The following is a 137,883-nucleotide window of genomic DNA, read 5'->3' as shown; positions in this document are numbered from 1 at the left end:
TCCAAAGAGACTGCTGGAGATGGCTATGAGACATGCAGAGCTGTTGCAGCAGATGAGGGGGTCGGGTTTGCTGATAAAACTTTGACGTTCTTTGACGCAGAAGTAGAGAAAATGCCAGAGACTAGCTTCTGTCTGGAATCAGTATATGCCACACATACCGAGCAAAATGGCAACAGAAGCCCTTGTCTGCCAGAAAGAAATTCTGAATTTGAACACTCAGTTGAGACTGAAACCAAATTACTTGATGATGGCACTGTAGAAATTCAAGATGTAGGGATAGATAGTGAAGATTATGCAGATGAGGAGGAAGAAGATGATCAAACGCAGGAAGGAAATGAGATTGTGCATCTGCAGGTAGCAGGAATGGCAGCTGAGCTGATCATAGGACAGACAGACAAAGGAAACACAAAATCCGAATTATCTCCTTCCTTAAATACGCAAGAGACAAACAATCAATCCCCAGACAAAGCTTCTGAGATGATGAAAGACATAAAGATAAGAAACGATGATGAGTTAAAGACAAAAGATTCTCCTGTGATGTCAGCAGAGGAAACAGAAAAGCATGTGACACAATCAGAAGAAAGTTACACAGAGGGCACAGGTAGCTCGGTGAGAGAACATCCTGATGTTATTGATGAAGACATACTTGACCTGTGGATAGAAGCAGCGATGTCAGAGGACACTCATGAAGTTAAACAACAACAAGAAGGATCTGAACCAGAACCACAGGAGGACACCACAGTAGACCTACTGAATAAAGAACCAGGAGAAATAGCATCAGAGGAGAAGCTAACGGAATCAAATTCAGGAGAATCGGAGCGAGTAAGTGACATGGAAACTTCTTCATTATCCTTAGAGTCTGGATATGTGGATCAGTCTTTCAGTGAGACTGACGTTTTGAAATCAACAAACTCTGGCTCAATCGGCAGCACACATGACATGTTGGCTACTATGCCAGGATCAGCTACTTTTTCTGCACATTCTGCACCTGACTCTGAATCTCAGGATGCACTAATGGACGAAACAGCTGAAACAGTGGATTCTTATCTAACAGAGGAGGGAACAATCAGTGAGACCGGATCTTACCCTGATTCAGCTCTTTCATTACCAGAGGCGAATCATCTGGATCAGGAATCTGATAAATCACATGAAAATCGAGATGAAGAATCCATAGAGACAGAAGCAGGGATGACAGCCTGGAAAGACACTGAAGCAGCAGATGATGGGACGCTGATAAAAATGAGTCCTCTTTTCCAAGTTAAGTCACCAAAAGCTGAAGATGAGCCTCTTGAAGTAACCGTGTGCGATTCCTCAGATGAAATTAAACTCAATGCACCAGGACAAGGTAGAGATGACTCAGAGGATTTCTTAGAGGAGGGAATTTTGCCACCAGAGCCTGATTCTCAAAGCGAACCCTGGATTGAATCTGAGGAGAGGCTATTCTCACTGGATGAACCACAGCGCAGATGGTCAGAAGATGTCACGGAATCATTACCTGGGCTGAGCAGGGCTGAGGTTGCAGAAAAGCAAAGTGCAATGTGTGAAGAGCAGAATGAGGTATTATCGCCCTGCTAATCATAAATCAAACAATACAGTAATCATAAACAGCTAAGGTGTGGATTCAGCAGTTTTTTTTCATTGCAGGTGGACGCCCCTGTGCTGGACTTCACAGTGCAACGGTCACGCATTGCTGTTAAAAACCCTCGTATAAGGCCACCCACAAATCCCCGCTCCCTGCTACATATGCCCTCAGTGGATCCCTCACCCTCATCTCGTGGGCCAGTCAAAGTGCTTGCAGGTGTACCTTTGGGGGGCTTGGGTATTGGAATAAAACTGCCCGGTGGGTCACATTTAAAGCCACCATCTTGAGTCTTACGGGTCCAATTACTTTTCGTGATTTCGTAACATTCTGTTACTAATGTCCCCTGTTTTTGTGTTTCAGGGCTTGGTGCAGGTTTTCCTGTTTTGAAGAAAACACAGCGGGTTGTGAGAGATGAAGATAGCCACGAAACCCACTCACAGGTATTACAGCTAATCTTTAGATACCCGTTTACTCCATTGTTGGGACATGAAACTAAAACAACACAATATCAACAGGAACCTGAGAAAAAGACAGAGGAGAGGAGTGACACTCTCAAAGAGGAAGAGGCACCCCCCAAACCTAAGTGGATGCCACGGGGACATCCAGGGTAAATCAGTAGCAAAGATTAAAACGTTTTAGCACACTCGCATTGTTATATTTGGCAAAAATGAAGCAACTTGGTGGTTTCTGGTTCTTAATTCTCTTATGTCCCCCCACAGATTTGGAAATCCTCTTATGTCTGAACTGAAGACTAAACTGAAGAAAGCCCCCAAAGACTGAATGATTGATTGCATTGCATTGCATCATGTGCCTTCGTTTTTATTTATCAAACCGAAAGCAAACTGTCCATTGTGTCTCCTGCTTCCCTTGTGTGTAACTTTTGTAATAAATCACAACTGAAAAAGAGAAATTTTCTTTCATGCAAAAAGTGTTTTTCCTTTTACTCGGTTTTTAGCATGCACAGTCATCATTGTTTTAAATGTCAGTGTGAACAACAGCACACTAAAGCAAAGTTCCACAACATGAACCTTTTTGGTTTTTCCAGTAATCAAAAAAACACATCAAGTATCTCAGTAAACTGATTGGGCCACAATGAGCTTGCAGAAGTGCTTTAATGCGCTTTAAATCTGACTGTAAGTGTTTTGAGTCTGTAAGAGTGATGCACAGCTTCTGGATGGTACTAATAGGTATGTGTTCAGTTAACAATTTCTTTAAAAGTATTTTTTCAGATGAAATTGATTGAAATTAATGTGGTTGGCTTTATATTAGCATAGGTCTAGGTATTATTTTGAAATGTTTCAGGGGTACACGTTTCCTGAATTCAAGGGAATTTTTAAGTGACATTTTTTTGTCTATTCTTTATCAAGTTATTTTGATATTGTCATTATTTACTTTAGGGAAACTTAAAAAAAGGCACAACACTTCTATTGTAGAAAACAATGTAGTAAAGCTATGTAATAGAAGACTAAATAAAACATGAAACTTTTATATGTACGTTTAGGATTTAGGACGATGTATTTTCTTTCCTAATGATTTCTAAAAGTAGTAAATGGACGATAGATGGCACTGCTGCTCTAGCACGTTTCAAACTCACGAAGAAGAAAGATTCGGTTGTCATTGGTTGGTATCATCCAATGAACGCGAGGAAAACTGACATTTTGAACTAGAGTGGCTCTGCAGAAGTTGTGATTTCATGAACTTTTCGATGTCTGTCTGACATATAACGTAAAGCCTGTTTCGTTTAACTGACTCGCTTCGTGGGAAGAGCGTTTGAAACGTTTTTCAAACGGATGTTTTCTTAAACTTGACTGTTGATTGGTAAGTAACGCATTTTTCGTTCTACCAGTTTACGTTATAAAAGTAAGATTAGCCTGGCCCCCATCACTATCATTGATCATACCATTGATAATGTCAAAATCAACCTCGACAGCGTATTTTACTTTTTGAGACTAGCCTGTTATTTGTCTTTGTGATCATTTTTCTGTTGGCTAAAGTTGCGATTTTACTGTGGACGTTAGATGACATGACGTAATTCTATTTAATGCTGGTCAAGAAGCCTCATGAGTCGTCGTCTTTGCTTGTGTTCAGACCTTTGAATCTTTCTACTGTGTTGACTGAAGCTGAAAAAGTCAAGTTGTCAGTTGATTTTCGGTCTGCAATCATTCAAGCGACGTCCTGTTACTGATACGAGAGTCATTCTATACTTTCAAAGCTGAATTTCATGACAGACCAGTTATTCATTTGGCTCTATTGTGCAATCGAAACTCGTATTTTTACCCATCTCGCTATTTTACTAGTCTTATTTGTACATACAACTTTTTAAATGCTCCAGATGGTAAAAACGTGGTTAATCCATATTGATCTCGCCCATGAAGGTGTTGGTGATCTAATTTGATTAGAATCAAATGTATTTTGTGTTAATTTTTTTATTTTTTAAATCCCCAGGTTGCCTTCATGCAGACTGGGAAAACGCCTGAAACAACGTGTTTGAAGACTATTGAGTTCTGACTTTCGTTTTTTTTTTTTTTAAAAGAAAACTTTCATTTAGTCAGGCTCATGGCCAGTGAGACAACAACGCAGGCCTCATTTCCTCAGGACATTCCAGAGGAAGATGAATGCCGTGAAAATATTGCACCTGGAGTCGCTGCTGAAGCTGGGACTTCAAAGCCCAAAGTTCAGGCAGAGGATGGAATGTGTTATTCTTCTACACAGCTAAGTGAACAAAATGGGCTTCTTTCTAACACCAGTACATTTTCAACACCAGATCCAACAAATGCAATTGGTGGAAGCAAATCAAAGTCACGGTTGTCTGGTTTTCAGTCTGCTCTTACCCCAATTTTGAAATACTTGAATATTGGTAATAGTCGCCCTCCTCCAGATGCTTTAAAACATGGCTTTCCCCCATCAAATCAAAAATCATCAGGAGTGTCTCCCCGTCATCCTGGCTCAGATTTCAGTACCCACTCTGGGAGAGCAGGTGGTGGTACAAGTGCTGCTGTGTGCTTGCTTGATTATGAATTCTTGCCAGAAATCACTCTTCTTGATTTTACATGTGATTCAACAATGCAGCTGACTACAAATGATTCAGTTCTTCCTGGAAGTGCACCTGCAACCCCAAAGCTCTGTAAGGCAGTGACGTGTGCTGAGGAAAATGATGCCGACCCCCCTGAGTTTCCAAAAGCTCTCGTGAAAACGACAAGTACAGACCCTGACGTCAGGATCGATGCCCCTTCTTGGAATAAGAGTTCTCCTGTGTCCTCCAAGATACTTGAAAGGTACTTGCCAGACATCACTCTCCTTGATGTTTCAAGTGACTATGCGCTATCACCACTTGATCCGATATCCTCCATGGACATCACCCAGAATTCTTCACCCCTCGATCACTCGAAAACCAACAGAGCTTTGTCGGAGGTCGGTGAAGACATTGTGGAAGAACCTGACAGATCTGACACGATTCAGAATGAGGAAACGTCCAGTACAAGCATACACTCTGTCAAGTGTGTGAGAGAAAACGTACTGAAAACGTCTTTGGAAGGAACTCGGGATATCACTATGGGTAGTGTTTTGGAAAATAGCAAATCTTCATTGGAGCCTGGTGGACAAACTATGGAGATGCCTCAGGCATCAGCTGACAACACACTTGACACCAAACCTGTAAATGTTACTAACGACATAAACTCCTCTAGTGACATGTCCACTCAGTGCGCACACTTCTCTACGTCAGCTCAGGAGTGCAAGGTCACTTCAAATAGAGTCGACTCGGAGCACGAATCTGAACCCATAGAGACCCCTGATACTGTGGAGAAGAATGAAGAGCTACTGAGCAACTGTGACACTGAGTCGACCAACAGGGTGCCGCAAGAAGACCTGAAAACAGATGTGTCTGGGAATGGCACATTTACTGTTGTCCAGCCCTCCAATCTGAGTGCTTCCTCTGATTTTAACTCTACCGCTTCAATTTCCTGCCCTGAGAATAAGACTCTTCCAGCGTCCACTGTAAACAGCCCAAAAGTGGAGAGTGATGCCACAGATCAGGCACAGTCTGTTGCCACTGAAGCATCTTGTGTTGAGAATCAAAGCTGCTCAGCTGTTAAGGAAATTACTCTGTGTGAAGTGCAAAACACCACTTTTGACAAGTTCTCTCTAGAAAAGTCCAGCGGCAGCACTACCTTTGGGGAATCTGTTACTGCAAGCCTCCGCCCCCAAAACAACACTTTTGATTGTAAACCTCCCTCTCAACAGAATGCCACTATAACTTTGTCAGAGACAAGCTCAAGTGACAGTCAACACAACACTTTGGACAAGCCCTCCTCTCCGAAAGTCTGTCATTTAACCACTAGCCTTAAAGACGACAGTGCTGAGGTCCACCCTCCTGAGCTGCCAAAACAAAATGAGACAGCAGATGCTGCAGAGTCTAATGGCAAGAAGGTTGAAAGCCCTAATGGTACAGTTGAAGCTAATCCTCTTTTGCAGTCACTTACTGGAGGTGGTGGGAATGAGAGCAATGATCATTCGCAATCAGGGCAGCTTCTGACCGAGAGTCTCTCTGACAGTTCAAGCCATCAAAGCATTAATACAGAAAACAACAAAGCAAACCCATTCAGTTTGGATGAGACCCTAGATTTAAGGGCAGAGTCTTTGATTACTTCCACGCCAATGACTAACTGTAAAATGTTCAACCTCGACTCAGAGCGAGAGGCGGGCAAAATCCTGACAGTGCAGAAAAAACTGTATGGAGATGGTCCCAGTAAGCCAGCTGATCAACCCCCATCAAACATCGTCTGTGACCGCAAAACGTTCTTGACGCAACCTGCTGCTAAATCCATATGGCCTCCTTCAAAAATTGCATCCCAGCTGGCGAAGTTCAAGCCAGCATCTGTGCCTCTAAAGCGGCTTGAACCAGTGACATCCGGTCTGCCCCTGAAAAGGCAAAAAGCTGAAGCTGTAAGAAACTCTGCTCCTCCAGAGGAACCGCAGATGGTAGGACACAAGTGTTTGTGTTTCTGTAAATCCACTGACTGCATGTGCAAGTTTCATCTGTTGTCCAGAGCAGTGATTACAAGCAGCAGCTTCACCTACCCATGAGGGATTGTTGATGAACTCCTCTGCTCTTCATTTTAGACCACAGGAATACCAAACTCCTACAACTTGCGTTCTACAACAGCAGGTAGTTGGTGTGTCTTTTTGCTTTTAGTAATTCTTGTAAAGATAAATGTTCGGGGTGGATTTGCATGCTTTAGGTTATGCTATGAACCCATTTTTTTCTGTTTGATATTGCATATTTATACAACCAGCAATGTGTGTGCACAGTATCCACTATTTGCTTTCCTTTGTGCTAATTTTAGCATCCAAGCTGCCCAGCTCTGGCTTGCAAAGACCACAGCTGAGTGGTATTCCATCAGTTTTCCAGAAAGCTGCACCAGGACTCAGGCCACCATCTGCAAGAATTAATACAGAAGCCTGTTCGACTTCTGACAAACCATGTGGACCTACAGGTACTCTCAAAGTGGTCAGACTCTGTGCTTTCCCTGTTTTTTTTTTTCTGCCGCTAACCTACAAAGGGGAAATAAACGTATAATTCTGAAAGCAACAACTAAAAAGTAAAAGAACAGCCTGAAAGACCAGCTTACAATTATGATACACTCTCCATCTATGAGTGCAAAAAGCAACATTTACATGAACAGAAATGTCTACAGCTTTGCACAACCTCACAGGAAATTGCCACACTGGTAGATTTTTATCTGCTAATCTGCTGAGGAAGCTTTAATACTGTCTGTCTGTGCACTTAGAAAGCGGCAAAGAGAGCAATTTGAATAAAAAGAAAAAAGGAAAATACAGGCAAAGTGATGTCTGTCTGCTGAGAAATACACCACCACATAATTTAGTATAAGTGATGTCTCAGAGGGCTAACTTTTATACCCCTGTTGGCCTTCATTTAATGTATATTAATCATTTGAGTGTTTTATGTCCCCTTCCCAGCGATTGTAGTCACTGAGAACACACTTGGAAATAATAAGAAAACTTATTGTGTGGGAGTGACATGCAATCTCATTAGAATGTAATTGTTTGACCTTTTTCATCCAGCAGCGAACGTGGTGCCAAAGAATCCACAAGGAAGGAAGTACCCATTCACCAGAGGAGAAGCTTTTTCAGTCTCAAAGAGGAAGAAATTGGGTAAATATTGAGTTGTTGGAGTAGTGCAGCTTTTAGAAAGACCTGCACAGTTTTGTTGTTGCACAGAAGCTAACTGACAACGTGTCTAAACGAGTTAAGGCTCTGACATTTTTATTACCACTTTTTCAGATGCCCTTGTGCCAAGTGGTAATACCGAAGCCTCAACATCTGCCTGCGATACTGCATACAGGAATAAAAACCTGAAACCGACCGCTTCCAGGCAAAGATCTGTGCCTGCTAAAAACCAAAGAAATGGTAGGTTATGACTCCATCGTGCCGCAGTGTTAGTCAGGACACTTCAGGGACACCGTGACACTTTCACACTTCAGTCAAAAGTCCAATAAAGCTGCTCTCATTTCCATATTTTCCTGATTCTTTTGTCAGAGGACTAAACGTGTCAGAATTTGTGACTGAAGATAAGCCCATTAGGACTGTGTGACGGCTCACAGTCACTTTGAAGTATTTTCAGACTGATGCTGCGCTTTTAATAAAATCCTTATTTCAGAACCGCAGCATCTTCTGACATAATCACCATTCAAGTAACTTAAAATGTTGTCTGTGCGGTAAGTGAAGATATACCGGCCTGCACCGTGCTCTCCTTTCTCACACAGTCAGCTGTTACAAAGCGCTCCACTCGCACTGCCCTGTAACAGTGCAACTGTGCTGAATGTGATTTGAGTTCATGTGGGTGTTCTCGCTTGCACTTCTGCAATTCCTCTCACTTTCTTTCAGGCGCTGCAGTGCCAACAAGTACTGGTGACGCCTTAACATCGTGTGATGTAACCAACAAAGCCAGAGCAATGAAACAGCCTGCAACCAGCCATAGAGCCCTGCAAGCCAAGCCCCAGGGCCACGGTGGGTTCAGAAACAGACAGTTGAAGTCAATGAAGATATTATAAGACTCGCTGAATCATACCTTTACCTGAACAGCTCCGATAGCCTAGACTTTGGTACTTACAGCTACTTACTTACAAGACGTGGGAAGACTGCAACAGTCATCCTCATTAGCTCATCTCTGACACACAGAAAGTAGAAGCAAAGCTCACCTCGTGTTTGAAAGAGACTTTGTCCCTTTAACCGTCTTGCAGGTTGCGCCAAATGTAGTCTGCTTGAGGAGCAGCTCAAAGAAAAATCGGAAGAAATACAGAGGCTGAAAGAAGGTATGTATCTGTTACTGTGGCTTTATATCCATTTGTTTCCTGCAATTGATTGAGAGGCTTTATTGAACGTTTGAGGTAAGAGAGATATTAGTGCTGTGTTCAGCTCCTTGGGTGAATAATTAGTTGTCATTATTGTAGGTTGACTTAGCTGCAGTTACATTTACAAGAATCCACACCTACAGTGTCAGATCATAACTACTGCTTGCATTTCTAGCCTTTGTGATGATGATCAGCACTTTGCTTTATCAAAATCTCATCATTATATTGTTGCATGTTTCAAATATTTATTGATTCAGTTTTTCTGTTGTTTTTTTTCTTCCAGAACTGCTCAAGTACAGTAAAGAAGAAGGCTGCTGAGTGTTGAAGTATCATCTGTGTTGATGTTTAAAAGCATATGTTGTTAAGGCTGTTGCCACAGTTTCAGTGTAATAAACTAAAAATCTTAATAAACTTTAAATCCATAAATTGATTTTGATATTGATGATGCATCTTCAGAGATCTTCAGTGTAGCTGTGGCTTTCTTTTAGTCTTAGTATCCTTTATTTAACCATGTAAAAGAAAACTCATTGAAATTAAAACCTCTTTTCCAAGAGTGACCTGGGTAAGACAGCAGCATAAAACAAGCAATGCACAACAAGAGCAAAAATACAAGACTCAATACACACGCATTTCATGAAAATACCCTGGAGATATCACATGGCATCAAACATTAGGGCAATTACAGGAGCCAAGTGAGCCAATGTCTGTCCTTTAAAATTGACTTGAATTCCCCCAAAGTTATAAGAAATTACCATTTTAAGTCCTTTTGCATATTATTCCAGGTAGCAGGGGCAGAAAATTTAAAGGTCCTGAGAGCACAGACCTTAGTGGCTGAAGTTCCTACACAGAAGTGAGCATAAATATGTGGGAAGAAGTCCTATTTATAGATAAAAAATTTTTTTTTTTTTTTTTTTAAAAACAGCCTATGAGATGGTCTGCGGTCAGCTGGAGACAGACAATTTGCTGTAGCATCCAAAGTACAGTGATGTACGCAATAGCTGCAATCAGTCATAAAACGCAGAGCACAGTGATGCACAGTATCCAATTTTTTTTCAAATGCTGGGCTGAAGTGTTCATGAATAGCAGATCTCCGTAATCCATCAGGAGGAGAAGGGTTGAAGTGATCAAATGTTTCCTGACTTGGTGTGAGAAACACTTTTTGTTTCTAAAATAAGAAACCCAATTTAAGTTTTAGCTTAGAAACCAGTTTGTCAATATGAGATTTAAAAGATTGATTCTCATTAATCAGAATACCGAAATATTTGTAGCATCTGACGGTTTCAAGTTCAACCCCTTGAACAGTTGACAAGCTGGGGAGGAGAGGTGGAAGCTGCTTAGCCTTTGATTTCTCTGCGTTAAAAAACATTTTAAGCCTAGTCAGACGGGACTGAATAGCGTCAAATGCAGACTGCAGAAGTTTAAGTGAGACTGAAGAAGATGAACAATAAATAATCGTATCAGTCACTCTGGGATTTAGAGTGTCTGGCCTTAGAACAGGCATAAACTTGATATTTTAAAAGACTAGACAGCACAGCAGAGAACCAGGGGTTCTTTCTACCCTTTACTCGATATTTGCGGAGAGGGGCATGTTTGTTAATAAAAAAAAAATTAAATGCATCATAAAAGTATTTCAAAGCCAATTCTTGACGGGGGACGGGGGGGTTGTTCGTTTTGTTTGTTCTGGCGTATTTTCTTGTTACGGATATCTCCATTATGGAGGGTCTTTTCAAGCTATTAAGGGAAAAACTGAGTTGCTTTATAATTATAATCATCATGATTTTATCATATTTTGACTACACTATCACAGGCAAGCCAGTCCCTTCTGGTGAGCTTACTTTTTCAACCGCTCGGTGGCAGTATAACCCATGAGCCTCTTGTCAGTGAGTGTGTAAATCTGCTCTGGGTCTGCAGACCATCCGCATTTTGTGTTGATCTACTTCACGCTTCCTTTCCTGACGCAAGCTGCCGGCAAGAGTGCTGCACGCCTTTTCTGTGGCCCGTCTACAGCAAAACTGGATTTTTATAAGAGCAAAAAGAGACAACACGACAGGACAACTATCACAAGGGCATAGGTGAGCTTGATCGTGAAATTGATATAACTATTTGATCTAGCGTTTAAGCGGACTGTACTTTCTGGGTACACATGCGGGGAGGCCTGACGCTCTCTTGGTTGATGCTAGCATTAGCTAACCAGCGACCGCGCGCCACCTAAACGTTGGCCTTCCGTTATCCGATAAAAAATACGTGTTAGCTGGTTACTACTACACAAAATATGTTATCATTATGTGGGTTGTTGTCAAACATACTGCGCTAAATTGTAATTACAGATTGGTTTCCTGTTTCTTTGGGTGCTTGTCTGTATGTCAAAGCTAAATTGAGCTAGCTAAGTCATTTGTAACATAGCACTTACAGGCAAGGGTTGCTAACGTTGCCGTTTCTGGAATCTGCTTTAATCATCAGAAGCCTGTCTTTTCTAACTGTTACGCGTTTAAACTGTTGTTATTGCTTATTATTATAGTACTAGACAGGAAATTTGTTGAACTTTGGTTTCCAAATTAGTAGTTATTGAACAGCTGCTTGAAAGGTCGTCTAACATTTACAAGCTTGAGACAGAATTTTAAATATGATTTGTGCACGTGTAACACAAACCATCATAATAGACGCTATTATTTCTGTGTGTGTGTGGATGTCACTGAATTTTAACAGAAACGTTCATAGGATAATGACCAAAAAACACACCCAAAACCGAAAACCCCGTTTTTCTGTGTTGGGACATTTTTTTCCTTTTGAGCGTCATTAATAAATTAATTTATACTGGAAATTGCATGTATTCTGTGTTGGAATGATATAAGAAAGTTTTTACCTTTCCTATGAAGATTAGTTTATTAAATTTTCTGTACCTGTTTTTGAACATGGATGGTTATCCCTGAACCATAACTGGGAACCTAAAGGAAACGTCACTGTTTTTGAACTGCATTAAATGCTCACATTTCATTAGCAACATTGAGCAGATTAGCCCAGATACAGATTATTTGTTGTAATCTCTTAAACAGCAGTCCTCACATGTGTCTGTTTGTCCTTGCAGATTGACAGCTCCCTTCAACAATGTCTCGTTTCTTTGCCACCGGGTCTGACAGCGAGTCAGAGGAGTCCTCTTCCGCCGATGAGATCACCCCTAAAGCAGCCGGGACAAATTTCAAGCAGTCAGTTCAACTTGCAGAAAATGTCATTGTCGGCAGGAATCATAATATTGCTTTCATTATGATCTCATACACCCATTTTATTTTCACAGGTCACTGCTTCTTAGTGATGATGAGGAGGACACTAAAAGGATTGTGCGAAGTGCCAAAGACAAAAGGTTGGTGTGGCATCGTCTTCGGTTGCATGCGCTCAAAACTGAACAGGCCGCCAGATTTGTATTTGTTCTGGTTTGAATTTTAGGTTTGAGGAGTTGACCAACCTCATCAAGACAATTCGCAATGCTATGAAGATCCGTGACATGGCCAAATGTCTGGAAGAATTTGAGCAGTTATGTCGAGCCTTCCTCAAAAGCAAGAACATTGTGGACAAAGAGGGTGTCCCCTCTTTCTACATCCGACTCCTGGCTGACTTGGAGGACTACCTGAACCAGGTTGGTAGTCGAGCTTTAGAGCACAGCTGGATTTTCTTTTTTTTTTTTTTAATTTTTTTTGCAGCACAAAGGTAACGTTATCTTCCTTACAGCTTTGGGAGGACAAAGAGGGCAAGAAGAAAATGAACAAAAACAACGCAAAAGCCCTGAGCACGCTGCGCCAGAAGATCCGCAAGTACAACAGAGATTACGAAACAGAAATCGCCTCGTACAAGGAGGTAAGTCGGGAACCTTTGTCTCACGGTGATGCTGGGCATCAAAACTGTACACAGAAATGTTTGTTAGTGAGAAAATGGATTGATAACATGCATGAAAGGAGAAGAAAAACGGTCCTCTCTTTGCTTCTGATAGAACCCCCTGGAGTCTGCAGATGAAGAGGAGGAGAAGGAGCAAGAGGATTCTGGTGAGATTGCTGTTTATACATGTTTTTATTTCCCAAGAACTCCAGCTTATATTTACTACAGGTTTGAGGTTTTCTAGCATCTCCTATATCAACCCTTTTTAACAGCTGTTGGCCAATTTAGCATCTCAAATGGTCACTAATGGGGGTTCCTTGTTTACTAAAGGGGATTTTTTTACTGTTCGTTTATTTTAAACTCTTGCAAAAAAATCTACTTTTTATACTTTTTTTCCAGGATGACAAGTAAACAACACTATGTTGAGACATAATAATGCTAATAATGAATAAGTCATAGCATCATTTTTTAAATTTCTCATCATTTCTCTTCCACAAGGCTCCTCCTCTGACAGTGATGAAGAGGCAGGTGAGGATGGAGTGTCGGCCAAATCCTTCTTGAAGAAAAAGCCTGAAGGTCCTTCAGAGGCCAGCAAGTTCCTTAAGACTGCTAAGGGATCTGGGGTAAGAGGCCAGCATGTGATATAGTATGTAACATTGCGAGCCAGTGGGAAAGACTTATGTATTTACTTAGGTTTTACTAGATGTCTGAGCTAATGTGCTGAGGTTTTTTCCTCCCTCCATCAGGATGAATCGTCTTCTAGTGAAGAAGATGACGACGATGAAGATGAGGAAGACTGGGGTCCAGACACTGACGAGAGAGACAGCGAGAGTTCAGATGACGAGGAGGAAAAGAGTAAATCCCTGGCCACGGTCTTCCTCAAGAAGCAAGTGCTCTCCTGTTAACTTCTGCGCCAGAACGTCGTTTGTTTGTGTATTTTTAAGTCAAAGAAGGTCACGTGACAGCTTGAAATATGATCTGAATGGTTAATGTCCTCAGGGCCCCTGGTGTCGACAGAGCCGGCGACAAGAAGGCCGGAAAGAAAAAGAAGTTGAAAAAGAAAGACCGCATTGGGGAGGAGATTGAAGGAGAGGGAGAAGAGGAGGGTGGAGGAGGCTGGGAGAAGGTTCGAGGGGGCGTCCCTCTGGTCAAGGTAATGAAGCGATTTTATTTGTCATTATTCTGAAAGTAGGCAGGACAAAATGTGCACTTATTTATTTTGGCCTAATCTAAAAGCTTCTATAGAATTATGATTGAAAATAGCAGTTGTTCATATATAAAAACATTTTTTTGTTTTGTGGTGCTCAGGAAAAGCCCAAGATGTTTGCTAAAGGCACAGAGATCAACACAACGGTGGTGGTGAAGAAGCTGAATGAGATCCTGCAAGCAAGAGGCAAAAAGGGCACAGACAGGTAACGCTGCACCCGTCACTAAAGCTCCAGTGCATAGAACATGTTTTTTAGCACATTTAAGACATAGTTTAAAGAAGGAATTGATAGATAAATCTACACTTTTCAGATATAGTCCAATAAACAAGTTAGCAAAGCAGCTAAGGAGCTAAGAAGGAGAACCCTTGAGTTTGTCCTCATGATGATAAGATAATATTTTTACCCTGTTGTTAGACTCTTAGTTTTCTAGTCGCCTAGCTTTGGTAAAGAATAACAGCCATGCGTTTGAAATGTATACAGGGACGTGCGATTAAAATGAATTTCTGAACAGATGATGGATATATTTCCAGTGTATTGTGTTGTTCAAAATTCATCATATGATGATCACTGCTGGAAATGTGTGAAGGAGTTTAAGCACGAGTCACCGTTAAAGTTACAGCTCCCAATCAGCCAGAAGATGCCACATTCCTTCTGAATTCTCTTGCCTTCTTTATTATGTAGTTATTATTAATTGTGTGTTACATTGATAGATGCAGTCATGTGTTTTTTTAAATTTTATTTTATATTTAAGGTGAGGCTCTGTGACATCATCCTTACTCATCCTCATGTTTTTTTTCCTCCTTTTGACAGGGCTGCCCAGATTGAACTACTCCATGCTCTGGCGGCCATCGCTGCTGAGCACAACTTGGGCCACGGAATCTCGGTCAAGATTAAATTTAACATCATTGCCTCCCTGTATGATTACAACCCCAACCTGGCGGCTTTCATGAAGGTGAGCAGCATTTCTCCTTCTGTGACATTCAGGTCGCTCACTTTGAAAATGAAAAATATGTCTTAAGAGATTTTTTTTTTTTTAAAGAGCAGAAATGCTTAGAATTTTTTTTTAAAGATGTCTTGTAACATTAAGTATTGAAATCGGTTATATTTCCTTTCTTTTTTCTTTTTTTTTTCTGACTTGCTTCCTTTTAGGCTGATATGTGGAAGAAGTGCCTGGATTGTATTGATGAGCTGCTGGACATCCTGTTTGAGTTCAACAACATCTTCATCGGGGAGAACATTGCAGAGGACAGTGAGAATCTCAACGCTGGGGAACAGGTGACCGATCTTTCCCTTCTGAGATTTTTGGGTGGCGACTTGAATTGGAGACCGTTTTGTTCAAATTGAACCCTCTCTCCGAGTCTGTTACCGTGGTTATTTTAATTCTCGGATCTTATTCGCTAAGTGCTCAATTTCCTCCGCCTAATCTTCTCAAACCTGGGGAAGTTTTCTGTCTCCCCCATTCGGTTCCTTATTCATAAATCAATGCCTAGAGGGCTCGCAGTAGTGCATACAGGGCAGAAGATGTAAGGAGAAGGAATTCAAAACTCCCCCAGAGGAGGATGTTGGTTTGTTTTCAAAGCTCCATCTTTGCTGATGGACAGCTTTTATAATAAGCTGTCAGATGTTACACATGATTGATTCAGTCTCTGTAGACTAAGATCATACCCTTTGTTTTGAATAAAAAAGATTTAATGAATTCATAGAAAATCTTTTTTTATATATATATATATATATAAACTTGTGAAATCCCACTTATTAAAAAGACGAGTTAAACATTCTCGTGGAAGGTGTTTTGATCTTGTTGGGGAGCATGTCTAAATCTTACTTATGAAAAGTGTACTTACTGAAAATACAGCATATATACCGGTCGACCGTAACATTATGACATCATTATTTGATATCATGTTGGGCTCCTCATGCTGACAAAAGAGCTCTGAACAGTCAGGATGTGAGCAAAGAAAATCAGAAGCTTTCCCAGAGTGTGGTGCTGGCAGTAGATTCTTTCACACTAGGTGTGGGTTTGGCTGCAGGGTCTTTGTGGATCGGGCTTGCTTCCCACAGATGCCATTTTGGTTCCGATCATCAGAATTAATCAAAAGGTTTGCTGTAAATAAACTCAAGTCAAACCCCCCCCCCTTCCTCAAGCTCTGTACTGGTAGACATATAAACTCCCAAACAAGTCTCATGGGGCTGTCTTTTTAATGTCATTAATGGATATAACTGATTTTTATGTATTTATTTATTTATTTTTGGTTCATTTAACAAAGTGTGACTTATGGATGGTTGTTGTGAGCCTGGCGAGAGGATGGCATTGCAAAATATAATAAAATAATAATAAATATTTGCTTTTCTTTGTGTGTGTGTGTACATTTTTCAGCCTTTCAGGGTGCGTGGGTGTGTCCTAACGCTGGTAGAGAGGATGGATGAAGAGTTCACCAAGATCATGCAGAACACAGACCCCCATTCACAAGGTGGGTGGTGCAAAAAATGTTTTCTCCTTCCAACCGTTAAGATGTAATGATACCTCAGATTATTGTTGCAGAAGGTTAAAATGAATTTTCTTTTTTTTTTCTGTTATTTTCAAATGAAAATCAATTGTGTTGCTGTAACATTAGCTTCAGAACCAAGTTTATCATCATATACTCAAACAGTATGAGCTCAAAGGCGCCTCTCATAAAACGACAAATCCACACAAAAATACAACGCTGCTCATAACAGCAAAATCTCTTCTCTTCTTTTCTTTTTCGATTTGCTTTTACAGAATATGTCGACAATCTCAAAGACGAGGGGCGAGTTTGTGGCATCATTGACCGGCTGCTCACCTACTTGGAGAACAAAGGCAGCACAGAAGAGATTTGCCGCGTCTACCTGCGCAGAATCATGCACACCTACTACAAGTTCGACTACAAAGCTCACAGGCGCAGCTTGGGCCTGCAGGGAGAAACAAAGGTGAGGAAAACCGAAGAGTAACACGGCTCTGTTTGATAGAGGAAGTTGCAGAAACCAGATGTGCTGAGTGATGTGTGTGTGCTGCATAGTCTGAGCAGGATCAGGAGGAGAGTGAAGGGGAGGACAGTGCTGTGATCATGGATCGCCTCTGCAAGTTTATCTATGCCAAAGATCGCACCGACCGTATCCGTACCTGCGCTATCCTCTGCCACATCTATCACCATGCTCTCCATTCACGCTGGTACCAGGCGCGTGACCTGATGCTCATGAGCCACCTGCAGGACAACATCCAACACGCTGACCCACCCGTCCAGGTGGGTTAACTCGAGATTACACTGAACTTCCTTTCTTGAAATGACACCAAGAACACCAAGCATCTGTATTGAACTTTTTCCCTTATATTTCCCTAGATTCTATACAACAGAACTATGGTCCAGCTTGGCATTTGCGCCTTCAGGCAGGGCATGATTAAAGATGCCCACAATGCACTGCTGGACATCCAGTCGTCCGGCCGTGCCAAGGAGCTCCTCGGTCAAGGATTGCTCATGAGGAACATGCAGGAGAGGAATGCTGAGCAGGAGAAGATTGAAAAGAGAAGACAAGTAAGTTGTGATGAAAGTGAAAGAACAGACTTTATGTCAGGTTGAACAGGATCTGACTGCATTATCAAAACCTTTGACCTCCATCATAGGTTCCATTCCACATGCACATCAACCTGGAGCTGCTGGAGTGTGTGTACCTGGTATCAGCCATGCTTTTGGAAATCCCCTACATGGCCGCTCATGAGTTTGACGCCCGCCGCAGGATGATCAGCAAGCAGTTCCATCACCAGCTTAGAGTGGGAGAGAGACAGCCACTGCTGGGTATGTAAAAGTAACACCTAAGCTTTTACGCCAGGGCAGTTGATTCACAGAGAAACCAGACGGAATGATTATTGCTCTGTCTGTCCTGCAGGACCCCCAGAGAGCATGAGGGAGCACGTGGTGGCAGCCAGCAAGGCCATGAAGATGGGAGACTGGCGGACCTGCCACTCATTCATCATCAATGAGAAGATGAACAGCAAAGTCTGGGACTTGTTTCCTGAAACACAGCGAGTGCGCGAGATGCTTGTCAGGTAACCTTCTGTCTGATTTAGTAGCTGTTGGGAATTTATCATTTGGTTATGTTTACAAAATCTGAAGAATTTAAGTGGATGTTTCTGCTTTATAAATTTTGCACTTTAGTCTTATATAAGTGTTGATTTGTTTCCATTTACAGAAAAATCCAAGAAGAGTCTCTGAGGACTTTCCTGTTCACGTACAGCAGCGTATACGACTCCATCAGGTGAGCTCAGCCTTCAGCTTCAGTTTGTCTGCATGTGGACTAAATGCAACTCTGATCTCAGGCTCTTTTCTGCTTTCTGGTAAACCAAAGCGTAATCTCAATTTCTTTTAACATGAACTTTTTGTGTCACCTGCAGCATGCAGACACTGTCTGAGATGTTTGAGCTGGAAATCCCTACAGTTCACAGCATAATCAGCAAGATGATCATCAATGAGGAGCTGATGGTACGTTTAAGGTTTCTTCATTTAAGTTTGTTTTGGTGTGTGCATTGGACGTTCTCTTAATGTTTTCTGTTCTGTACCCACCAGGCCTCACTGGACCAGCCCACACAGACTGTGGTGATGCACCGCACAGAGCCCACTTCTCTGCAGAACATGGCTCTGCAGCTTGCAGAGAAGCTGGGCAGCTTGGTGGAGAACAATGAGCGTGTCTTTGACCTGAAACAAGGAGTCTATGGAGGCTATTTTAATAGAGGTTTGTACCACCATATGTCTTGGGTTTTTTGGGTTTTTTTAAGCAGTTTTTTTTTATATTCTTTTTGCACAATGTCCTGTCATGGCTGGTGTTTAAAGTTATCTCTAGACCACATTATCAGAGCATTTTTCACCTTAAAGTAGTTCAGGACTTGGAATGATCTAAATTTAGAAATCCAGAAACCTTCTTCATGCTCATTTAGCTTTTATTGGGTCACTGTTATCGTTTTTCAAAACTCAAACTGGCTTTTCTTGGCATTACAGATCAAAAAGGTGGCTACCAACAGAAGCAATCCTACCAGAGAGGTATGCTAACCACAAAGAGGATGCAGTCTAAAGGCAAAGAAACTTGTAATGGATTACACTTCTAATTTAATCATAACTCTCTGCTCAGGGTTGAAGCTGATTTTGAATGGTTTCATTTGAAATTTTGGCTAAAACTTTGCAGTGCTTAAAGTCCAAACATGCTTGTGATTAATGATTGTTGTCTAAAACGATAGATTATTGTTTTCTCGTTACAGATCAGAAAGGTGGTTACCAGCAGAAGCAGGGTGGCTACCAGGGAGGCTACCAAGGAGGCTACCAGGGGGGCTACCAGGGGGGGTATCAGGGGGGCTATCAGGGGGGCTACCAGCGAGGTGGATACAGGAATCAAAACCAAGGCAACTACTGAGCTTGGACGTTTCCACCACCTAAAGTAGTCTTCATTCCACAACACCACCAACAACCTAGTGTCACGCGCTCAGCAACGGCCATTGCTTCCCTTTCAAAACTGTTTTTTAGCTGATCCAGAGTCAGCTGCTTAGTGTGATATTCCAGCATTGCCAACTTCTGGCTAAACATGGAGATGAATACGACGTTGCTGACAGAAAGTAAAGGCGTTGCAGTGCGATCAGCTTGCTTGTGTGATAACAGTCAGCGACAGAAGTGTCACCTACTATTGATTTATCAAATAAACAATACTAATAATAATCTATGTGTAATCTTGTTGGATCATTCATATTCTTACAGACAATTTCTCATGTGGGAAGTTATCGGGTGTGTCTTCTACTTCAATGATGAATTTGCTGATACTCACCTCAAGGAAAATGAAAAGACTAACTACCATACGGTGTCACCATCAATGTCAGTTTCTTGTTAATTGTAGTTTCTTCAGTACATATAAAAACTTTTTAAAATACAATCTTCTCTGTGCTGCTAGATATGGCTTTTATTCAGTAAAGATGCAACATTAGAAAACATTATCACTCCGATTAAAAGAGTTGCTTCTAATCCTCAACAAGCCGGTTTTAAATGAGAGCTGTGTTTTATATGAAGTTTAATTGTCTGATCTACATATTTTAGCACAAGTTTCAGGTCAAGAAGTATTTTTCAACAAAACGTTTACTTGTGGCGCAAAATATTACGGACGGAAAAAGGTAAAAACCCCGAAATTGTCTTTCCAAGCCTAATATATTTTACAGAGTAGCCAACTATCTACAGACTGGTATGATTTCATACAAGCTCACGAATCACAGCCAGCCTTTGTCTGCTTTCTTGGCGGCTGATTTAATTTCAGGCGTTCCAGGCATTAGTGCTTTAAGCATTTTATAGTCTATATTACCCAAGTGGGGTAAAAAAAAAAAAAAAGTCACCCACTCTTGATATAAATCATTAACATGTTAACAATCTTTAATGCACTGCAGCAAAATGACTCATTTCACAATCGTATGTGAAGTATGAGATGAGATTTTCATCTATGACTAAGCAACTTCTCTTTTAAACTTAGCAAAGCACACAATGTTCTCACTTTAGCTGAAATTATTGTTCAAAATTACTCCCAACTGTTTAGGTTAAAACACTCAAAATGCCTTCTTATAATTACTATTTACTAAAAACCTAAGGCATTTCTTTTTCTATGAAAATAGACACCGTTTTGGCTTTCTGCTGTTCAGTAAACCAACGGTGTTCCCCACATGGCTTCCTTCTCTCTTCTGTGCGTGTGTCCTCTGGTTCCGCAGCAGATTTGCTCCTTGTGTTCCATCCCTCTGGGCCGGTGGTCTCTTATTAGCTGCCTCCCCTCAGACTCAACCCTAGTCTCTGTTTGAGCTCTTGCCTCAGTAGATCCCTTTCTTTGCGGATTCCCTGCAACACGGTGCGATTCTCCTGAGCCCGGCGCACCAGGTAGGGGAGTGTATCGTCCACTGAGCCATACGGCACCGACTTGTATACAGCGTAACCTTTGTTAGCTGAATGGGAAGAGGAGAGAATGTGGAGAATTAAACAAGTCAAAAGCTGCACTCACTTCAGGCATTAAAACCGCATTTGAACCCCTCCACAGGAAGGCAAATGCTGAATTCATTGCAGAAATTGCATGAAACAGTTGAGTCCCTTAAAAGGTTGCACAAACTGTGTGAATATACACTTCTGTTCATCTACATTGATTTGTATGTGAAAGTGGAAGCATTTGAATCACTTGATTTGGACAGAAGTTGAAATGTATCACTACAGCCATCTCTAATGTCAAGCTGTCATTTAATAAGATGGAGGCGTTCTTGAGGTAAATCTAAAGAATGACATCCCATCTCACCCAGCGTGAGGGAGACATGATCACACATGCCGAGCAGCTGGCCGAAACACACCGAGCCTCCATCTTTGTCTATCCCCAGTTCCTCCATCCTGGTGATCACATAGACAAGACTCACATCAGAACCCCCAATAGGGACAGTAAGATTGGTTTTGGTCATGAAACTCTTAAAAGTGCACTCAACCGATATATTTCCCTCATGTTACTACACTGTTGGATTCGTGATTGATAGTTTATAGAACCAAATAATCAAAGTTGATGCATAGAAACTAGGATAGTGTTTTTCAACCGTACCGATGCCTTCATAATAGTTTGGTCCAAGTCGTGCACATTTACATCATGACACACTCACTCAGGGTAAGATAACAATCAGGGTTATTGTTGGTGTTTCTAATTATTCTGTAAATTAAGTGAGAAACCAGTGAGTTTGGAAATATTTGGCAGTAAACACACCAAAGTGACATTTGCAAGGGGATTATATAAATGTGAACATTGTAGCAAGACTTATAATAGTATCATATCTTCCTCTGCTTTGGATTCTCCAACTCTCACCTCGAAGGTAGGCCTCTGCAATGCAGCTTGCTGTCAATAGCTCAAATTTGCAGGACAGACTCATTCAATGTGGGACATTTGCACTGATTGATTTAGCTTCTTCAACCGAGATTTGCTGATTAAGTACTTTTAACTGGCATGAATATATCGAACAGCAAAATTTGTGTCCATCCTTTAATATAACCTCAAGCATTGATGAGGCAGTCTTCAGAGGTAACTAGTCCAGTCGGTGCCTGGTGTACTTTGAACAGCTTCCTCTGCCAAGAACAACACTAGACCTGCTTTACATGGCTCTCCCAATTTGCAGAAATCATTACATTATAAGTTTGAGACCTGTTTGAAGATTAAGCTAAGAAAAAACACGAGACGCCTGATACCACATTGTTTTTCACTTGGCGTGCTCTGACCGTTGGGCAGCTCTTCTCACTGACTCCTCGTTGTGAGTGGCCACTATGATCCTGTAGCGTTCAGGTTTCTGTGATATGGCTTTCAGCATCACATCCAGGGAGCCATTATAACTGCAAAAACAGGAGGATATGAAACGTGTCAAGACCCGGTTCTCCATCAGAAATAGCCAGTGTTTTCAAGTTTACAGAGCAGAAATTGACTTTACATAATTAATCCACGGTACAACCCCGGTTCCAAAAATTTGGGACACTATGACATTTTTTTTTTTTTTTTAAATGAATGCAATGATTTGCAATGCTCATATACAAATATTTTCTTCACAATAGAATACAGAAAGGATCAAATTTTGAGAGAGATTTTTTACTACTTCATAAAAACTATTAGCTCGTCTGTATATACATATAAGTATACATGTCAGTACTGATGGGACCTTTTAAGTTTCCCATCCTATAGGCAGTAATGTGTCCCCATGGCATCAGAGATGCAGGCTTTTCAGCTCTGATAACAAGCGAGTGGCCCCTCTCCTCCTTAACGTGGAGGAAGATTTCAAATTTCAATTTCTCTTGACCACAAAACAGATTGACACTAATTGACATGGTCTATTTTAAAAGAGCTTTGGCCCAGAGAAGACCGTGTGTGTCTCTGGATCATTATTGCATCATTTGTGGATGGTGCGGTGTACTATGCTCACATAGGATGATTTCTGGAAGTATTCCTCAGCCCATACAATAATTTCCATGACAGAATCTTGTCTGTTTTCAATGCGGGGCTGCCTGAGGGACCAAAAATTATTGTCATCCATTTACTTGTGCACAGAGATGTCTCCAGATTCCCTGAATTTGTGATGATATTTTGAAGTGATATTTTTGAATTACAGAATACTCAAAGCCTTGTACAATTCCACACGGAGGTACATTGTTCTCAAACTGCTTCACAATTTCCTGAACCTCTGGCGATCTTTACATTCAAGATGCTCTGCCTCCTTTAGATGCTCTTTTTATTCCCAGTCATGTTACTGGCCTGTTGCCTGTTAACCTAATTACTTGCAATCTGTTCTTCCAGCTGTTTTATTTTTTTACTTTTTCAGCATTTTGTAGCCCCCCCATCACAACATTTTGACATGTGTTTCTGCCACCAAATTCGAGGTATGTGACTATTTTGAGATTTGTAAATATCACTGCATTCTGTTTTTATTGACATTTTGCACAGCATTGCAACTCTTTTGGAATTGGTGTACTTCAGATGAATATTTTAATTGTCCAAATACAGTTGCAGTTGTGAAAGTTGACTGAGCAGCTTCAGCTGTGTGTACTCTATGCTTTGTTTTTTCAATCAGATGCATTTGATTGGTTTCAACCTGTCATTCGTGTCCTCCCAGCTCCAGTGGATGGGGTCCAGACGGCACTCTTTCTTGGCCAGCTTCCTTTCTTTGTCCATGTAGGCTCCTCGTACCAGCTTAACGCCCAGACCGAAATTCTCACTTTTGGACAGACGTAGAGCCTCTAACAGGAGAGACCTGGACTCCTGAGTGACACAGACAGACAGAAAAACAGGGGGAGGACGTGATTGAGACCAGACTGTCGTACTCTGTGCAAATTTAGTCAATTAAAGGGCTAGAAATAAAGATAACTTGCCTTCAGATAGCACTGATATGTGTTCCATATCCACACGCCATCTTTGTTAAACTTCTTCATCATTGCCATGGTGACAAGAGAGAGGGCAGGGTTCATGTAGGTGTACTCCGCATCAACCAGGACTCTGACTTTGTTCACACTCGCCTAAAACACAAATATTTGCATGTAAAAAATAGAATAGTCATAATGGTTAAGGGTTTAAGATACAAAGTAGCTGCACAGATGCAAATTATTCATATCCGTACCTCTGCTATTTTGTTGAGTCTCTGCAGGCTGTACAGGAAGTGGGTGTTCTCTTTGTCATCTAAACCAGGGAACGTGATTGGCTGAAAGAGGCAGTTTCAGGTGAACGTCATTTAACTCCACAATTGTTGTAAATATAAAGAAATAAGGATAAAACCGGATTTATTTGTGGATTGAGGGCTTACTTCTCCATCCATCGCCCTGATGAGGAGACTCAAATCATATGGTTGTTGTGCGATGAGGGTTGTGAGTTTCACCTTTGACACAAGCGGTGTATTTTCATGAGTAACAGAATGTCAACACTGGGTCAAAAGAATGAAAAAAAAAAAACACTGGCAGAGCAGGGGCAGGTGCGGCTGCCAACACAGCAAACACTAAAAATCTGTATTCTTATCTTGTTTCCCAAGCACAGAAACATCCAGATACAATCATAGTAAAGCAGGTCAGCCTCTTACGTGGCCTAAGACTGATCAGAGCAGCTCAAATGTTCGACCTAAATCGAAAATGCTCAGAAAACTAACAAAATATTATGGGAACTGTCAACTGGATCCCCCAAAAGTGTAATGTTGAAGCCCCTTTATACTGACAAAATTAACAAGAAAAATAACATATGGATGTTAAATCGAATGTATTTTGACTGTGAGATGGAGGGTAGAGACTTACACACAGCTCGGGGCTGAGTAGTGCCGTAATTTTCAGCTGCATCATTGGGTCTTTGCTCCAGGCGTTGTTGTGGGACATCCGCACACATTCCAGCATGGCCTCCATGTTGTCATCGTATCTTTTCTCTCTGGTGGGGATAAACATGAGGCCAATGTGCGCTTTAAGTTTGTAGAAATGTGTGGTAGTTTTAACTCAAATGCACCCAGTTGTGAAACAACAGAAATGTTTAATGGTAGTTAAACAAATTAGAAATGTGCTCTTCTTGAATCACGAAGGCAGACATGTATGTGTTGTCATAGAAACCTACAACGCCGCTGCGGACTACAGAGATATTTTTCATAGCACCACAGTTTTCATCACATCCAGACCTCAATCCAGCTGGTCAGAGAGAATTCATTCACAAACTATCAACTTATTTCATGATTTAGACTTTTAAGCCATTTCTTAACATACACACATATTCCAAATATTTAATAGAAGATCCAACTTGTGCTAAATTATGTATATCATCGCGGCCGTATGTGTGTGTCAGCAGACAAACTGTAGACGGATAATATAGAATTTCATTTTACTTATGGTGAGCAGCACCGTAAAAGAGTATTCAGCTCCAGCGAGACGCCTTTAGTGTGCTTTACAGATAAAGTAATTAATTAACAAATTCATTTCAAAACTACATCCAAAGGTAGGACCGTGAGCCGTACCCAGTGCTCTCTCCGAGGTCCTCCTCAATAGGTACAGCCAGCATGGGCCTCAATCCCAGCAAGCTCATCTTCTCCATGGATTGAGAGATCTCGCTCTCATTCTCTCCAGCCACAAACTGGGCATAAACAGTGGGCCGCAGCAGCAAGGAAAACCCTCTCCTCCCGAGGAGGGTGCGGGCTACTGACATGAGCTGAAAGAAAAACAAAAAGAGAAGAAGCAGGTTGAAGAGGTAAGAAAGAAGTGATAGCGATGGAATTATTTATAACAAGACAACACAGTCAGCGTCTTAAAAATCTTCCTGTTAAAGGAGGGCCAAAGATGGACCTCTGTCATAGGGAGATCCATCTTTCAAAGCCTCACTTCATCTCTTTATCTCTGATGATAATTAAAGGCAAACCAGAGTCTCACCTTTCCACAGTTGTTGACCAGAACAGGGAATGAGCAAAGGTGGAAGATGCCCAGAGCACGGAGCAGTTCTCCCAGACCCTTCACCCTGAAGGCGCTGGGATCCTCAAAGGCCAGAGTTCCTGAGAGAAGTTCGGGCTCCTTGACCGCTACCGTCCTGCAGGCAGCAGTACCCAGAAGCCTCAACGACAAGAGGTGAGGGCTTGAAAGGCGTAAACGAGAGCACAACATCATCCCAGTAGAATATGTGTGATTTTTTTTCAGCTTCTAGCTGTAGTCTTAATGACTGTTTTTTTTTTAATTCTATTTATTTGGTCAATTTGGAGTGTGTGTGTTCAGAGGTAGCTTTATGAAATTAGAGATACAATGATCCAGAACGTCAGTGGATTATTCAAGTCTGAATGGTGAGCTCAGCTCAAGGAATTGATGATCTTCTCACATTAGAACCTGTTGGAAGAAGACAGAAATAACTGCAGTTATATCATCCCAGAGTAGAATAAGAAGTTAGGAAATTTGAAAGAAAAGATGGTGGGATTCATAAGATTTCTGATACTCTATGAGTAACTGGAATGGCACTCAGAGGGGGCATCCTCCACAAAGCCTAAGTTCCGTTTTTAGTTTGCTAGTGGTCCAAATCAGCACCTAAATCAAATGCGGTGCCCCTGTGCCCATGCTCCACCTCCTCATCAAGGCTCCTGAAATTTGGCTTCATGGTTTTTGTGTGTCTAGCTGACAAATAAACAACACCATTGCTGCGCCTCTCATCTTAGCGAAGGAATTAAATTGAGTCTAAGTGAGAAAGTGCAAGAGTCAGAATCGTGTAATGCCTTACCTTCCGTCCTGTGAATGGTACTCAAAAAACCTAAAGTGCATTTTGAGGGTTTCAAGTGTGGGACTCGCTGGTTAATAAGTGACCGTTTGAAATTTGAGTAAACATCCGGCTGACCCTTAGCATCAACCCCAAAGTTTTCCCTGGGTTTGAAATAAACCCAGCGGACATGAAGTATTCAATTTGTGTGTAAAAATCATTCACAAAAACTGAATATTGCTTTTTATTCAAATCTTTTTTAATTGTTTTTAGATAAATATTGTTAATCTTACCATGGACAACATTTGTAAAATGTTATGGAGCTTATTAATCAAATACTTCTGCAGACCTTTGGGAATACATTTTAACTTAAGGTCTCTTCAATGTAAAAATGACATTTGTAAGGAAAGTGAAATCATTCCAGGTTATGTTTTTAGGAGGCCTAAAATATATTTTTCCTGAAAGATAAGAAAAACAGCCTGAAGAGGAAATGATTAACTGCTGCCCTCCCTGTCATATATCTCTGACCTAAATACCTGAGCGTCCTAAAATGCTACTTAAATCTTTGCTACATTTGCAATGGTGACCAACCAGGTATGAAAATATAGCTGCTCACAAAATTAATGACAATTCCCTACAGTGTAGGCAAGAGCCCTTATGCAGCTTGAACTGTTTTTTTAATCTAATAGATAAGCTTCACTAAGTTAGGGACACAACAGCTGAGCCAAACCGCTCCTGTTTGTTCCTGCTGCTCTGCATCCCGACTCAGTCTATTCATTATTTTGTCCAGGAGGGTAACATGGAAGTGCTACGGGACCAAGCCTCCAGCAGTAGGCTGCTTGTTGCATGTTTATAGATCACATTTAATGCAGCCATGTGTCCCATGTTATAAACATCTCAGCCTGAAAATGTTAAAAGGCTTTAGGAGGCTAAAGAAGCAGTGGGTAGGATGGATGAAGTCACCTGCAAGCTGTGTGTTTTTTTGCGGGCCAGGCGTGTGTTGTAGATGTCTTGGAGGGACCAGAGAGGGGTGCCGATGATCCTATCAGGGTCCTAAAGGGTTGAGCTTTTTTGGAATATTATCTTTTTTTTTTTTTTTGTTACTTTATTTCAAAATTTTGTTGTTGTCTCTTCGGGGTGAATTTGATTTCAACTTAATATTCTAATCTAGATAAGACAATGTCATCTTAACACACCAAACATCAGTCATTTTGTCATCAGAGCAAAATTACACTCCAATAACTAAAAAATGCAGACAGACGGCTTTGTTGTGTTGAAACAAACATAGGCTTGATTTCAGTGGTTGGAACGTTGTATTCAGGCAATTACTTTGGTCACGATTACGTGTAAATGTGCCCAGAAGAGCTTCAGAATCTTGAATGGGGAATGGCAAATTCTCACAGATGCTGACAAAAATTGCAGAACATTTATTTAAAAGTGCTCCTTTGAACTTTGAACAGAAAACAAAACAAAAAAAAACTGAATCACAAAACTCTGAAACATGAGACTTTTATTTCTCACACTTGAATCAATATTTAAAACAGGAGTCTTCAAATCTTCAAAGTATATACAAATTAGAATCAATTTCATCAAATTTTTTGGAAGGACACACACACACACACATACACACACACACACAGACACACATTCACCCATAGAACAGTGCACTACTTAAACCAATGCCCTATATTGCTAATTCCCCTAAAAGCGCTATAGCAACTAAACATTACTCTAAAACATTGCTCTTGTACTCATATCCAGGTAAGACCCTTGTGGGTGGGGGTGGGGGTGGCCATGCTGGTGTTGTCTATACAGGTGTCTGAAGGGGATGGAGAGGGACGAGTGAGGGTTCTGACACAGTCTGAGAGGGTATGATGGAAAGGTGGGGTAAAGGGCTGGAGGTGGGTTGGAGGAGGGCAGTTGTGTATCCAGCTGAGGGAGAAGGGCTGGGTGGTGCAATACCAACTCCGAGCGATAGGTGGGAGGGATGGCACCGATGTCAACGGGAGGATAAGAGCAGGTGGAGGAGGACACAGAGGAATTGGGCAGGTTTTGAGGTTGGGGTGCTGGTGGCAGTGAGGCTGCAGAGGTGACAGACTGTGGGAACGAGGAGGACACAGCCAAGCAAGAAGGGGGTTGGAAATGAGGGTGAGAACAGGACGATGATGAGTGAGTGAAGGAGGAGTGAGGAAAGGCAGCAGCAAGGGAGGAAGCTGGCGCTTGGTGGCTCAGATTTGGGAGGTGCAGAGCAGGGCTGGGAGACAGACTCGAAAATGAGAGACTTTGCATATGTGGGGGAACAGAGGGGAAAGCAAAAGATGTAGAGGTGCTATTGGAAGGTACGGAGCATGGCAGAGATGGAGCTGGTGGCTGGTGTTGATGGATGAAGGGTTGAGCCACAATTGGAGGAGGATCTGGATTTGTAAGTGGGACACTTGGATACATAAAAGCTGCTGAGGCCTGAAAATTGTGTGCATTATTTCTGTCAGTAATAGGTTCCCCCTGCAGCTGCTGGCTTGGTTGAGTAAGCAGGGAATGAGTGGATATGTGGTCCTGCATATTTGACTGGCAAGAGGAACCTATTGCACGAAAAGAGGCTGGAGTGTGGGCGCCGACTGTCTCTGGGATGGAGTGGTAGGTGTTGGAGGAGGGAGAGGAGGACGATGAGAGGAGCGCCTGTGGGGAGGAGGAGTCAGACGGAGGTGGAGTGGGGAAGGTAAAGTTGGTCTGCTGTAGTGAGGGGGTTGCAGGGAGTGTGGGGGAGGATGAAAGAAGGGTGGGGTAGTTGATAGGTGGGATGGACGGCTGAGGATCGGATGCGACTGAAGGGTTGGGGACAGGAAGAGAGTTAAAGGAGGAGGATGACTGAGGAAGAGAAGGGAAAGAAGAGGAGTTGTCTTGAACAGCAGCGAAGTTGGAGGTATAAGCTGGTTCAGCCATAGGATCTGATCTGTGGCAGAGAAAAAAAAAGGTTGTTTTAGATTCTGCACATTTCTATCATCTCAAGCACAAATTTTACTTTTGCATATATAGAATAAGCCTAAACTGTCAAACTGTTCCTTTGATGTTAATATTAATGTTTCTTCAACAATATCCTTGCTAACAATTTTATTATTTAGTATTTCATTCACAAAAATAACGGTGAAACTCATCATGAAATATTGCTTGTTAGAGCATTAGGTTACCTTGTCACCTGAAAAGATTTGAGCTTCAAACTTTCTGCCAAGGTCTCAGAGCTTAAACAGTTTGTTAGGGCTGTAGTTTGCTAATTGTCATTGTAAAGGACTGACGATGCAAGGTTCAAACTGTGTACCGGAAATTTGCTGCCATGCAGCCAACAGATTTCCACAAAGTCAGAGTGGAAGTGACATCAAAGATAAGCAGCAATGAGCAAAGGTATCTATGAAAATAATTACTCCCAACAGTCAAGCTCAAGAGCTGATGATAGCCAAAGGATGGCTTCTACAGCAGTAATAATAATCCTGTACTGGGAATACACCCTAAAATTCATAATGGACTAACTCAAGAGGTGTGATCTGAAGGTCTTACTATGACCCTCAGAGTTCCCTCATCCAAACATCTGGAGCTGGACCTCAGAGAGCAATCCATGCAAGACAGCCTAAGAATCTCAAAGAATTTGAATATTTTTGGAGGTTAAAGAATCCCCTTAAAAAAGAACTTAGAGACTTTTAGCTGCCAATATTTACACAAGCATAATTGTACTTGCTAAAATGAGTCTTTTAAAGTTCTGATCAATCTTTTGCTTTAAGATCAAAAGTCAACACATTTTCTAATTTTGTCATCTGACCGCAGTTCTGCATATCCACCAAAGTAATAAGCAGATTTTGGCACACTCACCTTTCAATTATTCTGTTTGCCACTTCGTTTCCTGATGTTTCCTGCATCCCATTGGATAAATTGATGCCTACATGAGACATCTGGGAGGCCATAAATGCCTGGTTGAGGTCTAGCGAGTGCTCTGGATTGAGTGTCTCTTTATAGGAGGCCTCTTCTGGTCTGAATCCAGAGGAGTGGTCAGATAGTGGAGGCAGAGAAGCCAAGGCTAGAGCCTGCAGGTCTGTGCTGTTGGATGAAGGCTGCGGCACAAGCTCAGTGGAGTCGCAAGGATCACAGTTAACTGACATAGAAGAAAGAGTAGATGTTGTTTTAGAATGAGGTAATTCAATTCATTTTATCATGATAATGTCCAAAATAATGACTTGTGCCACTTACCAATGTCTAAGGTTTCTGTCACGACGCTAATTTTACGCTTCTGTCTTGCATCTCTTTGTCTGCAGAGGAAAGAAAAAATATTAGATGTTTCACAATAGGTAAACAACTGTTTCATGTTCATATTTTCCTGTGTTTTTATGTACTTTTTGCTGTTCATGCCATCCTCTCGGAAGCCTTTAGCAAATGGGTTGGAGCTGATCTTGAGTTCTGTGATCTGAAAACAGGAGAAACGAAAACAAATTTCTCAGTTTTTCTTTCTGTCTCTTCTGTTTTTTTATTATTATTATTATTATTATTATTCTCTGACATTATGTCACAAGGTGTGTCTGTGGCTTTGCTGCTTGAGATGTGAAAACCACAAGGATACCTTGTTATTCTGGTATGCGGTGACTGTAATAAACTGGGTCTCGGGGAAAACAAAGGTGTGTTGTCCTCCAGCCCACTTCAACATATCTCTGGCTTCGACCACGTGAACTCTGGGCTGATAACGGTGCAGGGAGTGCAGGATGAGCTTGAAAAAAAAAGAAAAAAAGAAAATGATTAATTTAACATGCACAACTAAGACAAATAGATGTTGCATACTTTGCTTATGCTAGAGCAGTCCATCTGCAGTGCTTACGTGTCCCTGTGTGTCCAGTGTGTTGTTGGTGAGCTTGGCGTAGTGAAAGGAGATGGTACGGCTCAGCCAATGAGCACCTGTGGCAGGAGAGTCTGGATGGATGAACACCCGGTCTGGTAGCCTTGCTTCTGCCCCACCAACAGCCTGCCAGCCACCGCCTTGGAAACGATAGCGGGAGTTGTCCACTGGGACGATGTCCAGGAGGAGGATGTAGCGGAGGGATGGGTTCAAGCCTGACAGCTTCAGTCTCAACCCAGGAAACATCCGTCTGGTAAAAAGAAAAAGAAAAAAAAATTTAAAAAACAATTTCATTTGTTATTTTTGTGGTCAGGAACAGAGAGGAAGAGGATGGCAAAAGGGGTATACTGAAGGTTAGGGTAAAATAAGCTGTGGAGAGTGAGTAAACAGAGTGGTGGGCATAGAAAAACGATCAAAAAAGACAAAAATTGCGAGTATTGTTTCTGCAAACTTTTCTCACCTGCCCCTCTTTGTGATGATCATCTCTGTGCCCACTGAGCTGAACTGCTTCCATAAAGCGGAATTCTCCAGCTCCATCTTCACCTCATCTTTTTGAGGTTTGGAAGCGGGCTCGCTGGGTGGGAGAGGAGGGGCCAGCATCCTCGGGGTCATGTCACAGGCTGTAGGGAACAACGGGATGTGTGGAGGAGCCTCTCTGTCTGTGGGAATGGACAAATCCAGGGTTGAAATGATTTCGAATGAACAGTGAAATTAAAGCAAATACAGGAAGACGTTGGCCGCACACATATTGTCATGGTTGTATTTTACATTTGAATCCACTTTTCTTTCGAAATTCAGTGCTTTCAGTGTGTATGAATCAACTATAATCGCTTCAAAGTGTTTTGCCATTTAAAAAAAAATGAAGATAACTGCGAACTGGCAGCACTCAGGACATGACTGTTCTTGTTGCAATAAGATAAGATAATAAGAGCTGCAATATGCCCCCATCAAACTTCTCTGTAATGTATTATCTTTAAAAGCCATGAAATCACAAATTTGGGTCTTCAGTTTCCTTCTCTCTCACCTCTGTAAAAGCAGTCTCCAATCCTTTGTGGTCCCAAATTCAAACTGGGGTACATCTCCACACTCAGCATTCTCCTGTCTCCTGTCTTTGTCCCTTGACTCGTCTTCTCACCTGCTTCAAAGCAACATTCCTTAGTTGCCTTTGGCTGTGTCTCTGTTTCCTGTGCTGGGGGAAAATCTCACTGCTACCTAAAACCAAAAGTAGTTCCGCTGTAGATCTCTTCTGAGAAATGCCACTTCTTTTCTAGATCCGTTCTTGTCGTTCTGCTGTCCTTTGCTGTAAGAGCCCACAGTGCTGGCTGGCTCCTTTAAATAGGTGTGTGGTTCTTCACACGTTCGGCCAAATGGTGCCATTGTCACCTAGCTCCTCATTTACCTCCCTGTTTCTCCACCCTATTCCCTCAACTTTCCTTCTGTCTCTGCTTGACAAACACAATCAATCTAGACCGGAGGTGACGGAAAAAATCCAGCCTGTGTTTAGTGTCTGTAAGGAACACACATGTGATTTGTGTTGACTTGTTTGACAAATTTGTGCTTCACTTGATCATATTTAGCTCAGCCAAGAAGGTTTGGTTGATAAGATTTGTTTCTTTGATCAAATTTTTTTTTCAAAATTTTAACAGCAGTTTTGCAAAAAAAGCTTTTTACCAAAGGTAGGGCATGGCCCAACTTACAGGTGATTAACTTTTTATACAGATCCGCATATGGATACCGAACCTTGTTTTTATTCATCCGTGGTGTCAGAATGTATTTTCTTAACTCCTTAATTTGATCAATTCCACTATAATTGGTAGGAAAATGTGATGCTTTTTTACATCCCTACAAGCTTTTGTGGCTGATTGTTTTTGTCTGAGATCAAGTTTATAAAATTCAGATATATAAATTAGTGACAATTTTCTCCAAGTCATTCAAAAATGGCATTTAAAAAAAATCCTTTCAGTACTTTCGTTAGTCGAAATACTTGATCTGTTCTTATATGCCTGGATGGTCCACTGACTTAGGTTAACATTCTTAAAACCTTTTTTTCATATACTCTTTCAGCATCCGTCACATACAGTGTTTATGTAACATGTAAAACGGCTACTGTCCACTGCAGTCTCACATTTCAAATCTTCTTTTGTTTATTTGATCATCGGGGAAATACTAAGCTTCTTATACATGCACATAAATCTGGCAGTTTACCAGCAGTCCCCCTGTAGCTGTTTGATGGCCTGATGACATGTTTCTTCCTCCCGGCAGTCTGCCTGTTAAGCTCTCTCTGCAGGGAGTCAGGCCCTGAATGCAGGTGGAAGAGGGAGGACAGCTGGCCAATGGCTGCAATTTGGTTGCTAGACAAACATGAATGTCTAGAAGTTTCTACAAAGAAAAGTTAGGAGATTTTCCAAAGTGGAATAAAAGCTTTCATCTGTAATTTGATCATTAATAAAACATTCATTCAACTGACAGACGCACAAAGAAATTATGCTCGGTGTTCAGAAAAGATAAACATGTCTCAAATTTGATGCCAGCAACAAACAAAACGCTGGAATAGAGGCAAAAAGAACAATGGCATTCTGGGAGATTCTACAGTCAGGTGGTCACAGGTGTGGGTGACTGGATTTGGCATAAGAGGAGCATTCACCAGAGGCTTTGTCTTTCCAGGCAGGTCGGGTCATGGCTCAACACTGTGTCTCAAACTCTGTCAGAGAATCACCAATAATTTAAAAGATTATTTTTTTTAAGATTGCAAAGAACTTTAGTCTTTCAACATCTGTGGTGTATCATGCTGTGAAAATATTCAGGGAAAATCTGAGTGTGGAACGGTCGATGCTGGAAACTACTGTTAGATGTGACCTTCGACCCCCAGGCAGTACAGCCTGAGAAATCGTCATGCTGCCATTATCGATACAGCCACATGGGCTGAGGAGTAGCTTGGAAAATGTAAACTGAACCTGCATTGCACAAGGAGGAAGCCAGATATCCACTCTGAGCAAATCCAAAAGATCTGTAGACTCGTGGTTATCTTAGATGGTTAGAAGGACAGTGTTCTGAAGTCAGATGAGAATACGTTTAAGCTGCTTTGGGGAAAAACTGACATCTGGTCGGACATGTCAAAGGTGAAAAAAGGCCATTCAGGTTGTTAAGGGATGATGTTGGGGTACATCTCTGTCTATTACGCGGGTTACAAAGATTTTACTGGAATTGTGTAGACATATGCTGCCATCAAGACGACGTCATTTTATTTAAGCAGGACAAAACTACAGACTGTTGAGCACCTGAAATCTTGTATTCAGCATTACAAGAAATAGATTCCTCTCGCAAAACTACAACAATTAGTGTCCTGAGTTCTTAAACCATTAAAAAGTGAAATTAAAAGGTCGGTATCCCGACTTCTACTGAGTGTGTTGCTGCCATTATGTTTTAAATTTGTTCAGATCTTCTAAAAACAATGCAGCTGGGTCAGTGAAGGCACTTTGATTAATTTTCTGACCTTGTGTCTGTTACAAAAAAAAAGAACAAATTAGAGATTCAAATTTTCATAGCATCTCAGAAAAATTCAGAGTGGGAAATGGGATTTGAGGGGCAATGTGGTGGTGTGGTGGTTAGCACTGTCACCTCACAGCAAGACGGTTCCAGGGTCAACTGGGGCTGGGGCCCTTCTGTGTGGAGTTTGCATGTTCTCCCCGTGGGTTCTCTCTGAGCACTCCGGCTTCCTCCCACTGTCCAAAAACATGCATGTTAGGTTGATTGGTGTCTCTAAAATTGTCCTTTGGAGTGAGTGTGAGTGTGTGTGGTTGTTTGTCTCTGTGTGGCCCTGTGATGCACATTCAACCTGTCCAGGGTGTATCCTGCCTCTCTACCAATGACTGCTGGGATAGGCTCCAGCCCCCCACCGCGAGTAAGCGGGTATAGAAAATGGAAATTTAATTACTTCTGATTGAAGTTTGGTGATCAGACAAGAAAATGTAGTGGTATCAGAAGATGATAAGGCTTATTTGTTACTTATTTCCAAAAAATAAATTGTACAGTCAAGCAGAATGGATTGACCTGCAGATCGATTGAACCCTATATTTGTCAAACCAATAAATGTTATTGTTTTTCCTCTGTGCCAACATGTTTGAAAAGTTCTAGGGCATCTTTAGCAGTGTGTTGCTTTAACAGCAACCTGTAAGCTTTTGTTACTGTAGATTTGAAAGAAAAAAAATATTTTCCCCTTCTTGTTTGAAATATAGTTTCTGATCAACTCTTCAGGACTTCCCTTATCATATTCTTTGATTCATATTGCCCCAAATTTACGACGGGTCACTATAGCACACGGAGCCATGCTGCTGTAACACATGCAACATGAGGTCGGTTATTGACCTTCCCTGACAAAGACTTCATCTGGATGGCCCACAGAAACAAAGAGAAAGTGTTCTCAGTCACCTTGAGACACTCGCTCTAAAACATAATAATCAAGTTAGAAATCTAGGGGTAATATTGGACTCCAATATTAGACTCCGACCTGAAGTTTAACAGCCACTTTAAATCAATAACATCAACAGCTTTTTACCATATAAAAAATATTGTCTGAATCAAAGTAATAGTGTCTGAACCACTTAGAAAGACTAATTCATGCGTTTGTCTCTAGCAGGTTAGACTATTGTAACGGCCTGCTCACTGGGCTCTCTAAACAGGCTGTAAGACAGCTGCAGTACATCCAGAATGCTGCTGCTCGAGTGCTGACCAGAACCAGGAAATATGACCATATTAGTCCAGTGCTCAGGTCTCTGCTCTGGCTTCCTGTCGCTCAGAGAATAGATTTAAAACAGCTCTGCTTATGTACAAATCTCTTTATGGTCTCTGACATGTCAGAGCCATATGAACCAACTCGGACTCTGAGAACCTCAGGGAGGGGTCTCCTGCTGGTGCCCAGAGTCAAGACTAAACAAGGTGAGGCTGCGTTTCAGTTTTATGTTCCTAAAATCTGGAACAGTCTTCCAGAAGATGTGAGACAGGCCTCAACTCTGACATGTTTAAATCCAGGCTGAAAACAATTCTATTTAGCTGTGCATATGACAACTGAAAGTATTTTATCTGCACTTTTCACTTTTCATTTCATGAATTAATGATCATTTTTATGTTTTATGGAATGATTTTATTTGCCTTCCTGTGATTTTATGTAGCTGTAAAGCACTTTGAAGTGCCTTGTGTACGAATTGCTCTACAAATAAACTTGCCTTGCCTTGGATGGAGGCCTATGTTGCTCCAAAACCTGCATATGTCATACAGTATTTAAGATGCCTCCACAGATGTGCCAGTTGCCCGTGCAACGTTAATGATTTAAGAGGAGAATTTAAAATTTTGATTCATCACACACCCACAGAACAAGTTTTCCCACTTTGCCTCAGTCCATCTTAGCCAGAGAAAAGATGATTCTGCTGATTTTTTTTTTTTTAAATGTTTGTTTTTCTTAGAATGACAGAGTTTTAATTTGTAATTGTTCAAGCTGTGTTCACCAACAATATCATTCAGAAATGTTGAGCCATTTTATTCCCCATGTTCGAATATCCCAGCCATTCAACACTAGTTTCCCTTCTTGTCCTCTGCGTAGTCTTTAATTGACATTATGTTTTCATTTTATTATATATATCGCTTCTTAGCCCCATACATCAAAGCATATGTCTAAAAGGTAATAATAGGCTTCAACTCTTGTTGTTCTGTTTTTATTCTCTATTCACAGCATTTGTTAACCAAAGCTACAAGTATTTGCACTTAGGGCAGAACTGACATTTTAACACTGCACTACGTTGAGGTGTATCATTGAGGATAAGTGTCAGTTCAAGACTAGATGTTTGAGTTTACAAAATGTCACCTGCATATATATAACTATATCTGACAGAGCTAAATCAGATATCAGATGTTTTTTTTACCTCCATGTGATGATTTCATTTTGTGGCAGTTTTTTCTTTGCCATCAGTCGCAATCAGTGTCCCCCATCCTGCTTTTGTTGCTTGAACCTGAATTTCTTAAGGTGACCAAACTCACAGTGAATTCTGAAATGGTGAGTATATGCAGGAAGTTGCAAAGATGATGCTTTCTGTCAATAGAGCGATCCTATAAAATCTTCCACACAGTTGTTACTTAATGAGAAGACTACAACTACAGAGATCCACTTAGAAAACACTGTGGCTGTAAGACTTCCTGCAGACACTCCCTGCCTGAAAGTCAGTAGGAAAAGGAAAACTAACAAACGGGGCCCAAACCAACCTGCTTGCAGCCACCAAAGTCAACATGAAAGTGACAGCTGGAGTCGGTTTACACGAGCGAAGTATACATGTTGTTCTAGTTGCTGTTTTCCTTCTCCATTTGTGTTTGTTGTTGGGGATAAAAGCAAGTGAGGACTGAGGGGAAGTGGAGGTGTGAACACCATGCTGAGAGAGAGGTCATTATCTTTATGGGAGCAGCGAGGTGTGTGATGTCTCTTAATGTTTTTACGAACAGACAGGTGTGTGACAGGCACTGCAGCCACAGGACTTTGTAAAAGCCAATAATGGGGACTCTTACTTTAGTTTTTGGCGGAAGGCAGTGCCGTTAGTAGTGCATTATGTCTTACCACAAGCCTGCACTTTGACATGTATGTGCTAAATGGTTTGATGGCCACCTGCGTTTGCTCACTGAGGCCCGAAGGTCATCTTATAAGACCTTATGAGATACATCACTGTCCATGCTTTTGTCATTTGCCTTTAATTCCTCCTGGATCAGTTAAGGGTGGTGTTGACTGCCTGCTGCTTGAAAACCTCCAGCGGAAGAGGAGATTTCAGATTATCCTCAATATGTTCAGAATGGAATGAGTCTTTTAATCTCATCAGGGTTATTTATAAAAAGAAATCATTGTGCTCTGTGAAAATGCGTGTAAAGGGAAACTCCCTTTAAACCACACCAAAGGGTTGAGGTCACCGGTTGTTGAGATAAAAACGCACTGCGATAGATCCACTGCTCGTACAAGCCACATTCATTGAGACTCCAGATTACATCCTTTATCCTCAGACCTCACTTCAGTAGAAAGCTGATGATACTTTGTCTTAGCTAATATGCATACAATCCATCAACCAAAATCCATTTTTATTTTGCCACATACATGCAAAACATGTACAAAGGAGGGACTTTTTCCACACAGCATGAGTATGCAACTGTCTCACAGTCAGTAGATTGATTTACATGGAGGCAAATACGTCACAAACATCAGTTTAGATTCATGGCATTCAGCGGACAAATTCGTTCAACTGCAAATGAGAGACTGTCAGACAACCTCCAGAGGGTCTCTGTCTGCCTTCGACACCACCACTGTTACGCTGTCAGGAAGACGAACAGCTAGCCTCTCCCTAAACACAGCCAGGAAACCTCGCTCACTGTTGCTGTGGTCGCTGAGGATGACGCTGGTTCCCTTCGCTACTACGTCCAGCACTTCGTGGTGGGACATCTCACCTGAAAGATGGATTTAATTACATGTAGAAGATATATATCATAATATAATAACGATAATATCTGGTATTTACGATTGTGCCACTGTTAACCTGTGATGTAGAGGTCAGCTTTGATTCCACTTAGCACTGAGGCCCCAGAGCCAGCGCAGACAGCCACAGTGCATACAGAGGACTCTGAAAAGAAAAGACCAGAATATGGATACACTAATGAACATCTCAGGATCATTTTAACAAACTTGAAGCTGATTCTTTTATCTAATAAGCCAGTAATGTACCATATCTAGTTTCTGGCTTCATTTTAGTGGTATCTACAGACTTCAAATTGGAAATGTCAGTACATTCAATTATTCATTTTGAGGCATATTTAAGCCTTGCTTAATGTCCGAGCCAATACTTCTGATTCAAAGTATAACCTTCAAACCCCAAAAGAAAGGAAATAATTGGCCGTCAGATTAGAGCAGCAGAAAAGCATATTTTTAACACAGACTGAGGTGAGAAATGGTCAGACCACAACAGTCCTACATGGGAAAGGTAATTTAATACCAGAGCTGCCATCTATACACAGGATCACTGCACATGTCTGCAGTTATTTACCAGAAGCGCACCAACAAGTAACAGTAATTAAGGGAGGAGAAAAACCAGTACAAGAAGAACTATTTACAACACTTTTTGAAATTTTTGAAATTGAAAAAATATACAAAAATAAGCAATGCATGCGCTATTAAGTATTTTTGCTTGACCTAAAATACAATTTCTCTTTATTTTTCATTTTTAGTTCACCATCTCAGGTTTGAGCTGCTTCAAACGGACTTGTGCACATGTTTAAGTATGTGTGGGGTACACACAAATGCTCTAAGATAAACAAAGAACTTTGACATGTACATGCACAATGCTGAATACGGTTCAAATCAAACACAGGCTGTTCCCCCGGAGTTATGTTTCACCTTTTCATCGACAAAGTTACACTTTGGATCAAAAGCACAGGTTTTCCCAAAAAACAACCTGACAGCTTAATTAGTATACAGGTTTAGAAAATGCATTCTAACAGTAAAAAACAAACAAAAAAAAACTTGTTGTGCGCTTGTGTGTGTTCACGCTCCCTCACCTAGCGTCTGTCCTGATCCCAGAGCCAGCCGGAGATGACTTAAACCCAAGTGAGACTTCATTTTCTGGATGGCTGTTGCCACGGTTACTGGTTGGTCCAAGACACTGAGTCGGCCTTGGCCGTGGCCCAAGACGGGCAACTGCAAAGAGGCGATAAGTTGGAAGTCACTACTGTGCGTGAGCATCATTCACTCATCATTGTCGATCCTGTCCATCTTAATGAAATCAGATTTAGGTTGTCACTGTATTAAAACTGTGTCCTCTGAGTGCTCCTGAGTGCATTTGTTTCATCATGTGAAGTGTTAATGCTGTACCTTCTCTAACTTCAGGATACTGAGAGACTGACTTGCGGAGCTGTGTCGTAACAGAGTCTGGACACACGGGGTCAGTGCTGAGTCACTGCAGGTTACGCTCACATGGATTCCACTGCTGTCTGGTCTGTTGGGAAGACAGACACTTTTATTTCCCAATGCAAAGGTGCAAAAGACCACAACGGTGTTGTCAGCATACCAGTGGGCAAAACTACCCAAGCCCCTTACACACATTCCTGAAAACGTGTTTTAGTCCATGCACCCCACCTGCTGCTTGAATGTTGCAGGGTTGCTCCATCATCACAAGCCTTCAGTTCCTCCATGACGGTGTTAAGCTCCTCTGTGTTCCTGACCATGAACTCCAGTTTGTGACTGCAGGGGGAGCCGCAGAAGGCCTGACTCAAAACAGACAACTGACCGCTGCCTGACAGTCAGAGGACAGACGGAAAAATACATAAAACCCCATCAGTGGATCAGTGTCACAACATCATAATCTATACCGTCATTAATATGCAATCAGTGTGCATTTAACACATTTTCCCACTCAGAAAGGCCTCTTACCGAGACCCCCGATCAGCCAATCGTTCACCCCTCCTCTGACGCTGTCCCATGAAGTGTGAGGAGAGAAGACTGCCATCCCAGCCTCGACAGCCCGGATGGCCAATCTCTGTTTCCAGTCTTTCTGAACCAGTCGCTTGATTGGCCTAAACAATGGCGGGTGATATGAAATAATAAGGTCGCAGCTCAATGCCTCAGCTTCCTCCATGACGGCATCTGTGAGGTCGTTGGTCAGCAGAATGGTTTTAATGGGTCGGGATTTGCTTGGCTCGACCAGCAAGCCGACATTATCCCACGATTCAGCAAGCGACAGAGGAGCAAGCTGCTCCAACACCTGCAGAACTTCTTTTAACTCCATTGGACTGGTACAATGAGCAGAACGAGAGAGGCAGCGGGTGGAGGCGAAACTAACAGATGGATGCAGGCTTGAGTTTTGCCTGCTTGTCAGGAAGCTGTGACTTCGAATAGGTGAGGGGAAAGATGGAAGGACAGATGATGCAGTCAGGGCAGGGCAGAGCGCTGTATGTGCAGTGTTTAAACGCTTACTCGTCGAAAGTCTTCTACATGCGACTGACAGAAATGTCCAAGAGAGATTTCTGCATCCGGTCAACATAAGTAGAGGTCTGTGAGGACAAAAGGAAAAGAAAAGTAAAACAAAACAGAGGAAAATGCATTAGGTGATGCACGATCATTTTAATCATTGACTAGGCATGAGTTTTGGGTTAACCTTCCCGCAGTTAATTGAAAGATCAATAATGATATTAATAAACCAACAAAACTTCCAAATATCTGAGGATTGTAACAAGTTAAGTTTTCATTATGGCTGCAACTGCCAATTTTTGTGAATAAATTTCCAGATCATCTTCTGAGTGAACTGATCAAATGTTTCGTAGCGGAAAGCAAAATCTTTCTTCACAGCGCTTGTTTTATCTGGCAGGTAACTGATAACTGGAAATGTTCAGTTCTGAATGTCCATCTGTTCTTTTTTTTTTTTTTTTAGGGATGAATTATCAGCATTAACATTTCTTTGCCGAACAGAAAACAAATTTTTCATATTATTTTCATATTATCTTTCATTCTATCCTGCATTTGTGGGCTTAACTTTTCTGGAAAAATATAAGCATAAAGAAAACGAATTTAGGGTTATATTCAAACTACTTTTCACATATTTCGAACATTTATAGATGACACATTAAACAGATAACAACAATCATCTCCGGCAGATTACTGCAATGTGGAAGCAGCAAACACAAGATCCGTTGTTATCAAAGGTTTGCAGCATAGTACGTCCAAATAGGATTTACATCTGATCAGAGAAAAAAAAAAAAAGAGTGGGGTCTCCTTAAATAACCTTGATCTCACCAACTGTTAGCTCTACTCTGGCTATGTCTTGTCTTGTATCTATGTCTATGACTTCATGTCAACTCAAGCTGACGGTATACTGTTTGACCAGTTAGCTGTATTATATGAACTTTATATGTCATTCACTGATGCAAAATAAGCGGACATATCTGGGTGCGAAGCTCAGCATTTAGTAAGCTTTAAAGTAAACCATATACTCCATATATTTGGACTTTATATTTGTGCTGTGACTGCACTGACAGCTGACGGGCATGCGGCTAACAGTAGAGCTAACTAGCTAATATTAGCTTCACGCCAAAGCCTTACAGTTTCAATTAACAATCGCAGCATCAACGTTTAAACGTGTGCGTGAGTGAACTTATCTGACCTCGGATTGCCTTTCAAGGAAGACAACTACCAAAGCTGAGTAGCAGTGTACAATTCAGTCAAAAGTGAAAGGCTGCACACTTACTGTGGAACACAAGAAATGTCCCTTCCTGGTTTCCGTCATTGGACTAAAGCATCTATTAGTTTTTTTCTTTTAAAGAAAAGTTTATTTCTTTTCTTTTTAATATGTAGTATGTGTGGTTTAATCACATCCCAAGTTGACGAAACACTACTTTCTTACTGTTCTATTTATTATTTAAATATTCGAAGTAGTCCTGTTTACCAATGGTATAAAATAATATGTTAAATACATTTGGTTAGCAATTGCACAGTAACTTTGCGCAATCAGGCAATGGCTCATGATTGAAATGCTGCCAAATGTTTGAGAGTTTTTGTGTAACTTTATTTCCATTTTCATGAAATCTAACTCAAATTCAGACTGAACAGAAACATTTTACATTGGTCTGTTTTAAAGTGTTAGATCTTTTAGACATCAGTCCTACTCAGCAGCAGAGGAGTTTCTGAAATACTGCACAACACATAGTTACCTGCAAAATCATCACTGGGCCATTTCAACTGCGAACATAAATAGGAAAACAATATTTGGCAATTTGTTGATAGGGTATTATAAAAGTGCACAGGTGGAGTGTAATCCCTAAGACCTGAAATCTATTTTTGTGAATTGTAGTGACACTAAATTCTGGTCAGTAGGCTACAAATTTAGAAGGTGTTACAATGCCTTCCAATGCTTTAACCATGTTTTGTTGGGCTTGGCTGAAAATAATTTGATTCCCTTTCTATTTAACTTGTTAGACTTGTTAGAAATAACATTTCAAGCATAAAAGTATTCCAAAGTATTCAAACAAAACCACATAAACATAGAAATGGAGCTAAAAATGTTGATCGGTTCGGTAAACTTTACATAGCCGTTCACATGATATGATGTAGATCATATATAATGTTATGAAACAAACTCAAATATTAAAGTAAAACAGGAAAAGACTAGATGACTTTGATAAACTGCATAAACCCCCATGGGGCAGGTGGTCTTGCTGATATCCATGGTTCTTCCCTAATTTTTCTCAGAAAGATTAGCCACAGTTTGGCAATAAACAAATGAAATCTGTCTGCAAATGATGATTGCAAGGGGTTAAAACTGCAGTTCTGGCATGACAGGAAGCTTGTGGACCGAATAGCTTCCTCTGGATTGAGTCAGAGAGTGAATGCTTTGGATTACTGTGGATTAAATGCAATAAAGGTCGCCGCTAGATGTTAGGGGGATCAGGAGAGGATCAGAGCAAATGCAAGGCAACAAGCATTACATCATCTGATTCTTCTTCTGACCTCACCAGCCTCTCTCTGCACTACAGCCATATGGATAAAAAGGACCCACTCACATTTACATCTGTGGGGCCATGAACTCAATGAAAAAAAAGAGAATTTTTCTGCTGTGACTTTTTGTCCTCATCTCTCCGATGCCTAATCAAGACACAGGAACAGTTTAAAACACAAAGACATGAAAATGAATCAGTACATTTAAAGAGATAACAGATAATTGATCGATTATCCATTAAGCAAATTGTCAACACCCCTAGTACCCAACCTGTTAGTCCAGTTCACAGATGTGTTTTTAGTTAATAGATTCACAGAGAGAACTGCTTCACTATTACTAATTGGCACTATAAACCCTTGAACCCCATCTGTCTGTCTGACTGGAGGTTGGCACAGTAACATCTGTCTTTTTGGTGTGTCCACAACGTGCGTGCACACAGTGTCCCTGTCCACGTTCCAAAATTTCCCCCAGACATTTAATCTCCAATGTGCTGGCTCTGGATCCATTTGACACAGTATTTGAAGATAAAGCACGACGCACTTCACTTCCAAGGTCAGGGTTGGATGTGAAGACTTTGTGTATCGTTGGAAATAGACAGAATTGCTATATGTGAATGATTTTGCCCAGTCTTTTTTATACTCTAAATACTCTAAACACCAAAACATCTATTCATGCAAGAATGATGCTTTATGGATTAGACTTGCATTTCTTTTTTAAGCTGCAGTTTCTTCTAATCAGTGTTGTGTATATGTTTGGTCACAAATCTCTTTATCCCGATGTCCTCCCAAAACAAGAGTTCACAGTCCTCAACATTTTTACTAACACAGGAGCAGTATCTCTAATGTTTTTGATTTGCTAATCCTTGCTTTGGGACATGCACTGATCTACAGATGTAGTGCATCTATTTATAATACAAGCAGCCACTTGCCATAATGCAAGACAGCACGTGGAGAGGCAATGTTTTAGTCCTCTTCAGTTTGTAAGCACCGGATTTTTCACAGTGGGCATTTTGACTTGACAAAATTGGAAAACCAAAGATCTGTCTCAAGTCAAATTTATAGAAACTCATATTGGTATGCACACACGCACAAAACAAACGTTGGATGTTTTGCCTTGTTATTTGGACAGAAATAATGATACAGTCTCATTTTCAAAAGGCAAAATAAAATAAAGTTTCAAACAAAAAAAAAAAGCATAAATAAATAAAAGATTACAGAACTTTGCAAATCATTTTGATAGTATTTTTTTTATTTTTAATTATATTTCTGTAGCTTTATTCTTGTGTCAACAGCACATTTAAAAAAAATATTGGTGCTGGAGTACAGATTTTAGAAACTGCAGGGAATAGTTGTTCCAGTTTTGAATGTGAAATGTCTATCCACTTGTGTTTTTATGTAGGGTTTTAGATGCTCAACAATTTGGAGCCACTTTTTTGGTTTATTAATTCCTCAGACAGTTTTAATAGGTGATAGTTCTGTACTGCAGTCAGGTCCGTTTTGACCTACAGACTATATATGTATATATATATATATAAATGGTGCTCTCTCTTGTGTAAAAGTTATGTATGCCAGGTAAACTTACAAACCCCCCATAGCAACACAGATGCAGGCTTTTTAACTGTGTGCTGAATGGTCACCCTTGCCTTTAATCTGGAGGTCATGTGGCAGCCATATTTTCTAAAAATAATTCCATAAAATGATTTGTCAGACCACAGGACATTTTTCCATTTTGCCTCGGCCTGTCTTAAATTGGCCTTGGCTCTGAGAAGGTGGTTGTGTTTATGGATCTTTCTTTTTATTCTTCTTCGCTTGAGACTTTCAACTTACATTTGTGCAGAACTATTTTCATTGACAATTGTTTTCAGAAGGGTTCATGAGAAGTGATTAATACAGAATCGTGTCTGTTTTCAGTGCAGGGTCATCTGACGGCCCAAGGATGATACCAGCATTCCGTGACTGTTGTTCAACCTTGTCCCAAGCTAAGATTGTTCCCAATTCTCTGAATCTCTATGTGATATTCTTTAGATTCTCACATTTGTAAGTTCAATTAAATTCAATTCAATTCAATTTTATTTATATAGTGCCAAATTACAACAATTGTCATCTCAAGGCACTTAAATAATATAGTCCAATTCAAGCCAATTGGAATTCAGTTCCAATCACTGATCACTGGTCAACAGTTTGCACACACTTACTTAAAGGTGTATTGAACCCCTTCCACAGCTTTACTTCCAAAAGACACAGCCTCTCTAAGATGGTCTTTTTGCATTCTTTTCAAATCTGTATTTCAAACAATGTTCTGACTTTTTCCAGAAATAGGGCTGTAAAGATAATGTAACACTGTCACACACATTTATTAGAGTACAAATGTTCCATGGGCAATACATTTATTTCCAAAAAAAAATCCAATTCCGCAAGCCAACTCAAAATGGCTTGCTTTATGTACAACAAATATCAAATGAAGCAATACATCTTCGGTTGTTTATAGTGTTTTGAGTTCTTGCATTTAGAAAAACATCATTACATGATTCTTAATCTTTGCATAGCTAAAAAATCTTCTGAGAACTGCTTGATATTGTTTTATTTCCAGTATTCTATATTCTTTTTTCTTTTTTTTGCTTGTATTGTGCAACAGTCTATTTGTTAAAGAAATTCAGAGGAAGACAGCATCAATGCTAATGCATTATTGTAAAGGTGTAAATTACTGTCTGCGGCGTCCTCGGTCATCATTGACCCGACATCATTCTTACGAACTCTGCAAGGAAAGGAGGACAGGTTAATTAGTTTAATGTGAAGTGATAAATGCGATTACATTTAGGTAAACCTGACAACATTTACATAAAGTATGTACTGTATGCTGATGAGAGTCGACTTCACTGTTGATGAAGGCACTGCTGATGTTTAATGTCACTACAGATAAAAAAAAAAGTTTGTACCTTCAAAGTCTACTGTGCCATCTCCATTGTCATCTGCCTCTTTCACTATAGAGTCGATCTCTCTGCTGCTCATGTGCTCGCCCATCAGCTTGGTCATGGCTGCCCGCAGCTCCGCCGTAGTGATCTCTCCATCTCCATCCATGTCGAACTAACCACAAACACAAGACAACAGGAAAACTGTGAGATTAGTGAGTTGCTTAATTTGATGCCACCACATTCAGAGCTGGGGAGTTGGAAATCTGCTTATCACAAGGCCAGATGGTTGTTCCTTTTAGTTTCAGTCTCACCTCTTTAAATGCATCTTTGAGCTCCTTTACACCAATCATCCCAGCTGTCTCTGCCAGGAGCTTTGGAGCCATGAGTTCCACGAAATCCTCAAAGTCCACTCTGCCACCAACTAGAGTGGGGAAAAGATGCAAGAGCACACGTCAACATTAATTAATTATCACATTTTACAGTTTTTATTACAGTTCTGTCTAGTTTTCTATGCTTCATGATATACGCATTAACATTAATGTGCAAATCAGCCACAACATTCTACTGTTTGGTTCAGTGAGGACTCACGGTTCATATTGATATTTTGGCTGAGCTCAATCAACTCCATCTCAGTGGGCATGTAACCCATCGTCCTCATCAGGTTCCCCAGGTCCTTACAGCTGATCAGCCCATCCTTGTCTTTGTCGAACTCATTAAATGCATCACGCAGCTCTGCAGACAAAAAAGGGGACACAAATGAGGATATGACATGTGGAAAGCCAAGGAAAAAGCTGCCACGTATGTGCAGGTCAAGGCGACACGCAGAGAGGTGAGAATTCAGCTTACCATCAATCTCATCGTCAGCCAGCTCTCGTGACTGTAAAAACAAAAATGAATTGCTTAGGCAGCGTGCTATATGGACTTTCGTGAAAAACAACAACAACAAAAAAGTTGTGCAGTGTAAAACATGGCTACTGCTGAAGGCAACAAATGAAACACATTCAGAAAGACAATTTACCACACAATGAACACGTCCAAGAAAATATCCAGAATCGAAATATCCTGCAAGAGATTAAAACTATGCGGCCACCCGACAATGGGCTTCCTGTCAGCCAGGGTCATCGCTGGTGTTTGATTGCAAACAGCAGGTCCAAATTCTTTTGGAATCTGTCTCTTTTTGATCCTGTTACCTGTCAGGTTATAATCCTATCAGATCCAATCAGCCTTTCACAGCTGTTGACCCACCTTCACTGAAATCCACAAAAAATACAAAAAAACAAAAAAAAAACTGGAAATGTCCTTTTAGTTTGTGTACTTACTATGTTTTTCCCTCCTCGCAGGAAGATGCACGCCGCACCAAAACTCATTTCTGCAAGAGGAAATAGAGTGTGATGTGGTTAGAAAAAAAGTTTGAAAATCTTTCACAGTTGTTGGAACATGAAACACTGAAAAAAAGGAAGTGCGGTTATCCTGTAAAATGCCTTGAGAGGTCTCAACCACCTCTGTCACCTAAATAACAAAGTTACAAAGAAACGCCACCATATGAATGTTTGCTCACCTTCTTCTGGTGATTTCTGCAAACGCGTCACACATGTGGCTGAGACACAGCAGCTGACCCCTGAAGCTCAGAGAGCCCTTTTCTCTTCTCCTTCTCTTTCTTACTCTTCTTCTTAGAATCAGATCCGTCCCTCTTCAGCCAAGACAGCTTTTCCTCTCAGAGCACAACAAGCCTGCCTGCTGGGATGCTCAAAGGTTGTATGGGTTTGGGTGGGGCTGCATCCAGGGTTGGATGCTAGTGGGGGAGGAGTTGGTGGCGTGACAGGGAGACAGCAGGATCATGTATGAGCTAAAGAGATGATGCCCTGGTTTCCAGCTGAGTGGTGACATCACTTTGTAAATGATACTGCGACCTGAACCAGAATACTAAGGAAAACAGTATCAGTTAACAGGTTAAAGTGCGCTCTTATTTGTTGACGGGTCCTCCGTTTACTGTGAATTCACTACAGTAAATACCTCTCTAATTCAATCAGATTTTATACAAAACTGAGTTGACTCCTAACGTGTCCGTCAAATAAGCCGTTTGATAGTTTCATCATTTGATAGTTTTCATCAAGTTTTAACATAAGTGATTTAGTTTTTCTCAGAAAAGTATGGCAGAGCAAAAGGTGACATCTAAAAGTTGCTTGTTTAGTTCAGTAAAACCCGTTTCAGGGTATTATCAAAAGATTTTGTTCTCAAAACAGGGAAATGGAGCAAAACTTTACTTTTGAGATTCTGGAAGGAGAAAAAAATACATTTTTGACCCATAACTGACTTCAGATCATTATCTGAATAGTTGCTGTTAGTGTGGATTGCTGAAAACAGAATTGCACAGCTTTTGCATACTAGAAATCAATATTTTAAAACTTCAAATCAGTTTGTTGTGCAAGTTTTTATGCCACGGTAACAATTCCTTTTTAGCCCCTCTGCTGCATTTAGTTTGATTTTATTTGGCTTCCTTTTGTTTCAGGTCATTTTCACGGACTTCCTGATTATTTGCTACTGCATATCTAACAAATGTTAGATTAAGTCTGGTCTCTTTTAACTGTTTTATGGATGATCCAAATCTATTTGCCCCTGAATCTAAATACTAATGGTTCTTCGGAAACATTAGGTCTTGAATGAAAATAAGACTGAGATAAAAATATTTGCACATCCAAACGGTGTGGACACTCTCGCTTCCAGACCATTCATTCATCCCTCTGTGAAAAGGGATTTATCTTGATATTGTTTTTAAATTTACAAGCAGATGTTCTCACTTGTTAGATCTAGCTTCTTTCACTGGAGACTCGTAGTCAAAGTAAAGATATAAAGATGCACAGAAGGTGATACATACTTTTTTTAACATGTCATCTTGGTTTCACCATCCCTGCAGGTTTGATACATTTTAATATATTTTACTATTTCCAGCATTATATTTATTATTTGTAATGTTTTATTTGATTGCAACTGTTAAATATTACTGTTAAAGTCATACCCTTTTACTTTGTGCAGTACCTTGGTCAACTTGTGTTGTTTTAGATGTGTTTTATGAACAAACTTGACTAAATCATTGGTTGGCCATCATTTTCTTTGTATCAATTTTATTTCCGTTTTTAGAATTTTATTACATCTATAGTTCACAGTGTGGCTTGAATGGAGGCATGTTAGTTATTTTAACATTTTCTAGAGATACTTTGCATATGCAACACAATGACAAATAGACAACTAAGTATCAGATATAATTTCTGTCTTGCAATCAGGCGACTAAAATGGATCAGGATAGCCGTCAGAAATTTTTATGGCACTCGTTGAATGTACATTGTGCACCTAAAAGTTAACCTGTCGATTATTGGACATGGAGGAAATCACATTTATCACGTTATTGTTTATTTAAACAGTCCAAACTGGATGCTTTGGCTTTTTCTGATGAAAAACATACAACAGCATCCCAGTGATACAACAGAGATGTGGGTGGATCTTTTTCAAAGATATTACTGCAAAAACCGATTTTTGGGTATATTAAAAGGTCACAGACTCTGACAATTCCACTGTGTGGTAATCTTCAACAGTATTTGTTAGATTTGTGTGACAAGAATAACTTTATACCTTAAGATACCTGAATGTTTCAAACAGCAGGGCCAGCAAGGATGTTGACGCTGACTCTTAGTTAACTGAGCTGAGACGGAGACACATCCAGTCCTGATAAGGTGCATGTCATCAGCTCTGAACTTCTTCCTTCTGAGTGCTCCTCTGTTATGTAAATGTTTCTAAAATCTGTTTGCATAAGAAGCTTAATCCGCTGTGCCACACAACAACAACTTATATCGGTTTATTATCTATTTTTCTTTCCTTGTTGCAGTGGACCTGTTAAGGAGGTAATGCAAGTCCAAATCCACAGCTGTGAGAGGATGTCTGTGGAATAAAGGGCTGGAGGAATGTGGGTGAGCAGTGAGACTGAAAACGGAGAGGAGGGGAAGGGAGTCTGGGTGGTAAAAGGTTTAGTATCGGTTTAATTCTGGCAATGAGAGACATGGTAATGGGAGTTAGGGGGGGGGTAAGGACATGTGGCATTGTTTTATGAGTTTAATGCTGTTCCCTCACATAAAAACACATGAACTATAAAACTGTCCTGATTTTGATCCAGCAGGCCTGTTCTTAAAAAACAACAACAAAAAAAATCCTTGTTTACGTGTATTTACCAGAAAATTTTTCAGCAGCAGTTTGTCAATTCTGGTGCATCACAGCTTAGCGAGCAGCTTAAAATGAAAATAAATAAAGGTACAAAGGGGGTGGTGGTGGAGGGGCTTATTTTGTTTACGAGGTCTGTCTGCTGAAATGCAAAGCAAAGAGATTACACCTCATGGATTACATAAGCAAACATCGTATCAGAGAAGTCATACGTGTGGCTGTGATTACATGTGAGTGGAGATAACATGTCATCAAATCACCCCGACAGAAGGAAAAGTTCATTAATTCTTTAGCACACTATATATTTTTTTAAATAATCCCAATATGTTACAGAGATAATCCCAATAGTAATTTACAGCAATTAAGAAATGATGATGTCATCTGGATATATTATGCAACAGCATCAGTCTATAGCATCATAATTAGGGGAAGCATGACATGATAATCGGTCATCTGAAACACTGGGCAGTTTTAAAATGGATCCATGGATTTCCGTTGTGACATTTGTTATGATATAAGAGCAGAAGACATGCAGTCACATCACTTCCTCTGATGGTATCATTAAGAGAGGCCTGCATAGTTGTTATATGGATCAGTTTTTTTCATGCAAGAAATGCAAAAAATGTCTTGCACTACACCTCAGCAGCCTAAACAACTGGAAAAAAGGAGATCCAGTCCTCTTGTTGGGCTGCTGCATCCTGTGATCATCAGCAGCATTTGCATTTCAGCCAATAGTCAGAAACAGTGAGATTTTTGTTTCTATTAGTTTTTTGACCATTGCATGCAAAACAGCAAATTCTTAAGCATACTCTGTGACAGATAGAGACGTAATTGTGCTTGTTTATTTGTTAGATTAGGCATAAATTCTGTAGAATTCTGTTCATTCCGCTCATGAGGGGCTTCTGTGATTTATTTCCAAGAAATGTACAACATCATCACACATGATTTCAGTACAGATGACATATGATGTAAGAGTTTATTCACCTTTTTCAACCAGTAATCATCAGTATAAGCAGCAACCACACACTTAACAGCCAACATTTCCTAATAAAACTATCTGCCCTGAACAACCATCTGGAAGACAGCTGTTACAGCACATTTAATTTAAATTTAATAGATATATTTAATAGATAGATGGATGGACGGAGTAAAAATTAGAGATTTGCCCCACTGGCTGCGTCTAATTATTTGATCAGAGCTGCAGATCAAAATGTATTATCATCTTATCAGAAATTTTACAATATTACAAACTATAGACCTCAATAGAATGACCATATTTCACATCAACTCTACCTCTACTTCAGAACTGAAAGCCTGTACTCACTCACTCCATCACTATCCACCGCTAAATCCAATTCTACCATAAGAAGCCTGCAGTATGTAACATCACAGGAGGGATTTTCTCCTTTAGCAAGTCTTTCTTCAGCATATTTCATTACTTCTGAAGTTGAGTTTCTGTGCACTGACAAACTACTTCTGCTTTTTCTTTCAAGTGAATCGTGTAATATTACTTACACAACTCTGATTATTGGCAAAAGACAACAACTACAAAAAAAACTGAAAACAAAGACTAATGGTGGAAAACTATTCAAGTGTCTTGCTGAAGTACTGTCATTATGAAGTATATTATGAAGTTGCTTCACTAAAAGGGAAAGTCCTACATGCAAAACCCTACTGAATTAAAGTATGACGGTAAAACCAGCTAAATCTATTCAAATGTATGCATTCAAAATGCATTTGAAATAAGTAAAGAAAACATGTCATAGCACTCACTTTGCAGAAAAACCTTCCTCATCAATGTTTTATCATAATTCATTTTTTATTGTCATGATGGTCTTGGACTGACATGACTGTTTGTTTTGATGTTGTCTTTTATAGTGCTTTTGAAAATGTTGAAAATTGAGCATATTCATACGTTTTACAATGTGGGTACACATTAAACACATAATGAAAATTTGAATTACTAAATGGAAATATAAAGATACACTTTAATTTTGGTATATATATGTGTCTCTCCATCTAATTATAATTGTGTACAATGTAATTTAGTTCTCTCTGTTTCTGCATGGTTATTCATTTCATGTCTCTAGTCTATAGTTCTGCTGCTCTTTTGTGATGATAAGGATCTCTTTTGAGTCTACTTTTGGTCATTCATTTCTTGATTTGTGCCTCTTTTGCAACCCGTTGAGTTCAGTTTTTGTCTCTCTTTGGGATGTAAGTTCCGTATCTGTGATATGACCAGAGACACCTGACGCATGATATCATCATAAAAATGTGACATCTTCCCGTTTTACAGTGGAAGCTATGGTTCATTTATTGTGTAATGTTGTGGCGAATCTGGTTTGCCACACGGGGATAGTGTTATTGAACACTCGCCTGCTTCTGAAGCGTCGAAGAAGAGCTCTTCCGTTTTCCTCTCGGCTCCCGCCCCGCTCCGCCATCATGAAGTCCTGAACAAAAACGGGTGAGAGTCGAGCAAAATGGGGATAACACGAACTGGAGATGAAACTCACTAACACAGTAACGAAATGACATTGCGGAGCGGAGGGTGGTGGATTTTAATGAATCACTTTCCCGTTAAAAACGTCCCAGACAGCTGCTGCCGTTACGTTATTTAGTTAGCATTGTTGCTAACAGCGGCCAGAGCTAGTCCCTGATTTTCTCTGGCAGACAGCTCTGCTTCTCGCTGGCTGGCTAGGTTAGCTGGCAGGCGTCAGTCAGCTAGCTGTCAGTCTGACAGACTGGCACTTCACTCATGTCAAGTCGCAACGACGTGATAGCTGTCCAATTGACTGGGAGCATCAGGATGGAGAGGAGTTTAAGTAAACGCATCGGGCGACAGAATGTGGTTTTTTCGTGTTGAGTAGACACCAGAGCCGAGGGAAAGGGGAGTGAAACCAATCTTTTCCAGCCAGGCCAGTCAGCTAGCTCCAGAGCTAGCTACAGTGGATCCCAAAAGCCACGGTAAGACACGTTATAAATCATTCAAAGCAGTTGAATGCACATTTTTAGCTCTGCCTGCAGGAAAGCATCTAGGCAGCGTATACAACCTAATCAATTTTCAACCTCAGAGACGATGACAGTGACATGAAAGCTTGGTTTTGGCCCTTAAAACCCGGCCCAGAGTTGTTGTCGATTAACTGTTGTGTACATGTCATTTGCTAAGCAGAAGTATGGATTTGCCTAATTGCTCAGCCAAGTGTAAAAAAGCCATCTAGCTTGTTTAGCTGAGATGCACACTTATGATGGTCATCACTAAATTCGGATGAATGCGTCTCTTCATGACCACCCAAGGACAACATGCATTTTTGTTTCCCATTTCATGCTCTCTGTGCCCCAACGTTATAAATGTATTGTTGGTTTAAGATATGAAACTGGATGAAATCACGCATTGTGGCACCGCTTGTCTCTTCCTGTGTTGTCACCAGTGTGATGTGGTTGGGCTCTTAAAAAATAGATCAAGAGCTTCCCTTTGCCTTGGTTGTGATATTTGAAAAGCTTTTCTTTCTTTCTTTTCTTTTCTTTAAAAAAACCATGCTTTTCCTCTTTGAAGAAGCGAAAGGGCTACACAGGAATAACAGATTCATGTGAATTTTAAAGAATTTGGGTGTACTGGGTTTCTTAGCTGAAGTTGTCATCCACATCAACTCTTTGACAGAATCTTAATAACCCATGAGTTACTACGATATGGGCTGTTTCATTAAGCTATGAATAGCGATATCTGACATCTTTGCAGGATTTCAAAAAGCTGATGGATACCAATATCATCTCATGGTATGGGGTGTCGTAAAAAACACCTGACCCCGTAAAGCATGATGGCAAAAAATGATCATATCAGTTAACAGTCTGAGCGTTATCTGAGTGTCTAAGAGATATTTCATTCAGCGCTGCTGTAATGAACACTGCTACTTTGGCTGCGTTACCATAGCCGCTCAGAAATCCTTTGATTAGCTTTTCGGAGGACTATCAAATGATGTTGTGGTTGTAGGTTCCTGTGCTTCAGAAATGCATTAAAATCTTGTGGTCACACTGTTCCACACAGTAGGGAAATCGTGGGCAACTTAATGGTTGGAGGTGTTATGGTCTGCTGTACAGTGTTCTGATGTCTGCTGCTCATCATGGGCATGTTGTTCTTGTGTTGCAAGTCATTCAGATGGAAAGCCTTACTCTGAAGCTCTTCCTGAATGAACTTCAGAGGTCACACCTTCTGCCTTTATTGTACTTTTCCCTCGTGCTTATGGATATATATTTTTAAGATGCGCTCGTGTCACATTGGGATTGTTGATACTCCCAGATTTCAAACCTGAGAAGTCCAGTGTGGTTCATGCTGTATTCTCACATTTGATAGAGTTTATGAGGAAGATCAAGACCAATCTTAAGTAGTTATGTCAACGTATTTCTGCTTCTACTCTTTAAAACAAACCATTCAGTCTGACTGATCATTCGGCCTTGGCATGCTGTGTCGTGGCGATGGTCACGTTGCTAAGTATGCAGACGGGTAAAAGATCAGTGAATGATCTGTCAAAATCATTTGCTGGAGGCTGTTTTCGTTTTAGCATAGACTAAAAAAAAATCTGAAGCATTTGTGTGGCTTTATCTAATCATACTGAATCAAGCTGGAGATGGATGATAAAAGAAATAAAACCTACAACAATAGCTTGTGGGAAAAATATGCTGCATCTGCTATCTTAACATCCTGAATCATTAAAGTCATAATTCAGTCCATGAAGCGGTTATATATTTTCTTTCTTATTTGCAATTCGATCCTCCGAGGCTAGAAATATAACTCGCTTTATCTGGTGAAATTATTGTACTTGTACACATGAACTGAAGGGATTTGCTCCACTGACATGGAACACTAAACTCTGTAAGAAGTTGCAGGTTAGTGTGCTGGTAATTTAGTGTTAATGTTAAAAGAATACGTTTAACTAATATGTGAGGTGCTCGCTATAATTGCTATACAGATACTGGGACACTGTATACTCCTGCAGATATTCCTCTCTAGTTTGATCTGGCTTGATTTGGATGTGAAACCCTTTTTGTGTTTGGCTGCTGTGAAACGCTTCCCTTTTTCTTTTCCTTTTTTTCCAGTTTTGGTCTTCAGTTGAGCTAAGGGCATATTTTACTTCTGCGGGGTACTTTAGAAGAATTACATATGTGTATAAATTTCTCCAGAATTCCAATTGGGCCAAATATATGTGACAGACTGGTCCATATTTCCTTGCAACTCCTGTATCTCACACAATAGTTTGTAATCCTTCCAAATAACAGACGCTCACCCAGCATGTTTCCTCCGTTCTCAACAGGCGCTGGCCATGCCGTCGAGTGTGCGGGCCGGGAACCTGAAGGACCCGGAGGTGGCTGAGCTGTTCTGCAGGGAGGATCCTGAGAAGCTCTTCACGGACCTGAGGGAGATCGGCCATGGGAGCTTCGGAGCAGTCTACTTCGTAAGTTGCTTTCATTGGTGTTTGGTTCTGTGAAGGGATGTGGCTGCAGCATTGGCCATAGTTGGCAATGATGTGGATAAATAAATCTTTTAAAAGCTGGAATTTGTTCTGTTCGATTTTGTAGGTGACAAAGTGTCAACAGTACACTGCTTTCTTTTTCTGTTTTTGTCTCCTTGAATGTCTGTCCTTGACTATGAGTGTAAATGTTGTCATTACAGAAATGTTGTCTCTTGTTTCCCAAATAAGGGACATGGACCATATCTTATCTGAGATTAAACTGTAGCCAGTGCTTGCTAGGTTTGTAAAATTATCTAATTTTTCAAATCATGGCGAAAGACCCTTCAGCACAGTGCAGATTAATCCGTATAGAGAGGGAGATTTTGCATTTGCATAGGGAAAATTCACAATCCAATAAACAACTATAAGATGCTACCTACCCCTACCGTGCTGAAATGTTTGGCAGTTGCAGTACACAACGCACTCCTCATAAGTGTGTAGGACTGAGGCCTTAACAAATAAAATCTGAGATACCTTCCTGACTTGGAACTAAAATATCTATATGTTGCATGAGGTCTTAATTGGTTAAACAGAAAAAAGCCCATTGAAGAGTTTAAGATATATATTTTTACAAACTTTAAAGTGAGTCAGGAGGGAAACTTCAATCATCAGACAGAAGGAAGTGTTGTTTGTTATGGAAATAACTCGATAATGATAAAACCTGACTCATCTGTTCTCGGTGTTGCAGATAGAAGTGTTCTGTCACATGCATTTGCACAGTTTAATGCCACTCTCCTCGGTCTACTTGAGATTTACATGCTTGAAATGTAGGAATTTGGTTGCGTTGGATTTGTATGTATTGTGCACTTTGAAGTGTGGAGATAGTTTGTGAAAAACTTTTTTTGTTTGTTCTGTTTTACTGTTAGAAGGAAGTTGGTCATTATTTCTTCTATTTTATAGACAAGAAAATCATAATTGTAACTATTGGTGGCACTGATGGCAGGAGGCTATGAGTAACATTTTTATTGTATGAGCCACAAAGCTACAGTATGTGCAGTTTGCGAGGGGGATGAAGTGATAGAACGGCAAGGCTGTTTTTCACATCGTTTAATTTTCGGTCTCATCATACCATTTAAATGCACTCTTTGTAATATATCTTACAGAGGACAGAGTGGTTGATGTTAAGGAGTGATGAATACAGCACCGAAGAGTAGTTTCCATCCACTGGTAATGCTGAAACTGCTAGTCACAGACGGTGTTGGTCTGAAAATGAATGAAGGTAATGATGGTGGTTCTTGTAAGAGCACAAGGTGGACACAAATTAGCTGAATGTGAGAGATAACAGGAGAGAAAGGGGGGGGAAAAAAAAAAAATCCAGTGTGAGTCAGGGACAAAGAACAAGTTGCCAGTGGTGGATGAAAAGCCCTGTTTAGTGAAGGGTGAAAAAAAGCTATTCAAGGATGAAGAGATGGACCGGAGAGGAAGCTCGGCAGAAATTCTTTTTATGTAATAGTGATCGCTTTGTTGTGTCCAATGTAAAAATGGATGATGAATCATTCTGTAGCTCTAATGCTTTGTGGGGGGAAAAAATAAAAAATGTTTCGCTTGTGCTGCCAACCAGCAGTTTGGAACCGATGCCAAACCTAAAGTCAAACAGTTGAAAAGATACGAGCTTGTCTGCTACTTATAGAAAACCAAGTCTATAACAAACACTCGTCGCTTCTGTTTTGTCTTCTGTCGCTTACTCTTCCACATTAGGCCCATGACATCCGCACAAATGAGGTGGTGGCGATCAAGAAGATGTCCTATAGTGGGAAACAGTCCAATGAGGTAGGACCTGAGAACTGAGAACATGTAATTCATGATATGACGTAGATATGAGAGCAGGCTACATGCTAAATTAGTTTGCTCATCATTGGCTGTGGCTTTGTTCTGTTCCAGAAATGGCAGGATATCATCAAGGAAGTGAAGTTTCTCCAGAAACTGCGCCACCCCAACACTGTCGAGTATCGTGGCTGCTACCTGAGAGAGCACACAGCATGGGTGAGTGTGTGTGTGTGTGTGTGTGTATGTGTGTGTGTGTGTTTTTCTGTCAGTCTTAATTTGATTCTGCAGTAGGCATAAACTGCATCATTTTGTATGTAAAGACATGTAGTTCATGATGAACATGGGTCCCAGGGCACAAAACTTCTTGCTCAGAAGCATAGTGAGATCAATTGTAGCAGCCGCTTCAAAACAGTTCAGACTATGACCACAGGAGATTTTTTTTTGGGGACTGTGGACAATTTTGTCGAGATAGTGGTAGCCGTGTTATCTGAATAGAGCTCAGTTGATGCAGGACAGCTGCTATGTTGTGTAATTTACAACGTTTTATCAACAGCATGTGTGTGATGAGGCTTGATGAATGATTTTTGTGTAAATATCATTACAACATATTTGAACATGTCAACTATACTGTCGGGCGAGTGGAAATCAACGTGCATGTCAGCGGAAAAGGGTTCAAAGCAGCATTTCATGTTAGCACACGTTGGCTTGTGAAAATGGCTTTCATGGCGTCATCAGTTTGTCGTGATTCTGTCAGTCATCATTTTATCACTGTGGTCCATCACTGCTTTATTCGGTTTTCCGCACGGACAGTGACAGAAGACCTGTTCCACGTGTGCCTTTAAAGCTGGGTTTGATGCACCTTTGTTGCACGTTGGTGTCATTTGCAATGTACACAGGATCAAACTGACCTGTCGCTGATGCCCCTCTGAGCTGGCAGGGGAGATGGTAAACTGTGAAGAGGGAACGATTGGAAAGTGCTGTTGCTTACTTTATTAAGAGAATATGTAAGGCTGCTTTAAAAGAAGATTATGATTATGCATTCCAAAGAGAGAAAAAAAGCAACCATTTGCTCATTTAAGACCCATATCATGTGGAACATGATGCAAAATTGTTGCGAGATCCTTCATTCACAACTTCTCAGAAAAAGTATGAGGACGCTCGCTCAGACATGATGCCAACAGCTTCAGGGGCTATTAGATCAGTGGAAATTGGGATCTGTAAATACATTTCTTCTTTTGAACTCTCGCAGTCAAATAAAGTTGGTTTACTTCGTTTTCTCTCCTTTTCTTTTTCCCCTCAGTTTCCCCTTAACACTCACTCTCTCAGACGGGTGGACAATAGCAAAGCCTGGCTTCATCTATAATGCAAACACAAAAACATGAAATGTCAACTGCTCGTCCTAATGTTGATACTAGTCGACTTCCTCATTTAGTTTGCAAATATACTTGCCACAGAGTCTGTCTGAGTCCGACTAATCTGCATCTGTCAGCTCTGCTCCTGTGAAACAAAATGATGTGGAATTAGTATTTGATTTAGCCTCGAGTTCCTTCTGGGCAAAATGAGTTTTTAGCTCCAGAGATCATCTTAAAGACCTTGGCTCCCGGAGAAAGTTAATGTAGTGGAAAAAAACCTCTTTCAAATTCAAATAACCAGTCAGTGTGTCATTTTGCATCCATTATTTATTGTACATATTGGAAGCTATTCTAAGTTTGGTGGAATCGTTGATGTAATATCAATATGCAGGGCCTCTTGATAATGAACCTTATTTATAAACATATATGCCTCACACAGCAGCAGATAAGAAAATATCATGAATTACTCTGGAACAAAAGTCCCATCCTTAAGGGTCTCAGTCAATATAAAGGCTTATATGGTATTAAATAAGAAGGTGAGAGGCCACAAAGAGCCTTCAAAGTGAATTGTAAGCTCTTAAAATAAGTTTTAAAACATACTGGGAGCCAGTCCACGCAGGCTAAAACAGGAGAAATGTGCTGAAAAGTCTGGCAGCTGAGTTCTGTGCAGTCTGTTGCTCTTGAGCCTCTTTCCTACTGGTCAAAACTAAACATAAGAAGCGAACAGTGTTTGTTAAGCATTCACTCGTCTGTCAAATAACGCTGCAGTTGTCAGAAGTATTAATCGGCTCCGATGGGAACATAACATCCTGGTAAAGGATGCTGCACTCTGCTGTTGGTGTGGCCAAAGCTTCCTTTTTCTTTAAAGAAGCACACATTTACCGACTATAAGTTGTCACATGGATGCTCTGAAACTGAAAGCAACAACTCGTGGGCAAAGAGAAAAGCATTTAACCCTGAAAAGTGGTGGTAGTTACTGAACTTACCTCCAATAATGTGGCTGCGTTACAGCCTTCAGAACATGCTGCTTCTGGCTGTTAGAAAAGGATTTAAGTGGCCCATGTACCAGTGTTTCATAAAGACAGTTTAAACGTGATACTTTTGGTGTAAAGATTGTTTTAGGCATTACAAAAGAAATGTACAAAAGCTCTCCCACTTGTGTAAATGTCACATGGAAAAAGGGCTCCTAATGTATAAACCTTTCTGCTCTGTCCTGTGTGCTAACCCCTCTGTTTCTCCCATAGCTGGTGATGGAGTATTGCTTGGGTTCTGCCTCTGACCTCCTCGAAGGTAAGAAGGAGTGAACAGAACACAGAGTTCATGAAATATTTCAGTCATTCAAACAAACAGCACTTCATTCCCTCTTATGTCTCTCTTCACCCAGTCCACAAGAAACCCCTCCAGGAAGTGGAAATAGCCGCCATAACTCACGGTGCATTGCAGGGATTGGTGTATCTTCATTCCCACAACATGATTCACAGGTTGCACCCCTTTTTGTTTTTCACTCCTTATCTTTTCTTCTCTTCTTACTTGAGACTAAACTAAAACAGAGGAGAAGGCACAGACTTGAGTGCAGCCTCCAGCACTCGTGTGTCTCTCTGTGTTGTGTTCCCTCATTTTTCCTGACCTGCCATTTTTTCCTATCTGATTGTTTTTTTTTTTATCTTTCAGGGACGTGAAAGCAGGAAACATCTTGCTAACAGAGCCAGGACAGGTCAAACTGGGAGACTTTGGCTCTGCCTCCATCGCTGCTCCGGCTAACTCTTTCGTGGGAACACCTTACTGGTAAACGCTTCTTTGTTCCTGCTCATTACACGGTGTCATTGAGTCATGGGTTATTTCTCGTGGATTCAATAGAATTACTTTGAATTAGAATTTAGCACGGCTTCACCACTGTTCATGAGGTTCCTGCTTTTAGAAAAAATTCTGCATATTCTTAATCTTGACCAAACACAAACAGTGTAGACCGTCAGCTATGATTACAAGTGCAGGTGCACTTTGTATAGCAGTAACCAGAAATCTAGCTACTTTAATGACAATTTCCTTGTTTTATGCATGTGTGTGTGACTTAGTCACTTTCATAACACTTTTTGAGGAAGCTACGCCAAGGCTGTATATGTATATACATCCTCATCTTATTTACTTTAATTCTTTTCAAGAAAAAATGATTGAGGTGTAGTTGATCGGCCTCAGAGGTCCCCAGCTGGACCCTCGGAAACCGGATGCAGATCATAAAAAGGTGGCTTTTTGATGCTACACTTACTTTACTTCTTCTGGGATCCTGTTTGCCTGTGCTCCACGTATCGCCAAGTGAAACGGTTCCGTCCGGATGTGGCAGCCTCAAAGTCCGAATCAAATTCATTCAAAGTTTATAAACTTCCCACTTGAACAGCTGGAACCAGCTGCCGTGTGTTCCTGCCAACCAGCTAACCCTCATAGCACTGCATGAGTCCACTTTTCAGCAGGTAGAAGTTACTGTTGTTGCTGTGCAGGAAGCGGCTGCCTAACCGCCTTAACATCTATTACTGAACTATTGGCTGAATTGTTGTTGCGCAATTGGTTTCCTCCATGCAGGATGGCCCCTGAGGTGATCCTCGCCATGGATGAGGGGCAGTATGACGGAAAGGTGGATGTGTGGTCACTTGGCATTACCTGCATAGAGCTGGGTAAGAAATGGCCATAAAGTGGTCCACCAGGGATTCTTTGGTCTTCACAAAGCTGAAGTCCTCGAAACATTTCCTCTCCTCTGGCTCTCTCTCTTTGTCATGCTGTGTTGTGTTTTGTCACTCTCTAGCGGAAAGGAAGCCTCCTCTGTTCAACATGAATGCTATGAGTGCCTTATACCACATCGCCCAGAATGAGAGCCCTGTGTTGCAGTCTAATCACTGGTGAGAGATGTGGAACCTTCTAAGACTATGGGGTCACAGCATGTGTTTTTTTTCATGGTGCAGCAGGATAAACTTTACAAGCTTCTGTCACGCATCATAAAAATCGCAAATGATTATCATCACATGTGCCTTTTGATAAAGAGTTTTTTTTTATATATATATTTTTCAGGTCGGATTACTTCAGAAATTTTGTGGACTCCTGTTTGCAAAAGATTGCCCAGGACAGACCTACCTCTGATGTGTTGCTCAAGGTACAGTTGAAATGTTGGATTTTGGGTTTTAACGCAGGCTGAGCCTTGAGGTTGTTATAGTTGAGAATTATAGAGAGAAGCTTATATTCAGATGACAATAAATTATGAAATCATTCAATAATATCAATGATTAGTATTTAGTCCTGTGGGAATGATGCACATGGTGAGCAGGGATCAGAGAATGCTTTTGAGATGGTTGCATGTACGATCCACAGTCATGAATCATTTAAAATATTTTACTAAACCTCTCTCTCGAGTGTTTAATACACCATGAGGAGTCTCTTTGTATTCTCTTGCTCCAGCACGCATTGATTTAATTACCGAGTCACCTTGCTGATGTTCGGGGGGGAAAAATAATCATTTGTTAATCAGCTTTGAAATTAAAGTTCAAAGCAGATTTTCCAGCTTTGATGAACGAGAGACGTGATTGAAAGGCCAATGTGGAGGCAAATCTTCATAATCATTGAGCTTTTCATGCTTTTCATGTCAAGAAAGCAAGAATAGATTTGCTGTCTAATTTTGTTCCAACACTGACTGACATTTGTACAAACTTTCTGACTTGACATGCATTTTAGCTGCTGTACTGACCAGCCAGCATTTAAATAGCATGCTAATCACTTATTTGGGTGTAATTGGTTGTTTCATAAAAGCAGAGGCATTAAGAGCAAAAAAGTGACTTTAAAAGTCCCAACCCTCAGGTGTTCATCACTGTCTGATTGACTCTTTGTCTTAACCCATCCTTCCACCCAGCACCACTTCCTATGCAGAGAGCGTCCCATGACAGCTGTGATGGACCTGATAGCACGCACCAAGGATGCTGTCCGGGAGCTAGACAACCTTCAGTACCGGAAGATGAAGAAAATCCTTTTTCACGAGGCACACAACGGTCCGGCACCAGAAGGAGGTGATGAGGAAGAGGTAAGAATGAGGCAGAGGAGGGGTTGAAGAGCACAAGAGCTGATGGGAAACAGAAAAATGCACAGAGGTGATAAAGGTAGTAAGTGCCTCAAATTAGATAAGACTAGCCAGATTGAAGGTCTGTTAGCTTAGTCCAATTTGAAGTAAACACAAGAAACTTGTGCTAAAAAAAAAGGCTAGACAGTCCAGGAGGCTAGACAGTGATCACCCAGAGTCACTCCCCTAATGCCAGCCATCACTATTCCTCACACCACAACAACCATCTTTTCTTCCACAACCACAAGTTACTCCAGCCTCTCACCAACTGCACAGCAGTCAGAGCGGGGTTAGGTATACAAACCCTGGTTCGGGTAGGGGGTAGAAATAGAAGAGGTAAAGGTCAAAGGAAGGTACTGTTAAACCTTTCGGCATACTCCTCAGTTCTATATATGGGAATTATTCTATCTAATTATATTTGGTTGGTCCAACAAAAGGGAATAATTTGTCATTTGAGCATCAGGCTGCATGACTGTTTTTAGGACAAGCATGTTTCTGTGCTATAAACTGGCCAGTGAACTACTATCCTCCCGTTTGTCAAAATACTCCCAGTCACCTCCCTAAAAGTGTTTTGTTTTCCTCCAGAAAGATTCAACTTCTCGGACTAAAATCTTCTCTTTCTCCGTTTGTCACCAGGATGTAGAGCAGTACATGTTACGAACCGGCACAGTCAACAGCATGGAGAGCTCCCACTCTCTGCCATCCATGTCAATCAGCGCCAGCTCCCAGAGCAGCTCGGTCAACAGCCTGGCGGACGGCTCTGACGACAGTGGGGAGATGGCCATGATGCAAGAGGGAGAGCACACCGTCACCTCCAACAGCTCTGTCCTGCACAAGCCCCTGGTCAGTCCGGGGTGGAGCTGTCAAACAGTCCAATCCCTTCTAAATCTTCTTTGAGATTATCTCCATCAGTTTAAGAAAGAGCTTAGATTTTATCTTACAAGAGAAAATAGTTTTCTTTCGTGGGATTAGTGTTACATTAACGATAGAAAAGATGAATTTAGATTCAGGATCAAAGCAGTCTATAAGAATATTGAAAGTAAAGCTTTCTTTTTGTGTTTCAGTCCCATAATTTTAATGCACTCTTGTATTGTGTTGCATCCATTTGTTCTTTACTAGTTTTTGAATGCAGTAGTAAAATCATCTGAGGATAACCAGCAGGGGAACCCGTTCCTTAGTTGTCAGACCAGTTTTGCTGGTAGGTGGTGCTGAATTGCACCACCTACAGGAGAGAGGAAGTAAAAACACTTCAGAGAGCACGTGCACAGAAGAATTGTCAGTGTTGATCTACAAAAAAAAAAAACATGAAGAAATCAGTGAATCTAACTGGAGCTGCTCTCTAAAATGCAAAGTCTGTTTGTGTGAGGATGTGTTAGTGCTGAAGAGTTCAAAATGAGATTGTAAATTGATGTTTCCAACTTATAATCTTCCTAAAGTGTTCCTAAAGATGAGGTTTTTTTTATGCTGGCTGAACAGCAGCAAGTGATATTGCTGTAAATGTGCGAGGGATTGGCCAAGATGCACTTCAAACATTGAATTTAAATCTCAAGTGTCTTATTTCGGTTAAGTAAAGCTTGAAACGAATAGATTAATTTCCCATCGGTGAAATTACAACCGTTAGTTACAAATCTCCACTGAATTCTAAGCCCTGTACACAACGCTCATCTGCCGTCATCTGCTAAAGCTTCAGTGTTTGTGGACATGCGATGACTGCACACATATATATGTGCTCTGAGTTGGTTAAACACTTAATAATCACATTTATATGCCATCAACTGTTTTTTTTTTGTTGTTGTTTCTGTTTGTTTTTTTTTAAATGTCCCTTTTTTTTAAAACTTTTTTCCCTCCGCTCTGCAGAGCCATGACAACATCTATGATGATCCCTATCAGCCAGAAGTTGACTCACAACGAGAGGCTTCATCTGGTGGCGGTGGAGGAGGAGGAGGAGGAGCGGGGGGAGGAGGAGGAGGAGGAGGAGGAGGAGGTGGTGGAGGAGGAGGAGGTGGAGGAGGAGGGGGTGGAGGAGGAGGAGGAGGGGGTAGACGTCGACGTGGCCGAGACCACTTTGCCACCATCAGGACCGCTTCACTGGTCACCCGTCAGATCCAAGAACATGAGCAGGGCTCGGCCCTCAGAGAGCAAATGTCTGGGTAAGGTCACGGGTCAAGGTTTAGTTTCATTCTTCACACGTTGACGTGCCGACGAAATGACTTTAGTGACAAAGTATAGCTAACAAAGGCTGGGATTTGGTGCTGTTGTACGGGCCGTGTTTTGCTTTAAAATACAGAGAAAACAAGTTTATTTGTAGAGAACTTGGTGCACTTTGACAGGGACTTAAAGGACCCACATTGTAAAATCTTGAAACTAAAGAAAGCTTGTTGGAAGTTTATTGACATCGAGTCCTTCTGTTTCGTGCAGGTACAAGCGAATGAGGCGTCAGCACCAGAAGCAGCTGATGGGCCTGGAGAACAAGCTGAAAGGAGAGATGGACGAGCACCAGCTGAGACTGGACAAAGAGCTGGAGAATCAGAGGAACAGTTTCTCAATGGAAGGAGAAAAACTGTCCAAGAAGCACCAGGCTATCATGGAGAAGGAGGTGAGCGAGAGCAGAAATGGAAACATGGGTGATAGTGAGAAGGAGACTCTAAACATAAGTCATCAAACATATTTGTTGAACAGAAATGTGAGAAAAATGCCAGAGAGGGAGAAACAATTGTACTGTTGAGGACATCTTGGTTTGTGCTGCTTCAACTCCTGTTTCATGTGAATGCCTGATTCTTCAGACAAAGGCAGTTATAACCGAGGAGAAGAAGTTCCAGCAGCACATACTGGCCCAGCAGAAGAAGGAGTTGACCGGTCTGCTCGAGTCCCAGAAACGACAGTATCGACAGCGCAAGGAGCAGCTCAAAGAGGTGCTTCTGAGTCATTTCATGTCAACAATCAGCTGTAGTGCCACACAAATGCTGCATTATATACACATCAGTTTTTTAAATGATTTTCAATAGCTGGACGGCTTAGATTGACTTTCTGTTCTGCAGCGTAAAACTCATCCTGCATCATAGTAACATCATGGAAAACTGCATTGATCTGTCCGCTTGATATCATAGCAGTGGAGCCAATCCTGAACCTTTTCTCTGCTCTCAAGGAACTGAATGAGAACCAGTCAACACCAAAGCGGGAGAAGCAGGAGTGGTTGGTGCACCAGAAGGAGTGTCTGCAGCAGCTGCAGGCAGAGGAAGAGGCGAACCTGCTGCGGAGGCAGAGGCAGTATTATGAGCTACAGTGTCGCCAGTACAAGAGGAAGATGCTGCTGGCGCGCCACAACCTGGAGCAGGATCTGCTCAGAGAGGTGTTACTCAGTCTTAGCATAAGTTATTATATTTTAAAAAAGTGTTTCCACTTCTTAAATTTATACCTTGAAAGGCAATTAATCAATAGTACTAACCCTACTTGATTCCCTCTTCTTCGTTGCCATCTTTCTTTCTCCAGGATCTAAACAAAAAGCAGACTCTGAAGGACTTGGAGTGCGCCATGTTGCTGCGTCACCACGAGTCCACCCAGGAGCTGGAGTTCCGCCAGCTGGGTTTAGTGCAACGTACGCGGGCCGAGCTGATCCGCACGCAGCACCAGACCGAGCTCACCAACCAGATGGAGTATAACAAGAGGCGTGAGCAAGAGCTGCGTCAGAAACACGCCGTGGAGGTCCGCCAGCAGCCCAAGAGCCTCAAAGTGAGTGAGAGCACCCAGAGCGAGGGGTCTCCTGAGGAGAGAGCGAGCCAGTCGACCGAGGGTCCGAGCAGCAGCTGGGGCAGTGAGGAGGGGGCGAGAGAGGTGGAGGACGTGGAGGGGAGTGAGTTAGAAAAGGAGAATGAGGTGGTCAGGAAGGATGTGCATGACGCCGGGGATGAGCTTGACGGAGCAGTGGTAGAATTAGGTGATGAGGAAGTTTATACAGAAGGAGAAGAGGAGGTGGAGGGAGTGAGGCTTTCCGTGGTTGACAGGAAGTTTGAAGTAGATGAGGAGGATAGAGATCCAAAGGGAAGTGATGGCAGGGATGATGAAGATGATGGGACGGAGGTGAGGGAAATAGAGGGAGTGCAGTGGGAATATGTAGAGGATGACGGTAAAACTTCACACGATGAAGAGGAGGATGAGGGCAGGGGTGTGGCTGATGGTTGTCCCTCAGAGTTCATCTCGCTCTCGTCCCCTGAGAGACGGCACCGTGAGCGAGCCATCGATGAGCTGTCGGAGTTTTACTTCGCTAACGCCCCAGAGGAGCTGGAGCCCGTTACTGTGTCGCCTCCTCCCACCCCTCCCCCTGCCCAGACTTCCCTCCCCTCACTCTTTTCTCATGCCATCTGCCTCCTGCTCTCCCTCTCGGCTGCCGCTCAGCCCTCCAACCTCACTTTGCTGCTGCTCTCCATCTTTCTCCTCTCCCTCCGTCGTTCGCCCCCCCTGCCCTCTGTAGCCTCACTTATCCTCTCCGCTGAGCTCGCTTTCTTGGCGCTCTTCTTCTCATACCTCCTGCTGCGCTCCTGCTGCTCCCTGTCCCTCTCCACCTTCCTGTCCTTCAGCCTGTGGGCTGCCGGCCTCTTCAGTTTAGGACTCTCCCTCAGTTTGGGAATTTACTACATCCCCGTGATTTTAATCTCAGCCTCCTTCCTTAGCTCTCCCTCCCTCTTCCTTTCCCTCTACTTGGTTATTGTGTTGGTTGTCAGGCCGGCTCGGGACTTCTTCCAGCGCGCCCCCCGCAAAGTCAACCGTTTGTGTATGCGCGTCCTTTTCCGTCTGCCTCGACCTCTCTTCGCCATGTGCCAGTCGGTCATGGGCGGAATGGCAGAGCGAAACCTTTATGAGATGTTCCCCAAAGCTGGGCGAAACTGGGGTGTTCGCCAGTCCAAGATTCCAGTTCCCCTGAAGAGCTTGCCGCTAGAGTGTCAGGCTCGCTGCCCAAACTCCTCTCACCTGGCCAAGGGCCTGCTCTGGATGAAGCGCTTTAGTGGGCGCCCCCTTGGGGTCCTGGCAGACTTTGCTAACACCATATTAATAAAACTGGCCAGACAGGTTTTCAGAAAGCTGCCGCTCAATGTTCGGATCAAACTCCAAGCTCTGGGCCTCTTAAAGGAGGAGATCCCCAGCAGGTTGCCCCGACTGCTCCCCCGGGAGGTCCGAGAGAGGAGGCAGAAGGAGAGGAGGAGGAGAGAGAGGGAGCGACAGAGGAGGGAGGAGAGGGAGCGGATGTTTCGCGAGGAGGCAAGATGGGAGTGTGGGTTGAGGCGAACTTCATCTGGAAGGTTTGTCAGGGGGAAAATCCGGCCGTGGAGATAGCAAGAATTGCGGGGAATTGTGCCGGTGATGTGTGTGCGTGAGCTTGCTGATGATCACGCTCTGCATTCCTTTATTCAACCATTATTTGTCTTTTTGGTTTGGGCCCACCTTTCTTTGTTGTCAGATAATTCCCAAACTGGTTTGTGGTCGCATTTCTTAAAGATGAGCCTTATTTAAGCTGCACGCATGTACGTGTGTACATCCGTGTGTGTTGGCTGAAGTGATTTTTGGCTGCAGAAGCTTATCCAAACATCCACCTGTGTGCACATAAGCCATACTGTTGAATCAGAAGGCGTTTCAGACTTGAACAAGCAGTTAAACCCACACTTGCTGTACCAAACCCAGTGAAGTTTTTACATTTTATTATTATTATTATTTTGCTTTTTGTAAAAGTTCCTCGAGTTTCTTTATTTTATTGTTTTTGCTCTTAATTTGTAAGACAAATACTTTTAATGGTTATTTTTGAGACCATTTTTGTGCAATCTTGTTCTTCTCTTATCGTGGTCTTATTTCATAGAGTTCACTGTTTTCTCAGTGCCAGGAACAAATATTGCAGTGTTACGCAGCTCCATGGATAGAATTCCACTCCCCTTTGCTGAATACTGTGAAAAAGAAAAGGATACTCAATCATTTCACTAACATCACCCTGAACACTAGCTGTCGGTTAGTAGGAAAGTGCAATAAACAACTCAGCAGAAATATCTCGGGCCGTTGTGAGATGCTGTTTGAAGCTAAGTGAAAAAATGGTAGGTAGAAGGTCTTTGTTGGACTTTATATAATCAGCTGGAAACGTTAACGCCTTTAGAAATAAACTAGTTTGCTAATATAGATACTGGGTTCAATGTTTCATGATAAAGCTGATGAAAACCACCAACTTTTATATTCTATATATGCGTTTTTATTGCACTTTATGCAATAATCTTAGGATTTACCGTGTAAACTTTTCCCCCTTATATAAGAAGAAGAAGCGCCCACTTTCAACTGTTTGCACACGTCCGTCTGTTGTGAAGCAACGTATCCCGGGTGAAAAGTGTGGGGGGGGGCGGTGAGGACATACCTTAGAGTAGTGAAAGTATAATATAATGAAAACCTATTTAATGTTTTAGTGAATTTATTTTATATGAAGCCATACAGACAATCTTTCGAGACAGAGTCGCGCTTCAAGATTGATTTGTTTTTTATTTTTTAACTACTGAATGTGAAGGTGAAGACGACAGCAGCTCCCCGTCAAACGAAGAGAAGCGACGCGGGCGGTCAAATCTGTCAGCGTTGATTTGATTGAACCGTTTTTGTTTTTTAAAATGAAAAACAGACACCAAAGAAAGGAGACCGGGTCGCCTCAGGCTGGTTTAGTTTCCTGTTAATCTTATGTGAAGCCTGTAGAACATCACAACTAAACTTGAAGAAGCTGACGTTTTCCAAGCGAAACCAAAGATACAGACGAGCAGCGAACCCCTCTGTTTTATGAGAGGCTGAAACCAAAGCGCGTCGGTTCATATAGTCCTTTTTAAAGAAAAAATAAAAATTACTGAAACGTTTGTCCTCAAAGTGGCAATTTTTCAGACGTAACTGCGCATCATCACTCGGCTTTACTTCGGCAAGACAAAAACCGTTACTCTGTAACACCGAAGTGCTCTTACGAGTTTAGCCGACGTGAGATGAGGTCAAAGAACGGAGCGTGCAGGGAAAATCTGTGTGAAAGACTTTAAGGAACAAAAGGCTGCGTGTCGGGGATGTTGGAACCATTATGTGGAGGATTAGTTAGTAGAAAAGCTCAGTCTTGACTGTAAAATGACCCTGGGGAAAGAGGAAAAAGTAGGGCACTGTTTTTCTGTTGGTTTTTTTTCCTTTTCAGTCGACCTGCATTCGAGCAGCCGAGCTCTCAAAGAGAAAGTCTCACGCAAGCGTTTGGTTTGAATGTAACTTATTTGCCATTGATTTACATTTGTGTTCTGTTCAGATTATCTGTTCCTCTGTATGTTTACATGTTGCATTCTCTTTTGTTGCTACACTGTCTGAGTGCTATATCATCTTAAGTTTTTTTTTTTTTTATATAGATATATATATTTAATTTATGCAGTATGCATAAGACGAGTACTGCATTGTGACGTTTTGTCGTCCTCTTATGCTCATTTTAGCTGCATGGGTGTTGGCAGACTGTGTGCTTGCAAGCATAAAAAAAAAGGAACATTTTGTCATATAGATTTTTTTTTTTCTTTACACAAAAAAAATAAATTCTTTTGTGTTTAAATCATTGTCTTGTCTGTTTTTATGATTTTCCATTATTGACATATTTTCCTTTTTGTTTTGTTTTTTTTTTGTTGTCGCTTTTCTGTCAACAGATTCTGTTACAGACCATTTTATCTGCCCTGATTCTTTTTTTTCCCTCACACATACCTGTTGTTGTCATCTGTCTCCAACCCTTCCTGCGTCCATCATCCACCAAATGTAACGTAGCTTCCGTGACCCTCAGCCTTGTTCTCTCTCTATACGCTAATTGTGCTAAAGTCTCCAGTCGCCCCCTGTTTTTCTTTATATATCGACAGAAAATAGGAAATGGAGGCAGAAGTTCGTTGAAATATGTGCAAACATGCAGGAAACAAGTAGAAAACGGTTGAAAGTCCATTTTTCTTTTGACCACCTTTATACTATAGAACAATCTGGACGAGTTTTCTTGTCATTTCTTTAAGTAGTCTTCAGGAATAGTTCTCCAGGCTTCTTGAAGGACATCCCAAAGCTCCTCTTTGGATGTCGGCTGCCTTTTTGCTCTGTTCTCTGTTGAGATGATCCCACGCTGCTTCAATAATGTTGGGGACCGGGCTCTGGGGAGGATTCACCCTTCCATGGAGACTATGTCTAATGAGGCTTTAGCAAACAGCTGGATCGCCCAAAGGTCCCGATGCATCTCTCAGGTCCTTCGTCTGGTTTTTGCTTCATTTCTCCCCATTACTTAAGAACATAACTTTCATATACACTGTTCCACTGCTGCAGAAGTCCAGTTTCCTCTTTTTCTTTTTTTTTTTTTAAGGACACTGCACACCATGCTGAGATATGCCAAGTTTTCAATCAGTGGCTTTTTTGAGAATCACATTGTTGATACAGAAATATTATATTTGTGTTTTTGCCTGTTAGACTGTGTCGTCTTGGGCATTTTTTTTTACAAATTCTGCATGTTTGCTTGGTAGAACTTTAAGATACAGTTTCAAATGGATTTTTTGCTAAGTTCTTTGTTGCTATTCGACACTTTTTCATTGAAATTAAGTGCATGTTTTCACGTGTGAATAATTCATTGGTCTTAACAAACAAAGGAAAAATGGATTCCTCTGGTCATTTTCTTTGGATTGAAAATGAGTGAAAAGCGGCCAATGTTCAAGCCTGGAGAACTACTGCTCGAGACCACTTTAAAAGATTCCGAGTGAGCCCGGCTGTTTGGAAGTTAGATGTAGAGAAATGATGGGTGGCTTCAGAGTTTTTCCACAGTGCTGTTTGGTAACGTCATTGTAAGCCTTGAAAAGTGGATTTTCTTTTTCAATCCGGATTCTAAAGGCCTGAGATCGCAAAATAAACCAATAGGCCTTTTTTTAAACATTTTTTCTGGGTCAGCTTCAGTGTGTTTCAAACTTTCACAGTAAAGACCTTCATCCTTTACATATTGCTGCAGGAGAGAACTTACCCTGTTTGTTTGCAAATCATGACATTATAAATTGTTCTCCAGGAAATTTGAAAGTCTGTAAATGTGCAGATTTATCTGATTTCTGTTGGACACATTTTGAAGTCTGACTGAAAATCAGTTGGTTTTAATTCTAATTCTGTTTTGCTCTACAGTTGTTGTTTTTTTTTAAGTTAAAAATCATAAAATATGGTGAAATAATCAGTCCAAACCAGAGGATTCTGTAACCAGAAGGGCACCTAGAGGGGGCAGTCCTACACTAATACCCATGCTGCATTTCTCTTATCATATTTCATCATTTTCACCTGGTGGTTCTTAACATTTTCTTCTTCGCAGATAAATGAACATCCATGAAAACACATCTCTAACTGGCTGTGTTATCGACTGTTTACTCTGTATAAACCTATGGTGATCCCTTCAACTTTAAAACATCTCCCTGTGTATACTGTACATTCTGTTGGGCGTTTAAACATTTTCCGTTGCATAAGAGAACCGTGATCTCCCAGAGTTCCATCTTTTCAACAGACTATTTGAAAAAGTTCCCATTTCACAGCCAAATATTCATGACACGTTTAAGCTAATGTGTCCCATCAGGACAGTGTAGTTTGCAGTGAAGTAACCCTCTTCCACTTCATCAGGAATTGTTCCAGAACTCACAGCAGTAAGCCTGGTTACTATCAAACGTTTGACAAATCCCTCATTTTGAAAGCACGGTGTGGAAAAAGTCCCCCTTTTCTTGCTTTTCACCATCATTCATTCATACCTAAAACCACAGGAGCACTTTAGCCCAGCTGCTTCCATTTCTCTTCTCTCTCCTCCAGTCCAAAGAGCTTCAGATTAAGCGTCAGTTCCAGGACACCTGTAAGATCCAAACCCGTCAGTACAAGGCCCTGCGCAACCACCTGCTGGACAACACGCCCAAGTCGGACCACAAGGCCGTGCTGAAGCGGCTGAAGGATGAGCAGACTCGTAAGCTGGCCATCCTGGCCGAGCAGTATGACCACTCCATCAATGACATGCTGTCCACACAGGCTGTGAGTAAGGCAAGGAGATGTCGTTCACTTCACACTCCGCACCACACCGCCTCTGCCGTCCCCGGCTCGGAGGCCGCCCTGCCTGCTTCCTGCCTGCCTCTCCACCTCCCCGCCCACCTGCCAGCATCCTCCCAGTCCCTCAGTCTTAATCTCCACCTAAACTCACACCACCCAGACCTATAGCTAATGACGCGCCCTGTTCTGTGAAACTGTTCTTCCAAAACAAACATACTTATTCCCCCGAGTCGTCTGGAAATATTAATGGTTTTCTGGCCGGAACAAAAATAGAGCATCTATAGGGTCGAGGATAAACTTTAGAGTGCAGCGGAGGCAGCTGGCCTAAGTCATCAGAATAGAAACACTGATATTCACAGAGATGATGGTACTCAGACTTGATCTTTAAAAGATCCTATTCAGTACTCCATGTGCGCTCCTTTAAAATTCACTCAGCTTCATACAACAAATGAATTCCACAAACCCCTTTCACATAACACTTAAATTATCTCTCATGTTGATTTCACTATAATATATATTCACAGCAGATACTGCTTTGAGAAAGAAAACTATAGCAACCTGAGACGAGCTTCATCCTTCGATTTATATTTAACAAACAGTTATCACCACTGACACTTAATAAGTATAAGCTGGGGTCAAAATACCCCTAATACTGAGACGGACCGTAACATTTTTCCACAGTCTTGTCTTCGTGACAGGGCTCTGTGTCACAGCTGCAGTCAGACGCATAGTAACAATGCAATACCCGTTTAGCATTAGTTGCGATTAGCTATAATGAATCAAAACAGCACACTAGTAAAGCTGAACAAGATCAAAAACCCAAAATGGGATTAATGCTCTCCACAACTCAACAGGCCTTCACTAGTGGCTCGAGTGACGATTCATTTAGTTGAAATCGAGGCCCCCGTAATGGAGCCGAGCAGCAATCAAGATATGAGGTCCAGCCTCCTCTTCATCACACAATAACTTTCAATGATTGCCTCTTTCTACACACACACAAGCAAATATCAGGCTTTTAAATGAATGAAGCATAGTAGGAAGAGTATGAGGGCAGACAAAACGTCTATATATATATTTTAGTGACATAACCCTCTGTGCGACTTTAATTACCTCACATGGCAGCGTGCCACGTAAGCCAAATCCCCACTGCCCTTGTGCGCACTTCTACTCATGCTGTGGGTAATATCAGGGAAGGTTTCCTGCTCTCTGATTAATCTGAGGTTAGAAAAAAAAAAAATGTTTTTAGATCTTTGAATGAAAAACGTATTTCGTGACACAAGTCTTAATCTGTGCCCAGGAGTCATGCTGTAGGACGGGCCTCAAACGCACCATTTTATTTCACTTTGTTTGTTTTCAAGCTTAAAACGATATTTGTATTCATCAGTCGGATGTCCTCCGAAGCTTGGAATTAAATGACCTCGCACAAACTGAACGTATACTCAAATAAACGTTAATTTCACCCTCTTGGATATAGCACATGCAGACACACGCTGATGAAACTCAGACAATATTTACCAATCAGCTGCTCACACTCCCGATCCTCTCCTCTGCTCTGTTATGCATCTCCCCTCTCTTTTCTTTGTCTGACTTTCAAAACTTCTCCTGCTTTGGCCTTATCTTTAACACTGTCATACATGTTATTACCCTTTCAGCTGTGCCACATCCACTTTTCATCACGTTTCTCCCCTTCTTCTGCCTCTTAGCTGCGATTGGATGAGACCCAGGAAGCGGAGTACAAGGTGCTGCGGATGCAGCTGCAGCAAGAGTTGGAGCTGCTGAACGCCTACCAGAGCAAGATCAAGATCCACACCGACACGCAGCACGAGAAGGAGGTCAAGGACCTGGAGCAGAGGGTGTCCTTTCGCCGGGCCCTGCTGGAGCAGAGGGTTAGAGTTCTTTGGCAATCACTTCTATGAAAGCAAAGCACCTCAGAATATAGTACAGGAAGGTGGTGAGTCTTAGGGATTCATTTAAGCTGATGGAAAAGACTGCAAACTGGATTTTATTCATCTTCAAAGTGAGGTGACACTGAACTCAATTTTTCTTCTTCGAGTCTTTCTTGACAAACTTACAAATGTGCACAAAAGCCTTTTTATTTCTCAGCCTCTGAATAAACTGGAAACATTTTAAACAATAGGAGAGGTCAAACCTTAATAATTATTGGGTTTACTTTTTTTTATATACCAATATTTTCAAAAAAAAAAAGCTGGCATGTCTTGAAAAATGATGATGAAACACTCATGCCGCATCAGGCTTAAAAGAAATGCTGAGTCGTGTTGATATTGACACTTTACATATAAATGATAATTGTGTTTTTTGACCCCACAAACCAAAGAATAGTAACATGATGAAGGGAACAGAAAAATCCCCCAAATTCTTGACATGTCCTCTTTAATGCTTTTTTTCCTAGATCGAGGAGGAGATGTTGTCCCTGCAGAACGAGCGCTCAGAACGAATTCGGACCCTCTTGGAGCGGCAGGCCAGCGAGATCGAGACCTTTGACTCGGAGAGCCTCCGTCTGGGCTTCAGCAACATGGCACTGACAGGCATTCCCAGCGAAGCCTACCCCAAGCAGGGCTACTCCAACGCTCCGCCCTCCAGCTCCCGCTCGGCTGGCCATTGGAGCCATGGCATGCACCAGCAGAACGTGCCCTCGCAGCAGCTCTCCCGCCGCAGCCACAACAGCAGCAGCAGCAGCGGCATCGGCAGCGGGGCGAGTGACCGCAGGAGCGAGTCCTCTTCTTCCTCCTCCCACGGGTTGGGCTTGGCCCTAGGGCACGGAAGGGATGGGAGGGAGATGCACCATTCATCCCGCTCTTCTGCCTCCTCTTCCTCCTCCTCCTCCTCCTCGTCTTCCTCCCACCACCAGCGCCACCACCTGCCCCAACATTACCACCACCAGAGCACACCTCAGCTCTACCGTGAGCGGGAAAGGGATCGAGACAGGGAGCGGGAGAAGGAGAGGGAGCGGGAGTGGGCCGGAGTGCGAGGCTCAGGCGGCGACCTGGCCCACCCACACCCCCATCCCTTCTCCCATCACCTCCCCTCGCGCTCTTCCTCTCAGTCCCTGGCTATATTACCTCCTCCACCACCTGCTCCTCCCTCCATTTCCGGCCCATCGTCCTCTTCCTCTTCCTCCTCCTCCTCGCAAGGGGGGATATACGGCGGTGGCGGGCTGGGTGTGCGCGGAACTCCCAGTCTGATGGCCCTGAGGAACAGCCCCCAGCCTCTTAGGAGGACGGCGTCCGGCGGGGGGCCAGGAGGCTCTGGGGGCAGCGACGGAGTCTTGAGCCGAAGCACCTCCGTCACTTCGCACATCTCCAACGGCTCCCACCTCTCCTACTCTTAGAGAGCAGGAGGAATATCAGACACAGTGGTAGCAGCAAGAAAAGGGGGTCATTTAGGAAGGTAGCTATCACAGGTTGCATCTCAATACTCTCAGCTTGCCACCTTTCCTTCTCTCCTTTAACTCTCAGAATAGTTGACATGCAGAGGATTTAGGGATATCACCCTTTTCTCTTGACGCACAGACATCAGCTGCAAAGAAAGGGCAAACTGACATTATTGAGCTGCACTCTGCCTCTTTAGACTCAGGGTGGGTTTAGAGGTTTTCTCCCATTCTCACAGGTACAAAAGAGGTCGGGAGGAATGTAACCATCTGTAATAACACCGGATTAAGGTGACATTAGATTTAAAAAAATATGGTGTTTCTGTGCAGTGTTTTATCTTTGTTACAGCCTGTATAAAAGTGAGCTGGGATGTGTGCACAGGGGTATAGTTAGCCTTTATTTCCTCCGACAGCTGCAGAGCGTGAGGGGATGGCAGCCGTGTCTTCTTCTATGATGTTCTTTGCTGGAATGGAGAAAGAGAGAGGGCATGGGAGGAAAAAAGGGAAGATGATGTTTTGTTGCGTTGTGTATGTAAATTGTATTTAGTCCGTAGTGTCCAGATATTATCTAGCAAGCACTCGTAAATAGGACTTCAGAGAGAGAAAAGGGGGAGAATCCAAAAGAAATACTGTTTACTTTAGCCTCCAACCTGTTGGAGTTTAGAAAACACTTTTTATTGATTTATAACTACTGTTCTTTTCTTTTTCTGAAATGTGTAAAAAAAACAAAACAAGAAAAACAAAACAGGTTGCTTGGAACGTCACCAATGCCTTCAAGCGGTTCTTAAAGGGATGTCATGCCGTCAAAAGTTTTTTATTTGATGACTGCAGGAGGATTTCAAACCGAACACAGATACACAGAATGTCTGTAAAGTCAAGAGACTCATTTAAAAATGCAGAGGGCACGTGGAGAGACATTTGTGTAGACATGTATAGATGCGTTAAAAAAAAAAAGAAAAAAAGCTTTCTGGCATTCGTGACATATTGAATATCTAAACAACATAATTGTCTACAGGAGTCACTCCAATGCATGAGATAGATGTAAAAAAAAAAGAGAAAAAAAAGTATTTGTAAAGCAAAACACATTTAAAATGTAGCGTATCTGTCCAAGTTTCACTGGCATTTAAGATCACGTGTCCCAGATTTTTGACCTTCCCTGTACATATCTATGGAAATATTAAAAAAAACAAAAACAAATCATTTGCTTTTATAGAGTAAACAAAGACAATGATAGTAATTTTTGATATATTCAAATGAGTATTGAGTTCATGATTTAGAGCAACGACTCCAACTGCATTTTCTATAGGTGTCAATATTACCATAACTAATCCTGGTGTATGTTTGTTGTAATAATGTTCACATTCTTTTTTTTTTTTTCTTGCGAGGAGCAAAGGGGCCCAACTTTTACTGTAAAAAAAAAAAAAAAGCTGATAAAAATTGTTGCATTGTCAGGTGTGGTGTCTCTTTAAAGATATTAATGATTATTAATAAGGGATTGTTAATAATTGTTAAAGGTTTATGTATGTGTGTCGAGCGGTAAAGTCTAGTTAAATTGACACTTTTGTAGACATCAAAACTAGAGAATTTTAAAAGACACTCCTGCAGCGCTCCACTGCTCACGTGAACTCTGACCTCCTCTGGACTCTCACTGATGAAGAAAAAAAAAGATTTGGCCACTGGAATGTAAATGCTGCTTTTCCTTTGTATCTACTTTTTTTGTGAGTTCAGGATTAAGTTGAGTATATCTGACTGCCGAAGGATGCAGCATGCAGGCAGCTCAAAAAGCGCAAAAGGTTGGAAGAGTGCAGCAGAAGAAGAAGAAAAAGGAGGAGCAGAAGAAGTAGAAGAAGAAGCGGCAGGACGGGCCCCGTCTGAGCTGCTGTGCTCGTGCCCCCCCTGGTGGCGGCCCAGCAGCAGTGACCGCAGCAGCCCGTCCGCACCAGTCGGTGTTCGGAAGAAACTCCTGAAGCTCGTTAACTTGAAGGAAACCGGAAATAACAGGACTTTTTTTGTTGTTGTTTTATGCTGTTTTCACTTCTTTTTTTTATTTTTTAAGTAGTATTTGAATTGAAAAATATTAAAAAGAAGAAGAAGTAAAAAAAGATAATCACCCTGCTGTTTGTATGACTCGGAAACACCAGCTGAAGACAATTCCATGTATAACCTACCACTTTCTGCTTGGTTGGACTGTCAGTGCATGCATGAAAACTCCTTGTATAAAACTAAGACTGGCGGGTTCGGGAGTCTGTGTGGTTGGGTTTTTAGGCGGGTTGTTGTCAGCATCAGAGCAGGGAGACTCCTGTCCCTGCATCACACCTGGATCAGTGACGGAGGAAGCGAGATTTTTTTGGGGGGGAGGGGGCATTTGGGGTTGAGATGCTTATCAAACGTTTACGTCAAGCAGTTCCAAGCTTGAGGAGGGTAGGGAAGGAGGGTTCAAACTTGCGTTGGAAAGTAAATGGGGTGTTTTAAAAAGTCATTTAAAAAGAATAAAATAAAGACAATAAATTGATATCAACACATTCACTTGTCTTGATTTGATTTGCTTCGGACAGATTTCGTTATTGTTAAGATGTTTATTACTGCATGAGCAAGCATTAAAATATGCTCAAATGAGCTGGTAGCTGTTCTGATAAATTATGATTTATTGATTATTTTAATTTCTGTTCCATGTAGGTCTCTCTGGGAAACACTGTTTTTTTGTTGTTGCCGTTGTTGTTACTGGGCTGCATCTATATGACTAAACTGTGGCTTTAGGAAACAGTGAGAAGCATTTCACAGATCTATGAACAGACATTATTTGACAGATAATTTCGAGCCTTTCACACCGTTTCTCCGTAGCTCCAGATTCTTTGAGCGATCCCATCATCCCCGTCATTTACACGATTAACCCATTACGAATCCTTTCCTTTCACATTCCACAAACATGTTCAGACAAAACACTGAAACAGAAACCACACCAACACAAGCAGAAAAACGTCACGAGTCCAGAAAACAGGACTTTTCACAAATGATCTCACGAGGTACATATAAGTGTACATCTAAAACCACTGTTTTCTGAAACGCTGCATTTTGAGAAATTGGGTCTGAATTTTTGTTGCATGTTTGGTTATGATGCTTTTTTTTTGCGCACCGAGGCCCCCTTAAGTGTCTAATATATTTTTTTTAAACAAAGCACATCGAGGGTCTGCAAACCTCTTTAACATCACATATAGTGTCATCATGGTTGTTGTTTGCAGGCGCATCGTTGTTGAAAGTCATTCTCATCTATTGTGTGTGTATCCTGAGCTGCTATTCGTCCTGTACTCTAACTGGCTCTGACATCATTATTATGGTCTGACTGGGAGGATCTGCGCGCACTGCCTTTAAGATGCGTCTGACATGTCTCCGTTCATGGAAAGTCATTCCGGGTGTTTTTTTTTTCCGCCGAGCAGGTCTGATCAGCACAGATCGCTCTGAGTAGAGGGAAAAAAAGACAAGAAAAAAAAAGAGAAAAGGCTGGCGTGCATTTAGTGTCGGCCGAAAAAAACAGGAAGGAAGGGGAGAGGACGAGCCCTGAGCGAGAGACGGAAATGAGGGGGGTGTCCAAAGAGGAAACTCTATCCCTTTAAGAGCAAGTGGGACATAGCGGTGCGAGAAAAGGAGAGGAGGGGGAGAAGAAAGAGGAATTAAAAAAGAAAAGGAAGAAAGAGACAGGGAGGGAGGAGGGAGAGCGGGCGATAAAAAAAGAAAGATGACATCCTCGCAGCTGAACGGCCGAGGTGGAGCGATAGGCTGCGGCCCGGCGAGAGCGCCGCTCGCCGGGGTCAGGGCTTGAATCCAACATCGAGGCTTCGACAAACACCCGATTGGCCTATTGGGGGAAATCGGAAAAATAGATGCATAAATTAAAAACAAAGCATGACCTGCTGTGTTACCAGATGCGTGTGTTGTAACTCATGTTTCTACTCTTGCGTAAAAATGCATTTATTTCACGTAGATTGGTTTGTGTGTACTGCTAAAGTGTAATACTTTCAAGATGCGTTCTTTTGGGGGATTTTCCAAGTAGTTTTGTTGTGGGATACTGCGATCTGGTCAGATTAGTGTAAGAATAATTAAAGTTAAAAAAATCAAAGTCCAAGAGAAACGGGCCGTTTATTGGACTTGGCCTGCTCCACTTCTGCCCGTGTACCGCAGCCTGCTTTAGTCAACAGCTGCGTGCATTTTAATTGACAGCACCAGGCTACCTCAATGAGAAAAACATATTTTTGCAGACGGCTTTATTCACGTTTTTCAAGAGAATCCAGGAGCCCGTCGCTTCTGCTGCAGGACAGGCGACTGTTGGCGCCTCAATCGTCGGTGGGCCGATCCGCAACATGCAAAGGTTGCTCTTCACGATCTCAATCAGGAGCTGACTTCATAATCTCCATCGCTGTGGCGCAAAATGGATGCTGCTTGGAGCAATTTTCTCTTCCAGGTAGGCTTGTTTTTGGGCAGGCATTGCGGGCCTCTTTTCTCTCTTCTCACACCGCACATTTACCCCACAAGGGCCTTTTCAGCAGTGTTGTCCAGCTGCCCTCACATCTTGTGTTTCTACGTTGCACCTCAACAAGATAATGCTGTGACTTGTGTTTACATTTGGTGATGGCCTTCTCCTTGCTTCTCCAGAGTACTCCCACCCAAAACCAAGTGGACGGGAGCCTCCAATCAGAGCTCATGCAAGTGCATACGAGCTCTCCCCAGACCCCACCCACAGAGCACATTGCACAGCCTCCTTCAACTGTGGACACCACTGCTCTCAGTGAGGAACCCCTGCCTGGTGAGGGACACTGCACTCCACTCCTCTCCTCTTTGCACCTGTGGAGCCCTGAAAGGGTTTAAAGTGTAAACGGGATCATCCGATGCCGGTTCTAAAGTCAGTCAGGTGTCAGAAACCCAGTGAAGGCAGGTGAAGAGACGGGGAGAGGAAGCTAAAAATGGCCTGAGCGATTTTTAATGACAAAGGCAGTTGAAATCCTTTTCATAAAACAGTTTTATCTGGTTAAAGGAAATGCGGTATGGGCTTACATCAATGAAGCGTTTTACTTTTAAAAACCCTGTGTTGTTAATTAAACCTCATTAAAAGTTCATATCAAGCATTTTTCTTTTGCCACCCCATAGCTGGAAGGTGCAGAATTGAACATTTTAAGTGGCCTCTGCTCTTTCTCTATGTTAACATCAACCAACTGTTGCTTTGAAACTGATTTGCATAGTGCTGCGATGCAGTCGGACTGCAAGTCGTGTCGAGGCCTGAAACTAACATTCCTATTCTCATTATTAGGTTTCTCACAGAATGTGAAATGTTCATGCAGACTCCATCAGAGTGATATAATTAACGGTGGATTAGTGTTGTTCAGACTTGATTAACTTCAGGATGATGTTTTTTTTGGACCATGAAACCGTCCTTTATAGATGAATTAATGCAGCAACCAGGCCAAAAGAAAACTGGAATCTGTCGGAGAACCCATTGGCTGCATTTATTGGATGATTGATTGATTTTTTTGCATTATATATTCAACCTGCAAACAATGTACAATTTTTCCAGGCGCTCTATTTTTCATGGCGGTGCCCCTTCAGCCACTTTGCCACAGTGATTGCTTTTTCTGTTTAATTTTTTTCTGAGCTGCGAGCTCTTTCCATTCAGTTATTGGTGAGCGATTTCACGTCCACTGGCCAACAGTTTGCTGCGTCATTCATTGATCCTGAATTGCCCCGGTCTGCTGAAAACCACCACTGAGTTTAGAGCTTCCAACACTGTGCTTCAAGTGCTCCTACAGCGAGACGATCACATTATTGAGGAAAGAATCAAAACCTATTTAGTTTCTAGTCATGAAAACAAAATAACAAATTCAGTGCAGAGGGCTGGTGGGATCTTATCCAGATCTTCACCAGAAGTTAACATTTAGTAACGCATTCTGAATGATTGAGAAGTTAATTTCACTGACTCTTTGGCTATTAAGTGACACTAACGAGTCTCTTTCTGTCTTTTCTCCCTACTCCCTCGGGTCCAGTGAAGCCAGTGTCCCGGCCGGCCCCCGCGCAACACATCTGTGCCATCTGCAACAAGCAGTTCAAGAACAACTACAACCTGCGGCGGCACCAGTCGGTCCACACTGGGGTACGCATGAAGGACAGGGCCAGAGAGCAGGCGGAGGGAGCAAAGGAGGGAGCAGCCGGCCAGGTGGTGGTGGCGGCAGCGGCCCCGCTGGCGATGGCGGTGGGGGCCGGAGGGAGGACGGAGAGGCCCACTGTTCCCCTCTCCCTGCTGCACCTCTCCGCGCCTCCCCCTCTCGCCCCTCCCGGCGTGCTGGCGGGCGCCCAACAGCCTCTTCTGGGTGGTCAGGATGGTGAAGGGGTGGCCATGGCAAACGTAATGGCTAGTGTTAACCCTCATGCTCCGCCTCCTGCTGCTGTCGTCATGGCCACAGGGGCGACAGTACAGGTGGGTCAGGGCCTTGTGGAGACGGCTGTCGTCAACCCCAAACCTTCAAGCATGCTGTTTCTTAAGCTGCCTCATCATAAGGATGGTTAAACCACCTTCTTGGAAGCAGTTGCCGTGCGTCAACCTGCAACCTGCATCACACGGAGTTAAATAGTTCTGTGTGGTAAATTCTGTTTGAGCTCAATGATCAGTAATTGGTTTTGGGGCCAGTAAAATCCATCCCAGCGTTTGGTACTGGTCTCCAGTTTAAGAAACACTGTGCTCGAAGCTCCCCCCCCGCGCTCCCCTGCATGTTCTCTGTAACACAAACCGTGTGCAAACACAAAGACACTTCCAAGTCCAGCAGGAAGTAATTCACCTAACATAAGTCGTGAAGCCACGACGAGCAACTTTACTTATCCAAATCAGTTACTTAATCGGCCAGTTTGTGCTTAAGCGTGGCCAGTCTGCATGGTTTCAACAAAAATAAGGGAATGTTGAATGGCTGACAGTATGTTGTCGTGTAATTAGAATAAATTCCGTGTGGAAACTCTTCAAACCTAAACTCTGTAGCTTGTTCATCTGCTTGTTTTTGCCTCAGCGGCCCACAAATCCCAACCCAAATCCCGTGAGGAAGAACCACGCCTGCGAGACCTGTGGGAAGGCCTTCCGAGACGTCTACCACCTCAACCGCCACCGCCTGTCCCACTCGGACGAGAAACCTTTCTCCTGTCCCATCTGCCAGCAGCGCTTCAAAAGGAAGGACCGCATGAGCCACCATGTGCGCTCGCACCAGGGTGGTGTGGAAAAACCCTACATCTGCCCTCACTGTGGCAAGGCTTTCTCCAGGTAATGCAGCGGAGCAGTCGCACAGCACAGAGATACCCAGAAAACACTCTTTATCTGTCCTAACATGTCCTCCTGTCCATCTTTCCAAAGGCCTGACCATCTCAACAGTCATGTCAGACAGGTGCACTCATCTGAGCGTCCCTTCAAATGCCCCGTAAGCCACACTTCTGTTTTACTGCATGTCCTGTTATCTTCATTTATCTGCATCTTTAGATGGCTCACTCCCTCAACCCTTGACAGATCTTCTTTTTTTTTTAAATGACACATAATTATTGTAATTCCTTTCTTTTGTACCCACGTCATACATAAGAGTCAAGTGTCTGCTTGACTGAATGTTTCTACCTTTCCTCAGACTTGTGAGTCCAGCTTTGCCACGAAGGATCGCTTGCGTGCGCACATGATTCGTCACGAGGAGAAGGTGCCCTGCCACATCTGCGGGAAGCTCCTGTCTGCCGCTTACATCACGGATCACATGAGGGTGCACAACCAGTCGCAGCACCACTCCTGCCACCTCTGTAACCGCAGTAAGTACACATGCCCTTTTGACTGGCTCGTTTACAGTAAGTACACGGGACCTGTGAAGTGCCAGGACCCGTGAAGCTCACAAGCCATGGAGCAAACTCTGCAAACACTAAAAGGAGCACAGCTCCTTATTCGGGTCACAACACGCTGCAACTTCACAGCGGTTCCAAGTCTGGAGAAGGTCATTGTCCCTGAGTAAAAGCACCAGTTCTCAATTGTGCACCTTTGTTTTTGCATTGATTGAGTGAGTGGCAGCACACGTATTTACATAGATATGAAACAAAACAAGAATAAAATGAGAAATATAGAATATCAACAATATAAAGTAAAGAAATCTTATCAATGTGAATGCAAAAATATAAAGAAAAGAGTTTAAATCACTACTACAAGCATCAGAAGTGCTTGCATATGGTTTCTGTTACATTCAGATTGAGCTACGTTCATCAACAAGAATGTGTTCCCTCCTGTAAATCAGTTCTGCTGACATTTTGAGATCCTGTTGGTAGAATTTGTTTACTTTTTGGTTGCCTTTCACATTACCTGATTCACATTTGGAGTTTTTTTTTTTTTTTTCCACTCCTGACTGTCTCCACTTATCAGACTTCTTTTTGATCGATTGCTGCTGAACATCTCTCTGAAATGACTCCCGGCTCATCTGTCACCCATCAGGTTTCACCACACTGACGTACCTTCGTGTCCACGCCCAGAAGCACCACGGCCAAGAGTGGAAAGAGAGTCCCGGGGGCTTTGGCGGCACGGCCTCTGGCGGCGTTCTCGTCTGCCAACTGTGCGGCGTCCACTGCAAGACGCCCACTCAGCTCCAGGGTCACATGGGTACCCACAGCAACAACCAGGGCGCCCCGAGCCCCGTCACGTCTAATGTGGCTGCCAGCAGCTCCGTCTCCCTTAGCAACATGGTGACGGCGCCCACCGTCTATGTCACCGGCAACACCGTGGTGGACCTGCTCGTCACAGACTGCTCTAGCATTGCAGCACCACAGTCCCACAGTTAGCGCTAGATAGCTAACCCGAGCCCCTGAGCTGAGGGTAAGGTGAGAGAAGGCTGAAGTTACTTGTAGATGCGAATCCGGTTTCAGTTTTGCCATCGCCAATTCATGACAAGTTTTAGGTTTTAAGAATGGGGAAGATTGTCACCAATTGAGGGGGGCAGGTTCACCTCGGAGCTGCAGAGAAATGGAGCATGTGGGAAGAGCCGTAATATTGGACTGAAGTTGTGAAAAGAAGGACTTTCATGGCTATGGCAGGTTCACTGACACTAATGACAAACCTGGATGTGCAGCCTAGATATCCCCCGAAAGCTCTAGTTTATGTAAGACTCCATTGAAACTGTGGTTTTGTGAGCATCTACTGTACTCCTCACCCCTCTCTGCCCTCTCTCTGTCTCTCTGCCTGTCCCTCCCCTCAACCCTTTGGCATTGGCTGCTCTCTGCAAGTGCACCAAGTACTGTATATGGTATCTCACACCAGCTCTGATCTTACTTCCATTTTTTTTTTTTGCAGCTCACCAAGACTCCAAATGGCTCTTGTGAAAGTTGCAGGGAGAGAATAGCTTTCAGGAAAAAGAAAAAGAAAAAGAAAAAGAAAAAAAAAAAGACGATAACAAACATTAGAAGGGAAGTTGTGTGTTTGGTGTTTGGGTGTGAGTGTAGGTTTGGGCTCCTCTCGCATGTTTTCTTTTATTCTTTTTTTTTTTTTTCCCACAAAATGGAGATCAGCGTTTGATTTGAAGCTGTAATGTTATGTCACTAAGTCTTTACGAATGGGATGTTAATCGATCAGGGCAGAAGACCATACTGTACATGCTGTGGAAGGTATGAAAATTGTGGGATGTACGTGCTCATTTGTTTCCTAAAGGTACAGAAACAAAAGGAGAGTTGTCTTGAGGAGCATCACGCACCTTAAATTGTTGTTGGATTCAGTAAGGATCAAGGTTTGAGCTTTCTCGGATTGTCTTGCTCTCAGTCTTCCTTTCTGGGTCTGGCCTTTTTTTTTTTTTTTTTTTAAAAGAAAAAAAAAACTAAAGAAAAAACTAAAAACAACTGCTAATCAACACTTCAGCTTCTGACATGGCAATTATTGCACCCGAGTACTACCTTTTGCATGAAATCAAGCTAGCTCGGTCATGCTTATTGTTCCGGAACTGTCACAACAAAAAGAAAACTTCAGCGGTTCCTCTAAGTTAGTTAGCTGTAAACGATGATATTTATGAAAGTGTTGCTTTTATTCAGACGTTTTTGACATTGTTTGCCATTCATTTGATTGTAACTGCCATTGCCATAGTCCTTTGTTCTCTCTATGTACCAGTCCAACGAGTGAAACTTATGCGTTTTAGATTTTAGTCATTTAACTCTCTGTATAGCACACGTTTTGAACGCCAGTCTTTGTCGTTCTGCATCACGTAAGGAACGCTCGCTCCACCAGCGGGTATTTCAGTTGCTTTGAGTTCTATTGTGAGTGATGTGTGGTGTCGAAAGGGCTTAAAAAGTCGCAGGTCAGGCAAAGAAGTTTAATAGCAGTTGGCAACACCACTTGGTATGCTGTAAACAAATCCTGGTTTTGTACTGGAGTGCTTTTTCGGTTTTGTGTTAATATGTTACCTTCAAATTTGTAGGGTTGTTTCTTTCCCCCCTGATCTTTCTTTTTTTCTTTCCTTTTTTTTTTTTCTTTGAAAATGTGTTCTTCCTGTTGAGAAAAATTAGCGATTTTATTCCAAGTTAATCTTAGGTTTTCTTCATCACACTAAAAAAAAAAAAAAAAGAATAATACCTCTACTCTAGGATTATGTACAGCTCTTGTGATACATCTTAATGCCTTATTGTACTCAACTGCATTTTAATTCTTTTATGATAAAATATTTCAAATCTTAGTCATGGATTCATTAAGAATATTAATGGGATGTATTTATATTTATATTTTTATATTTCTCAACAGTATGCATGTCTAAAAGGTTGTTAGAGCAAAAAAAAAAAAAAAGGAGAAATCAACAATGCTTACTACAGTCATAAATATTGTTTTTTTTTTTGTTTTTTTTTTGTAGATGAAGTAGAGATCATGGTATTATTTTGTAATTTGGACAATTTAAAGTAAAAAGAGTAAACAGGAATTGTCTTGTGTGCTAATCATTTATTCACAGCCCAACATTACGTGTCTTAAAGAAAAGTCGCAGCTTCGTCGGCTACAGAACACGAACACTGACAGACTGAAAGGGTCAAAACGGAGAGTTAAAAGGAACCGTTTGCTTCTTTTGCAGCAGTTTAATGATCAAATCACCCTGTGTTGTGATTGGTGAATGCATCTTAGGCTGTAAGTTAATAAATGTTGAGCAGTGGTGACGTCAGTGCTTGTACGACCATATTAGCTGGAATTAACGTGCGTTTGAAGGTTCACTTTCACCTTTAAGAGAGCAGGAAAGTGAAAGTGCTTTTAGTGACAAGTTCAGGTCCCCATTTAAACCCATTTCATTCCAGTGCTACCTGCTGATGTAAGGCACATCTGTCCACCACACCTGGTTCATCAGCTGCAGGACGCTTTTGGCTTTAGTGCGTCATTCCTTTTTGTGCCACCCCCTGGCTAGTTACTGACATTAAAAAAAATAAAATAAAATAAAAGGGTTGGGAGGTACAGGATGATAGATGTAGATGTTTGCAGCAGATTTTTTTCCCCCTTCTTTTTAAAAAGCTTCATGTCAACGACAGCTGTTGTTAGCTGATCCAGTGAAACAGCACTTCTCAGTCTTTCCAGTGTTAGAGGTATTTGCAGTGCTTATTCGCTGTCACACACATTCAAGCACCGATGGAGGCCATGTGGGGTTCAATGTCTTCCCAAAGGACACTTCAACATGTGGTTTGGGGAAGCCAGGGTCTGAACCTCCCAGACAAACACTCTTCCCAAAGCTGCCTCTTGACAACAATGACCACGTGAGGTAGGTGCAAGCTTTTACTATCGTTTTCTGAGACGAGGCCTTTCTCCTAAAGCAAAGATCAGCTTCTACACAGAACACATTTTGTGCCTAATCTACACGAGCACACGTTCACACAAGAGTGATTTAAGTCTTGTACACAAGTCTGAATGTGACTTTTTTTTTTTTTTAATTATTATTCCTCATGATGCATCATCATTCTCTGGTAAAAAACAAGTTAAAACACTTTTCCCATAAACAATGGCACTTCACAGTTTATGAATCCATTCTAATTTTCTGTATTTCTGTTTAAAACAGTTTGACGTGTCCTAAAAGTAGATGAAGAGGACCTTATTAAACGAGACAAGAAACAGTCAGCGTAGTCATTTATATAGTTAGAAAAACTATTCATTGGTCATTGTTGTCCAAAATGATAAAGCATATCTCCTTATGTGCTTGTTTTCTAATGGATTAAATCAGAATCGGGTATTTTCAGTTAATGGGATAACAATGATAACATCAGGCTGTGTACAAATGAACATGATCCAATTTAAATGTTGCCTTTGAGAGGAGTGTTTGAGTAAAACATGCACATTTAAAGATCCAGGGGTAACTACTATGCAAATCCAGACCTTTCTCACATCATTCTCATGTTTAAGGTCATAATTCCACCATCTCAGAAATGCCGAACGACGTTGGTGTGAAGGTCAGGGCTATGAAAGGAAAGCTGCGCCATTCAGAGAGAGGCAAAATTGGATCAGGATTTATATCAGTTATCAATTAAACTTGTCAACTTTTGGAATTTACGTGAAAGTCTGATGATTTAGGCCACGTTCTGGTAGAGGTTTTCAAAATAATCGAAAGGGCTCTCAAAGTTTTATACCCCACCGTGAAAAGAGATGAACTTAATATTAAACAAGGATGTTGTATAAAGCGTTTAGGTTTCTCTTTTGACGTCTGCACTCTTCATGGGAATTCTAAAGGCTAAATTCTAAAATGTTATTTCCACTTTTTGGTCTTTTCATAACAAAGACTGCTCTTCTTCTAATGAAAGAGCTGTGTGGCTGGTGACTATCGCTGCACATAATTGATTTTTCTCACTGATTTCCAGTTGGACTTTAAATGTTCTTTTTTCCCCCCTTTTGACTTTCTATGCTGGTCATAAAATGGCCCGCTCTTTTCTAATATTTCTTAAAGTGCTGAGTTATGCTTCCTCTAAAGGGTTTATGTATGTGTAATGAACTTTTTCGCAGTTATAAAGGCTTTACAGATCAGTTAAAGGTATTAGCACAAACATTTTTTGGTTTGCCATGTTGAAAGAAATACTTAATCCAGCATGAAATTAACTACAAACGGATGTTCTATTGTTTTACATTTAGAAAGTCACTCTTATAATTTTGCTGGGCCAATAAAGGAAAAATGTTGCATTGATTATCATCTTTGTGAAAAGGAAATGAATGCTGGTTGAGTTATACATTGTTTTAGGGGAGGCATTTTCACAATGAACGCCACTGTACCTCTTTCACACCTTCATATCTCAACATTTTTACCTTTACTTATTTCAGGTCCATCAGTCTGGAAGGAGTAGTTAGAAAGGGCCACGCAAAGGGAGCTCCTTTGGCACTGTATTATGTAGAAAAGCGTATGCAGAAACCGTAATGGGGGACATGTTCCCCCAATGGGCTTTTGTCTGGCTACGCCTCTGTGCAAATAAGTGCATTTTGGAGAGGACGATTTGCATAATGCAGAAACTTATTACAGCTGGGACAGATGTGGAATCAATTCTGCGTTTTCCCTACCTTTAATGAAGACAACAATTTATTAAAGTACAGAATGCGGGGCTGTGACTGCCGCACATTTCTCGTCATGACACGAGCTTCTGCGTGGACCTGTAGGAACTAGCTGGCGCAGCAGTGCACAGTGTTGAGTCAACGTTGCATCTGGGAGGCTGGGGTAGCGGCATCTCTGCTGTGCTGTGGCGAGACAGGCGATGACTTAGCGACAGGATCAGCTAACGTCACGTTGACATCTGGACCAGGCTGTGTCTTTGTCTTTCTCTTGTCGCTTTAACTTATTTCAGTTAGATAACGCTATTTGTTTACGCCGACTGGGTCGTAAGCCAGTCACCGATGCTCTCAGTGAGCTGCCCTCACACTGATTTTGATCAAAGTTGCTGCAAGCTAGCGTTAGCTCGCTGCTGCTACCCTTCAAGCATTGAAGTGGCCACATAAACATGCGGATCATCGAAGCTGAAACCCCTGGGATATCTTTGAACGCTTCCTGCAGGACACGACTTTTGACTGGCCGCTGACTGGACTCTGCAGAGCCGCTGTGTAATTGTTTAATATCTATTCTCAACATGTGCAAACTCCGCTCTGTTAGCCCCGGTTAGCGTTTGCGTTATCGGTTAACTTAGCTGCTACTGCTAAGTGCTAAAAACAAATAACAAGCTGCAAAACAGTTTAACGTGAATTTGTTGTTTTAATGAGTCGGTCACAAAACGTGGAAAGTGACACATTCAGTTGCAAGTTTTCTTTGTCATCCATCTTGCTAGCTGTGGTTCTGTGTATTTGTGGGTAGCCAAGCAGTCCTCTAACTGCCACATTTTGGGCTAATGCTAACGTTCGTGGTGTCATTGTTAGTCGGCGATTCTGCAGCGCAGATCGTTGGTCATGCTTACCAATGCTAGGGGTGACATCTAATGTTAGCAGTATTGTTCTTTTCAGTGAGCTGCACACTTTAATTTTACTGACTGGCCTACTTCTTCTCTAAACTACGCGGTGACATGCCACTTAATTTGCGTTCACTTACCTGTAGCCCTCGTTAGCTAGCTAGCTTAACTAGCAGGTGCATTTTCATGGAAAACCTAAAGTATAGCAATGTTGGCGTTAGTTTAGTCCCAAGTACATTTTGGTATGTGTGCTCTCGGACTTTCTGTTGTGCAATGTAGCCTAGTTATTAAAGCTAACATTAGTTTGATTGGTTAACTATGTGAATGATCAGGTCTATAACGTCAACAGTGTGTCCGCGTATAACTGTTTTCAGTTTACTTGTTTGTTAAGCTACCCACCAAAACTTAACCAGCAACTGTGTTGCCAGACAGGTGACATTGGCTGACGTGGTTGACTGGAACAGTGGGCGCCAACAGTCCATTTAATGTCGATATTTTCGACGTTCATGATTTTAAAATAGCGCATTGCGTATTTTGCTAATGGATTTGAGCTTTTTAATGAGTCAGCTAGCTTGGTGTAAGCAAAACCGCATGGTAGCACCACATGGTTGCCGTAGGAATAAATGGCAAAGTCATAAACAACAGTATCATCGGATGGATTGGACAGGGTTATGCACAAAAAGCCCTCTGTATGGCATTCTGTCATTGCCACTATATTCAGCAATTACAAACTGTGCATTTACAAAGTTTTCAAACCCTTTCAACTTCTACGCGACGTTCAAGTGTTTTCAGACTAATTAAACTTTTGCACATTTTCCAAGTAAAAGGCTGAATGCCTTAGAGGTATTCAGGGACCCTTTCTTTAAAACACTTTCAGTCATTCTCTGGTGCATTTTACCTATGTCTTTGGGCCTTTAGATGCTTGGACAACTAGATCAGTCCCCAGTAATTATGTTGTAACTGTTTAAAAGAAGCCCACCTGGGTTTGTACAATATCTCACAGATGATGGTGTATTTTGGTGAAAGCCGAGCTCTGATGCTGAGAGAATTTTGTGTCTTTTGGCAAAATACTGAACCCCCACAATGTCGTTCAGTGTGCCCCCAGGCTTTGGAGAAAAGCTTTTCCGAGAAGTTAGATTTAGATAAAAAAGTTTGACAGAAGGGCAACCACCGTCGCAGCATGACCAAATCAACGCCCTTCCTCACTTGAAGGCACATGTAAGCCCGCTGGGAATTTGAGAAAGGCTAATTTAATGTTTGGCAGGTTATAGTGGGGGAAAAAAAGAGGATTTCAGTGTTTGGTTTCCACCAGCACGTGTGGAGGAAACATCTTGGGGAAACTTCTTAAAGGTTTTATAGGAGGAAACAGGCTCAGAGCGTCATCCTATTGACGCTGTCCCTAAAGGTGGTGATGGCAGAATCATTTTATTAAGAGGTTGTTTTTTTTGCAATAGGGTAATGGTTAGAATAGTTAGATTTGCTCTCTATCTTCCATGTTTCAGAGCGAAAACCTTTTCCAAAGTGCTCCATGTTCTCAGAACAAAAGTGTTCCCTTCAAAGAGGCAATGACTCTTAGGCCCACCACTTAAAGAAAAAAAAAGGAGTCAAATGTCCTTTGAAGAGGTTTGAAAAAATCTGCTGAATGTATTGAAACTCCCTGCTGTCAATCCAATAAACACCACGTCTCTTATCGCCTTAGTTAAGAATAATGTATAGCCACGTATGTTGGACTTTGATAATGTCCATTTGTCGTTATCTCCGCAACTGCAGCCAAATGTATACACGGGGGAGTAGGCTGTGGTGAGACCAGTGCAAACTCTCACTCACTCTGTCTGGGTTTGTGTTTTTCAGAGAGGACAGAGAGCGACGGATCTCAAGGACCAGATTGCCTGCCGTACTTTTTGCCTCTCAGACAGATCGCCAGAGACCATGCTGACCATCTTGGCTGCTGGGTCTGTATTCTTTCCAGGCCTTTTCCTCCTGTCCAAACAGTGTCTGAAGTCCATCCCTGCGCTGAGATGGAGTGAAGGAGATGCAGTCATTGTATCAGCCAGGTTAGACCTTCTGGGACCGCTTCATTATGTTTTTCATGACTAGATGGTCGTCACTTGCACTATTTAACTTCTAATGGCTTCAGCATGCTCCCTGAAGTATCGTGTTATATGAGCGGGGTTGTTTTTGCGGGTGTTGTACAAGTTTTTTTAAATTTATTTTTTATTTTTTTAAAACAAATATGCAGGTGTTTTGCTTAACTCCCACATATTATAGAACCAAGTTGTTTTTGCAGCTATATTGTTTTTGCCACGTACTTTTAGCTCTGTTTTGCATTAACCAAGCAGTCTGAAACCTGTTGCCTCATCAGCTGATGAGGAAAAAACAAACAAAAAACTTGACTTTTTTGCCACTAGGTTGGTGTCATCGGTTCAGGCGGTCATGGCTTCTTCAGCTGGCTACATCATTGCTTCTTCCTGTAAGGACATCATTGAGGACCAGTAAGTCGTTCTGTTGCATTTGACTAGCCTGCCTCTTTTCTTTTGTAGAGTGAAACAAGTCGCCTGACAGGATCTGTGATTTATTTATTTATTTTTTTCTCTCAGGTTTTGAGATGAATCACGTAGACGCACTCAAGCGTCACAATTTCATGTAATAGATCAGTTTAATTTAAACGCAAAGCACAGCTGCGACATTGCTGCCTTGAGATGTTAAAATTTGCTCTTTAAATGTGTGTAATAGTTTTATTTTGGTCTCCCTAAAGGTTTTTCTTTTTTTCCAAAAGCCAACCTCTCCTCTCCTCCTTATCTACGCAGGCACTGGCTTACTAGCTCTTACATCATGTTTGCTGTCCCCTACTTCGTGTACGACATCTACGCAATGTTCATGTGCTACTGGTACAAGCTGCGGGTCAAAGGGCACGAGGAGGCCTCGGCAGCACCCCAGCACATGAGCTCCGCGCTGACCAGCTACTTGCGTCGCGAGTTCCTCATGGTGCTGCACCACGTTGTCATGGTCACCGTCTGCTTCCCTGTCTCTGTGGTAACTGTCACATGTTGCTCTTTCTGTTGAGCTTGGATTTGGGAAGAAAAGTGTTGCACTGAAGTATTTCTATGCAGCTCATATGTAAATTAACAGTGAGGATGTTTGGGGGGGGGGTTATATTTACTGAAATTCAACAAAGAAGCAAAGCTGTAATCAAAGTTATGGATGAATTAATCGGCCCGTTTTTCCTCTCTCCAGTTTTGGCGACAAGGAAAGGGAGATTATTTCCAGGGTATAATGTTCATGGCTGAGCTCAGCACTCCGTCTGTCTGCTTAGGAAAAATACTTATTCAGGTAAGTGTCAAGAATCAGCCTGAAAGGAGATTTCAGGGCATTATTGCATGCGCATGTTTCTCACTAAAGTTCTTCTGCACTTTCCATTTTTTTTCTCCTCCCTTTTAATCCATTGGAGAGCATATTTCCAGCTATTCCCGGCACGCATCGGTGTCTTACACGAACAGCACTGTCAAACATCATTCTTTAATTGGTAACACAGTTAGCCTGGATAGCCATTATAGACGTTGCATCCCTCCCCTGAACTTGCTAAAGGTTTGTGTAGATCTGTGTGCAGTGTTTCGGTGCTTTGGTGAAGGTTGAACCCCTCCTTTGCTTTACTACTCGTGCCCCCAACTGAGGCAGCTGTTTGCCTCTGAATATAGCCTGCAGTATTAAGAGTGTATAAGCAACAGATACAATGTCAGTTTGTCCTTTTACCCTCTGTCACTTGGCACCCTATCGCTGCCCAAGCAGTGCATGTGGCCAACTGATAACTAACAAAAGGTGTGCCCTTGTAGTGTTCCCCTCTTACAGAATAAAAGACCAGGAACAAAAAACAAAGGGCCATTTATTGCTGGCATGCCATGTAATTCTGGGGGTTTAACACTGGCGAATGGGCCGGAGGTTGTGCATGGTATTATCACAGCGATGCAGGCTGACTGTTCAAGATAAAAGTTTAAACAAATGAGAATGTAAAAAAAACAGACTTGGAACTGCTCAGCTGCCGCCTTTGGAAATCAACCAGTGTCCCAGTTTGTTCCCCTGTGCTCTCCAGCCACCCCTGGGTCAGTCCATGAGTCCATGCAGACTGCACTAACAAATGTTATGGTGTTAAAAGTAACTATATGCCATTGATTAAGGAGATCAACATTGACTACTTTCACAAAACTGTACTGCTTGCTTTTCTTTCTCTCCCTCTCTGTTTCCCTCTCTCTCTCAGTACAAACAGCAACACACTCTGCTGCACAAAGTGAATGGAGCTCTTATGCTGATCACTTTTTTCATCTTTCGAGTCCTACTCTTCCCTTACCTCTACTACGTTTATGGAAGGTATGTCTTTCTTTTCATCTCTGCTCTGCTGTCTCACTCAGCTGGGGTCAGTAACTCACACAGCTACTTGATCTGTATCTTGGATTGTGGATGTAAGGCACAGAAATGACGGTTCTTGGCGCTTCCTTTGTTTGGATCCAGGTACGCATCTATCCCCTTCCACATGGTTCCCCTCTCGGTGCCGTGGCATTGTAACCTTGGTGCTGCTCTGCTCATGGCACCCCAGCTCTACTGGTTCTCCCTTATCTGCAGGGGTGCCCTGCGACTATTCAAGGGCACGTCCCGCTCTCAGAGACCGTGTGTAACCACAGCCGCTGCTAAGGAACGTCAAACGGATGGCAGTGCACTGCCACAGCCTGCCAACGGCTACAGCACGAGCTCAACAGAGCCCGAGCTGGCCACTCACTGAGGAACGTGAAGTGGAAGGGGGGAGGGTTGGTGAAGGGAGGAAGGCGAATGTACCAATGAGTATGTAAAAAGGTAGGAAAGCGATGAGGGAAAAGCAAGACTTGAAAAAAAGTTGAGATGTTGACCTCAAATCATGCTGAAGTGTTTGTAGCCTGCGAACAGCTCAATGATTTTTGTGGCTGACCTCCAACTACTTCAACTTCTTAATTTGTAGGGAATTGAGTGTTTGGGCACTCGGTATTTTAAGATGTCATCAGGCACTGTGACAGATAGTAACATGCACTGACCTGAGAGGAATTTGCCTGGATGTATAGCGAGCATAGGTGGCTATTCTCCCTCTTGTAGATCAAATTCAGTCCTCTCTGCCTCACAGTATAGGAAGAGGAGGAACATAGGAATGTATTATATTGTATGTTAGTATGTTTGCTGTAGATGGAAGGCTCGATTCAGTTTAGTAACGATGAAGACCTTCAACAAAAAGAAAAAAAAAGACAAAAAAAAAATCCCGGCTAAGCAGTATTTTGACTTGTTAGTGTTTATTATCTGTATCCTCTATGTAGTCACTGTCACTCCAACAAAATGTAACCAACCTGCAGACTGACTCATCTTTAGAAGGGAGATAATGTCATAAATACTGTATTCTGCTGCCTTATCCTCCTTTCCTCCCCCATTGTTTGCAGTTTCTTTACATTTTAATTTATTCTTATCCACAAAGAAGGATGAACGAAGCTTGTGATACATGTGATAGTTGTACATAGCAGGTGTGAAATTGTCCTTTCCATGTCAGTATTATGTCTTTTGATGATTTTCATTTTTTTTTTTCAGGTTTTGTCTCATTTTCTGACTGCATATTAGGGCCCCTCTGGATCTAAGAGACGTTTGCTTCGAATAATGATAATGTTTTAAATTTAAAAGAACAAAAAAAAAAAAAACTCATTGTCTCTGGGATTCAGTCATAGATTTACAAGGAAATTACCACAAATTTGTGATGGGGGGGAAAAAACCTCAGAAGTATATAAGAACCAATTAAGTTCATTAAAACCAATATAAATCAAAAACCCACGTCACTTTTCCCCACTGTTGTTTAGGTTGCATTGTCTCTTCACATTGATGCCACAGGTAAAGAGTAAAGCTTAACTACACTTTAGAGGCGGTGCAACATTATCATTCGTTGTGTTGTTCTCTGCTGCTCGTGTCAGAATATTACTACCCTGGCTGAGCACTCTTGTTTATTGTCTCTTCTTTTCTTTTTTAACCTTCAATGGGACTACTACATTTTTCCTACACGAACACTTTGAACAAAGACGGTTAATCATTCAGACAAATCATTTCACTGTTTTACAGCTTAGCGTCTGCAGACCACTGGAAGGCTACAGCTCTTGTTTCAGTGTAGATATAACTCCATTCCGTTCACTGGTATCACTATTTTTATTTTGCATACGAGGACAGCTGCTCAGAAGTACTCACTTAAAAGTTCTTGTTTTTACTTTGGTGCTGATGTCCATTTTGCGTGGCAGGAATATTTCACAAAAAGGGATTCATGAGATTTAAGTATTTCTTTGCTTTGTTGGGGGACTTACAATGTTCATGTTTGAAGGGAAGCAAAAGTGGGAATTTGTCTTGCAGGGAAGCGTTCCCTTGTGACTGACAAGCAGCACATTTGTTCATCGAGTTATCGGCACTATTATGATTAATTCATTTCAACCCTTAGGTCCACAAATGACGCCTTTTAACAATTATAGGAAATGCCCCAATCATCGAGCCGCCGGTACTTTTATCATTAAGTTTATTTGACGCAGGTACAGTGTGCTGGAAAAGGGTCAAGGAAAAAAAAAAAATCATTTCAAACGGCTCCAAAAAAAACAAACGAAACAAAAAAAAACCCCATCAAGACAGGAAAGTGTGTGCCAAAGCACCTGGACAGCTGTGGGCATGTTGTACACAGAATATTCCCCTGTTCCATGGAGTCATAAGGTACTGCTTCTTGACAATACTGAAACATTTCAACTGATGTACTGTATATTCCACAAAATGCTTGTTATTTATTTGTAAGTATTTATTTATTTATTTATTTGGTTTGTGATTTTTGAATGCATATTTATGCATACATATTATACTCTATGCTTCTGAGCCTTACATGAAGGCTGTATTGTTACTCGAATTTAGCGAAAATATACTTCTCTGTCCTGAGCCTGTCTCCAGTCCTTTTTTTGCATGTGATTCGTCTGTTATTTTGTTTTCATGTGTATTTCAGGTCAACAGGGTTGACGGTACCCATATGCATTTTTATTTTAAACTGTAAGACTCATCGACAAAGTGAGCCAGCAGAGGGTGTCGGAGACAATTAACTCACATTCAGAAATAGACTGATGTCCTCTTTATCTATGCTTGGTGCTAAACGTAAAGATTTAAAGTGGCTGAAAAGTTGTACACTGAATATTCTTTTTTTGCTCCTGGTTATGGGCAGCACTATAATGTGACTGAATTAAAACGTATAGAAGACTTGGAAGAGTCTTGGATACATTGGGATGGCACAGGCGTCGTACTATAGGTGTAGCTTCCGGTGGCTCTGAACCACTTCTGTTCATTGATGATGAGATCATCTGCCAGATGAATTTTAAAGTGCACGCAGATGAGCTGTCTGCTCAGATTCAGCCGAATGCGAAACCATTCTGCTCAAGCAAACCAGGTTTTTTTTTTTTTTTTTTTTTTTTTTTTTTAAACATAAAAAGGTGGAGTAGTATGATGAGGATGTTCACTTGAATAAAACTGCACCCCTGGTGGATGTGTTCATTATAGAGCTGTAACTTGAAACTTGCCTCACCACATGCTGATTCCAATTTCAAGAGTTAAAACTTTTATTGCCGTTATACAAAACACACAAAACATACAAAACTCGTTACATTAAAAAAAATTCAAGTTTCGTGAGAGCATTGAGAAGCTCTTTTGCCCTTGGGGCAAGTCCTCATCTTTAAATACTTTAGTATCTCCTCTGTCTCGGGGAGAAGATGGTGCTGGGGTCTCGGTCTCGTTCCCTCTCCTTCTCTCGCTCCTTCTTGCTGTTTGGGGAGAGAGCCTCCTCTAGCTTCTTGTCACTCCTGAAGAGGTCTCGCCCCGTACGCATGATGTGCTCCTCCATTTTTCGATGGCGCTTCATGTCTGACAATACTTTGTCCAGACGAGCTTCCCTCTTTACAGAGGAGCGGGCTGAGGATCCTGGAAGACGAGGAGAAACATTTGAGTAGTTAGAACACTTGAACAGTCGGGAGAGCAGTAAAGACCCAACACTGGTTACTGATTTGCATTATCTGTTGCACCTGGTGTTCTGCGTCTGTTGATGAAGGCATTCTTGGGAGTGGCTTGCATTTGCTCCTCATCAAAGTCAAACTCAGTCGGAGTTGGAGGCCTGGGGGGGGGCATGAAGCTATTTATATCACAACAATAACACACGAGAAATGACTGGAAAGAAAAAGCAACACTGACTTGCGCTCCCTCTCCTGCCTCTCCCTTTCCTTCGCGGCCTCTTCCTCTTCGTCTCTCTCTGGTGAAGGGGTGCGTTCAGGTGTCGGAGGCCTTCTGGGGAGGGGCACGAAGCTCAGTTCCAGCATATCTCCTTTAGCGAGGAGCTCATAGAGTCTTTTGATCTCAGAAGGAGGAGGCATCCAGTTTTTGGCGTCCTCAATTTCTTCGTCGCTGTAAGGAAGCTCCCATTCACCGTCCACTTCTGCTGCCTTCTTCTCCTCGCCAGCATCCCCCGCTGTGTCTGTCTGAGGTTCATCCGCCTGAGCCCCGCCTTCTGCGGCCTCCGTGTTCTCATCTGAGAAGGCATCAAGAGACCCATAAAGTCAGTTTAACACTTGCTTTTAGGTAAAGAGAAAACCAGTGTTGGGAGTTAAAAGCACAGTCTCAACTTATCGCAGATTTCTCAAAAACTATTGCTCGAGTTGTTTAGTTGTAACACAGTTATTTGCATTAGTCTTTCATTTTTTCCATAGTAGCTACAGTTTAAATCTGCACTGTACATGATACCTTTGACACCGTATGTTCCTTAACTTCCGAACACATAGAACAATCTTTCGGGGAAATTATTCCTAAAATAACAATTATAGTAATTTAAGCTCTGGACAAGTGGAAAAGTTCAGTCTTCACTGACTATTTAAGCTAAGAAAAAAAGCTCTGGAAAACAAAATGTAAACCTTTTCAGTTTTGTAATGTAAACCCTCTAAAAACTTTTGAAATAAGTTATGACATGAAAAGCATGTTTTAGGGAAATATAATGATCTCTTCGTTCTGAATCCTTGAAGTGATTCAAACAGGTACTGCATCATGTCTCACTGATAGTCATTTATGGGGGCAATCCATTTTCTTATGTTTTATGTTTACAGATACTCCTCAACTGAAGAACACGTGGAACAATCTATGTTTTACAAATTCAACTATCTGCTATTCATTATTAACGGTGTGCTTTCTTTTTGAACAAAGACTTTTCCCCAAATGATGACACTTCTCGTCTACGCCTTTAAATACGGTTACCTGCTTCCTCCTTGGCTGTTGTATCGTCGTCCTGATCCTTGGCAGCTGTCATCTCCGTGTCCTGCGGCTGTGCATTTCCCTCTTCTTCTTTTTCTTTGCTTGCCTCAGGTTTTTCGGAGTCCTTCACACCTAGAGCCTCTATGCCCTCTCTCAGAGAAGAGTCTGTGGCTTCAGCCTGCATCCTTCCTGCTCCTGGTGAACTTTACAGCCACAGATCTGCTTAACAGAAGTTGTATTTATGAATGGGAGGGACGTGAGGGGGGTCTTTGTGAGATTGTCAAGAATGTCATAACGTAAAAAACAAGCATCATAGCTATACCAATTAATGTTGCTTTGAAATAAACATTAAATGGAAAACATAGTAATACATTCACTGGATAATACAACTAGCTAACCAGGCTAACCGCTAGCTATCTCTTAATTTGTTAATAAATATACGTGCCTTCAATTGTTATCACTGGTTTGCCGTGGCTCAGTGTTGCTGTGGTGAAATGTTTGGTCAAATTATTTTCCAAGCGATACAATCACCAAAGCTCCCCATGAGAGTTGCTACGTACGATAAACGATTATGCAGGAACGTAAACATAGCGCCATTTTGGATAGAGGAACTATGTGACGGTCTGCTCGGTTCTGCTGGATTGTACAACCCCGTTGATTTAAAACTATACGGATAATCCATCCACGGGAAGTGTAGCCTTAATCCCACATGTGATTGTGGTGGAGATCTACGCTTGGCACAACTTCCTTTGTTGTGCGCAGTCGCAGACGCGGTTTCAGTCGTACAAAGAAAGGTTTAGCATCCAAATTTGCCTTGTTTTTCGTGCAAAAACTTGTTTGAGATTATTCGTTTTGCTTAATTTAGACAATTGTAATTGTTAGAATAGGAAATCTCATAAATATGGGATAGATATATGAAAAAGGCGCCAGTTTGTGAGCGAGTTCTGATTGGTTAATAGTCGTTTCCGGTTGCAACGCTCCTCATTTGAAAAAGTGTTCGGTTAGAGGACTGTAGCCTAGTCGCCATTGTTAAAAGGGGTTGTTCGCAATGTTGCTGAAAGTGGAGCTTGGACAATAAAATCATTTTTTAAAAAAAGGATTGACTCAAGAAGGTTGATAATATTGGTAAGTGTTAACTAATACACTTTTGAAGAACTATTTAACCTCAACTTGGCAAGTGACGTTATTTTGATGAGACCAACGTTTATGTCATCCATTTTTAGCTTGTTCGGCAACTAAAGTCGATGTTACTGATGGAACTATGAATAGGATTAGCGATACTTTATTCCAGGAACCTTGGTGTTTGATTTATCCAAGTAGCTTTGTTAGTGTGAACAATTTAGCAGCTTTTTTATGTATAGTTTAACTTTGTACATAAAGCAGGTTACCTTGTTTGCTCATTAACTGTTTCCAGGCCTGCTCAGCCTATTGTTTTTTGAGATCTCAAACATGGCTCAGCGTGCGACTGTATCGGATGGTGGAAACAAGAAGGCCTCCAGGGTTCGGGTAGCAGTTCGTCTGAGACCCTATATGGTCAAACAAGATGAAAAATCTGAGGGACCGTGTGTGAGAGGCCTGGACTCCCAGAACCTGGAAATCATCAACTGGAGAAATGCAACAGAAACCGTCAAGTACCAGTAAGTGTCGCCATTATATCCCCCGCCAGTGTTTTGTTTGTAGGATAATTAACCCCCGTCCAATATTCATTAAGGGTGGTTTTGGTTGCTCCTACAGTTTCGACGTTTTCCATGGTGAGCAAACGACGCAGCAAGAGGTTTTCCTCGCATCAGTGAAGCCCATCCTGCCACACATACTGAACGGACAGAATGCCAGTGTGTTTGCTTACGGCCCCACTGGAGCTGGTACGTAGAAGCAAGTTATTTTGCCTTGAAACCATTCAAGTTAGATATATAGATATTCGCAATGAGTTTATAAATGTCCGTGACTCTTTCATAGGCAAAACCCACACCATGTTGGGAAGTCCAGAGCAGCCAGGTGTGATCCCTCGAGCTGTTCGTGAGGTCTTTAACCTGGTCAATGCTAAGGATGAGGATGACGGCTGGGATTACAAGATCGGCATGTCCTATCTGGAAATTTATAATGAGAAGGTTTGTATGTTTGGCTACAGGTGTATTCAATCACCCACAATTCGCACACGACTGAACAATTTATTCCAAGCACACCATCATGTTGAAGGTGAACAGTTTTGTCAGAAATGGTTGTCATAATTTTTGACTAACGGCTTTCATGTCTAATACTAAGATACCCTTTTTGATAACACTTGATACACTGAAGTAAATGACTCTGTATGATGCAACATTTGTGCAGTGATAGTACCAGTGAAACTGAAGTTGAACTAGCTCTGCATTCGCGTAGCATAGCACCTAGTTCAGGTTGGTCGAGAGGTAAAATTCTGATTATGTGTGTCTTGTTGAACAAATGATGGATTTATTAACTGTAACTGGGTGTGAGCAGACATGCTTTCTCCCTGTGGGATTGCCCATCAGTTTCCCAGCCTCCCCGTGAACCACTACCATGGGGATATATGTGGTTCTGCAACTTATTTTGGGATTGGTCTCTCTCAGAAAAAAAATGTACGACCACCAGGGTGTTACGATTCATCACTGTTGATTGAGAGCTGGAAATGTCAGTGACTACTGCAGTAATTTGACTGGGGACAAACTGCAGATTGTGGCTGTACACATTTTAAGACAAGCCAGGTGTAAAATGTCTGTTTTTTGTTCAGTGTGAAAGGCACTTTAAGGCATTAAGTGTTTTTCCCTTCCATCTCATTAAACCAGTTATTCCTGTTGGTTGTGGGGTTTTTTTGTTTGTTTTTACATAATTTCAACTTGTATAATGACGTTGTGTAACCATCTCAACTTCCCTCTTCCTTTCTCTCAGGTCCTAGATCTTTTATCGCCAAATTCACATGATTTGCCCATCAGAGAGGACAAGGACAAGAACATTCTTATCCCTGGCCTCACCCACACAACCATCTCCTCCTTCGCAGACTTTGACAAACACTTTGTCCCTGCCACCCTCAATCGTACCACAGCTTCTACCAAACTAAACCAGCGCTCCAGTCGCAGTCACGCTATCCTGCTTATCAAGGTTGGACATCATTTGATCAACATATATATTATCATCCAGAGATCAGTTTTGTGTATTTATCTGCTCTTTTATGTATATCACGTCTATGTTCGAACAGCATCTTAAACAGGTCGTGGTCTTTGAGTGGTAGACCAGGATTTGGTAGCTGGTGCTAAAATTGACTCTCTTCGAACACTCCCATTAGCATTTTCTGGGCCTTTTGGGACTACATGAAGAGATACAAACTGTTGTTTCCTATCCTTTTTATATATATATATATATATATATATTTTATTTTCAAACTTTCATTCTTTGTCTTTAATACCTGTGTTAAATGTAAGCTTTTTGATTGCTCACTTTTCATCCTCTAACCTGCATTTCACCTTCCTTCTTCACATCCTTCCCCATCTGACTTGTATCATTTCTCCTTCTCAAACCTTTATCTTTTCAACTATCTAGGTCGTGCGGACTCAGCATGCCTTACAATACCGACAACAGACGGGAAAACTGTACCTGGTAGACTTGGCTGGGTCTGAGGACAATCGCCGCACTGGCAACCAAGGCATCCGTCTGAAAGAAAGCGGTGCCATCAACCTGTCTCTTTTCACACTCAGCAAAGTGGTGGACTCTCTTAACTCTGGCACATCCATCCGTGTGCCGTACAGAGACAGTAAACTCACACGACTGCTGCAGGACTCACTGGGAGGCTCAGCTCACTCAGTCATGATCACCAATATTGCACCAGAGTACAGATATTATTTTGACACCTTTAGTGCACTGAACTTTGCTGCCAAATCCAAGCTCATTGTGAACAAGCCATTCACCTGTGAAACTGTAGCCATGCCTGTGCTGCCAGGTGAGTGACACCGGGGGAGGAAATGAAATGCTTTTAATGGCAAATGACTTTGAAGGTTAAAATGAAACCGAATAAGCAGAGGGGGAGCAGGGCTTTTAGGATTTGATCAAGGAGCCAGTAGGGGGCACTCATGTCACATCCCATAGGATAATGGCCAAACATGAATGCTGAATCTCTTCCTTTAAAGCTTTTGTTTAATACATTTTGCTTCGGTTCCCTTGGCTTCAACTCAGGCCATCTTCCAAGTTGCTTCACACAGAGAATCTCGGTGTACTAAATACCAAACTGATCAATTTCCCCTCTGCCTTATTTCCAGTTAAGCGAACCAGAGAGGCGCATACGGCGGGAGGGTCTGGCACTGAGCCACACAAGAAGAAGCAGAAAGATGAGGAGAAATCCGAACAGGATGGTTCCTCATCATCAGCTCATCACCACAGGTTAGACTATACAGATAGTCTTATAGATTACGTTTGTTACTTATCAGACTTGTCGGAACTGTAATTGCTGACTAAGTGAATGCTTTTGCCCAGTGTGACCACATCAAATTAAATTTCTTCTGCTGCATCTCATCCAGACAGCAGCAGCTTAAACAGGCCAAGGCCTCACAGCATAGTGAGCCAAGTTTTCTTTCTGCTAAAGCCAAGCTTCTGCAGCACTCCTATTGGGTACAGCTGCTATGCCTGCTGGGAAAGAGAAAAATGCTGCTCTTTTACCATCTGTTTATCAGGTGTATTGGTCTGTCTGCTGGGATGCTTGAACATTTTAATTTTTCCCAGTTTGTCAGAACCGTCGGTGATGGAAAGGCTAATAGCTCTGGAGAAGCTGATAATGAGCTGCCAGGACAAAGACCGACTGAGTGTACTTAAAGATGTGGCCCAGTCCCGCAAAGAGATCCAGGTGAAGACACACCTTCATCAAAACTTTGACTCTAATGTCCGCTTTTTACATCGATCAGGCAGCCTTGAAAATCTTTTTTTTTTTGTTTTTTGCAGGAGCTCAAAGAGAAACAGAGGGAGTTTGAAAACAAGGCCATGCTTCTTGGTCAGCTGGCAGGAGAAAAGTCTAATTCAACAGAGGACCCTGTCTTGAAAAACGACTCAGCCCCCCTGCAGAGAAAACAGCTGACTGGCACAAAACCCAATAAGAAGCAGGCTGTAGTGCAACCTCTGCAAGGTCTGTTAGAAATGACCGATGAATCTATCAATGTCACCTCAAAGAATGGTTTCTTTCCTTATCAAGAAATGATTTTAGTGTAGTGTTGTTACAAAAAGAGATGAAAAAGCTTCCATATTAAGACGTGCCAGATATGCCTGTCTTCAAGCTGCCCCCGAATTAGCAGTTAAACAAACGTTTAAACTTTTCCTGTTGTGCAATCCTTTATTAGTCATTCTCCCTTTTAAAGAGTTGTGATTGTATGGTTCCATCATTTTGAATCACTGGAGGTATTGATGAGCCGCAACGTGATGCACGAGCTCGGTCTCCAACACTTGAGCCGAGGATGATATCAAATGACGATGAGGAGGAATTATTTTTACATCCCTCAGCAACTTGAGCTCATGCTTTTGACTTTGAAAAGATTATTTGATCACAAACGACACATGTTAAATTTAGACTTTGTTTTTTCCTCTTAGAATGCCTGAAATTCTACTCTTATCTGGTACATTAAATATAACATATTGTGTGTATGTATGCTTTTCTCTCCTTCAGTGTCCCAGCTCCAGCCTCTTCAGCAGCTTGCAGTCGTCAAAAAACAGTCAGTCTGTGTCAAGAAGAAAGGGAAGAAGCTTTCAGACCTGGTTGAGGTCAGCATCTAAGCACCGACTGGTGTGCTTAGCTCGACACATTTGCAGAGTTGCAAGCATCAAATACAAGCTGACATGAGGCATTAGCTTCCTTTTTTTTTTTAAATACTGCTGGATGTCACATTTATGGGTCAAAGCCTCTGGTTGACCTCTTTAGAATAATACAGATGAATTAATGGTGACAGTTTAGAAATAAGTTGATGCACATAATCTAAAAGTACATTGTTTGTTTGTTTTTTTTTTTCTATCAGCCTCCAGATGGTAAGGAGAACTCCTGGGAGTCCCAGCTTGATACATCGGTTTTAGAACAGTCCAGAGAGAAAATCCTGCAAATTTTAAATGCCGGCTGCCTCAAAGAGTTGAAAGGCCTTCAGCAGATAGGTGACAAGAAGGCAAAGCTCATTCTGGGCTGGAGGGAGATTCACGGTCACTTCACAAAGGTTGGTAGTGAAAAAAATCTAACACGGATCATGTTTCATCAAGCAGCTCACACCACAACATGAATACACATATACATATATATATATATATACATTTGTTTCCCTCCCCTTATACAATTGACTTTTTTGCTATTTTGCAGTTGGAAGATCTGACAAAAGTCGAGGGTATGACAGAAAAGAGATTTACGTCCTTTATGAAGGTAAGCGATAAATGTATGAAAACCGCTTTTAAAAGCCTCAAGTCTTAGCTCCACCTTCCCCACAGGTCACAGGGAGGCTACGTTTAACATTTAGTTGAGAGCTTGTGTTCTTCAGACTAGATCTTTACACATTTGGAAGTCCCATGACTTTCTCATCGGATGAAAATGTTTGATATGTGTGAATAGTTCCAGTGTGAATAGTTGCAAGAAGTTACTTGATTCTTCTCTCTCTGAACAACACATTGGGTTATACATGGAGTTACACCAGTTTTTTGTTTGATTGACCATTAAAAATGGCACGGGTAGTAATGTAAACAAAAGTGCTGACTTGCTCTCAGTATGATGGCCTCTACCTTTTATCATGGCTGTTCTTGGTTTTACTCTTTTAATCTTTGCTTGTTCTTATCTTTTGCAGGCAAACATCCTGAGTGCCATGGGGAAATGATTTTTTTTTAAAAATATTTTTAATCCACCCATGTCTATTGTACATATATTATCAAATCTTTTTCCTTTTTTGTATATACTTTTTTTTTTCTATTTTTGTAGTGTCAGCTGTGTCCTGCTGGTGGCACACGTGAGCTTTTTAATAAACCTTACATGAATCCAGTGCTTGCGTTGCTTTATTTCACAAGGGTCATAAATCTAATGTTCACCTTCACATGCGGGTCCAATGTTACGCATCCTCACACTGTCACGTCATCAATCTCTGGATGCTTGTCGCCTGTTTCCGGTTTAAAAATAACAAACAAAAATTGGACCAGTTTCTGATTTGATGCAGCGTCAGGAGATAAATATTGAGTGCTGGGAGATTTTTTTTTCTCAGGGAGAAGGCAGGATGATGCTATAATCCAGCCCTCTTGCTCTCTCTTGCACGTAGTCTGGATTTCACTTTTCCTCTCACATGCACACACCCCTCCTCACTGACCCACCCCGTTATCCCGGAGACTCCCATCCATCCCGGCACACTGCGCCCGAGCCGAGGATGCGCGAGAACTGCAGCTTTTGTGTAACGCACATTACATGGTCGGATTTTTAAGACTTCGCCGTACACGCTTGGAAGTGCACCGGGGTTGAGATATGTTTGATCGCGTCTGATCTGAATTGTTATTTAAACCTTTTTCCACCCGAGAATTACGATGCCCAAACCAGGGACGACACGGCTGTGCTGAGACAGACGCGTTAATAAACATACAAAGGTCAGTTTGATTTATCTTTGCTGTTTTCTTGTGTAATCCTCATATATTCTTTTGAATAATTTATTTCTACTATATTGCTTTGGATCTATTCATACAAAGCACCTTAGGTGCATTTTTTTTCTGCTTATCAACGCAAGTTAGCAGCAGCCTCCTCCGCTGAATACAAATCATCAGCGACAGGCTAATTAAAAAGAAGCCTCCTTCCCTGCTTCTGAGAATTCGTCCTTTGTACTCATCCTTTTAGTGCCGTGTCCTTTGGCTTTTGTTCCGAGCCCAGTGATCGGCCACCATATGCCAGTTAGCGGTTATGTACACACGATGAAATAAAGCTATGTACACACCTGCATGGAGACTATGGCTGCCACTATCGCTTCAAAGGAACCTGCCTCCATCTGCCATGCCTTTGTACTCCCTGTGTCATTGTGACCTGTTTTTTTTCTTCTTTTGCCTTACCTGAAAAGACCATCTGCTATTCTGATGAGCTCTGAGCACATTTAGGCCTTATTGAGAGTAAATCGTGTTCACATTTTTTTTGTTGTTTACAATTCAGCAATGGGAGATGATTAATGTGCGGATTAATGTCATCTGATGTCAAAGTGGATTATGGTGATACTGAGCCTGCATCCACTTTGGAAATTAGCCAAAAAATTGAATTTCAGGGTAGAAAGTGTAGAAAATGGGGAGGAAAAAGCAATACAAGAAAATGCAACACCAGCAGTACATTACAGTGACCCCCCCCCCCCCCTCCCACACACACACAATCTGTAAACCTATTTCAACATGTAAATTAAGTGGAGTTCCTAAGTGAAAATTGATAAAGCGTGTGCATGTTCATGCATATTTTACATCTCCTTTCTCTCAAGATGCAGAAACCAGTCGATGTATGTTAGGTGACTGTTTTGCACATTTGAACTAATTCCAATTTGCAGACGCGTGCCTTGTTCTTACATACTCATCATGACACAAAACAACAGCCCTGAATCCAGGGCAAAGGCAGTGTTGAGTGGAATCAATGCTGATTCGAGCAGATGGCTATGGAGGTAAACAGTGGACAGACAGATGCCAGAATGAATTGTCTGCTGGCACTCTGGGGGAGGCCTCTGAGCAAACTAAATTGGAAGGAGCCTGCTGTTGCAAAGCAACATCACAAGTGCAACTCTGTGTGAAGCCGGGTTCAGAGACCTACTTTGTAACCTCAGCAACTAACGCAGACAGCTTGGTGATGTTTAGACATCTGATTGCGTGTAAATAACAGCACTCTTTGAGAGATACTTTAGTCTGAACCTAGTTGTAGTTTTTTGCATCGGTGGGGATATCCTCACAAGAAATGCATCCTCAGGCATGGTGATTTTCCGTTTTCTCCTTTTACTTACACTCCGCATGGAAAACTCAGCTAAGCAGTCTTTTCTGTCGACAGACGAACTGCAAAGCCATGGAATCTATCTTGATTTAGAGAGACGATTGTCTACAGGTTTAATTTTTTTCTTTTGAAATTGCCATTGTTTCAAAGCAATTGTCAGATTTTCCACCACATTCCCCACTGATTTTTGTACAATCCCCAAGCAGAATCCAGGGAGCAGCCCTTGTTTGTAACTATGGCTAAAGCTACTTTCTGGCCCCCGCAGGTGTAACTACAGGCAGCACACACAGGACTGGACCACAAACAGAGGCTTAATTTTGCTGAAAGTATGGCTGTGAATATGATGCCAGCTCCCACAATTTGGCAAGGGGAAGAACAACCATCCCTGCTGGATCAGGAGGATTCTCTGTCAGGCCAAGCCCCCGTCTCTGTGCCATGCCCACCAGTCCTGGGTGAAGAACATCTTCTCAGCAGTGGCAGCCCAACTGGCACGAGCCCCCCCTGCAGCAACTCCAAAGGAGAGCTAGTTATAGTCATCAACGAGAAACTGAGAAACAGTAAGTAGCTCAGTTTGACCTCTCATTGAGGCATTGAGGGTGGGTGGAGGCTGGGTCATGCAGCTGCTTAGTCAGCTTGCTCAGGGAAAGTCAAATCCCACTGCGTGAATGAGCTCCTGGGAGAGTACACACACACACACACACACACACACACACACAGATACATGCATACATTTACCTTGTGCTTGTCCTTTTCATCCTTCACGTGCAGGTAATGGGATCCACACAGTGCCCGCAGAGAGCACCTCTTCAGTTGTCTCCTCCCCTCCCAGAAGACAACACTCAATCTCCTACCCTCATCACGGCAAGACCAGGAAGGGCAGCAGGGCAAGCTCCATCGGTTACACCGCCTTCTCGCCCAGGCCGTCAATTTCGCGACATTCCAGCATCGCTACAAACCCCCCCTTGGACCGCACCAAGGTCAAAGACTACCTCCTCCTGTCCGTGCTGGCCTGCTTTTGTCCCGTCTGGCCCATCAACATTGTTGGATTTGTCTACTCAATCATGGTAAGAAGGAGTCGTTTTGTGGCTTCGACAAACATGAATCTCTTGTCAAACCAAAGCTGACAGATTGTTCGATCTTCTCCTTCAGTCTAAGAACAGTCTCGAGCAGGGGAACCTGGACGGCGCCGTGCGTCTGGGACGTGTGGCCAAAATGCTCTCTATGGTGTCACTAGTAGGAGGGACGATCATTATCATCGCCTGCATTGTCAACCTGGCCAGTGAGTGTCCCAAATCTGACCTTTAAACCCTAACCACACCTCTTTACCCTCTGTGCCCAGCTGATTCTCTCCTCTGAACTCCTCTGTTGTGATCCTCCTGGCTCAAAAATCTGTTACTGTCTCTATTTATTCCATCATGATGTAGTATATATTCACTGTTCCATCTGTGTTTGCACCAAATTTCTCTAGTCCCAGTGCCTGCATGCATCTTTATGCACTGAGGCACATTAGGCTTTAGAAACACTACAAGAAGAGTGTAATGAGACCTTAAATCTACATTTTTATGACCATATTTGCAGCTGTAATCCACTGCATGCCTCAGTTTGCCTGTAGAGTGGTATGTGTCTGTTTTACCCTGTTTGCTTGTACCATATGTGAAATCTTGTTCCTGTACCATATGTGTACTATGCATGTCAGTGTGTGAGTTATTCACAAGCTGAAAAAAAATGTACATTTATTGTACCTTTCAAATAAAGGGATTCTGATAACAGATCAGTGATCATTTCAGTGACTTGCATAGAAAGGGACTAGTATTTGTTTTGCGCAAATGATGTGTATTTAAACATAAAGGTAAGAGGTTAACTCAGTTAAATAAATGACCCTTTGCCTTTTTATTTAATTTCAGTTCAAGCAGACATTTGTCTTTACCTTTGAGTGCGCACAGTTGCAGCCAGTTGGGTCTCATTAAGCCAAGAGATGTTCTAATTAGCCCAATGATTGGAAGAGAAGTTGTAGACACAACTTGAGTTTTAGACCTCTGGGACTCAGCAATCCTTGTTTTTCTCATTATGTAACTGTCCTCTGTGGTCTGTGAAAGTTTTATACATCCATATTAGATTTCACAATATATAGCTCTAACTAATACGCTTCCTTTTCTTTTTTTAGTAAATGTGAAAACCTGAGTTTCATCCCAGGATGAAACTGGATAAGGCAACTGACCGTCTGGCCCGCACCTGCACCACCATCTTTACCACCTAGTCATTACCTGGATGTGTGACAAATATGCACCCGATATGCAGCGCTTACTTGTATTTCTGTAATCTATATATGATCCCTTTTGCTAATGGAAGAACATAAAGTATGCAAATGCTGCTGCTCTCAGCATGGGGTAAGGGGGGGGGGGGGGGGGGGGGGGGGTCTTTCTCATGTTAAATGGAGAAGGGAGTAGGCAGACTGATCAGTTCCTTCCTATTCTAGCCAACACAATCAGAACGATTTTAAAGAACGACACAAACCCTTTGAGAATCCAACCACTACCTGCAGAACTGGTGCACTAGAAAAGAGAGAGGCCTCCCAGCGTCAGCTACACATACAAGCCCCTACAAAATGTCCGCCAAGTCCACCCCTCACTGCACCAACAACAGGACGCATCATCTTGCTGTTAAATCCCCTCAGACACACACGGAGAGGCTGTGGGATTTATGTTGCATTGGGATTCAAACAGCAGAAACTCAACCATTCCCCTGACAATGAAGAAACATTTTGAACTACCCTATGTCCTCTTGTTCCAGACTGTCCTCTGTGACTTTCACAACTCTGGTGCCCTACATCTTGTGTTTGAGAGTGAGTGTATGGGTGGCAAAAGAGGATGAAAGAGAGGCTTACCAAGGACTAGCTATGGGTGCTACAATGGAGGGGATTACGGAAAGTCTCACACAGTAGGCACTGTCTTCTCTGCAAGGAAAAATATGTGCCAAATAAATGAATTTAGGGGGAAAGTTTCTTGCTTTGTTAAGACCCAACTCTGGTCACTGAGGAAACTGAAATGAGACTTTACTCCTCTGCAGCTTTACTGTATATCTACTCTACATCACTGACCACTGTGAGCTGGGAAACGGTTGATTAAAGCAAACCAACTGTCGCAAATAATCTATAACGTCATGTATAACCTACCTTTTGATAATGTTTGTAAAAGATCATTTTGAAACAGATTTATTTCCTAACATGATGCTCTTGAAGTGGCACAGCTGACAGATGAAGGTAGACTTGTGTGTGTGGGCATCATCATTTGGTTAACAAATCCAATAGCTTGTTATTGTTGCGGCTGTAGCCTCAGTTTCCATCCACAGGTGCTTATAAATCAGACACACTGTGGCATTCTTGTCCCTTAAAAGACCTTGAATGGTTTATATTATCCCAGATGTGTCAGCACCTTTTTGTTTGTATGTATGTTTATAATATGACGGTTCAGATGTGGCTTTGTCGATGAGAACTTTTAAGTAGAACTAAGTAGCGTTAGTTTGAAGAGCTCATTTTAAAGTATGGTTTGTTATTCTTATGATACTCCTGTTTGTCTTTAACTAACCTCTAATCTTTATCTACCTGTGATTCTCACTGTGATCTTCAACAACTGGGTCATCAAGGCCAGATGAAACTCCTTATTTACTGTATCCTGGATTTTCAATCATGTACAGACATGACTTCAGAGTCTAATCAAGAGGTTTTCTGTAACAACTGATATGGAAAATTTTCTTTCTTATATTGTAAATTCAATTGTAATCGATAACTGTATGTATTCTGCAGATATAAATCTCAATATTGTGATAATTATCTAGTTGATATAAGTTAGCATTATGTAGTCATGATCTAACGTAGGCACAGAAACTGTCAGCAAGTGCTCTGACAGTCATTATATTCTCAGCGGGCTTCTATAATCTTTGTGGTTCTTGGAATGTTGTGGATTTTTATTCATGTATGATGATAGTAAATTGAAAAGGTAAGATGGAACTTGGATTATTCTTCTTCTGCAGCACATTCATAATAAAGACACAATGCATGTGACATGTTTTCACTGTTGTAATGATGAGATAAAGCGCAGCAGCAGATTGAAGAGATTTTGTCTTTGGGTGTTAAAAGTGAGAGATTTCCAAAGAGCTTAGCCCGCTGAGGAGAGATTGCGTTTTGCAATTAAGCACATGAGAGTAGAAGAGAAAAAAAAAAGTGTTGGAGTATTAGTGGGTGTATTTTTAAGTCTTGTGATCGTGTTTAAGCTGCAGTGATGCAAAGCGCCTGTTGTTGGCAGGCAGAGGATCAGAGACGGCAGGAAGAGCTGAAAGGTGCAGCTCAGAGCCAAGGAAACACACTCTGATGGACTGTAATGAGAACTGAAGACCCAGATGAGTTCAGCAAAATCAAAAAAAAAAATATCCCTCGTAATTTCTAAACTCTTAAAGTAGCTCTTTCCAATGGCTGTGTAGTCATTCCTCTTTCATAATCCTAACGAGAGCACAGAACAAGCCACATTTTTCAGAAATGAATTGAAAAATATTTTTGGAATAGAGACATTTACTGAAAGTACAGCACTTTCTACTTGATACTACTATAAATGAGTTGTGGGGATTAGTTTGATAGTCATGACAGAAGATTGATAAGAAGCTACTTTAATAAACATTCAAGTATTTTTGTTTTTCAAAGAATAAGACCAAAGAATCTACAAGTATGCTAACACTGCTGTTTTGTTTTGCTCGGATCTGCATGCTAATAGCAGCTAACACTGAAAACATGTCGATGTTAGTATGTAAACAGTTGCTAATTAATAATGAAACACTATCAAAGCCTTTTCATCCGGACAGGGACTCCAATATGTGCACCAAATTTCACTACAGTGCCAGTTGTTTTTACTTTTCACTTACAACCAGGGATGTGAAGTGCAAGGGAGTAGCAGAGGGAATATATAAGACTAATCATCCTGATAGTTCAAATGTTAGAAAAACTTCGGACAGAAGTCCAAATCTGCTTTAAATGCTGAAAGACAAGTTTAGGTGCAATCTGTTGGTTTCCTTAGTTCGGATATTGTTTTTGAATTGGCTCTATATGAATGAACTGGATTATTTTGAAATGAATTAATTGGATTTCATTGGATTATGATTACAATGAATTGAATTCCAATTGGCTTGAATTGGACTATATTATTTAAGTGCCTTGAGATGACATTTGTTGTAATTTGGCGCTATGTAAATAATATATAGATAATGTATGCCAGTCTGGACTAAAGTGGTAACCAAAAAAACAATACGTACAACAGAACAACTTGTACAGCAATACAGCTAGCTAGCTAACTTTACTTTGCTCCATGCTTGTTAAATGTGTCCATTTGCTGCACTTTATTTATGCACCTTAATTCATGTCACAGTAAACTCAAAATCTTAAGGTATCAAAATGATCAAGGTTTATTGTCATGGCCTATGGGTTTTTCAAGAGAGCCAATCAGCCTGATTGTTTCTTGTATCAGTGAAATTCACTGTAATCAAAATCCAATACAATTTCCTAGCTAAGGAAACCAAACCAAATTAAATTAAATATGTATACCAGAACAAAAGGCAAAAGAAACCAAATGAAACACAGAAGAGATATAAAATAAAGACACTAAAGGAGACATTACATAAAGACAAAATGGCAGCAATGTGATACAAAACAACCAAAAATGTGACATAATGAGGCAAACACAGAAATTCAAAATTTGACATCAAACAACCAAAATAAGACACGATGAGCAGAGATTAAAAATTGTCTGGGGCCACAAAACCATAAAAAAACGTGAGAAAATTTGAATGACCACAAAATGGCAGCAAAGACATACAAAGTGTCCACACTGTCCAAACTGTCACACAAGAAATGAAAAACATTTGTCACAAAATAAACCCAAAAGAGCTTAAAGAGATGCAGTGGTTGGCTTAGATAGAACATGTGACTTAAACTGACTTGCAACAGCTAAGAAATGACAGTGACGCAGGACAACTAAAACTGTGCTGCACACTGACCAGAAAATGATCAAAACTAGACACAAACGGGTCGAAATGCAATACTGACATAAAATCCTAAATGAAAACAAACTGACAAAATGACAGCAGTGATACACACTGACCAAACTGAAAAAGACGCATAAAGCCACAAATAAGCAGCTAAAACTGGGCCACAGAAATATCAAACTGAAACACAAAGTAACCAAAATGCAAAACAATGCGACACAAAGAATGCAAAGTGAGCATCAGCAACTTATGCTATAATAATTCATACAAAAAGAAGCAGGACAATATGAACTTGTTCAGGTATTCCTGAGACACGTTTGACAATTTTTGGGCTCACTAAGGAGGGAAAAAAAAGAGCAGCTTTGACAGAAATACAGCAGCACCCCCGACATGCGACAACAACATTCCCTGTCTCCTGTGTTAACACTTGGACAGCTAAGGTCATTTTTCTTTGTGTTCAGCTTATTCAGCAGAATATATGCAGTACAGTTGTGCTCGCAATGAAAGTGTTTACTAGATAGAGTCACATGCAGATGCAGTAAGTGGGTCAGAGATGATCCAGCTGGGTCACATAAATACTGAGGCTGCGAGTCAGTTTGGCGTTGTTTGGATGCATCACGATGGTCCCGTTGTCTGTATAGAAAATAACTAACTTGTGCAACACTGCTCCCCTTGTGTGCAGGGAGAAGCAGGGCTGAAAGATAATCAGAATGAGTGTGATTCGATACTTGGATGAATTGATGTTGATATCAGTGTTTGAAACTCATAAAGCGTAAAATAATCCACCAGCGTGCATGAAAAGGTTAATCCGACAGCAACTCTGCAGAGGTCAGGTCCAGCTGCTCAATCATCCACTCCGTTTCTTTGAATGTTGCTCATTTGTGTTGACAGTCAGCTGGGACTGACACATGTCAACTGGGGACTGAGGTCACTGTTTGCTGCAAAAATAGGGCCACAAATATGGAAACTATTTTTCCATGACGTCACGCGAGGCGCCATAATTAATACGGTGTTAGATTAGTAACTTTTCCGCTGCGACAAACACAATTAAAAGAGATCATTTGTGTTGAAAGTTGCGTAATTATTCTTTTACACTCCAAAAAGTTTGAAGAAAGGCAGCCAGACAAAACATATTTCACATTATAAATGCCCTGAGAATGAACCAACCAAACTGAACTCAGTCATCATTAATGTAATTATTCACTTCACCAGTTACATGAAAATTCAGTGGAAAAGAGCTTTTAATTTTGCACTGATGTTTTTAAATATCATTTGTAATTTCTCTGCAGACACGATTGATAGTTAATGCAACACATTAACAAAGAAAAACTGGCCACAAAGTTCTGCTTCTCAGTGACGTTAAAATGGGAGGTGGATTTATTTGAAAAATGCCGGTTTTCATCATTTAACTACATTTGTTAAGTACATTTACATTCTGACCTAACACTGTGCAACAGAGGGCAGCACAAGCTGCGTTCTGCCAATGTGTCTGTTGATCAGGGGTTTGGCTGAGCGCCACAGTCATGCCATATGTACGGTACAGATTGCACAGATACTGTGGATTATAAAAATCAGCGTGTTGACCCACTTACTGTGGTATTCAACATCTACCAACTGTATCTAAAAGAAACTGCTGTGATGTTTCTTTATGTCCCTGATAAAAGATCTCTGTTTTTTTTTTAAAGAAAAAAGTTTCTAAACTTACATTATGTCTTGGTAAGAGAAGTCTGTCCCAGTTAGCAGCGCAGAGGAGTTAACACACTGATATTGCACAAAATCAGAGGGACCTCCATTATTAATATGCAACATAGAAACTTACCACCTACTTACCGTGCCAGCTAAGTGTTCGACCAGGAGCGGCAAACTTTATGAGATCCTTGCAAATCTAATTGTGAACTGGCTTTTAATTGAGTATTTGTCATGGGAGTAGCTTAAGTGGCACGTGATTGGAGCTGCAGGCTGTTTTGGCCCATTATTACTGTACAGCCCCACTGCCACACTTCAGCATCCACCCTGCTGCTTGCAACCCTCGACCACAAACCCAGCTAGGTGGCACTAAAGCTCCCATTATGGCTCAGTAATTAAAACTGCTTATCATGAAAAGGGATTTTGAGGCTCTGTCAGTCCTCACTGAATTGTGTTTGTAATACTTTCATCCTAGTTTTACTTTATCTACAATATCCATGAGCGATCTCATACTATGGGGTAATCAGTCAGAAGAGGTTGGCTCCTTGGTATAATTCACAGCTGCATGCTTTAAAGCAGACTGCAAGAAAGCTGGAGAGACAGTGGTGTTCCTCTAATTTAGAAAAGTCTCAATTAGTCTGGAAAGATAGTTTAATAATGTATAAGAAAGCCCTTCGTAAAGCTAGAACTTCTTATTATTCATCATTGATAGAAGAGAATACGAATAATCCCAGGTTTCTTTTCAGCACTGTTGCCAGGCTGACAAAGAGTCTGTTGAGCCATGTATTCCTTTAACTCTCAGCAGTGATGATTTCATGACATTCTTTATCAATAAAATTGTTTCTATCAGAGAGAAGATTGATGGAATCCTTCCCACTATTATCACTGATGTATCCTCAAGTGCAGCAGTTTTAGAAGTATCTTTAGAACCTGATTTATATTTAGACGGCTTCTGCCCAGTTGATCTCTCTGAACTAACAACAGCAATTGTCATCAACTTGTATTTTAGACCCAATCCCAACCAGACTGTTCAAGGAGGTTTTCCCTTAATTGACACTTCCATATTGGATTTGATCAATCTGTCTTTGTTGACAGGATATGTACCTCAGACTTTTAAGGTTGCTGTAATTAAACCTTTACTTAAAAAACCTACTCTTGATTCAGAGGTGTTGGCTAATCATCGACCTATATCCAATCTCCCTTTTTTGTCTAAAGTTCTTGAAAAAAAAGTTGCAGCTCAACTTTGTGATCATTTACATAGAAATAATCTGTGTGAAGAGTTTCAGTCAGGATTCAGAGTGCATCATAGCACATAAACAGCACTGGTTAAAGTTACCAATGATCTTGAATTGGTGAAACCAATGATCTCCTCTTAGCCTCTAATAGCGGACTTGTGTCTGTGCTTGTCCTGTTGGATCTCAGTGCTGCATTTGATACGATCGATCACAGCATTCTGTTACAGAGACTTGAACATGTTATTGGGATTAAAGGAAATTAATTAGGCTGGTTTAAGTCATATTTATCTGATAGATTCCAGTTTGTTCTTGTAAATGAAGAATCTTCCTCACACACCAGAGTAAGTCATGGAGTTCCTCAGGGTTCTGTGCTTGGACCGATTCTTTTTACTTTATACATGCTTCCATTAGGTAACATTATTAGACGGCATGGCATAAATTCCCATTGCTATGCTGATGACACTCAGCTGTACTTATCTATGAAACCAGATGAAACCAATAGGTTGGTCAGACTACAAGCATATCTTAAAGACATAAAGACCTGGATGACTCAGAACTGTCTGCTTCTAAATTCAGACAAAACTGAAGTTGTTCTCTTTGGACCTGAGCGGACCTAATGGACCTAATTGTCACTATTCAGGAAGGTGAGGAACCTTGGAATTATTGTTTACCAGAATTTATTATTTGATGCTCATATAAAGCTGGTTTCTAGGACTGCCTTCTTTCACCTTCGTAATATTGCTAAAATCAGGAACAACCTGTCTCAGAGTGATGCAGAGAAACTAGTCCATGCATTTGTTACTAGACTACTGTAATTCTTTATTATTGGGCTGTCTCACATAATCTCTGAAAAGCCTCCAGTTGATCCAAAATGCTGCAGACCTCTGTCTGATGAGAACTAACATTAGAGATCATGTTTCTCCAGTTTTAGCTTCTCTTCATTGGCTTCCTGTTAAATTCAGAATAGAATTTAAGATTCTTCTCCTCACATATAAAGCCTTAATGACTGAGCTCCATCATATCTTAAAGATCTCATTGTAAGATATTTTCCTAACAGAGCACTTCGCTCCCAAACTGCAGGTTTACTTGTTGTTCCCAGAGTTTCAGGCCCCTCTCTTGTGGAATAAGCTGCCAGTAAATGTCCGGGAAGCAGACACTTTCCACTTTTAAGACTAGGCTTAAAACTTTCCTTTTTGATAGAGCTCATAGTTAGGGATGGCCCAGGTGATCCTGAAACATCCCATAGTTTAGCTGCTATAGGCTTAGACTGCTGGGGGACATCATCTGTCACACCTTTCCTCACTTTGCTCTCTTTTCCCGCTGTTTAATTTCTCAAATGATATTATGTACATGTGACATTATTGTGATAATTAACTTGGGTTTCCCTGTTCCAACAGGTATCCTTTGAATGGTGTTTTTTCACCCTCTTTTCTGTCTTCTCAAACCCCAGCTGGTCGAGACGGATGGACACCCTTCCTGAGTCTGGTTCTGCCAGAGGTTTCTTCCTGTTAAAAGGGAGTCGTTCCTTTCCACAGTCGCCACAGGCACGCTCAGGACGGGAGATTGGACTGAATACAAGTTTCGGTGCAATCTGTTGGTTTCCTTAGCTAGGATATTGTTTTTTAATTGACTCTACATGAATGAATTGGATTGTTTTGAAATTAATTAATTGGATTTCATTGGATTATGATTACAATGAATTGAATTCCAATCTGTGTTTTCTTAGGAGAAGTTCATTATAACTTCTAAATAGATACAATATGACGAATACCGAATACTGGCATTAATGTGGCGCCATCCTGGAAAAAGACCTTTATGGATCATTACCCTTGGGGCTCAGTGAAACATTTCTCTTTTTCAAGCAGTTTGTCAGCTCTAGTGGCCTTTATCATCAGCAGAGAGATTACTGAAAAAATTGGTCAGAGAGCAGTACAGAGAGTAGCATTGACTCAAACCCAAGCCTGCTACCATAAAGCCCCAACACAGTGGCTGCTGGCATTCTGGAGAATTTTTAATAGATACTCCTGAAGTTTTCTAAGCAGCTATTCTTTGAAACCTTCAGCTGACCTTCAGGGAACTTTTTTCAGAAGTTGCAGTGATTATTCTGAGCCCTTCGGCTAACATTTGCACAACAATCCTCTCACCCAGATGGAGTTTGTTTGGATGCTTTTACATCTCCTGGAATTGATTATTTCATATTAATAAAACATATTCACATAATCAGGTTGTCTCTTATACACATGTTCACATCCATGCACACAAACACACACACAGACATACAGGCACAAACATGTATTCACATACTTAGTACCACTAATAGTTAAGTTAATAGTTATGAAACACAGAGTTAGGAGTAAATTAAAATGATATAACTCACAACATAACATATACACATACTCCTGCAAATACTATGCCTTATTAGTCCAGCCATTCGTGTTTTTGTTACATCAGAATAGTTTTTGTCTTGAATACATTTAAGACAGTGGATTTGAGAATCAATTTTATTGACAAATTAAAGGTCACATCAGCTTCTCAATAAGCCTGCATACGTTTGTTGTGTTTAAAGTCCTCCACTGTGAGTTAGAGTTGTTCTACTTCTTTGATATTTATCTTTTTTTAATTGAACTGTTGTCTTTTCAGATTTATTGTGATTCTGTTCATTTGACTTAATTATACAGTATATTACTGGTTAGTTTAGTCTAGGCATTTTTTATGTTATATTTTTGCTTTGGATAACACTTTTTGCTTGTAGTTACTAGTTATAAATTAAGAAAAAAAGGGAATTCTGATGCATTCCTGGTGCATGTTTACAGCTTACACAAAAGAAAGACATTCAGTGGTGAAGTCAATGTTTGATCAAAGCCAGGAACAAACAGTGACTAAGATGAAACAGTAGTAGCCTTCTCTCCTTTCGCACAGAGTGTCTTTTCCTCTCAGGCCACAGGAGAAAATGCACAATAACCTGCCCTTCCTGTTTCTCTTACCCTCCATGGGCACCCATTTCTGTCCTTCTGAGGGATTCAGCCAGTTCGTGATGAGCCTTATAGCACGATGTTGTTTCCATTCAAATTCTTGGACTCACTGAAATAGAGCAACAGTGTTTTTTAAAAAAAAAACCCACTGATCTCTGACCTGCTTGTCAGAGCTCAGGATCAAGCTGAAAGTTCCACATAGCTCTCTAATACCAATGGGGAAAAAAAAAACAATAAGGGATACTAATAAAACTCTGGTCTTGTTAAGAGCTTAGCTTGATCCAACATCAAATTTGCCAAAAATGTAGCTATCAAGGAAAGTGAATGAAATAAAAAACTTTGTTAATGTGTGTTTCAGAAAAGGCTGAAGGAAGTTTGGAGCTGCTCATTTAACAGAGTGGTTTGTTTTCGCTAATGGAATGACATCGCCAGTTTGTTGTCGTAAGAATGTTCTTTTAACTGCTTTAAGTATTGACATTTTCAAAAAGTGGAAGGGGCTCCACATTAACAATAAACGAAAGTTTAAAACCAAAATGTTTTAAGGCTATTAAGTTTTATTAAGTAAGGAGATTAGTTTTTAAAATACCATTTTACTTCAATGCTCACAGCTCTACTAACCCCACAAGACCTTTGAATAATGAATAATGTGTGGGCGGATTTGCGTATATGTAAACATGTAAACCATGTTCTTGCTGTTTATGTTGACATTTTGAGATTTTAATTACTGCATCGCATGTTTGACTGCGATTTTGATATATTCTTTCCATAGCTATATAGTTTTGGTAATATGTGATGCTATAAAATAAAATGCATTTAAAAAACAAAACTGCCATTCCTGCTATAGCTGTTACTGGCTGATAGTTCATTGTTTGAAGGGGGCAAGTTTTGACTGAGATTACTTAAGTTGGACCCATTGTAAGTAAACAATGCTTCTTTGCATGATTTTGTGGATTACTTTCACTTTTGTCTCTGTGACAAACACATATTTCATCTCACTTTCCAGTGAGGGAATAGGCTGCAGCTGCAGATCCGGAAGACTAGGTGGCAGTGTTGGCTTTATTGGGGTGCCACTGGGCTGAGAATAAACATGAGAGATTGACAGATGCCACTTTGGCACCAGGGCACGGTTAGAATAAAAATTTAAGAGCACACACAATAAGTTGATATGAATGTTTTATGAGAAAAAAAAACAAAACATGCACACTTTCCAAAAGACAAATATCCAAAACAAATGAAACACCATATATTTACATATGAACAACACCGGTATTGTCAGCATTTCTTATTTACCTCATCGTTAATGCAATCCATAATACAGCGACAGCAGCAGCAGCAGCAGACACGGAGAGTTACCAGACAATAGTGATCTCTACACACCATTTGCAGTTCATCTGTGTTAAACAAAGACTGGTGATTTCATTTACTGTGTCAGACAACAACCATGCACAGCTCTTCACAAAACACTGGTGCTGGGAAACGTTTCTGTCAATGACATCCCCGTTCTTCTCTTTACAAATTAGGGATTGGATCAACATCAACGTGTCATCAACAGGTAACTGACACAGCGGCATCAGAGCTGACACTTCGAACAACTGTGAAAACAACATGATTGTTAAATGAAATCAACTTCCCTTTACGTAATCAAAGCAAAACACCTCAAGAGAACAACACAATGAAGAACGTGTCGTCCTGCAGCAGAGCCTGGCTCCATTAACACCAAACATGCAAACAAGTCACAAAAAACCACTGACATGAAAGAGCCAATTATCTTATCAGGCTGTGTCGTCTGCAGGCCAACCAATGACAGGCAGATCAATAGGTGCAAAACGTCCAGCTGTATTAAGACCACTTGGAAATCTCAGGAAGCATCAGGGAAACCATTATTGCAAGGGAGAAGTGTGTGGGCTGCGAGACAGATGGTCATTACCGTGGAGTTTTAATGTCAGCGGTTAATGAAAATAATATCATAATAGTAAGCAAACCTGATATGAGGAATGACTTGAAAGTCAAATTGCAGAACCATTAAACCTCCTCCCTCATCATACATACATGAAGGGTTTCAGTTTGACTTGAGGGAGATCTGTCCTGTTTGGGGCAGCGCATTAGTGCATTTTTATCTGCCATTAAATCCTCAAGAGGGACACAAATGCCTTGGAATATTAATAAGCTAATTCTCATAGTTCCAGCTTTTTGATGGGAACAGCTTCCCAGATTTGAGCTGGGTCTCTCTAGATCCAAGATTAGAGTGATGTAACTGTGCCCCACTTGAGTAAGTTGCTATGAATCATGAACCCATTTAATGACACATAGTAAGTAGGATATGTCTCCATCACAGTCATGCAGAAAATCCTCAGAACATGCGTGAAACATTTCCTATCCCAAGTGTTCAGGCAGTCCCTCCAGCGTCAGCACAGAAGACGATGCTCGGATCATTCCTGCAGAGTGGATCCAGGCAGCTCGTTGGTTAGAGTGTGCCAGCGCTCCACCTTCTTTCCCTTATTCTTCAGACAATCTATCCAGTGCTGCAGAGTTTCCCCTTGTGAGTGGCACCCTAAGGATACTCCCCCTATACCAGAGCAGACACAGGGAGAGAGACTTGAGTAAAGTTACAAAAAGGGGTGAATTTATGTAAGAATGTCAATATTTATAAATCTTGTGGGTTGTAGAGCATGGGAAGAGTGAGTGTAACTCTCTGCAGTTTCAACCTCCACCCTCACTGTTTATAGAAAATAATTGGGTTGTTGGGTTTTTGTTACTTAGGGCACTACCTCATTAACAGGAACCACCTGTTTTTATTCAGGTGATTACACACCAGTATAAACACATAATCAATTTCAAATCAATTTGAAAAGGAAACAATTTCTAGGACACAAAGATTTAACAGTGATATTTTCTTATGTCAAACTTTTACTAAATTTTGTTTTGTCTGATGCAAATAAGTTAACTTACAGTACCGAGCAAAATTCTTGAGCTTCTCCTCATTTCTTTTTATGATACCAGGAAAACTGGAAATAGGGGCAGCAATGTAATTTATTGAAGCTTGAAAGTCAACATTCACTATGAGCACCTTTATTCTTCAACACAGCCTGAACCCTCCTAGAAAAGCTTTCTTAGTTACTAGTTAATAATTCTCCAGGCTTCTTGAAGGATAATTCAAAGCTCTTCTTTGGATGTCGGCTGCCTTTTGTTCTGTTCTCTGTCAAGATGATCCCACACTGCCACACTGCCACACTGCTTCAGTAATGTTGAGGTCCGGGCCCTGGGGAGGATTCATCCCTCCATAAGACCTGATGCCACTTATTTTTGGTCCACTTCTTGTGTCATTTGGCACACCTCAGTGTTTTCTCTCTGTTCTCTCTCTGTCTCTTTCCTTTCCTTAAGAATGGCTTCTTGACAGCCACCCTTCCATGGAGGCTATTTCTGATAGAGCCGCAGTGAACAGCAGATGAATCAACTGAGGGTCCAGATGCATCTCTTGGGTCTCAGGTATTTGCTGAAGTTTTTCCTCTGTCTTAAGGACATCGGTTTTCAGATACTGTTCACCGGCTGTAGATCTGCCACTTTTGTGCTCAACTTGCCTTAGATCTTTCAAGGATACACTGCACACCATGCTGATATATGCCAAGTTTAAGCTATTAAACCTTAATGGTGCAAAAATAATATTTAATGTCCGTCCAACTAATGAAATGGGAGCAAATTTTGCGTTTTGCTGACAGGCTGTTAGTAACAAAGTGCTTAAAGGTACAATTCGAAATAGTTTTTTGCTAAGTTGTCAGTTATGCGTAGAGTCTTTTGAGTTAAGTGCCTTTTTATGCTTGAATGATTCATAGATCAGTGTTAAGTGGCTTAACAAAACACATTTCTCTGAAAATTGTCAGGTTCAACAACTGGACTGAAAATGAGTGAAAAAGCATCCAATGTCCAAAGGAAAAAGAAAAACTTTGAAAAACCTTCAAAAAGCCTGGAGAACTATTGCTCAAGACAACTGTAAAAGATTACAAGAAAGTCTGTCTGTCTGGAAGCAAAATACAAAGAAACGAGGGCTGGATAAAGACTTTTGCACTGTACTGTGTTTAAACAATGTTGAGAAAAATGCTACTGTGTCATAGCTCATATAAGTGATAGATAGGTTCATTCAAAATGTGCCCACAGTAAAAGTGATTTACTCTGGCTTAAATGTGATCTTAACATTTAAAAAGCGGACAGATTTCTAACTGGATGAGCTCGAAAGGTAAAAGTGGTAATTAAAAATGAACAAGTCACGTTGCCCTTTTTATGTTCTCTGACAGATTGCACGCTGTGAATGGCTCCCCAGTGGCCACGTTTCACATGTCCATAGGCATTTACTCTTACTTTCATTAAATCACATTAATGAATTTAAAATGTGATGAGGAGCTCATGAAAACAAAGGACCTGTGCCAGAGGATGAGAACTCTAGTTATTTTGACTCGCTTTCATTAACAGTGCTGGAAATACATACAAGTGCAAAGAACATGCATTAGTCCACAATAGAAAATAGTTCAATACAATACATTATAAAAAAAAAAAAGACTTTAATAGAATTACTGAACCTTTTTGCGAAAGTGAAATAAATAATTTGTGACCTGATTTCAAGCATTACCCTCAAGCATTGGAGAAACAAACTGGCTTTGACTGGTGCCACTGACTGTGATGTGTCTTGGCATTCTTTTAAGGGTCTTATGGAACATGAAATCATGACTTTAAAAGATCCCAGAAAAAGCAGAGGCAGACACAATTTAATTCAAACGTAGTAATAGAATTGAATGTTATCATTCGTAGAACAAGTAGATTTGAGCTTTAACCAAACAACCACCCTTTCGGTGACTCATCCTTGCAAATGACACAGTGCTACACTACACGTTTGATAGGAGCTAATTCAGAACATCTTAAAATATCTTTGGCAACATCCACCAAGGCAGTACACAAGGCTCCCGATAAATATGTCATCCAGGTAATGCATGATCTAAAAATCCCCAGCAGGATATTTTCAGCTGCCAGTGTTTGTGGCGTCAACTCACCTATGAAATCATTGGACCTTCCCAGGTCATAGTCCCACACTGTGACTTCTAGTGTCTTGGTGGCTAACTCTGAGAAGGAGATTTCATAGAAGAACTCCTGGTTGCAAAGGAAGAGGTCAGATGATCACATTATAAACACAACTCCCTTATCTTCTACAACCTTTGTGAGTGTTCTTTTTTAGCAGCAGATAATGCACACTGTAATGATTTGTCTTAGATTTGTCTCATGCCTCTGTGAACCTTTTAGATCTGAATGAGCCGTTACAATTGTGCATCTCATGCTCACAGTTACATACACACAAACACTACCTCATTAAATTCTGGGTTGAGTGTCTTTTTTATGACCGCTGTTTTATGCTTGGATTTCTTCTGAACATCGGGCTTCAGATACCTGAGAAAGAGGAATGTGACACTATCATGTATAATATCACATCTGACATCTTAATTCACATAAGACAACAGAATAGAATAGCAAAGGGCAACGGAAAATGCCAAGTATAAAGGTCAGTGTGAACTTGAAGTAATTATGTAGAAGATACTACAAATGACAGATTTAGTGGTTCTTCCTGCCATCTCTCTCTCATTTTGTTCTTAATGATGTCAGGCATTCAGAGAGGAAGCTAAGCTAAGCTAAGCTGGCTGCTGCTTATTTACTGTTTAGACTGGGCAATGTCTTAACTGAAAGCAATTAAGTAAATTCTAAATATAATCCTAAAAACACAAACCAATTAAGATGCCTACATGGGACATTACAAACAATATAGATCTTCCCCAATCTAATTACCAATCCCCCCAAGCTTTATTGTATTATATGTGAGACTAACTCCGAGTGCGAACTAATCAGTAACACGGCAGACTGAAAAAGCTCAGAACCCCTTTGCAGGCTGTCATTAAATTCTCAGGATATTTTTAAGCCAGCTGGAAGGAGTGTGGCAAAATCTCTATTCACATTTGTTTTCCACCCACCACCCACAGCTCGGAGCACGTATGTTCCCACACGCTATCAGACACAACAAAGCATCTGGGAAGAAGCTCCTGCCAAAGGGTAAAGATGTGAACTCGCACCCAAAGTGAAACGGGATGCGTGATGAACAGTACATTTCTGTGGATGTGAGAGGGATGGATGCGTGGGCATGTTGACGTTAAGATCTTGGGGATGAGAAAACTTGAAGTTTAGAAAAAGATTGTTAGTACTGGGGTGAGATGAGTTTTGCAGGTAAGAATATCTTTATCTGTGCTCTGTAAAATTTTTAAAAAGTTTTTAGTATTCCCATTTGGAGTCATTTTGATCATATTTTGGATATAGTTTAACATGCAACATAAGGAGCCTGTTAATTCACGTCCCTGTGTAGAATTCTTCATTTAAGTTTCCATATTTAGGATCACGTATATAAATGCACAAATATGTACAGTTGTATCTAGTTTACTTATCATCTGAGGTATATATTCAACAGCAGAAACCTGCATGAGGTGTTCTCATACCATAGTATCCTGATCTCTGAATGCACAAAGCATATAAACAGTACATAAGCACATGCTGCTTTACATAATGTGAACACATACATGTTTAGTTGTTGATTTAATTTCCTCGAAAAGAAGCAGTTGAGACTTCATTCAGCTCAATAGATTACGTTTGTAATCAACAGAAAAAAAGTATTTCCTGGATCACAACTGGTGCGTTAAGAATTCTCTGGAAACTTTTATGTTAAATTGTGTAGTTTGAAGAAAATCAACAGGTTGGAAACTTGATGAAAGTCTTTAACAATGAGACTCTGATACATCACAACAAAGAACATTCTACAGCTCATAAGATGATTTATCAACCAAATGTATCAACCAACGTGCAGCTAACTCATCCGTTTTCTTTCTGGATTAAAACTTTTTAAAGTTAAAACTTAAATTATTTTTGGTGCGGGATGGGTGGTTGCATAATGTTTTAATCACTCCAGACACAGCCCAAAAGCTACAACTGCCGCTCAGTGATGACACGTGGGGATTTTACAACCCACTTGTCCACTATCTGTCAGGTTACATCAGTCAAACCAGGGACCTTCCTGCCCTCCCTGGTGTAGACAATAACACACACAGTAACACACACAGTGACACACACTGTTTTGCTTTTCTATCATCAGTGAGTAATGAAACTCTAGAGGACCATTTAGCAACAAGAGTATCCCCATAATCTGCTTTTCCTTGTCCTGCATCTCCTCTATGACACGAAACATGCATAACTTTTGATCACATCGCTTCTGTCAGTTTAAAGGCAGTCAATACAACCACTGTTGTTATTATCTTGATAAATGAATGAAATTTCTCACAATGGCTCCATTTGTGGGAAAAGCTGCCCACATTTATCACCATTATCTTCTGTGGGGTTAACTTTGGCCATCTATCACCTGCAAGTGGTGATAGATGGTCCCAAAAGGTGATCTATGTGGTCCCAGGGGCTCATAAAACCAAGGTGTTGAGGTCTTAAAGTGAGGGAAGCTGGAGAGGTCAGCCTGAAATGAATATGGAATGTTGGTCCATCAGTCTGAGTTCTGTGTATTCATCGTTCAAGTCCCGGACAGCCAGAATGGGTTTGTCACAATGGCTCAGATAATTGGCTATCCTTCAAGTACGACGTTAATGAGGCCTTAGCTTTGGCCCAAGAAAATAAATTCAAGTTTGCATTTCACTCAAATTCAGATCAAAACACTTGGTCCATCGTCAGCCCAGATGCTGCTAAATTTGTAATTTCTCTAGTCAAATATGACAATGTCCACACTCACAAAATCAAGCCAAATCTGGCTTCACTTCTGGCGACTCTGGTCCACAGCTGGCATATGTTGGCTGATGGCTGGCAGAATAAAAACAAGTGCGCTGATATTCAGCGCAACCATCCGGACTCAGAGCATTTTCAGATGTGTGTGAAAACTACTAATTTTTACTTTTTTTTGACAGCTACACACCAACATGCAAAAACAGTTTTGGTTGCACATGAAAGATTTAAAGTGCCTAAGGCAGAGGCAGCCTTTATGTTTCAGCTCCTCAGTGTAAAGCTCTCAGTCGTCAGACAGTGACTTAATCTCATCCTTACGTTTTAACGTAGGGGTCAGAGAAACCATTGACGTCCATAGCTGCCAGGTGGGCGCAGCGTTTGACGCCCACACACAGCCCACCACGAGCTCTCTCCTTGGCCTCGCCCTTCAAATCAGATTCGCTGTTTGGAGGGAGGTACTGGAGGCAGAGTAGCAGACGGCCTCTTTCCTCAAGACTTCTGTGCTGTTCAGTCTCCCACTGAAGGAGAGAAATTTCACAAACAGAAAGAAACATAATCAGAAGATGGTTTGCGTACGGCATGTGTTGCTGGCTCATGAAAGTTAAAAAACAACAACATTTAAATGAAATGTTGATGAAGATTCTCAGTCATCCAGGTCATGGTAATCATAAGAGCTTGAACAGATAAGAAAATGATTAGGTTACTCTGCTGGCCCTTTAAGCTCTACAGTTTCTTTGATTGATTTCAAGATTACTGATTTGGTCCTCACAGTTTTCGCTGTTTTACACTGTCTCATATCAGTATTGTTTCCAGACACAGCAAGCAGCTGTTTGGACAGATAAAGCTCTGATTCAGTAAACCCACTGTACACTCCCTGCAGCCCCAAATGACACACAGACAAAGTCAGCAGCTAACGGGTAAACATAGCAGAGTACTTAGAAGCTGAAGAGCCAGATTTTTTCCCCTCAGGAGTTAGTGGAGAGCTAAACAAAGCTAAAAAGAGTGTTAGTTCTGGACTGGTGGACTGTAACAGGTTCATTACTGAGTTTGTAACCTTGGGCAGAGACAGACTGTTTCCCACTGTTTCCAGACTTGGTGCTAAGCAATGCCAACTCTGTGGATATAAACATGACTCAAAAAGAATCCTAATATTTCTGGCTGATGTGTGAATAAGGCTGTTAGCACACTCTTCATATCAAGATGATAAGTCGATCACATGTCAGTGTAGCCAATGACCATTTTAAAACCTTAAACATCAGGTCAAGAAAGCACAGATCCAAACCAGAGGACCAATGTAGTCCTTTAACCTCATTAGGATGACTAGAGTAAAGGCTGCCTGTATCTTCCACCTTGTTAAGACTTGTTAAATATATCCGTTAATGGTCTGTAAACCCGCCCACAACTTTTCTACCTCCCATTTGTCTGTCACTGTGTGTGCAGCCGATGCTTATTTATTTCCACCTCCCTAATGACTCGCTCTCTATCGATCTGTGAAGGTGTAGGCTGTTGTATTGCGAGAAACCTGGTGTAAATTATCCTTACTAATTGTGAGTTTTAAACTTAATGACGACAGATGGGGAACTGTCTGTTGGCAGTTCTGTTGATTCCCACAAACAAATACAAGCGAGGAAATAATGAAGAGAGAGAGAATTTGGAAAAAAAAAGGTTAGTGCAAGCTGTTGAGACAATTTTAAAACGGGAGGCTGGAGCATGAAGAGGCATGTGGCATATTGATCGCCATGGCTGTGTCCACCTCATGCCTGAAGATAAGACTTAATGAGAGATGGAGCGATACAACGGAGAGGAGACAGTTCTAAGAGAACAGAGGTTTTTACATCTTCTTTGGGGATCAACAAAAAACAAAATCACACACCGTCAGTGATATGAATCCTGAAAGAGTAAACGTGCATCCCTCCTATAAATAATGTACATGTATTAGTGCTGTTGGCCATGAGGGTGAGTCATGGGCCTGAGAGAACACCGCCTTCTCCCTCCTCACCCTCTGTTTCTGTTTCTTTTTCCTTTCATCTGTCACTTTGAATCTGCTATGTTGTTCCACTTGTTGTCAAATGCTCTGGTAACAGTTTGATGTTGTCCCATAAAAAAATCATAAAAGCCAGGAGCAATGAAGTGCTTTAAAAAGACATTATGGTGCTTCAGAGTTTTTCAAAGATTTGTCTTTGCCACGGGAGCACTTTTTTCTCACTTTTTCAAGGCGACAGAAACATTTGGGTTTGAACCTGAGCTGTGGCTGATGAGCTCAAATGTCACTGGGCTGTTGATGTTTTATAAGAAGCTGTTTATGAAAGAAATGTAACACACTTCTTATGATAAAAAAAAAAGGTTGAACTCGTAAAGCTGACATTTGTTAAATTCAGTGAGCTACAACAGTGGTCATCCTGCTATATAATGGACAAGTTAAGGCAAATCTAAACTAAAAGCACTCAGTACCTAAAGGGCTTGGGGCTTTTTCCAAGGAGCTAAAAGCTTATGTAGGCCCTGGGTCTTTTCCATTTTCACTTAGGTCTAAGGTACAGGGTGGATTGGGCAAATCAAATGCAATGAAGTGTGGAACATTGCGCCTAACTTGAGTGTTAGGGCTGCAGCCCTGGTCACACAGCAGCGTACAGAGCAGTCAGATCAGTGAATGCACTTCCACTGTATTGACAAAAAATCTGTTAATGTTACACATGCATACATTTTTGTGGGTATTTCTATTTGTGCATTTGTTTGTGTTTTGTTTGTGCATTGTTCAGATTCACTGCTTTCCTTTCAAAGAAATACTCGACTTCTCAGACATTCAGTGCTGCGAGCACCGCCCTGAAGGCTCAGACGAATCACAAACGTACTGCCTCTTTACCGGGGCCACTTTTGGAGGTAAACTATTTCGCCTTTGTTCCCTTTGACCAATCAAAGTAACAGCTTTCGGGTATTATTTTAGGTGTTCCATCTGAGCGCATTAGTTATGCAATAGGAGTCTTATGGTACACTGGTATTGATGATAATCATAATATTAAGAAATAAATATCAATACCCTGTTGATAATACACATATTATAATATTGTAATTTCATCTCAGCAAGTTAAAAACAAAGCATTTCTGAAAAAAACTCAATATGAATTAGTTTGATTGCCTTTTCCTTCCCAAGCTTTCAATTAAGATCCTTTGGGGCCTGTGTGTTGTGGTGTGGGGCATCTGTGGGGGTTTCCCACAGATTGGGGAATCAGATCGGGAACTTCGACGGCAGGGTAGGTTCTTCACTGTGTTTTCAAACTGTTCCGAAGCAGTTTTTTTTTAACTTATATAGTGCACACTGTCCTGCTAAGCTGCTACTATTTGGAAGTAAAATTGCAATGGGGGCGCATGCTTAGTCTGCAGCAATGTTTAGGTGGGTGGTATGTGTCAGAGTATGAATATAAATCATATGAATGCCAACTCCCAGGGTTTCCCATTATAACAAGATGATCAACAATGTAAACTGAGCTGTGAGTGGTTTCCATGCTGTGTATTGGTATACAGTTTAATAGTTTGCATATTGATAAGCTGTCGTGTGATGTTTCAACAATTTATGACAAATCTTTTCATTCTAATAGTATCAATCCAAACCTCTTGTAAAATTAAACTTTTAATTAAACAATAAAAAATCAGTGTTAGTTAGTACATCTAATTAGTGAGATTAGCTGTAGTACCACAATGACTGATTATTTTAATTTTCAAGTTATTAATTCATTCATTTTTTATCATGTCTCTCTTAACTGTCACGTTCACAAGTGGGCAGAAAATGTTTTTACACTGCTTGTTTTGAATGGTCAGCCATCCAGAATCAGATTATATTTTTCAATATATCAATTAGTAGTTCTGTAAACTATAGCAAATATTTGCCATTTTGGTTTTCACAAAAGACAAATGAAAATCATCACAACCCTGAGTTGATAACAGGTTCATCCTCAAACTTTGAGACCCATCAAGAGTGTGGCGAGCACTATAATGCTCACAGGACATAATAGATTAGTTAAAAGCTTGTGTTTAGCCCTATATCAGTCTGGAATCAGCCACCATCTGATGACTTAGCCTCAAGGTGCAATAGCCAGTGTTTCAATGCTTCCAGTGTAGCCAGCAGACATCTGGATAGCAGATATGCACACCAAGACTTCACATGAATGCAGATAATCATCAGATAACAAAAAAATATTTATGGAGATTAACCCTGGGTGACCAAATCTCCCAAAAGACCTGAATGCTGCTCTTTAAGATATGTTGAAAGACAGACTAAAGGGACGGACAGAAGGAGAGTCAGACTGAACCAAACAGACAGGCGAGTCATGCTGTTCACCTCTCTCAGATAGCAGGAGATTCCTCTCAGGGCTGTGTTCATTGCACTTGGTGAAGGCAGCTGGAGGCAGAGCAGACAAAAATAAGAGTTAAATGATAAGTGGGGATGACTGACAGAAAAGTTATTCAAGCAGGTTACATGAGTAGAGGATGAGGAGATGTCAATATGGAGGTGAAGCCACTTCGGAAATTACAGGCCTGACAAGGAGTCTGCTTTGCAAGATGACAGAGAGGCTTTAGTGTTTGATCGCAGAGTGGACACAAGCCTCAGAGGGACAGTCTAATACCAGCAGCGCTTTCTGACACATGAAGAACAAAACCCGGCACCCTCCTGCTTCTTTTCACACATATCGCCCCCTGTTCCCCCCATCCAACCCTGCTTTTATATTTCAATCCATTTGTTTCTCATCTCTCACTTTCTCTCGCTGCCTATTGACACTCTGCCGGCCCCCCTCTACTCTCGCTCTTTCTCCTCACCTTTCATTTTTCTGTGCACCCCACATGCAACCTTGCTGATATTTAGCCTGCACAAAAAAGCTTTACATGGGCTACAAGAGTAAATAAGTTTCCCTCTTTATTTGTAAATCTAAGGAGGTGCAAATCATATAATTGGGCAAATATTACCCACTGATACTGACTTAATGTGCTGTTTTTGTTCCTTTCCTTAAATGTCAAAAATTGCTTTTAAAAACTGCACTTTCAGTTTGGTCGCAACAGGCCCTTCCAAAACCCAGAGTCCAAATTGAAAGGTATTCCCGTTTTGATGGGTACACAGCACAGACCTCAGTTCCATCCAGCACTTTTTGGGTAAATTTCAACAGCTTGTTAGAGCCAGGCTTTATCTCGCAATGTCAGGGTCCAACCCAGCCAGCCAGATTTGAACATTTAATGGAAAGAGCGGAGGAAAGAGGCTGTTACAGCAGGAAAGGTTTAAGATTTAAATGTTTGAAGTTTTCACACAAGCACTTGGCTTCCCATACTTCTGACAACAGACTGTATGCATCAGCTTGTACGTATATGGAATTTTTCAACTCCTTCTGGTCTGGCCTAATTTTCACAAACTAGCAGCAATATAATTTTCTTATCAATTCAAAGAGTAACATATAAAGCATTGATAAAGGGTTTCTTAGACATTGATGGTCATTCATGATAACTTAAAAACCTTTAATAAAGGACTTTATGCAAAGCTAGACTTACTAAGTGTCCCCATTTTAGAAGTATTTCTAATCTACACAAGTTGTCCTTTGAAATCTGTGCCTTAAGGGGATTAAACGCTCTGGCGACATGCAGGAATGTTTTGCATTATGAAAGAAAGACAAAGAAAGAAAGACTGTGGGAGGCGTGATGCTGCTGGAGGTTGCAGCACCTTCATCTTAGAGACTCAAATTTCCGACCTGAGTTTTCTAACTCTAACTAAGATATATTACGGCACAAATGCAATCAGGAAATGACAACATTTTGTCGTAACGTATTCTTTACACATAACCACTAACAAGTAGAATGGCGTTCATGACAATGACTGTCGCAGTGTAAAAAGAATGTAATTTAGCTCAAACCATTGTACCATTTTAACGTTATTGCCTAAACCCAACCAGGAAGTGAGAAAGTCATGCCACTAATAGAACATATATTGGTTATGACCTCACTTCTCACAAAGGCATATGTTTGAAAGTGGAGCATTTAGCTGCTCCAACTAACCACCCCTCCATTGTCTTTATGCGGACTTTGCCTTTAGTGTTCATAAAATGTGTTTACATAGCATGAACGTTTCCTTTTTTCGCCTTTCAACTAAAAATGACACATTTGGCTGCATTGAGGGATTTGGGGACATTGTGCCCATCTGCTTTCTGTTGACATTTGTCTTTTTCTAAATATGTAGCAGATTCTTGTATGAACATGCTGTTGTTTATACCTAAGAAACCCAAGTTAGAAGTGGATTGGTAGGTCTTCTCAATATTGATTTTTTTTTAGTGCCCCCCAGGTGGAAAGTTCCCTCTTTCCCTTTTTCTCACATTTGTACTTAAAACCAGATGTGGGAACTTCCTTTTATGTCTTTCGTCATTACTTCATATTTCAGGCACGCCTATCTTACTTTTATTCTCTCTGCCCCCCATCTTCTACTCACAGGAGGTGGATGCTCCAGACAGATGTTAAAGTGTTTGGTCTGGTCAGGCTTCACGCGGCGCAGGGCCACCCTCGACTCCCCGATGAACTCATTATGTGTCAGCTTGTCTTCGTCACACACGGACACCCTCGGTGACAGAGAAATAGCAGACAGGGGGAGATGAAAAATTACAACTCGGGAAAGCTGCATGTATAGAAAATATGAGGAGCTGATTAATGTGACAGAGATGGAGAATTTAAAAGGGGCAGGGATCTAGAGTATTTTAGTGTGCGTGGGAGTGTGGTTGTCAAAAAACATATTATTATACAGCTGTTGTGGCAACAATATTGTATAGGAAGAAAAGCATTGACACAAACCTGACCTGAATGAGGAGACAGAGAGTCAGAAATCACATATATAATTCAAGCATAGTGTATGTGTATGCATACATATAATTACCATTTTCCTCCAGTGGGAATTCAGAAAGTGTGAAAGAGTATCATGCAAGGTTAAGTTAATCCATATTGATGGCCTGGCAAAATCTTACACCTGCCTAGATGTCAGCTGAAATGCATTGATGGGTGAGAGCAACACAGAGGACTGTGGGGGATAGAGGGAGGCTTTAGATGTGAAATCAAAAGAAGCCGTGCGAGAATGGAGTGACGTGGGTGAGGTTAAAAACAGAATGATTTATCTAAATATGCATATGAATTGTATGCTTCAGGGCAAATGAAATCCAATGAGCTTCTTTTTTTGCCTGAACTGTATGTAAATGTAAAAGCAAGCAATCTGAACATTGGAGAAATCCTGACACGAACAAGCTGCCTTTTGATCTGATATTTTATTTAGCTCCTAACTAAATTCATAACCACAGGAATGAAATCTCGCAGTCACCTGCTGCTTTAAGTTTCCAGCAAAAAAAAATACAATATTGCAGAAATATCAAAGGTGAAGCATGCTGGTGGCCTGGGAGCACCAGACATGTGCAGTAATCCTGAGAAGGAATCTCTACTAATTTATCAGGAATAGAAAAACAAACAAACAAACAAAAAATGACATCAAACAACAGCTGAAAAATAAACAAAATTTTAAAAAGATGACTGGGGTTTGAGGACAAGAAAGATGACAGCAGGAGGAACAGAGAGAGATGAAGTCATCCAGAGTTAAGAGGTGAAAGATGTACGGGAAAGGGACAGCTGTGATGAAAAGAGCTTTAGGGTGGACTACTGAGGGAAAAGCAAGGTTAGAGAATCAAGTGTGAGGGAACAAAAGTGATCTGCATGAAAGGGTACATTTATACAGCATAAAGTAACGTAAATATTTCAATGTCAGTCTGATTTTTTATTGCCAACAAAACAGGGTGATATACACCTGATTTGTGATGTCATCGAATTAGAAATCCATGTCAGACTTGTACATAAAATGTAACACTCTACACAGTTCAAGAGTCCATTCTGAGGCTATTAGTCTCCTGTAGGGTGTGTGCAGGAGGCCTCATTGTAATAATCTTTAGCTGAGTTATGGAAACTTTCTGCAATAACATTGTATTTTATGTAATTACTAGTCATACAAAACAGCGTCAGCTCCTGATATTGTAAGAGGTTTACTTCAGGTTAGTCCGGAACATTTCTATTGGTTGAAGGTCAGCGCTCTTGGCCTTTTGTGTACAAGGCAATCTTT

At 41.4% G+C, this 137,883-nt stretch overlaps 14 protein-coding genes and 1 long non-coding RNA gene across 23 annotated transcripts in view; 8 read left to right on the top strand and 7 right to left on the bottom strand.

Annotated features, from left to right (window-relative positions):
• Positions 1-2,389, top strand: part of LOC140277995 (uncharacterized) — an 8,762-nt gene extending 6,373 nt beyond the window's left edge. Inside the window, exons 2-6 of the mRNA XM_072372868.1 lie at positions 1-1,557; positions 1,645-1,840; positions 1,943-2,022; positions 2,098-2,189; positions 2,302-2,389. The exon at positions 1-1,557 is cut by the window's left edge and continues 3,588 nt beyond it. Coding sequence (XP_072228969.1) covers positions 1-1,557; positions 1,645-1,840; positions 1,943-2,022; positions 2,098-2,189; positions 2,302-2,362 — 1,986 coding nt within the window. The 3' untranslated portion in view covers positions 2,363-2,389. The remainder of the gene's footprint in view (positions 1,558-1,644; positions 1,841-1,942; positions 2,023-2,097; positions 2,190-2,301) is intronic.
• A 1,749-nt stretch (positions 2,390-4,138) lies between these two features.
• LOC140278639 (uncharacterized) lies at positions 4,139-9,399 on the top strand. The gene is made up of 7 exons (XM_072373693.1): positions 4,139-6,562; positions 6,704-6,749; positions 6,922-7,077; positions 7,667-7,756; positions 8,489-8,611; positions 8,845-8,916; positions 9,239-9,399. The coding sequence occupies exons 1-7, from the start codon at positions 4,139-4,141 to the stop codon at positions 9,271-9,273; spliced, it is 2,946 nt and encodes a 981-aa protein (XP_072229794.1). The 3' UTR covers positions 9,274-9,399.
• Positions 9,400-10,887: 1,488 nt separating this feature from the next.
• On the top strand, positions 10,888-19,747 carry eif3c (eukaryotic translation initiation factor 3, subunit C). 3 transcript variants are annotated; one of them, XM_072373854.1, is made up of 23 exons: positions 10,888-11,027; positions 12,041-12,158; positions 12,248-12,313; positions 12,397-12,586; positions 12,679-12,804; positions 12,938-12,989; positions 13,321-13,445; positions 13,569-13,708; positions 13,822-13,975; positions 14,131-14,234; positions 14,841-14,982; positions 15,180-15,305; positions 16,408-16,501; positions 16,792-16,979; positions 17,069-17,293; positions 17,390-17,581; positions 17,671-17,842; positions 17,934-18,093; positions 18,237-18,302; positions 18,439-18,526; positions 18,611-18,776; positions 19,040-19,081; positions 19,297-19,747. In XM_072373854.1, the coding sequence occupies exons 2-23, from the start codon at positions 12,061-12,063 to the stop codon at positions 19,446-19,448; spliced, it is 2,868 nt and encodes a 955-aa protein (XP_072229955.1). In that variant the 5' UTR covers positions 10,888-11,027; positions 12,041-12,060; the 3' UTR covers positions 19,449-19,747. The 3 variants fall into 3 exon arrangements, with proteins under 3 accessions (XP_072229955.1, XP_072229954.1, XP_072229953.1); XM_072373853.1 differs by having other exon boundaries at positions 19,040-19,114; XM_072373852.1 differs by having other exon boundaries at positions 19,040-19,126.
• prodh2 (proline dehydrogenase 2) lies at positions 19,639-26,859 on the bottom strand. 2 transcript variants are annotated; one of them, XM_072373855.1, is made up of 11 exons: positions 26,781-26,859; positions 25,952-26,395; positions 25,543-25,733; positions 24,842-24,968; positions 24,364-24,435; positions 24,181-24,261; positions 23,936-24,079; positions 23,659-23,825; positions 22,301-22,411; positions 21,345-21,433; positions 19,639-21,003 (listed from the first exon to the last, which is right to left on the bottom strand). In XM_072373855.1, the coding sequence occupies exons 2-11, from the start codon at positions 26,180-26,182 to the stop codon at positions 20,822-20,824; spliced, it is 1,395 nt and encodes a 464-aa protein (XP_072229956.1). In that variant the 5' UTR covers positions 26,183-26,395; positions 26,781-26,859; the 3' UTR covers positions 19,639-20,821. The 2 variants fall into 2 exon arrangements, with proteins under 2 accessions (XP_072229956.1, XP_072229957.1); XM_072373856.1 differs by lacking the exons at positions 19,639-21,003; positions 21,345-21,433 and adding an exon at positions 21,440-22,150.
• A 1,583-nt stretch (positions 26,860-28,442) lies between these two features.
• Positions 28,443-32,720, bottom strand: tbx6 (T-box transcription factor 6). Its single transcript, XM_072373392.1, is given in 9 exon segments — positions 28,443-28,564; positions 28,566-29,706; positions 30,615-30,894; positions 30,990-31,048; positions 31,133-31,203; positions 31,357-31,500; positions 31,609-31,876; positions 32,087-32,285; positions 32,651-32,720. Coding segments are annotated over 9 exon segments (2,289 nt in total). The 3' UTR covers positions 28,443-28,507.
• Positions 32,721-38,716: 5,996 nt separating this feature from the next.
• Positions 38,717-42,900, bottom strand: nif3l1 (NIF3 NGG1 interacting factor 3-like 1 (S. cerevisiae)). Of its 2 annotated transcripts, none has more exons than XM_072373749.1 (7): positions 42,882-42,900; positions 41,072-41,691; positions 40,778-40,934; positions 40,514-40,637; positions 40,201-40,339; positions 39,186-39,269; positions 38,717-39,096 (listed from the first exon to the last, which is right to left on the bottom strand). In XM_072373749.1, exons 2-7 carry the CDS (start codon positions 41,679-41,681, stop codon positions 38,912-38,914), a joined length of 1,299 nt encoding a protein of 432 aa, XP_072229850.1. In that variant the 5' UTR covers positions 41,682-41,691; positions 42,882-42,900; the 3' UTR covers positions 38,717-38,911. The 2 variants fall into 2 exon arrangements, with proteins under 2 accessions (XP_072229850.1, XP_072229849.1); XM_072373748.1 differs by having other exon boundaries at positions 42,798-42,883.
• Positions 42,901-46,751: 3,851 nt separating this feature from the next.
• Positions 46,752-48,934, bottom strand: cabp5a (calcium binding protein 5a). The gene is made up of 7 exons (XM_072373350.1): positions 48,599-48,934; positions 48,360-48,409; positions 47,887-47,917; positions 47,629-47,772; positions 47,352-47,461; positions 47,065-47,212; positions 46,752-46,883 (listed from the first exon to the last, which is right to left on the bottom strand). Exons 2-7 carry the CDS (start codon positions 48,405-48,407, stop codon positions 46,855-46,857), a joined length of 510 nt encoding a protein of 169 aa, XP_072229451.1. The 5' UTR covers positions 48,408-48,409; positions 48,599-48,934; the 3' UTR covers positions 46,752-46,854.
• A 4,697-nt stretch (positions 48,935-53,631) lies between these two features.
• On the top strand, positions 53,632-78,373 carry taok2b (TAO kinase 2b). 3 transcript variants are annotated; one of them, XM_072373416.1, is made up of 20 exons: positions 53,632-54,213; positions 56,556-56,696; positions 58,452-58,523; positions 58,635-58,736; positions 61,117-61,162; positions 61,257-61,353; positions 61,544-61,657; positions 62,447-62,538; positions 62,667-62,760; positions 62,930-63,011; positions 63,762-63,929; positions 64,602-64,808; positions 65,823-66,115; positions 66,384-66,561; positions 66,749-66,877; positions 67,111-67,314; positions 67,455-67,694; positions 73,785-73,997; positions 75,716-75,898; positions 76,423-78,373. In XM_072373416.1, the coding sequence occupies exons 2-20, from the start codon at positions 56,565-56,567 to the stop codon at positions 77,359-77,361; spliced, it is 3,585 nt and encodes a 1,194-aa protein (XP_072229517.1). In that variant the 5' UTR covers positions 53,632-54,213; positions 56,556-56,564; the 3' UTR covers positions 77,362-78,373. The 3 variants fall into 3 exon arrangements, with proteins under 3 accessions (XP_072229517.1, XP_072229515.1, XP_072229516.1); XM_072373414.1 differs by lacking the exons at positions 73,785-73,997; positions 75,716-75,898; positions 76,423-78,373 and having other exon boundaries at positions 53,633-54,213; positions 67,455-70,176; XM_072373415.1 differs by lacking the exons at positions 73,785-73,997; positions 75,716-75,898; positions 76,423-78,373 and having other exon boundaries at positions 53,649-53,713; positions 67,455-70,176.
• On the bottom strand, positions 78,098-81,745 carry LOC140278424 (uncharacterized). The gene is made up of 2 exons (XR_011909195.1): positions 81,668-81,745; positions 78,098-81,253 (listed from the first exon to the last, which is right to left on the bottom strand). It is a non-coding gene; the product is annotated as an uncharacterized lncRNA (long non-coding RNA).
• An 18-nt stretch (positions 81,746-81,763) lies between these two features.
• On the top strand, positions 81,764-87,220 carry mazb (MYC-associated zinc finger protein b (purine-binding transcription factor)). 2 transcript variants are annotated; one of them, XM_072373418.1, is made up of 7 exons: positions 81,764-81,856; positions 82,048-82,198; positions 83,430-83,536; positions 84,441-84,688; positions 84,779-84,842; positions 85,041-85,212; positions 85,880-87,220. In XM_072373418.1, the coding sequence occupies exons 1-7, from the start codon at positions 81,824-81,826 to the stop codon at positions 86,221-86,223; spliced, it is 1,119 nt and encodes a 372-aa protein (XP_072229519.1). In that variant the 5' UTR covers positions 81,764-81,823; the 3' UTR covers positions 86,224-87,220. The 2 variants fall into 2 exon arrangements, with proteins under 2 accessions (XP_072229519.1, XP_072229518.1); XM_072373417.1 differs by having other exon boundaries at positions 83,430-83,860.
• Positions 87,221-90,924: 3,704 nt separating this feature from the next.
• Positions 90,925-98,760, top strand: tlcd3bb (TLC domain containing 3Bb). The gene is made up of 7 exons (XM_072373134.1): positions 90,925-91,462; positions 93,652-93,854; positions 94,209-94,292; positions 94,608-94,833; positions 95,035-95,130; positions 96,053-96,162; positions 96,304-98,760. The coding sequence occupies exons 2-7, from the start codon at positions 93,730-93,732 to the stop codon at positions 96,569-96,571; spliced, it is 909 nt and encodes a 302-aa protein (XP_072229235.1). The 5' UTR covers positions 90,925-91,462; positions 93,652-93,729; the 3' UTR covers positions 96,572-98,760.
• A 650-nt stretch (positions 98,761-99,410) lies between these two features.
• Positions 99,411-101,799, bottom strand: pagr1 (PAXIP1 associated glutamate-rich protein 1). The gene is made up of 5 exons (XM_072373251.1): positions 101,546-101,799; positions 101,104-101,319; positions 100,054-100,387; positions 99,888-99,976; positions 99,411-99,786 (listed from the first exon to the last, which is right to left on the bottom strand). The coding sequence occupies exons 2-5, from the start codon at positions 101,282-101,284 to the stop codon at positions 99,551-99,553; spliced, it is 840 nt and encodes a 279-aa protein (XP_072229352.1). The 5' UTR covers positions 101,285-101,319; positions 101,546-101,799; the 3' UTR covers positions 99,411-99,550.
• Positions 101,800-101,819: 20 nt separating this feature from the next.
• On the top strand, positions 101,820-108,082 carry kif22 (kinesin family member 22). The gene is made up of 12 exons (XM_072373250.1): positions 101,820-102,737; positions 102,835-102,962; positions 103,057-103,208; positions 104,005-104,214; positions 104,653-105,049; positions 105,366-105,486; positions 105,826-105,946; positions 106,042-106,222; positions 106,757-106,851; positions 107,103-107,291; positions 107,432-107,491; positions 107,907-108,082. The coding sequence occupies exons 1-12, from the start codon at positions 102,550-102,552 to the stop codon at positions 107,934-107,936; spliced, it is 1,872 nt and encodes a 623-aa protein (XP_072229351.1). The 5' UTR covers positions 101,820-102,549; the 3' UTR covers positions 107,937-108,082.
• Positions 108,083-108,324: 242 nt separating this feature from the next.
• prrt2 (proline-rich transmembrane protein 2) lies at positions 108,325-114,400 on the top strand. 2 transcript variants are annotated; one of them, XM_072373889.1, is made up of 5 exons: positions 108,325-108,687; positions 110,313-110,604; positions 110,816-111,111; positions 111,197-111,326; positions 112,212-114,400. In XM_072373889.1, the coding sequence occupies exons 2-5, from the start codon at positions 110,376-110,378 to the stop codon at positions 112,226-112,228; spliced, it is 672 nt and encodes a 223-aa protein (XP_072229990.1). In that variant the 5' UTR covers positions 108,325-108,687; positions 110,313-110,375; the 3' UTR covers positions 112,229-114,400. The 2 variants fall into 2 exon arrangements, with proteins under 2 accessions (XP_072229990.1, XP_072229989.1); XM_072373888.1 differs by lacking the exon at positions 112,212-114,400 and having other exon boundaries at positions 111,197-111,840.
• An 8,768-nt stretch (positions 114,401-123,168) lies between these two features.
• The window catches only part of LOC140278820 (double C2-like domain-containing protein alpha), a 24,826-nt gene continuing 10,111 nt past the window's right edge, over positions 123,169-137,883 (bottom strand). The window contains exons 6-11 of the mRNA XM_072373911.1: positions 136,225-136,351; positions 134,101-134,160; positions 130,086-130,285; positions 127,316-127,397; positions 127,007-127,103; positions 123,169-124,533 (exon numbers count right to left, since the gene is read on the bottom strand). Coding sequence (XP_072230012.1) covers positions 124,397-124,533; positions 127,007-127,103; positions 127,316-127,397; positions 130,086-130,285; positions 134,101-134,160; positions 136,225-136,351 — 703 coding nt within the window. The 3' untranslated portion in view covers positions 123,169-124,396. The remainder of the gene's footprint in view (positions 124,534-127,006; positions 127,104-127,315; positions 127,398-130,085; positions 130,286-134,100; positions 134,161-136,224; positions 136,352-137,883) is intronic.

Source organism: Leuresthes tenuis, unplaced genomic scaffold (assembly GCF_036924035.1).
Source record: "Leuresthes tenuis unplaced genomic scaffold, fLeuTen1.0.hap1 SCAF_20, whole genome shotgun sequence".
Classification (NCBI taxonomy): domain Eukaryota; kingdom Metazoa; phylum Chordata; class Actinopteri; order Atheriniformes; family Atherinopsidae; genus Leuresthes; species Leuresthes tenuis.
This window is presented reverse-complemented; position numbering and strand designations above follow the sequence as displayed.

Coding starts and splice junctions, on each gene's coding strand:
- LOC140278639 (XM_072373693.1), top strand. CDS start 4,139: ATGGCCAGTGAGACAACAACGCAGGCCTCATTTCCTCAGGACATTCCA. Junction 6,750..6,921: donor CTTGCGTTCTACAACAGCAG/GTAGTTGGTGTG, acceptor CCTTTGTGCTAA/TTTTAGCATCCAAGCTGCCC. Junction 7,757..8,488: donor CTCAAAGAGGAAGAAATTGG/GTAAATATTGAG, acceptor ACTTTCTTTCAG/GCGCTGCAGTGCCAACAAGT.
- eif3c (XM_072373852.1), top strand. CDS start 12,061: ATGTCTCGTTTCTTTGCCACCGGGTCTGACAGCGAGTCAGAGGAGTCC. Junction 14,235..14,840: donor GGCAAAAAGGGCACAGACAG/GTAACGCTGCAC, acceptor TCCTTTTGACAG/GGCTGCCCAGATTGAACTAC. Junction 17,294..17,389: donor ACGCTGACCCACCCGTCCAG/GTGGGTTAACTC, acceptor ATATTTCCCTAG/ATTCTATACAACAGAACTAT.
- prodh2 (XM_072373855.1), bottom strand. CDS start 26,182: ATGATGTTGTGCTCTCGTTTACGCCTTTCAAGCCCTCACCTCTTGTCG. Junction 24,262..24,363: donor TCAGGGCGATGGATGGAGAA/GTAAGCCCTCAA, acceptor TGCCTCTTTCAG/CCAATCACGTTCCCTGGTTT. Junction 22,412..23,658: donor TGGGAGGACACGAATGACAG/GTTGAAACCAAT, acceptor CTGTTTTTGCAG/TTATAATGGCTCCCTGGATG.
- nif3l1 (XM_072373749.1), bottom strand. CDS start 41,681: ATGTTGACCGGATGCAGAAATCTCTCTTGGACATTTCTGTCAGTCGCA. Junction 40,935..41,071: donor TTGGCTGATCGGGGGTCTCG/GTAAGAGGCCTT, acceptor TCTGACTGTCAG/GCAGCGGTCAGTTGTCTGTT. Junction 40,340..40,513: donor GTATCCTGAAGTTAGAGAAG/GTACAGCATTAA, acceptor GCCTCTTTGCAG/TTGCCCGTCTTGGGCCACGG.
- cabp5a (XM_072373350.1), bottom strand. CDS start 48,407: ATGAGTTTTGGTGCGGCGTGCATCTTCCTGCGAGGAGGGAAAAACATA. Junction 47,918..48,359: donor TGCGAGGAGGGAAAAACATA/GTAAGTACACAA, acceptor TTGTTTTTACAG/TCACGAGAGCTGGCTGACGA. Junction 47,773..47,886: donor GGCTGACGATGAGATTGATG/GTAAGCTGAATT, acceptor TTTTGTCTGCAG/AGCTGCGTGATGCATTTAAT.
- taok2b (XM_072373414.1), top strand. CDS start 56,565: ATGCCGTCGAGTGTGCGGGCCGGGAACCTGAAGGACCCGGAGGTGGCT. Junction 61,354..61,543: donor TCCCACAACATGATTCACAG/GTTGCACCCCTT, acceptor TTTATCTTTCAG/GGACGTGAAAGCAGGAAACA. Junction 66,116..66,383: donor CTCAGAGAGCAAATGTCTGG/GTAAGGTCACGG, acceptor TGTTTCGTGCAG/GTACAAGCGAATGAGGCGTC.
- mazb (XM_072373417.1), top strand. CDS start 81,824: ATGGATGCTGCTTGGAGCAATTTTCTCTTCCAG. Junction 84,843..85,040: donor AGCGTCCCTTCAAATGCCCC/GTAAGCCACACT, acceptor ACCTTTCCTCAG/ACTTGTGAGTCCAGCTTTGC. Junction 85,213..85,879: donor CTGCCACCTCTGTAACCGCA/GTAAGTACACAT, acceptor GTCACCCATCAG/GTTTCACCACACTGACGTAC.
- tlcd3bb (XM_072373134.1), top strand. CDS start 93,730: ATGCTGACCATCTTGGCTGCTGGGTCTGTATTCTTTCCAGGCCTTTTC. Junction 94,293..94,607: donor AAGGACATCATTGAGGACCA/GTAAGTCGTTCT, acceptor TTATCTACGCAG/GCACTGGCTTACTAGCTCTT. Junction 94,834..95,034: donor TCTGCTTCCCTGTCTCTGTG/GTAACTGTCACA, acceptor TCCTCTCTCCAG/TTTTGGCGACAAGGAAAGGG.
- pagr1 (XM_072373251.1), bottom strand. CDS start 101,284: ATGCAGGCTGAAGCCACAGACTCTTCTCTGAGAGAGGGCATAGAGGCT. Junction 100,388..101,103: donor AACAGCCAAGGAGGAAGCAG/GTAACCGTATTT, acceptor ATGCCTTCTCAG/ATGAGAACACGGAGGCCGCA. Junction 99,787..99,887: donor CAACAGACGCAGAACACCAG/GTGCAACAGATA, acceptor CTCGTCTTCCAG/GATCCTCAGCCCGCTCCTCT.
- kif22 (XM_072373250.1), top strand. CDS start 102,550: ATGGCTCAGCGTGCGACTGTATCGGATGGTGGAAACAAGAAGGCCTCC. Junction 102,963..103,056: donor TTACGGCCCCACTGGAGCTG/GTACGTAGAAGC, acceptor ACTCTTTCATAG/GCAAAACCCACACCATGTTG. Junction 106,852..107,102: donor AGCTTTCAGACCTGGTTGAG/GTCAGCATCTAA, acceptor TTTTTCTATCAG/CCTCCAGATGGTAAGGAGAA.
- prrt2 (XM_072373888.1), top strand. CDS start 110,376: ATGGCTGTGAATATGATGCCAGCTCCCACAATTTGGCAAGGGGAAGAA. Junction 110,605..110,815: donor CAACGAGAAACTGAGAAACA/GTAAGTAGCTCA, acceptor CTTCACGTGCAG/GTAATGGGATCCACACAGTG. Junction 111,112..111,196: donor GATTTGTCTACTCAATCATG/GTAAGAAGGAGT, acceptor CTTCTCCTTCAG/TCTAAGAACAGTCTCGAGCA.